This window comes from Struthio camelus, chromosome 3, assembly GCF_040807025.1.
Source record: "Struthio camelus isolate bStrCam1 chromosome 3, bStrCam1.hap1, whole genome shotgun sequence".
Classification (NCBI taxonomy): Eukaryota; Metazoa; Chordata; class Aves; order Struthioniformes; family Struthionidae; genus Struthio; species Struthio camelus.
The window spans coordinates 20,634,378-20,778,556 of NC_090944.1; the positions used below are offsets into that span (position 1 = coordinate 20,634,378).

General features: G+C 37.8%; 1 protein-coding gene across 20 annotated transcripts; it reads left to right on the forward strand.

Annotated features, from left to right (window-relative positions):
• Nucleotides 1-21,357: 21,357 nt before the first annotated feature.
• CYRIA (CYFIP related Rac1 interactor A) lies at nt 21,358-81,735 on the forward strand. 20 transcript variants are annotated; one of them, XM_068937135.1, is made up of 14 exons: nt 21,469-21,648; nt 38,495-38,545; nt 40,285-40,353; nt 57,785-57,864; nt 58,051-58,130; nt 69,781-69,902; nt 70,815-70,920; nt 72,005-72,141; nt 72,228-72,305; nt 72,585-72,701; nt 72,794-72,873; nt 74,640-74,766; nt 77,376-77,446; nt 79,515-81,735. In XM_068937135.1, the coding sequence occupies exons 5-14, from the start codon at nt 58,058-58,060 to the stop codon at nt 79,576-79,578; spliced, it is 975 nt and encodes a 324-aa protein (XP_068793236.1). In that variant the 5' UTR covers nt 21,469-21,648; nt 38,495-38,545; nt 40,285-40,353; nt 57,785-57,864; nt 58,051-58,057; the 3' UTR covers nt 79,579-81,735. The 20 variants fall into 20 exon arrangements, 17 of the variants coding, with proteins under 17 accessions (XP_009675132.1, XP_009675129.1, XP_068793236.1 ...); XM_068937144.1 differs by lacking the exon at nt 58,051-58,130 and adding an exon at nt 43,873-43,944 and having other exon boundaries at nt 21,517-21,648; XR_011140042.1 differs by lacking the exon at nt 21,469-21,648 and adding an exon at nt 21,939-22,074 and having other exon boundaries at nt 77,356-77,446.
• Nucleotides 81,736-144,179: the final 62,444 nt, after the last annotated feature.

Below are 144,179 nucleotides of genomic sequence, written 5' to 3' on the forward strand. Positions count from 1 at the left end.
TGTCCCAGGATTTGACCACCCTCATTGTAATAACTATTATTGTCCTAGTATTTAATTGGAATTTCTCTGTCTGCAGTCTGTGACCATTGCCCCTTTCCTTGGAGGCTAAGTACCTCCAAGAAAAGTCTGGCTCCATTTTCTTTATAACCACACATTAAATAGTTGAAAAAGGCATTTAGATTCCCCCTTAGCCTCCTCTTCTTCGGGCTGAACAAGCCTTCTCTCTCCAGCTCTCTTCATATACCGCATGTTCCAGCCCCCAATCATCTTGGTGGCCCTCTGACACATCTGCTCCAGTCGATTACTATCTTACTTGTACTGGGGAGCGTAAAACTGGACACTACTCTAAATGCAGTCTTAGACGTGGCACCAAATAGAGGGCAGTATTCGCTTCCCTCTTCCTGCTGACTGTGGTCTTGCCAGTGTGTTGTTAGGCCTCACTGCAGTGAATACAGTCGGTTGCACATAAATGAAATACTGGTAGTAGTTTGTTGCTGTAATACAGTTATAATGTTGTTGTGTTCAGTTGTGTGTAATTCAATTTCCAGGCATAAACTGTAAATTTAGTTATTGTTTAGTTAATAATCATTATCATGCAAGCCATATTATTTAGTCTTGATAAAACACCTTAACAGAATTATACAAACTGGAGACGACCCCCCCCCCCCCCCCGCCCCGCTCCTCCATGAGCCTGTATAGAAGAATATCTTACAGCAAATTTAACTGCAGAAGAAGCACACACTACTTTGCACTTCTGTGGTTACTTTTATCCAACTGTTCTATAAACACTAGCAAAGTTTCACAGAGCTCCTATAGAGCAGCTAATTATCACATCCATTATGCAGAGGGGAGGAACTGAAGCATAAATAAGCAACAGAACTAATTTTAAGATCCTCGGTGATGGCCTAAATGACCTCTTACTGAGTGGGAGTTTTAGGAATGATTTAATTAGAGGAGAATTAGGTCAAGGCCAAATGCTTTTGAAACTCTCATGATACCTTTTCTAATTCAAGGTCAAGCAGAGCACAGATGTCAAGAAAAAGCACTCATTTTAATCCTTGAATTTATTTTGAGTGCAGGTCATATTTATAATCAGAAAGTTAAATTCCTCCTTTGTAGGTGCTAACATTACCTTAGGAGCAACACAGATTTAAAAAAAAAAAAAAAAAAAAAAGAGAGAGAGAAAAACTGCTTAGTTCTACATTAAACAAACAAACAAACAAAACAAACAGAAAAAAAAGATAGCTAGATGCAATAGGAGATAGATTCTTAAAACTATTTCAGTAATTCAGATTTTCAGCATGTTGTCAGCAGTACTTTGGACACTCCAGGGCCCTCTTTACCCATTTTAAGAATGAATCTTGGGAAAAGTAAATTTTCCACATACCCCATTTTTATCAGCATGCTTTCATAGCATGGTTAGATAGTTTGCTTATTTTTAAATACTTAAATGCCTTCTATATGAAGTAGTTTTTTTGCTTCCAAACCAAAAAAGGTACCAAAAATATTATCAAAAGCTAAATAAAAGAAGGTCTCCAAAAACTGTGTAGGATAAACAGTGAAACTTTGTTTCACTATTTTCTTTGAAAATATTTCAAAAATAATCTTGAAGATCTTCAATTTTGAGGTGCCTAATATATCAAAACAAAAATTAAGTCTTCTTAAAATGTTGACTTTATGAAATAATAGACATGAAAAATTAGGAAAAATTCATTCCCAGTTAGGAATACATTTGATGAGGGCCACAAGATGGCACTGTTTTATGCCACCCGATCTATTTTCTAATGGTATCTAAAATCAATAAAATGGTTAACAGAGACTACAAAAACATTATTGGATACATATATATGCCTATAAAAATAAAATAAAATGAATAGCAATAAATTAAATATTATGAAATGAAATATTATGCAAAGCTAGCTAAATAACAAATTTGGTAGAAATAGGACAGAACCCATTTAGCAATGAAACATCTGTGCCAAAGCTATCAGAAGGTGGACAAGGGCTTGAAGAAAAGACAGCAGGTCTTTTTCAGGTTAAGCGAGAACTCATTGATGTAATCACCCAGAATTTAAACTCTTATTGTAAATCTGCAGGTTCAGGACAAAATGCTTAACCTTCCTCTCCAGCTTCTTAGCATCCCCCAATCTTATTTTATTTGCAAAGATTTATTTCATTTACACTGATTTCTGTAATCAGAAATATATTTTGCAATAGAAAGAGTTCTAGAGCATTGGCACATATGCATTTCCGCAGAATGTATTAACATCATGTGCCACCTAGAAAATAATTTAACCTAAACTTCCTAGGGCAACGGCATGACACAACACCCCATGTTTTCATCCTGGGGAACAGGAATTTGTTTTATGTTGAAAAAAAGGAGGATCAAAAGAGCTTCTCAGGCACACCCAATACATTCAATCTGGTATTGCTGGTTGAAACTTAGGGCAGTGGATGCTTATTCAGACCTAAAATTTTGTGATTTTTCTATTAGTCGGTTGGTCTATAAAGCACAGGTAGCTTTCTTCTCCACATTCCTGCATAAATGTCAAGATCAATTTTACTTTTGAGTCAGGGAGGACATGGGCTACACCTTCACTGTCTCCCTCAGGGAACAGGTTGCTCCGAAAGCCATGTGGAAGAAGTTATTCATTCCCAATTACTTCACCGGGAAAATGTAGGCCATTGAATCTTTGTCTGCATGGTATGGCAATCTCAATTTCAACATACGTGTCCTGCTAGGGAGTATGCCACTCCATTAATATACTACTTGTCTTTATATCAATACAGGTAAGGGAAGCTTTCTCACTAGTGGGGAAATGTCTAACTGCAATTTTTTTAGGCATATCTTTGAAAGACAGGCCAAGGACCTTTGTCTTTTAAGTTTTGAATTGCCACTGATCACGAGTAGGTCTTTCACATAAAGACAATGCTAACAGGAAAGTCTCTCATGAATGTCAAGGAGTCTTTTGACGCTCTTCACCTTTTGCAGTTATTGGCATATTACCATTCTTTCTTCATTATTTTGTTCTTTCTTCACTCTCAAAGATGTTGTTGTTTACATGACATGTTTCTGTTCTATCTGGACATACACAGAAGCCCTGGCATTTCCAATCTGGAGTCAAATTGCAGGCAGAAAAGAGTGAAAAGGAAGTAGGACCATACACATAAAGATGGGTAAGACAAAGGCAATATGCTGAGCCCTTGGGGGGTTGTTGGAGCATATACTTTCCTCTTTGGGGCAGTACAACCCTCAACCATACATACTTCATCAAAAGTTTGGTCACAGAATTCATCACTTCATATGCTGAAGCCTTTACTTGATATATTCTATAGCAGAGAATAAATACCACTTTATTCAGAGTAGCTATGAATTATGCTGCTATTTAAACACACCTGTGCCAGAACAGAAGATAGGGAAATTGCTCAGAAGTTCGGATCAAACATTTTGAGAATATTTTCGTATTTCTTTCAACTGTTTGCTCTGCTCTAAAGCGCACTTCAAAGCTCTCAAGCTGGAGTGGACGACAATGCTTCCAGCAGGGCATAGTAATTGTTAAATGTGTGTTAGGAAAAGCTGATACTTACAACCTATTATTATAAGTCTTCTTGTCTGGCTAGTTATATCTTGTCACAAAATCTCTAAAAGATCAAAGTTAATCAATCTTCATGTTTTCTCAGCTGCAGAACTTACAGTGCCAGTTGAGGACTTTCATAGCGCTGAATGGTTACTTTCATATACTAACTATGGAAGGAAGAACAAAGCAAAGCTCATGTATTGTGAGCTATATAAAACCATTAAAACTGTTCTGGATTTGGAATGCACAAGAAAAGAAAAAAAAAAAGTTATTTATATACAAAATGATGTCACACATACAGCAGTATTACCCCAACAAAAAAATATCAAACTTGGTAAGCATTGCAAGAACCCCTTTTAAAAAGAGTTTACGTGTTCCTTTAAAACACTTCCCACCCTCTTCTTGATGGTTAAGTGCAGTTAGATTTAGTCTTAGAGATCAAAATTCCATTGATCAAAGGTCCATTTAGTCCCACGACAAGAAAATAGCTTTGCAGCCACCATTTTACAAGACTCCATGGAAGGGGAAAAGGGGGAAAAGAAAAAAGAAAAAACAGACTGGGACTAGGGATTTTTGATATTTTATTCTACCCAAATCAGGAAAGAGAAGGTGAGTCTTGGCAAAGGTTTTCTCAGCTCATGTATTCATGTGCCTGTTGGAGAAGGAAGGAGAGACAGAAGGGGGAAGAACCAGACACAGTGTTTAGAAGATTGGCTCCAAACCATGAAAGATATGTTTGTAGTGAGACTTCTGTTCTGCAGATAACCCATTCTTGCCATGTCACTAAGCAACAAGATCTGTAATATGCATTTTCACCAACACAGAGTAAATTGCCTCATATGTGAATAAATTTCAAGTCAGATTTAGATCTAGATCTTTATTTAGTGATTATTTTATTATCTCAATAAATAGGAGAATAAATATTGTCATGGCTGTAAAATCCTCATATAGCCTACTCTTGTTCACTATTCATATAGGAATAGTATCTAAGAATTATTTGTATTCCGAGCTCCGACTAATGCCCGAAATTACTGTGTGGGCTTTGCTTGCAATAATCATCTCTTACTATTTTTCAGAGATCAGTGGTGGCAGAATGTAGACGTCTCCAGATTCTGGGATATTCAGTTGTGTCACATTTTTAAGCAAAATACACATTTTTTCCGGTGCTTGTGATCTGCATGACACTAAAGGTTATAAATCAAATAGTAATAAATACCCAGGTCTTAAACATAAACTGCAGCTAGAAATAACTGGGTTTGAATTACACAAGAAAAACCTTTTGTCATTCCATTAGAAGTAAACTCTACAAGCGAACATGAAGACTGTTAGCTGTATTCCAAGTGTTATAAAACATGGCACGAGTTAGATTTAAATCTTTCTGGTAAGCCATGACATTCTTTACAAAACTTACAGGCAGCATGAGATAATATTTTAGAAACGGAAAATGAATGTGTTTTAGAGATTAGGAACAGGAGAGTGTATCTAGGGAACCTGAAAAGTAGAAGCTTTTTGCACTTTTATACTTTGTTTTAAGGTAACTGAAAGCATTCGAAAATGACTGAATAAGCTTAGTTCAAATGATCAAGTTTTACAGCACAGGGAAAACACACTATAAAACAAAAAATAAAGGAAGGATAGTAATGGGCCAAATGCCACATTAAAAAAAAAAAAAGCATGAATTTGTCCTCTCAGATAAAGTTGATACTACTGTAAAAAGATGTTTCGTCACGGGAGAGTCATTACTCTTGCTGACACATGCCAAAGTAGATGTATAACAAGAACATTGTGGCCTAGCAACATTTGAAGTCAGCTTGTAATTGACACAAAACTGATATACAACACAAAAATGAATTATGTTAGACAGGAAACTGGAGAGGACTTGGTGCACTCACCTTATTTGTTAAAGCCTCTTTCATTGACAGTCAGCTCTGAACTGGATGGTCTTGCAGATACTCTACTTCATGATTGCTTAGACTATATAAAATGTTATTTTTCCTTTAGTTACTGAATGACACAATATAAGAGTGGGATTCAGCTCCAGATTTGGATGCTCACAGCTCCATTCAGTCACCCCAAAATATACATCTACTGCTATTTAAGATATGACCTACGGCTTGTGGAAGAACTATGTTGTTTGTAGTGGTGACTAGACACCGTGCATGATGCTCTAGGGTGTCTCAAACATCTTTAGGTGCCTGTATGCAGAGGGCTGAATCAAACTTTAGTTTGCATTGACTGCAACCAGAACTTTAGGCACCGAATACTCACAGATAGCTGTAGGTAGAAACCTAAACAGGTGTCTCAGTGTGGAGATGAATCCCAGCAGAGATGTCTTATTATATGGACAGTAGAGAGCCGATGCTGTTGCCCACACATTGGCATCCAGTTCTGTCTGATATGCCTTCGAATGTTTGACCTGGTTTCTAGCTGCCACTCCAAAATGGCCTGAATCACTTATGTCATATCTTACAAACCTTTTCAATTCTTTCAGATAACCTTTCATGGCACTGAGTAGCTTAAAGATTCAATCCTTTTTTTTTTTTTCTTCCTTTGCAGAATGTCTTATACAGTCTGGTCTGTGCTTTCAGATAGTTTAAATGGTATTCACCTGACCTATATAGACATCTCCAGGTCTCCATAGACTAATTTTATAGTCATGGAGACTATACAATTAAACTCATCCTAAAGTGTATGTCTAAAATAAGTCAGATGACCCATATGGCTTTTTCTCTTGTCTATATGGACTGATGATCTCCAGAGGTCCCTTCTAACCTTGGCCGTTCTGTGATTCTGTGATTCTATACGGCTAGCTCAGATTTAGATATCTAAAGTTAGGTCAGATCATGTAATCATGTAATCATGTAACATGGCATACCTCATGGACAGAGCTGGAGGGAGGAGTCATGTTCATTCTGAAGTGATTTATTACCATAGTGCTTGGGCTTATCAGAAGTCAGACAGATTAATTCTACTCACATATATGTGCAAAGTATGGCTATCATTTCACATGTTCTTATGATTTATAAGTCTCAAGATATCAAGAGTTTCACATTGAGAGCACAGGTACATGACTATCAATACTTGACTACGCATTTTCTGACTACCCAGGAATTTTAAACTGAGTTGGATTAGCAATAGGCAGATAATCAGGCTTTTGTGGAGTTAGTCTTGAACATATGATACAAAATGTATGTTAGCTTTACAATTTTATGCCATCTTTATGCTGAATATAGGAGAAATAAGAGTATTCGATGCAGCATAAAGTAGAGCAAACAGATAATGACTTACTAGGCATAAAACCTACCAGTGCAAGGTCCATCTCTCAAATAAACTAATCATTAGAAGAAAACTTGAACTTCCACTACTTATGTTAGAAGAACAATTTTTATCATGTGTTCAAGTTATTTTGATCTGGCACTAGGAGTACTGAAACTAAATTTATCATACTCCCTGACCAAAGACATAGAGTTGAATATCGCTCTCTTGGTGTGGACGTTTCACTAAACGCTTGGTTTGGCACATAAAGGAACTTGAAGAATCCTCTTCTCTTTTGCAACAATTCATCAAATCTTTCAGGTGTGTAAGTCCAATTTACTGTGAAACTCTTTTGTAAACAGATCTGTGAAATCACGAGAGTTAAAAATAACTGGCAGAATCTGACAGTCCAGCAAACAGGAGGAGAAGAAGGAGTAGTCAGTAGGAATGAGTAGGCTGGGAGAGCCTTCACTGTCAAACTGGTTTCAGTGTCAAGAAAATGCTACATTTACTTCCAGTCAGTTAACAACTGCGTGTAGCCATGGCAAAGGCACATCACATTTTTAAAACTGAAGGGGGTGTGCAACCATGCAAAGGCAGGAAAGTCAAATCACCTTCCTAATGGCATTAACAGCCAAGAACGGGGAGGGGGGCATCCGAATATTCTTCAAAGACAGCTCTGAGACGCAAAAGAAACAACGAGCCCTCAGTACCAGATCCACTGCAGCCTAAAGATTTAGTGTTGAATGAGATACATGTCCTTAGCTAGAGGACTGTGAAGCATCTATCATCTAGCCAGATGAAAGATGAGAGAAAGCTTTAGAATTAATCTAAATATTACATTAATAGATGTGTGCTTGTATTTACATTAAAAACATGTTTTATAAGCCTTTGCAGAAGTATTGCTTATCTTTGTTCATATGCCTTCATAACGGGAAGAGACTGCTCTCCTCATGAGTTCCCAGTTGAGTGATCTGGTTCTGTTCCCTGCCCCCTAAGTCTGGAACTTGTAACAGTTGGATAGTATAGTAACAGCTGAAAGTTTAGCTATGATCAACACCCTGCTATCTACTTTTACAGTAGATAAATGATTCATTGTAATATGCCCTTTTGTTGTGCCTCTGCACTCTGTATCATGTGTAACAAGTGCATCTCTGGAAAAGTTATGAATATTGCAATACTTTTACTGCTTTAAATTTTGCATCCTAGATTTTCCATGAAAAATCATGGCAACAAATAAAAGATAAATAAAGATATTCAAATGAAGGAAGGTCTCTATATGTATATATGAAGAAAAAAAATCTTGAAATAAGCCAGTAGACCTCATAGGAATGTTCTTTTACAAATATTATCACAGTTGGAATGAATACCTCCTGCAGTCTAAGCCTGCTACCATAACTGGTCTGACTTCATTACCAGACATCCCAACAGAGAAAAAAAAAAAAAAAAGAAGTAGAAACATTTTAAAGACGTGCAATGACTCTTAAGGGCTATACTCATTGACTATGACACAAACGTCTAATGTTTCTAGTGTCACTTCCTACATTCAGCACTTTAATATGTGTATTTTTTTTTTTTTTTTAAGAAGAGCCTATCTCACTAGATCCTTTGTAAGGGCTTTTGAGAACTGGTTACACAGCAGCTGCCAAGACCCATATTTGCCAATTCTTTGAACAGCTACGCCTTCTCTCAAGTGACCTGCCTGGTTGCAGTTGGGACACCAGCCCTACACTTTGTCACTTTGCTTTCAGCACGCTTGTAAACAAAAGCTAACTGCAAGTGTATATCTATAGACAAGAAAAGCCAGGCAAGGTTTGATCAAGCACTGACCTGTATGCTTACAAATGTCTACAAACATTTGACTTGTGATCCTCTGTTACATCTGAATGACTGGTAGTGCCACATATGGACCTCTGAGTCAAGAAGTGATCAAATGCCCCAAAAGACACTGCTGTGAAACAGACACCGCTGTACTGCTAGGCACGCCAGCCTCTGCTGAAGATTCAAAACAGACCCACACTGAGAAGGGTCACTGGATTGTAAAAACTTACACAGAAAAATAATTTTCTCACATAACCAATGCGAAGACAGAATTCAAGACCTCTGCTTTTCTGAGAGAACAGTTTGTTCAAGTCTAGTATGTCCTAGTTTCCATAAAAATCCAAATTTCTTACAGGCATAGAGCTGTGAAATAACTATAATAGGATTGAATATTGACATTAGTTTCCAATGGTTGTGATAGTTTATTCTAATACTTATCACAAAGTCATGCAGCAGTAAGAGGGTACTGGATCTGAATATCCTTCACAGACAGTTCTGACATGCAAAAGAAACAATGAGTTCCCAGGACCAGATCCAGTACAGCCTGAAGACTTAGTGTTGAATGAGATGCTGCTTCTTAGAATGGGCTTAACTGTGAAATAAATGTACAGCTGCTTGCACCAAGATGGCAGCAATTCTAAACTTAGCCAAAGTCCAAATCAAGGTCTTAGGAAATAGTATTGATGAAATTTTGAGGCATCTGTGAGATAAAGTGAGGATTTTGAGAACCACTTTTCAGATTAAGCTATAGGATTTCAGCCATAGCCCCAATTAACACAACTGTATTCATCTCTACATGCACCTAAATGTTTTGAAATGACAGCTGCTATAGAAAGGTAAATATCTGTAATTATGCTACATTTTTGTCAAATACCCCATAAGACTTCTCCTTCCTCTTTCCCACGTGCACATATCATTAATATAACTTTGTATATATTCCTGACCTATTACTGCTTTTCTTAGCAACTTACTCAGGACCACCGTAGCCATTACACGTTACTGAAGTATACATAGTGCAGCACAGTTATAACATGCCAGGCTGTGAATGGGAAAAAAAGGGATGAAGGATCACATTTTTCCTTATTATGTGAAGGTAGTCTCTCTGTAATTAAAGCTATCAGATTTTCTTCAGAAAATTCTCCCTTGGCTCTCTGAAGTTCCACTCTCAAATTTAAGCAAAACTCAATCTGTGCAATACTTTCCATGTGTGCTGTTATGTACAGTAACATGGATAGAGATATATAAAGTTTACCTCAGAGAACAATTCTTTGTGAAATGGAGGCATTTTCTGGCTCTGTAAAGTAGTCTTAATCTTTCTATGTACACATGAACACAGGTTACTTTACACGTGTTTTACTTAAGAAGTAATTCCTGTGATTTCGTTTGAGTTATACCAGCTTATGCTAATTTGAACTGGCCCTTGACAGCTACAGGAGTATGTAGCTACAGTATCGCATACATACCCTGTGATCTTAAATAAAAATGATTGTTATTGGAGGGTTTTTGGGTTCTATTATATGCATAGCTAAAGATTTCATATTGAAGGAAAGGAAATCAGCAAACTCAGGCTTATTTAAGACAATCTGAAATAGATATCACTGTACATTTTCAGCTATTAATTTACAGCTTCAGACCTCATGGCTTTATATTAATCTCCTCTCAGTACGTTTGTCACTTTGCACAAACACAGGAGTCTGCATGTTAAGTGCCAACTAAATTTGTCTTGTATCGTTTTTTCAATTACAACAATGTGAGCACATGTGTTTCCTGCTCGAAGTGAGGTTCACATTTACAGGATATGGAAAGTTAGCATGACAAAAGTAATGATTGTGTAGAAGGAAATTCACTTTCATTAACAGGCATCCTATTTACTCTACTGTCACCCTGCATGATATGCTGCATACCAGTTCAGATCAGTTCAGAGCAATTTTGGTGATAAAATTCCTGCACAGAAAACGGAAACTTTGACAAAAAAACAACAATAACAAGAAAGATACATCTGAGTTTACCCTGGAAAAAAATCTATCAGCCAGATCCTGCCCTCAGGAATATACCTATTCAGTTCCAGCTGAGTTCATTGGTCACACATGAAATAGTTCCCAGAAGGTGATACTGAGTTATTTAGTTTTATAAAAGAATGGTTATAAAAAATTCTATATTTCTTCACCTACTTTGTCCCGCTCCTTTGAGACGCCTGGCTGCAATTGTTTTCTGAAACCTTTCATTACAGATGAAATTTACTTCTTCTGGCAGTGTCTGTGGAAGAGTCAGCAGAAAAACATCCAGGGAGAGAGACTGAGACTGCACAACAATATACAGCAGCTATCTATTTGTTGGATTACTAGGGGATTAAGAAGAAAAAGAGTAAATCTGTATTCAATACACCCTCAAAAAATGGACCCAGAGACCAAGTCACCAAGTTAGGAACATCATGTTCAAGTCAGTGGTTCAATGTACAATATTGGGTTGGACTGCACGGTTGACTGATGCACTGGGTATAAGTGGGAACCAGAAGAACAATTCATTTAAAGGAAATCATTTTCCTCGCATTTAACACTTTTACAAGCACTCTGCATTTCAAAACTAGGCTCCACGTGGTTGCAACACAAAGCACTGAAAAGAGGGTGAAAAGTGGAACATCGTAGGGGAATTTCCATGAAAGTGTAAAGTTTTATAAACTTTTTGGTTTAGGGTTTCTATAATAATAAGGGAGGAAAATGATGGGTTTTTTTTTTCCCCAGAAACGATACACTTTGCATTTTTGTTTTAAAATTGAAATAATCAAAAGATTATTTAGCTGCTGATTTCAGGCAAGTATTACTATCATCTGTCATAGCTCTTTCTAATGGCTATTACACTAACATTTTAAAGCACTGAATTTACTCACATGAATTTACTTCACAGAATTACATTCTGTGGAGAAAGATTTGACGATAAATCAATTCATATGAATGACTGAATCGAGAATGATGGAATAATATTCTTCTCTACTCTGTTATGCATGAATTTAATTTTGCACAATGATGCAGATCACTGAAAATTATCCTTTCCAGAGTTATGGAAGAGCTTGTTGCTGATTATGAATCAGAGAGGTGCAACTGAATTTGAGTACAAAAAGACTGAAAAACACGTTAAAGATCTGAAGTTCTAGATATTGATAAAAATGTATGAATGGTTCACTTGCTTTATAAAAATTCGAGTAGCAAAAAATTATATTGCTGGGAAGAGTGGATAAGGAGGAGAGATTCCTATTGAAACCTGATGCTGTCTTTGAACTTTAAAATTTTGACTTAATAAGCTCTGCACTGGTGCTGCTTAGTAAGGAGCTGTCACTAAGGGCAGATTTGTTTCACAGCAGAGTTTCTTTATTAAAAACCCACTGCATTTCCATAAAGTCCTGATTCAGAGAGAGAAGGAGGAGTTACATTGAACTTGACTGCTGACCTGACAGTGAGAATGGAGCTATTGTATCCAGAACTGAATATGCATATCTGTGCTTCTTCTTGCTGAGCTTCACACAGCAGTTACCCTCGGAGAGAGAAGAACCCTTTAGAGATCTGAAAGCTACTGTCCGCCAGAGACTGAAACCCTGAACAAGACCCCAAAGTCAATAGGTTTCACAGCCATTAAGAGGTTAAAATATAACTTTTAACCTTATCCCTTTTTTCACCATTCGCTGTAGGGTAATCAATGGATTACAAGCTGTGTATAGCAGCATGGCCCGTGTCGTCATCTTTGTGCTATTCAGCAAACTGCAAGTTAGATGTGCTCCATCAATAATAACGACTGCCAGGGAAGCAGAGCTGGAAACGCTCATTTGGTGCTGCACGAATTGAACCTGCTTGTTTGAATAAAACACTAATTACCTCATTGATTCTTTTGCATTAAGTATGCTTTTTCTGCTGTATTTTACTTGGTGAAAAGGAGATAATAAAATATTGCTTAGTACAAAATGTGACACAAACTAATATATGGGAAGAAAAAATACTTCTTTAAATGCGCATTTTCTTTAGAAGGTACAAGCTTGGTCAGTGGTGACGAAAGAATGAAGGAACGATAAATCTGATTCAGCATTTGGAACAGTATACTTATTCTCATGTATTGTTGATTGTATGGCTTTTCTTATTACTGTTGAACTTTCTGGGTAGAGAAAATGCCATCCATAATCACTGCATACATAAATAAAACACACAGGAAGGAACTTCATTCCTTCATCCTGAACCTCAGCAAAAGGCAGAGCTCCTCTCTGCTCCGTATGCAGTACTAGGAAGGCCAGCATCCACCTGTCACACATACAATTTTAGCTGAATTTCGCAGTCAATGATTAAGATCTGCTTATGATTTGATCTATTAATGATGTCGTTAAAGGTATCATATTTGTTTTCTCTCCTGTCAAGTTAGAGACTTAAAGGCTGCCTTATCCAGTGAATAAAATGTTTTTTTTTTCTCTTCATCCATGGTTTTCTTCCGTCTTCATCTTGATGGGATGCGTGGCATTGTTAGCCATTTACCTTTTAGGCTGCACCGAGACATCTCTCAGTTCAGGACTGGACTTGATATTAAAAGTTATAGCTGCAGCAGTAAGCCATTTACAGTAAACAGAAAAATGTAGAAAATGTCTTAAAAGATTTAAAGCAAAGAATATGCCTCACTCCAGATATGAGATCTATAAGGCTCTGAGGAAAATTTTTTGGAGAATTTCATTTGTTTTATGGAAAATCAATGTTCAGTTGTTCCTTCTAACAACTGAAGGAACTAGGAGAAATAGGAATGAATGAATGAATAGGGGAAAGAAATTTCTGTTGTCCTCTATTAATAAAATAGAAAAAAACTTGTTTGCATGCCATGTTGTTAAGAGAAATAATTTGATTATTGTGTGCTGCAGCAACAAGGTGAAATAACTGCAGAGGGTAGAATCGCAGAATGTCTAACTAGGACTGTTGCAAGAAGCAATGTCAAAGTAACGAGATCCTCTTTCTGACTGCTAGAAAGTTCTAGTCACGACCGACCGGTAATTCAGGAGCTCCTCCCTGGTACAATAACAGTTCAAGGTATAATGAGGTTAAATGGCTTTGGGACTTCTGGGTAAATGAATCACAGAAGACAAAGGAGGGAGGAGAGAGGGGATTAGGAGAGGTGACATTATTGAGTGAGGAGGAGAAAGTGAGATGGAAGAAGATATTTATTTCCCATTCAAGGCAGTTAATGGGAAAACTGAGTCAAGACTTATTGTCTATTCTATATTGCTGTTACAGGGGAACTAATAACAACTTTCTCATACCTACAAGAAGGTGATCAAGAAGACAGAGGGATGCTCTTCACGGTGCTGCATGTCAAGAGGATGAGAAACAGTGGGCATAAACTGAACATAGACGGGTTCAGAGTGGATATAAAGAAAAATTTCTGCACCATGAAGCCAGTCAGAACAGGCTGCCCAAAGACATTGTGCAGTTTCCATCCTTGGAGGTTTTCAAGATCAGACTGGACAAACACCTCAGTCACCTGATCTGTTCTCATAATTGAGGAGGAGGTTGGACTAGAAACTGGCTAAGTCCCTTCCAACATGAGTTATTTTATGATCCTGTGATCCTATGATTGCTCAATATACTGTGGAAACAGGTCTTTTCCCATCCGTATAAATAAACCCTCCATTTATTATTATAAATGACTAGCATTAATTATTGTTCACTATAAACATCCGTTTGCTGACTATTGACTTTTCAGAATTACTGGTGCATTTCTCTTTCGGATAATAGATTAGTAATATTTTATTTCATTTACATATAGACTTAGTACTTGCAAGAAGGGACATAATGGCTATTTAGAGAACTCAGGAGAAGATGTTTAGCTTTCCATCTTTAGAAGTCAGAAAAGGTCCACATAGGTTACTAATAACAAGAATATTTCATTTTTTTTTAAGTAGCATTGTTATCATCTAGCAGGAGGAGGGTGTATAATCTGTAATTTCTCTACCAGTAATTAGAACGAAAAGTTTGAAATGTAATAAAACAGCCAAAGAATAGTGTGATTTTTCACAGTTTAGAAAACATTATCTCAATGTTCCTACCATTTTTATTGCTCTGCTGTATGTATAATAAACTAGATAAAAGGTTATGCTTGGAGAGCCTAGACTGTACAGGACTTAAATTGCTTTCATGTTGGCACCATCTCAAATGGAGTGTGTAACTGTCATGTTATAATTAAATCTTCTACAAACTTTTGAGTAAAAGAGAGAAGCCAATCCTTTTCAAAGATGTAAAATTTCTGGCTGTTCAGATATTCTCAAGTAAGAAAAAAATTTTAAACGTATTCTTTTCCATTCTTGGGTGACTAAAACATCTAAGATAATTTTCAACTTATTTATCCTACTTGTTCTCAAATAAAAATGGAAAAGAAAGCACAGAGGGGCCAATATTCTGCTGCCTTGCATGTAGCGTAAATCTCCTACAATTTGTGAAACATGCATAAAAACAAATGCTGGAACAGTTATTAGTGATTTACATCTGTCTTAAGATTTGTTTTAACTCAGCAAACAACAGATAACCCCTAATGATGTTAATAAAACTTTAGCACATGCTTTAGGTTTTTTGTTGTATCAGAAGAGCCAAATAATTGCAGAAGGGAGAACTCAGTTCTGGATTCCTTGAGGTCCCTGAGATACAGGCAGACATGCACTCTAGCCACAACCCATCCTTCTCTCTCCACTTTGTGCTGGGGGTTGTCACTCTCACTCACGTCTGCTCGTAGAGTTGACAGGGGAAGTACATGCTAATATAATTCAGTCAAAATGAGATGACTCAGCAAAAACTTACTACTTAAAATGCTTAATGTAGCCTCATTTTGACTATATTGGTAAGTCATCCCAGCAAATCTAAGGGGACAATAATCACAGGCAAAAAGGAATTGACAGGTAGATGGCAATAGTAATGCCCTTCACCTGCAGAGTGGAACTGAGAAGGTAACATCCATTCACGACTTAATGCTTCTATAAAGGAGCGCCCCGATCCTGCAGGGCATCCTTTCCAAATATAACGCAAGGCAGGGTGTCACCTCTTCTTTGGTTCATTATGTTCCTTAAAATAATTGGGCTGCATCCATAAAACATGTACTAACCACAGTTTTGAACTTTGTAAAGGCAAGCTTTCGAGAATTAGGAAATATCAGAATGCAGATTTTTAACATAACTTTCATGTAGTCAGTACATGTATATGGAGTTTGAAAAAAAATCATAATATATATGAAGTGTGAGGTCCATATTGAGGTTGTATGGACAGCTTGTAGGGGCAATTTAAATTCTGGCTTTTCCTAATACAAAAGTTAAGAATCTAATTTAGTAACCCAAACATTACTTGAATATACTCCTGTGTAATTTCCTGTAATGACACCTTATAAATTCATACATCATCGAATTGGAGTTCTGACCTTTTAACTCTCTAACAAAGATTTCAGTCAAAGGGGAAGTCTAAGTAAGTTTGCTGACTACCATGTAGCAATGCAGTAAAATCATATGGCTGAAATTATTGTTTTCACAAGCTATGTCCTCTGCTCCTTTGACAGAGTCTGTTGCACTCAAGGAAAGCTCTAACAAATAGCTCATGAAGCATATCCCGAATATCGTATTTGTCAGTAGGATGTATGAAGGTAAACTGAAATAGGGATACTAGGCCAGCTGAAAACTTCAGTGGCTCAGGAGTCTTCAGAAACAGTTCATTCACTCTTGCTATACGTACATTTAACTCTGATAGTGGGGCTGGCAAAACGATTGGGAACCATTTTGGTTGTCCAGTTTCGAATTATTCTCCATATCATTGAGTCCTGCTGGTCAGCAGTGGAAGATTATTACTTATTATTATCAGGGTGGAACAATAATAGCGGTCATGTTCACTGAGGAATAATTGGTAGGAGGCTGATTCGATCTGTTATCCATGCTGCCAGAGAAACGTTCACGCAATGATGCAGTCACCTATTTCTATAGTACATGCATACAAATCATTCACATATATCCACCAAACCTAGAAGAACATTTTCTGAAAAATGCCATTTCAATGAAAATCACATGCAGTGATAGAAACCTCATATCCACCACTTAAATTTTGTGTTCGGTGTAGATTCTGTGAGTCTGGACTATTCCTCCTCCCTCCAACTGGTTAAGTTCTATTTGAGTTTGGGAACCATGCAGCATTTTCAGCCCTGAACAAAAAAAAAAACAGAAGTAGGGCTGTGATGTGAGGTAATCATTACTTCACAGGACATTGCTTGGGTCATTGCTTTGCATTCAGGACTAAAAGTATGTCAATCATGTCACACAAACCTTTTAGCTAGATAGATATATTGGGGGAAGGTTTAATAGATTATTTTTAAAAATAAATAGATATGACTTGCCTAGATTCCTAGTCATCTATCTACAGCTCTGAACGATGTAAGTTATCCATCCTGAATTCTCATGATTCTTGCAGTATTGGTTACCTCATCTGCATAAAATGAATAGAATAAATTGTTACGAATCCAAAAATATACGGTTGCCAGGATACATCTTGCTAGATGCAAATGAAAATGGGTTTGTGCCGACCAGCTTAAAATAGTTTGGTACTTAGACATTTTCTTATTAACATTAATAGTGATAAATGAAACGTTGTATATCCAGTAAGCTGTTGAAATTATTGCTATTTGTTTTGCATTGGGAATAGTATTTCAAGCAAATCCGAACTACTTTGTATACAATATAATTCCACGAAAAATGCTACAGTTCACTGTAGAAGAAGCACACAGAATGAATAAATAATCCATGTCAGCTTCTTGATAAACTTTTTGGATTCAAAAATAAGTTTTCCATTAATTTCTTTTATGATTTTTCCGTGCTAAGGCATTGGTGATCATCCCTTAGTGTATAGGAACACTATTATTATGCTTTGTCCACATATATTTGGATAAGGTAATTATAATGGAGAACCATATAAAAAATACCTTTGGTCTAACTACATTTCTATGCAACCACATAGCCAAAGTCTCATTATTTAATATGCTATATATTATTTCTAACATGTTAAAAAGCATCAAAAATGTAATTAATTATATTTTTATTTATTTATATACGATTATTTTTTATTTATATATAATTAATATTTATTTCAGCAATATATTTTAGAAAGCTCAAATATTTCTAAGTTGTATAAATACTGATATCTTAAAAAGCCTATACAAGAAATTTAACTGTATCACTTTCTTCAGGAAAGCTGTTTAATTTGTGTAAGACTGATAATGAAAACGAGTCTACATTTAATCCCTAATGAAGACAATGCATAAAATAAATGCACTTTTATTGCATGCCGTTCTAGGTGTGTACATGTACATTTAGAAAGGGATTATTGTTCCTATAGATTGACTTCCAAATAGGTAAATAAATATAGGTCAGATTTCCAGCTGTATTCAATTGGGACTCCCTGATCTTTGAAGTCCAGCATAGCTGCTCTAACCTATAGTAGTTGCTACCTTGCCAGGAAAAAAGCTGGTTAGCCATGGTTATATCTGCAACAGTGTCTGGATATCTGCAACAATTGAGATGCAGAAGTTTTCTCTGCACCATTACAAGTGTTCGATTTCTTTGAAAGGGGGAAAGAGACTGACAAAGCCACAGCAGAATATTTCTCTGAATGAAAAACAATTTCAGACATAATTCAGAGACATAGGATGACATTAACCCTCCCTCCTCTTTCTTTTTCTTTTTTTTTTTTTTTTTTTGCCTTGCTGTGGCTCAAGACACCGATTTTACTTCTAATTCACAGTAATATAACTGAGAGAAGGATTAGGTCCCTAAATTGCAAAGCAGTACTGAGGTTAGGCATCACAAGCGAAGAACAACTACAATTTCAAACAATATCAATGGCATAACCTTCCATTATACAAGTGATGACAGGATCATGCTTGAATATTCATATAATTTGTTTCACAGAATATATCAGTGTTACCCTTTTCTCTGTGCTAACCACAAAAACTAAAGTATTTCCAGATGGAGTATAGGATTATGGGGCTGCTTCAAAGGCCGCTAAAACTGCAAAGACTTTCCTTTGGATTCAGTAATCTCTGAACTGGTTTCTAAATCTACCTCTTCAGAGAATGCTTCATTTGGTCTACACAGAGGTAAAATGAGTGTTAAGAATGATGTCCCTTCATTCCACAAATCAGCTCCTACATGTACTACTAAAGAAAACTGCTAGATATATCTACTAGTTCTGCTTGGCAAATTAACCATCAGAATCAGGTAACTCACACTCCCTTCTGATCTGAGGTCACTGGTTGCACTCAGATGATTGTTAGTGCAGTTACTTAGCACAGAACTCTGTAAGCAAAACGCTGTACAAGCAAGTTGAGCTGTTACTATGTCCTAGCTAAGCCCTGGCACCTGGTTGTGTATACATTGCCATAAATGTGCAGTAAAATGCGTTAAATTCCCCTGAAATTTGAGATCACAGATGGGATTCAGCATGAGATTCAAACACCCAAATTTTAGATGTCTGTTTGCAGGTGTCTTCAGTTAGGTGTCTAAGCTCCCACTGTAATGTAGAGAGATTCACTTGCATAGCTGTGGTCATCCTGAATTATCTGAACCATGTGTATTGGTTACAGGACCCACAGGACCCTGTGCTTCTGCAAGAGCAGTAGAAAACAAGGCAAGATATCCAAGGGTATCTTAAAAAGCCCTAAATGTCCATACTTAACACACACATGGATCAGGACCTGGGTTGATGGTGCCTGGGTAGCTTTGAGCTGCTGACAGCAGAGACTCTTAGCGGCTCGTCATTGTGTTGCTCACCAGACAACTGACTGTAGGCATCTAAGTGCTTCTTGTGATGCTTAAGGCACCTATATGAAAGCACCAGAATTGGACCCTACTACTGACTAAAATGGGAGGTTACACACCTAACTAATATCTAAGATCATGCCTATCTGTATATCTGAATGTAGATGAAGAATTCAGCTGACTGGAAGCATATCCTCCCATCTGAGAAAGCCCAGGGTATTTTAGATACTGGCATGGGGCTAGTAGAGACAGATATAGAACTATATGGAAAACCTGCACCCTTTCACAGCAAAAGCTGGAGGCTGTGTGCGATGCCTCATAGAGTCTAAATGATACTGGATGACCATATTTAGGAACGTGAATCCTACCAAATGTATCTTAAACTGAATTTGTCTTCCTTGTGCATTGGTATAACAGTTTCACACAGACAGTTACTGTTGCCTGGCTAATACACAAGTAGCTGATTAAATGATTATTTCCCGGTCTCTAACGTCATTGTCCAAAGTTGAGAATCTGAAATCTATTACTGAGTTGCCATTCCCCCTAAAGGCTCTTCAACTTCAGTCTTATGGCAGTATCTGACGATAAAGCTACGTAGATGTTCTACAGTTCATTTTCATCAATATAGAGCAGTGCCTTTGTTTTGACAGGATTTAAAAGTTGTGTTTATCTAAGTTAAACACTATTAGTATCTAGAGTTAAAATACTCTTCTGGCTAAGTCCCTGCTACATTCAGTATAGATAATGTGAGAGCATACGTAATACACACCAACAGAGTTAGAATATTTACAAATGATGGGTGGGTGCTACCCCTTTTTTTGTAAAAGCGTCTGGTAAAAGATACGTCCATTACATAGTGGTCAGAATACACACCCCTTAAAAATAACCAAGGAAAAGTGGACATTGAACTGCTGGTTGGGAATCTGAGGTTCAGTTCTGTCCTCTTTCAAGTTTTCCATATGACCTTTTTTTCCTAGTTTTCCTAATGCTATTTACCTGTTTTATAAGTTACTTTGAGGCTTGAAAACGAAAAATGCAAGTCCGTAATGTAGTGTCTTGTTAAGCTGGGTGCTATAAGGGTAATTATATCAAATATGTGCTACAGTAACAGAGACTGAGTCTTTTAATAGACTAATTATGTCCCTTGAATTATTTTCTAACTAGAAAATTTGGAACTTTTTAAACCAAAAAGATCTAATTCAAGGTTACCTGGCTTTAGTTAAGGATTGAGAAATTACTGTAAAAGTGTTGCTGCTGTGGGACACTTACAGGGTTGCATCAGTAAGCAGCAGATGCTACTAGAGCAGTACTAGATGCTACTAGGCAGCTCTACCAAACGGCTGGGGTTCACAGCGCTTCCGAAGTGGCCGTATCACACCTGCCGTGAGAATCACACCTCCTCTGCGCGTAGGCCCGTTCTCTGACACATTTTCTCAAGCCAGAACACAGCTGTGAACTGCGGGGCTCACTGACACAGTGATATAATGCCTTTGCGGTCAGCATTACTCAGATCATAGCTTCTCACATCTGGAGAACTCTGTAAGCAAAAACGTGGTATGAACAAATAAACACAATAAACAGATATTTCTATGCTATACTTCCAATACTGTTACTAATAGGCTTTTTTCCCCCCTTTGTTTCTTCCTGTAAATGACTCACAGGCTGGCTTATGGGGAAGGGGAAACGGAGCTCCGTGTAGCCACTCTTACAACTTTAACCTTATTTAACCCTCAAAACAGTAAGAGGAAGTGCAAAGTATTTTCATGAGCTGTGAAGGGGCTCAGATCTGGCTTTGACATCTTAAGGAAGTACTGCCTTCTGCAGAGCCAGAAACGCAAAAATTGCGTTTTGCAGCCCTGCTGGACTCGAACATGTAGCCCGCCCCCCCCCCCCCCGCCCCAGCGCACACAAGCCCGACGGACAGAGCGGGCAGGCTGCAAGGGGACGGGAGGGGAATTCTGCGAAACGGGACGTATTTGGGTCAGAAAGGATGTCGCCGCCGCGAGGCGCGCAGGGGGCGGAGGTTTGGCTCCTCTCCTCGGGGGAAGCATGGGTGACACTGGCACATTTTTCTGCCTGCACTGCTGAGCGCGCACACGCTGCGGTTGGCTGCAAGGGGCTGAGACACCCTAAAGCAACCGCAGCCCACGGGGTTCCGCAGCGTCTGGGCGGCTCCAGGCGCCCCCCGCGAACGAGGTTGGTGCAGAGGCGGCGGCGGCGGCGGCGGCGGCGGCGGCGGGTGCCCCCCCCCCCCAAACCCCCGCCGGCCGCGTTTCTTCCCTTATTTAAAACCGCGCCGCGGCTCCGCTGCCTCCCCTTCCCCACCCGCGACCGCGCCGCCGCCCCGCCGCCGCCCCCCCCTTCCCTCAGGGGCGGCGGAGGGCGCCTGTCCCCCCCCCCGCCCCCCCGAGGCGGTGGCGGAGGCAGGGGCGGGCCTGGGCGAGCCGCGCCCGCCCGGGGCCGGCTGCAGGGGGGAGCCGCACGCCACCGCGGGGCGGGCCTGCGAGCGTCGCGCTGGGCCGCGCCGCACCGCACCGCGCCGCGCCGCGCCGGCGGCTGTCTCTGAGGGGCGGGGGAGGCGCGGGGCATGGCCGAGGGCCCCCGCAGCGGCGAGCGGCTCAGGTGAGAGGGGGGCGCGGGCGGCGGCCGGGGCGGCGGGGCCGCACTCCTCTCCCCTCCCCCCCCCACCGCCCCCCGCGCGGAGGGCTGCGCGCGGCGGCAGCGCGGCCGCCGATTGGCCGCCGGCGCGGCGGGGGAGCGGGCGGCGGCGGCGGCGCGTCCCGTCCCGTCCCGTCCCGTCCCGTCCGTGAGGGGCGAGAAACCGCCTCTCCCGCGCCCTTCCCCGGGGCGGGGGGCGCCGCAGCCCCCTCGGGCTTTATCCCTCGAATCGGGCGACGGGGCGAGCCTGCCCTCGCCTCAGCTCCGTGTCGGGCCCCTCCTTTGTGCCCTCTGCCAGCCCGGCGGCGCTGAGGGGCCGTCGCGGCCCCGCGCTGCCCCCGCCGCCGGCCGTTGGCTCGGGGCCCCGCGGCCGGGGCGGAGGATGCCGCAGGACACGCTGCCGAAGAAGGCACCGGTCTCCGCGTACGTTGCTAGGTGCCCGCTGCTGCGCGGCCGCGGGGTCCCGGCCGGGCGCGGGGCGCGCAGGGGGCGGGCGGCGCTGCCGGGCTGCGCTTGGACGCGGCGTGTTGGGTCGCGGCAGGCGGCGCGAGGCGCCCCTCCTCGGCGGGCGGGCGCGCGCCGGCATCGGGAGCTGCGCGCGCTGGTGGCGGGCGCTGCCGAGCCTGGGGGGCCGCGGGGCCGCGCGGAGCCGCCGCCGGCGCGCAGCCCCCTGGCGACGCGCCTGCCGGCCTAAGGCGCTGGGCTTGGCTGCAGCGGTGCCTCGGGATGTAAAGCAGACAAAAGATGGTGGATGGATGCTTTGCTGGAGTAAGTATGCCCGCGCTGTCCTCCGCGGGGGGCCTAGGTGCACAGCGGTCACCATACCGGGAACATCCCAGTTGAGCTGCTAGTGACAGCTGAGTACAGGGTGCCCGGAACTTTTTTGGTGCCTCCCCCCTCCCCCCCAGTGGAATACCAGTTGGAGAGCTGGACATGAGGAGAGATGGAAAACCACCTTCTGCAATGCTGCATGCATACCTCTGTGTCAGTCTCTGCGCGTTCAGATGTGTAACACTGAACAGCTACCATACTTGCCTTTATTTATTTATTTTTCTAATTTAATTTCAATACAGTTAAGCTTTAATTTTATTAATCTGGTTCTTGTTATGTTAAAGCTTTGGTAATGTATGATGCCAGCGCGTGAGATGGGAATGTTCCGTAATTCACTAGAAACATGAAGCAACTCTTTAACTTCATTCTTTCAGTGTTGTTGCTAATAACTTACTGAGGGTGGGTGATGTGAGTTGGTTTCCAGCTGGTTTCTCGTGGTCTTGGATTTTCATACAGCTGATCTTTGCACTTTATTTATTTATTTATTTATTTATTTTTTAACCAGCTCCTGAAGGCAGTTGCTATGTATGTGGGGAAAGGGTAAGGAAAGGGGACAGGGATATTTAGGCTTTGCTTTTCTTCTCCTCTTTTCACCGTTTATGAGGTCAGGAAAAAAAAAAAAAGACTTTGACTGTGGACTCTTAGGTGGGGAGATCTGGAGTGAAACGCACTTGTGACGTGGGGTTGCCTTGTGTGCAAAGAATTTTACATGCTCAGCATTGGTCTGTGAAAATACCCTAATTCGTATTATGGGGAAGAGCTAAGTTGATACTTCCCTTTTCCCTATTATGCTTTTATAGTTTTGTAAAATACAAGGAAGATTTATACACCACTAATACATTTTTTTATTTTTTTTTAGGAACAAACTTTGTAATTTCTTGTTTGGTCTGGTAATTTCTATTGCCATATAAGTCCCCCTACCCTCTGCAGTGCAAAACATCAACCGACAAATGATAAAGACCTATGGTTCTTGAGTTTAACTTTCCCAGAATAACCTTTTAAAAATGTTTTAATAAAATGAAATTAGAGATAATATGAGAATAGCATGAAAGGTTGACTTAAATTCCTGAAAGCATAAAAGAGGAGCTAAGAAGAAAATTTTTCAACTCTTCTTTGTATTGAACCACTTAGGGTAGTCTATTTACTCATTTCATTGAAATGTAAACTATGACAAGTTTAGAGAGTCTCTGGGTTATTTATATAGTTTCTTAATGACTGCCCAATATTTTATTACATATTTTACTGTTTTGTACTTTTTTCACTATGATCCTATACTCTCCTTATACTGACACTTTAATTTCTGTATGAACTTCTATTCTCTATTTAAAACACAAAATAAACAAAACTACAAGACATTAAAAGGACAACGTATGCCAGTAATTAGAATGAAAAATACTTGGGTAAATCACGAAGGAAAAATAGCGGTCATCTTGAATACTACTGCATGCCTCTGTCGGCAGATGTCATTTCACTGTAACAGTGATTCCGTTAGTGAATTTTATAGCGCTGGAAAGATAATTCATTCTTAGTGTGCTTAGCTTGCCCTCATGACATCATTTTTTTGACATTATTTTGTTAGGATAAAATATCTTATCCTCAGCAGTATGGTAGACTGCTGCAAAAAGACGTCACAGATTTGCATATGCAGTATGTTGCAGATTTCCAAATGTTTATGTATTACATAAAATGATTGATTAAAAGGCCTATCAAAAGTATTGAACATCTAAATGATTAATAATTCCTGTGCTTTAATGGAAATTATATTTTGTAGGTATACAGATATAAAATTTTAGGACTGCTTCAATCAATCATATTTATAAGCATCTCCAAATACCCTTTTAATTAGAGTTTTTAGAGAAATTTTAGAATAGTTTTGTAGAATCACTGGCATTCCTTAATACTAGATGCACAATACATAGTAAAATGAGTTTCTTTGATCCCGCAGTTCACATTTTATACAAAACAGAAAAATACTATTCTAAATTCTAGAGCTGTATGCAGTATGGACATCACCAGGTCTCCTGTTAAATCCCTGCAAACAAAGTTGGTTTGTCCGTATGATCTCTAATATCAGAGAACAGAGGAATATACATACTGACATAGGTCGATCTGGAGGAGCCGAAACCTCCCGATACTTCTTCTGTACTGACTTCAGTATCTGTTTGGATTTAATTCAATATTACCAGTCATTCTTTTAGCAGTGATTTTTACTCATGTTATCTATGACAGTAAGACTAAATCAGAGCAAACACTTTGAGAGGCATATTTAATATATGGGGCAGCTTGAGAGTTGCAAAAAAATGCAGTCATAAATTTGGACTTTGCTGTTTTAAGTTAAATTTTATGAGGCTGAGAAGCGTTCATACGTAGTTAGACACTTGAAAAGTAAATTCTTCCCTGTACTTGTAAGATGTGTAGGTCCTAACTCTTGTGAAGTACTGAATTTACTTTTTTTTCTGTTTTTACATTCCAGTTCATTTTTCCAATTAAAATGAAAGGCAGGCGTCTTATTTTCAGGACTCATACTGCCTAGTTCAGATTCTTGATTTAAACTGCTAGCAGTAGTTGCTTCCACAGGAAAAACAATGGTAATAGATACAGGACAATGACTTTTTAGGCCAGATACGAGGGCAGCACTGAAACACAGGTGCTTAAAATTTTGCATTATTGGAGATTTTTAGATGTTTAGAAATAATCTCATGATTGAGATCTTCAAATTTACATTAACTTAAATATCAATCAGTCTTGTCTTAGTTCAGGAATAGTTACTTTTCCATGATAGCAGTTAAATATTCTTGTCTAATTTACATACTTGTCAATAGACTGTATGTTCAATGCCCTATGGGATTTTTCTGTGCATTTAATCCTTTTTTAAACTCCTTTCTGGGGTAATATTTCTGGAGGGTTGTTCTGAGTGTCAGTATATGGGTTGACCTGTAAGGTCATGGTTGGATGGTTGGGTTGGATGAACAGCAATGCAAAAGGTGCAGTTGTATAATGCTGAGACTTTATTATTATTATTAATAAATCCGTAAGGAATTTGCAAAGGCTTTAACAGCATGAAAAATTATTTTGAAGGTTCCAGTAGCAATGAAACTGGTGGTGTTATTTTTGACTATCATAAGTGTTAGTCTGATTTTGTTAAAGATTTATATTAATAAATGTGACTTATAAACATACGTCCCTCACATCTGTTGAATAGCGTTGTTAATGGGACGGGAGTTGATGTATACAGAGTGTGGAATGGGGTTTGTTGAGATCTTGAATTTAGTCCCCTATTTATCTGTGATGAGCTCTGAATGAGTCATATCTGGGCACTGGAGTTTGCACAGTTTAATAATAGTGTGGAGGTGGTTTGGTGTTTTCCAGGGGGTGTGTAGACTTACACGTTGACGTTTTAGATAACAGCCTAAATTACCTGCGGGTGAAGAGGGGACGCAAAATCCAGCTTTCCACATCATCGGTAATTGATGCAACTAATACACATAGTTTGCATTGCTCTCTGTTGCACATAGTTTTAATTGCAAATTTAAGTAATTATTAGAATCTTTATATGTATATATGTGTGTGTGTACGTATGTGTATATATAAATACATATGTACACACCTATACATGGGATTCTTTTGGCTGATTTTTCTCCTTGTAGAATTATAGCTGATATTCATAAATTATTTGAGTGGGCTATTATACAATTAGATGCCTCAAAGAATGAAGTTCCTTAACTCATGTCGGAAAGCACATTATTGCCTATATTTTCACTGTGAAGCAAATTACGTGCATTGAGCTTCATTTCTGCATACATCCAGAACTGTTACCATCTTGACTGTTCTGGAAAGTGGTAGCTCTGTCGTTCTTGACCCCCTCTAATGTCCTTAGATGGGAATATTTCCCTTAGATTTAAACATCTTGATGTGCTAAGAAGTGCATTAAGATGTGCAAGCTGTTATTCAAACTTGAAGGAACTCAGGCTGTGGCAGTAATGTTCATCTTATCCTCATTTCTTTATATTCAGTAGTGTAGTAGTTGCATCAGTTACCCAGGGTGTGGGAAGCTTGTGCTTTTTTTTTTTTTTTTTTTTTTTTTTGTATCCCCACCTCAGCTTGAAGTAATTTAGGCTAACGTCTCTCTCTTCCTAGTGCAACAGTGCAACAAACATCATGTCATAAGCTGTTCTGTAATGGTGGGTAACCTTTACTCTACCTGCAACTGTGTTACTTTGAAAAATGAATTCAATATTATTTACACTAGAAGGAAAGACTCTTGCCCTGTGATGAAGGCATTCATCTGAGGTGAAGGAAGTTTGCCTCCCATGGCTGTTTTATTCTTTTATCCAGTAAATGCCCTTCTCTTTCACAGTTTTAATGGGAAGAGTAGCCTATTGGTTAGGGTACTAGCCTGGAATAGGGAGATGTGGTTTTAAGCCAGCTGTTTAGCCTGAAAAGGACATAGTACCCATGTAGGGCATACTGCCCAGTTCTTCCACTTAACTCCATGATTGTTATTGAATTGTTAGATGGTGCTAGGTGTGCTCTTGCCTTCTCATTTGAAGCTTTAAAATTGTGAGTCCTTTCTTCTTCAGTTTGTGAAAGGGATGACTTTGTATCTTGCTCCTGGGGAGGCCTGAAAGATTGTATGACTTTTCATGATTAAAATAAACATCTCCCGAGTTTCCAGGATGGGTAAAGTTAAGGTAGAGCATTTTCAGCTTTGTTTCCTGTTAGGTTACTTACTATCTACTACCCACTACCCTTTTTTTAAAATTATTATTATTTTTTTAAATTCTGTTGTGAGATATGCAGAATTATGGTAGCCATGCCCAGAGTTCTCTTCTGTCTTTTGTGTCTCTAGTCTTATGTGGTCTAGTAAATCTAGGAAAAGAGTAGATTTTTTTGATTGAAATACTGATTTAGCAAGAGTGAATGAGATTACTTTCAGAAGAAAGTGTTTATTTTAGGATTAGAACAGTTTGAGCATGGTTTGATTCAGTTGACTAGCATAGGCCTCTTGTCCTATTTGAGATGCTTTACTCGATGCATCTGTACTTGGCTAGCAGATGCAAGAACTACAGGAGATCCATGTCCTTTTCTTGGAGTGGCCCTACTGGCAAGTCAGGATATCCCAAGCTATTACAGTTGATATTGTTTGCCTGTAGAAACGAATAAAGAGCTCAATAGCGTACCAGGATCATTGTTGTCTAGGCCAAATGTGGTTAGTCTGAGAAGGGGGAGGAGGAGTTGTTTTCTTGTTGTTCAGAGGCTTTTCAATGAAAACCTGCTTTTTGTTTTATTGTCTTTATTGCCAATGCGTTTGGTACATAGCCTAATCATTATTGTTTTGATTTTGCAGCAGACCCAGATTAAGTCTGGAAAGCACGTTTGAGTTAATAGCTTTCTGGGAGGGGAGGAGAAGGTACATTTTCTGGTTTCTCTTATGCATATTAGTGGTGGTGTGGAGCTGTGAGGCAAAAACTCATTAGTATCAGATGTTAGCTGATGCAGAAATGCTAAGTGATGGTGCCACTTCTGGAGCTGAATTGTTTTTGGAGAATAATGAAAATTCTCTCTGGTAACAGATCCATATGATCGTATCTCAAGTAAATTGATTCCAAAATTGTATTTAAATAACCTTCATGAGATATGCACAGTGGTATTTATCATTTGGTTTTTTGTTTGATGCAAATGATTAGGTGGACTTAATTTTTCTGGAGGTTTTCTTTTAATACTGTGGAAACTGGGGATAAGGAGAAATGATGAAGGGACAGTTGTATAATAATATTCCTCTAAGCTGTTCAAATATGTTTAGACTTTAGAATACTGGATTGATAAGTTTGTGTGTTATTTCCAGAAACAATCTAATTTTTTTTTTATCATTTATACCTTCTCCCATCCACACGCACATAGTCTGACACCTTGTACTATTGTTTTGTAATTTCACAACGTTTTGCTGCTTGAAGGATAATCTGTCAACTGTTGGCAGCTTCTGTAGAGGAAGATTGCATGAAGAATGTGGGCATCTTTAAAAGTTTTTGGAAATAAAGCTGTAATAATCTTCCTAATTGATTGTTTTTTTGTGGAGGAGGAAATGGGATCTGTGTACTCCTGAAATTTGGAAGACATTTTTCCTATAGTTTTTATTATTAAAGTGTAAATGCTGTGTAGACTGGAACACTATCCTCACCCTCTCAAAAGACTTTTACAGCAGTCTTCTGTAATATCAATTACTGTGGGGATGGCTTATGATTCCAAAGGAGAGCATGATTAGGAAGCTGGAAAATTTTTTCCATGCGCTGAATACTTGAGAGATTTTCTTAGAGTGCAATACTTAGGTCTATAGGGTTTTTATTTTTAATTAGAGAAGATGTTAAAACAATCCACTTACTGTTTTGTATCAATATCTCTTGTACTCAAGAGGAAGACAGAATAGTTGAAGATCAGAAAATATTTTCTGGGAATAAGCTGTCTGTGGAACAGATTCGTATTCCTGCAACTAGATAATCTTACTACTTTTATATTATCCTTTGCCCAAAAGACAGGGAGAGACCATACGTACTGGAGGTTTTGGAATTATATTCTTGTCTACTTTTATATTGTGAGACAAAAAATGATTGGGAGCTTACTATTTATGACATCATTTTACTGAAGTTTTGATTCATTATGGCAGAAACAGTATCATGTTGTCCTTTACTGAACTGAAAGTAAATCCGCCTAAAAAAATCCCCTTTTGTTCTGCTGCTGAAGAACACTGTGGGCTGCCAAATCCTGGCATTCTGAGTCATTTAATGGTAATAAAGTGTTTGTACTTTACAACTGCAGTTATTCAGTGTTTTCTATTTTATTTATAAGTCACCCACAGTTAAAATACTACTACTTAAAGAAATATTCCTTGTTTATACTGAAGTAACGTTTTGTCAAAAGAGGATTAGATACACAGTACTAACACTAAAGCTTCCAAGGGACAAATCATGATCTTTAACAATAATAACAACAACAATTAAAAATATATACGTGTGTGTGTATATGTGTATACATACATACATACATATAAAATTGCATTTTCCCTGTAATAGCAATGTTAGACTTTAAAAAATCATGGGATTGTTTCTGACTCCTTACAGAACTCTCTTCTTTTAGCCATCTGATCTGTCTTGATAATGATCTGATAACCAGGGAGACTATTTCCTTCCTTAAAAAAAAAAATATATATATATATATTTTAAAGACAGAAACTCTTACCCTGCAAATACTTATGTGTGTTTTAACTTTGATGCTTGGGCTGTGACCCGTCAAGTGTAACACATGTAACTGAATTCATTTGTTCACAGGATCAGTCCCAGAGAAAGCAGTGACATAGTAGTTGCAATATTAAAATCAAATTAAGACTGATTGCACATAAGTACCTGAAGAAAAACAAGGTGGTTCCGAATCTAAAATATATATCCTATAATTCTGGCAAATTGCCTAATTCCACAAAAGATTTGTACATGTATTGTGTAGATCTCTATATGTATGCTGTGTGTGATCTGGCTGATGTACGCTATCACCTATGTTTGGAGAGGAAATGGCTGTTCTTATAATTACTTGATTCTTTGGCTATCTATGGGTAGCAGTCCTCTTGCACGATTTAGGCTTTCACCTCTAATATCAGTTGTTGAGGCTGAATCAATGATTTCTTTCTTTCTGTTGATCGCAGAACACTGCTATTATTTGGTTTTTTTGCCTGATATACAGGGGATTCAATATATCAATATATTACCTTTCCCTAGTTTTGAGCCTATCGAGCTGATCTTGGCTCACTTGAAGAGGCCCAAGTTTTGCAAGTTAGATCATCAGTCATTTTTTCCCGATTCCTGTAGAGCTGTGTTTTGTACTGAAAAGAAGAATTGTCACTAAATTGGGAGTGTGGTAGGGTCCAAAGCATTGTGGAACGCGTATAGAAATATATTGGATAGAAAGTACTAAATTTCACAAGAGTGCGTCTTAATTGCTGTTCTGAGTCATACTATCACTATGGCTATTTCCAGAAGAGGACATAGGATATTCATGCAAGAAAGGAGATGTAAGATAAGCAAATAAAATTATTACATGCCCTTTATCCTTTAGTTTTTAATGTATTTATTAGTGACTAATTCAGTATACATGAAACATTTTGTGACAGATAATTTTATTTTTACATATATATATCTCTATATCTCTATATCTATATATATATATATCAAGCAAATTACAGTTGATTCATGGTGTCCCTCTTTCAGAGTATATAAATCACTGAGTGGGGAGGAGTGAATAATATTACAGGTTTGAGCTTCTTAATTCGTGTGGCAATGCAGTCCTGCTAATGGTGCTGACTTCCTTTCCTCTGTTTTGCCCATACAAGGAGAAAAGTATTGCCATATGACTAGTTTTAGAAATAATCATGAGGTAAGGATTGGGAAGGGGGGAGGTTATTCAGGTAACTATAGTTCTTGGGCTAATTCTTTCACGTGATATGAGACATTCTGCTTTCTCTATTTAATTTGATAGTACCATTAGATTATGTGTTGGGTTTTACTTCTGTTGATGTCTGCTGAAGAAAATTCTTTCTTCTGATCACTTTTTTTTTCCTCCTATACGGATGGGAGATTATGAAAGGAAATTGGATACAAATGAGTTTGGAACGAAGCAAAAAAGGAAAACACTTCCCTGGGACTAGGCTATACTCCAAACCTGGAGAAACTTTCCTCCTGGTGATTAAAAGAATGACTGTGTGTGGTATTCTCCCATCTTGTGCCACTGACTGTAGATATGCATGTCTAAGTTTATTGCTTCAATTTACACTGTTAAAGTTTCTGCTCCAGAAAACAGAAAAACTGAGGTGATTCTCTGAAGACTTGCCCAGAAATCAAATCTGGAAGTCTCAGGTGCCTTTCCAAGATTAGAGGCCTTTAGCCCACTTGTTCTGCAAGTGTAAGTAAAGTAAGAATGGCCTGATCTTTTTTGACATATTCTGACAAAGAGCATAGTCCTCACATTGATGAGGGCCGCATTTTCTTCATAGGGTGAAGACAAGTAACGTCTGTAAAGTTCTACTCAATTTATACTACAGTTTACCAGATGGCAATCAACTGGCTTACGTCTATGCTAGTATCAAAGCGTGCAGCCAACACTGCAGTGCTCTTTACTTAATGATGCTATGAAACAATTTGACTTGGAGGCCTGTAAATTAGCTTAGGCCAAGATCTGTAAGAAACAGATGTTTCCCTCATGCCAGTGGTGTCATCACTGAGTTTTAATAAGTTTTTACTGCATTTATATGGGAAGGTTTTTGTTGTGTTGTAGACTTTTGGTTTTTTTCATGAGTTTGAGCTGACAGTGAGTTTTCTCATACACAATGATTCTCTTATACACAATGATCTTCAGGTGAGCATTGATGTCACTGTTGGGGTAGATGTAGCGTATCTTTTCGAATGACAGAAATTTTACATATAGTTTAAGGGACTACGATTAAAGTACTTCCAGGTAAATGGAGGCATGGCAGTTCAACATCTGGGACTATTAGGTTAGGCAAAGGACAATCAGGATCGCATGATACTTTACGTTTTTTCAGAACAATTTACTGGACCAGGTTGGCAGACAATAGTACAACAGCTGTAAATAGTTGGTCAAGCTTTTATAGAGTAATATGCAGTTTTGTCTATACCATTACTCTTTCAAGGCTACTTCAGGGTAACTAGAACTAGGTTTTGAGAAGCATGTAGTGAGGTGTTCTGTCGATGTACAATTATGAAAAAGGTGCTATTTCTGCACTGTCAGTCTAATTCTTTCATTACCCTGCAACACTGTGTAATCATTTAGGTCTATAAGTTTAAAATACAGTAATGCGTATTTAGTGTAATACTTATGTCCAATTTGTACCACTGTAGTCATCTTTTCCTTTGGAAAATGTTTATATTGTCTCTGCGTTTACAGCAGCCTTTTGTTCATTGGTGTAGCTTGTGTTTCTTTTTGTGCAAATTGAGGGTAAACTTTTTTTGTCTGAGGTTTACATTAAAATTTTTGAAGTCAATAAATTTGAATTTCTTACTTAGGAAAAAGGAACTCATGTAGACATAGATAAGTTTGAGTTAATGAAGAAACACAACAAATTTGCAACCTATCTTTTAACACTAATCTTGCAAAACGTTTGAATTTCTTCTTTGCCCCCCACGCCAGTGTATGTAAAGTTTGGAGAACCAGTCTCAGCAGCTATATATTGGCATAGGCCCACTTTATACCAGCTGACAGTTTAGACCATTACTGGCAGTGATCCAGGCATGTTAAAATGAAGAAGTCAGATGCTCACCTTCAGTCTATCTGAACACATTCAAAAAAAAAAAAAAATCCAGAACCTACCAAGTGCAAATTTGCCATCACTTGTGGTACACATTATGCTTCTAGGTACACAAATACTCAACTGTTAAACTTATTCAGTTCTGTTGTTCTCTGGTTAGCTCTAGTTTTAGATGAACCCTTGATTTAAAAATGACAACCTAGATTAAGATGTGATATTAAAGCTAGAAGCTATAATGCCTTGAATGAGAGACCTGTTAATTCTGAAATGCATTGGCTGCTGATAGAATTAACTTCTAAAAATGATGTTCTCGAGAAGCAGCTGGGAACTATAATCATGATATGTGTTACCAGAAGTAACCTACATAAGGAGCAGCTGTGGCACGTGCTTGTCTGTTTGGTTACATTTTCAGTACTGTTCTACGGTTTTGTCCTTTGCCCGCTAACACTGTCCCAGACAGTGCCCAAGCATAGCTCTAGGGTTGGTATAGACAAGGGACCATTAGCAAAATGCTATTTGGAGCTGGACATCCTGTTTTGGAGGGATAGGATTTAACATGGTACACATCATGGTTTCAAACTCGGAGAATGGCTTTTTGCCCTGATCTGTTTTATTTACTGATATGTAAATATCAGTATATATGTATATATGTATCAGTATATATGTAGCCACTGATGCTGCTTTCCAAGATGCTAGAATTCAGAAACTTTCTTGGGAATGCAATGGCAGGATTATCTTTGCATGTTTACAAGAGCAGAAGAAAAAAGTTCTTTTGAATCTGGAAGTGAGAAGCAGGGTCTGGAAAGCTGGAAAAATAATTCAGAGGGACTTCATCATAAAATTGAGTTTCTTAATGTTTGTGTAAGAAAAAGCCTCAGGGTATACATAGGTATAATTAGCCATTTTGAAAGCACCATTTAAAAACAAAAAGTCAAGAATTATGGCCTGTTATTTTAAGTAAAAAATAAGCTAAATGTAAACAGATGGCATTTCCAGCATCCTCTGAGCAGATGATGTATATCCTGGTTATAGTGTAAAGCTTATACCTTTCCAGGACTGTGCCTTCTGGTAACTAAAGCAGCAGTAGCAACCTGCTACCACCACCCTGAATGATCTTTAGGCTTTTTAGGAAATCTCATCCTCAAGCAGATGTTCTAACTTTTTTTTTTTTTTAGCACTGTTAAAGTTATTAGCATCCTAGTGAGTTAGCAGAGTGTGATCCAACTGACAACTCATGGGTTGAATCTAGTCCATGGAGTACTTCTATCTGTATCACAACCTCTTTTATAGGAGATGAGGAATAGCTATTTGGACAGCGTAGGCTGCCTCGTGAACTGAACATACCTCCCTCCCCTTGGGAATGGTTCAGTGTTCAGAAACCGAGCCACTACCTCCTGGTCCCCCCCAGTGGAGGCAGGTGATGGGCCCCGTGTGCGCTATTTCCTGTGCTGGGAATCTCTAATGCAGTTTGTGGCTTGAGGGGTGTGTAGGTAGTGAATCAAAACTAAGATCAGGTGCCACCGCTGCACAGGACGGACTGCCCTAAACAGAAAAGCCCTGTATTGCCAGACATTTCTCTCATTTTTTTGCATAATATGTAAACAGTACCAGCTTGGTACTGAAACCTTTACAGGTTTGTACTTTTCAGTCTATACTTTACCAAGTGTGTGCTTCTCTCTTTCCCCCCTATATCTTAAAATACAGATTTGTAACTTCATTTTGAAACATGTACCTTCTGCTCTCTGAGAAAAGGGGTTCTGAAATAGGAAATAATACTGCCATCCCGTTGTTACAATTTAGAATCTAGCCCCTATGTTGCAACTTCATCTTGTCTAACTTCTGATTTTGCTTTGATCTGCAACATAATGTGATCCCTTGTGTAATGCAACTTCACTTAACTTTTTATTTGCGAGGAACTTTGCTATTAATGCTCAGTTGAATACCGATCATACAGCCTTAATTATTTCTTACACAGCAGGAAACTTTCGAAGTAGCAGCTGTGTTTTGCCTTAAGTTAAATTGGTTGTGGACTGTGACTGCACAAATCCCTGAGTGTATAATAAGCTTTCCTCCCAGCAGGTTCCCCAGACTATGACCGTAAGGATACTGAACTGACTTTTTTGTTTCATGTCACACATGCATTTTAACTAGGGATAAATTGACTTAATGGCTGTTACCAAACAGTAACAGAGAATTCTCTTCTATGTTAATAAGTGATGGTTTTTTGCTCCTTGTTGCCTGCCATCCCTTAAAACAGCATATAGATTTTGCCGAAGTTTCAAGAGTATGCATCAGTTTATTTTTTATTTATTTGATTCTGTGCATTTATATCACATTAGCGTTTAAGAAAAGACCACTTTTTCTTTCTTCCTGAATTTTCATGACAAAGAGAGTGGTTCCTAACAGACATGTTTATTCACCCCCTGTTTAGGTCAGAGTGCTATAGAGATTATATTGCTATTTAGTTATTTTATAAACATTTAAAACATTGTCCTTGATACCCCCGACTTTGCTGCGAAAGACTCTGATACCAATCTTCAACGTTCATCTCTAATTTTAAAGGAATAGTCTACTTTAAAGACAAAAAAAAAAAAAAAAGGAAACGTAAAGCTCAGTCAGAATAGTTTATCTTTCTCCTACAGTGCTTGCTTTCCCACTGGATGGTATCTCACTCAATTCAAATGTTTTACCTCAACACACTTGCCTTCCAGGCCACTCCACACCTTTATTGCTTAGTGAACAGAAAGTGCTTCCTGGCTTGTGTTTGTAGTTGTTCTTCCTTTACTTTATTTTATTTTTTAATGTGCATTTTATAACTCTTTGCCCTATTAGCTCTAATAAATTGGAGAGACGCTATTTTTACATGCCATTTGTGATTTTTAGTCTAATTTTGTTTTAGTCTGAAAGAAGTAAGGATAACTGGAATAAGTTTTTTAGAAAACTAAAAAGTAGACTTCCAGAATGCAATGCATAGTTTGTTTAAAAAAAAAAAAAACACATACACAAAAAATCCCCCCAAAAACCTAACAGTGTTAGCTAGTACTTAAGTTATGCTTAGGATAGCTATTCTATACAAGTTGCAAAATTTTAATAATTTCATGATTCAGCTGAGCAGGGAATACTCCTTTGTAGTTCTTCAGATTTTTTTTTCTTTAGTTTCCAAAATGTAATCTTTTTATATAAGAATATGTTTGGCCTTCAAAGTAATTGTATGATTGGCCACTTTCCAGGCAAAATCTGTAACGTTTCTGTGAGTATATTTTGCACCTGTAACATGAGAGTTTACTGTTGCCAGCACTGTTAATTTTCTCTGAATAAACCAAACTAGTCTAACATAAACATATGGAAACAACCAGCATACTCTGAGGAAAATTCTCCTTTACCTTCCTCTAGGTCTATGTTAGATTTCAAAATGTTTAATTACCATTACCAGTACTATTGGGGAAGGCTCATGTTCTCTGAATGTACACATTTTTTAAAAAAAATCCAGTCGTTTTGCATTATACTTCTACTATTTCTATCAAATATATTTTATCTTTTATTCTTACATCTACTTCATACCACTTATCCTATTTCAATTCTTGCAGCATTTTTGTTATTTTTATTCTGTAGAATTTTAGATTAGATTTTGCTCTGTCCCAATTGCATTTGGTTTAAAAGTTTTCAGGCAATTTTTTAGCAATAATTAAACTTTTAAGTCTTGTTCTATGATTAATTTATCTGAAAACTGTACCTGTTCAGATGGACTTGTGAAGTGTGTTCCATGCATTTGAAGGAAATGCAGTCGTTGCTCACTCTTAAATTATCATTTTTGTCGTCGTATTTCCATTTAATACTTCAAAAAGAAGGAGAAGACTCCCCCTTCTGTTAGTTTTTGCTTCTGATTGATTTCTTATGGAAATGATCATGAATTAAATTCAGCTGTTGCTAGTGGCTTCCATGGCTGAAAATTTTTGATCTCTTCAGATTGACCAACTTCCAACCGTGAATCAAAAAACCGCAGTTCTGCACAGGCCCACTCTGGCATGAGATTTCATTAATTACCATTTATTTAAATTTAAGCTCTTTAGGTAAGAAATATTTTCCTCCCCTCTCTCACAGTCGTTGAGTCTGTTTTTGTGTCGAGTCATCGTATCCTTCCAACAAGCAGTTGAATACGGCGCCCGAATGTTCTGTGCGAGGTTTGCCTTTTCAGAAGCCAGGCTCCACCTCTGCCTTTTGACGAGCATCTGCACTGCATAGGCCTGTTTGTTTACCTGCATTTTTATTGTTTCTGGGGTTTTTTTTTCAATTTCTTCTCGCATGTAATCCTTTCTTTTCATTTCTCTCCGTTGTGTAAATCTTCTTTGTTTCTGTTTAACACCAATCTTGTACGTGTTGTTGCTTAACGACTCTTTCCAGTCAGCGGCTGGATTCGTTACAGAAGTTTTGGAAAGTGCCTTAAAACACTTAGTAGCTCGGGAGTTAAGAAGGGTGCTGCGCGGCCCACGCAAGGGGGTTGCTCCCTTCCAAGCCCCCCGGCTGAAGCGTGATTCAGTAGTGCTGGGTTTATTGAGCAAGGCGCTTCCAACTGCTTCGCGGGTCAAAAGGGAAGGAGTTATCTGACCAGTAAACGCTCTAGAAGATCATGGTATCTACTGACTGTTTTCTGCAACCCAGCAGGGCTGGACAGTCAAAAATTGCCTTTTACTAGACCAGTGCTCTGTGGGAATTTTCTGGGTCCCGCGAGGTGTTTCCAGTCCTGTCTCTGTCCCTAGGTGCTCCTGTTCGGCCCTTGCCCGTGAATAGCTCTGCCTCTTTTCCTGGCTTCTTTCCCATGAGTGGTGGAGTTAAAACTATTCAGTTATGGGGGTTTTTTGGTTTTGTTTTTATTTATTTATTTATTTTTTCCTCAGTTTCATTTCTTCGTGACTCTGCATAGCAACAGTGAAGTGCTGAGAGTCTGGTCAAGTTTAACTCTTCAGTAGCTTCCTAAGCTTTATGTGAACTTTTGTTTGCTATCTATCTTAAACACAGTAACAAATCAGTATCCTGGTGCAGGGTGCTATGAGAAAACTAACCTTTTGGTTAAGGCATAATCCACAGCAGAAGATACCTTGCAGCAGTACTAATTACTTTAAAAAGAGGGATATTCCTATGGTGTTTTGAAGGTATTAGGGTAACTTATCTGGCTTTTAATTAGTAATCAAAAGCTATTGCAGTAATAACAGTACTTTTTAATGTATATATATATTTTTTATTTGGCAGACTGCAGTTTCTGTCAAATTATAAGGAAGGCTCTGGATCATCCTTAACAAGGTAGGAGTTAACCCATGTATGCTTTGTTTTGCCCAAAACTGGTGTCTAGAAGATTAGAGTGTTGTAAATGATAAATGAACTCTCAGCCTCATGGGGGTGACTGGTGTATAGTTTTACTGTTGCACCTGACTGGTGCTTTCAGAATTCTTCCTGGGCATAATACTCTGGCCTTGGATTTTCTTGGTTTGTTTTTGTTATTGTAGAACAACTGAGAATTCTTTTTCCCATGAAGTTTATTCAGTTACTCCACTGTTTGTTTTGACACATTTCACTATGATTGTTACATGTTTTTGGTCTGCTGTGTAGACCTTAGGACAAGAAGAACATTTAGCTGGATGTGGAATAGGATTTGTTCTCATCCCTTTTGGAAGTCCTGCTTCCGTGACTTTTAGGCCTTCTACTGCCAGTTTTTTCAAATCAAACTGTCTCAGATATTAAACTCTAAACACCCTCCACTGCTTCTGGCTGTAAACTCTCTCTGGTTGTGTAGCAAAATAAAGCAATACTGAAAATAGACTTTTTCCCCTAGAGAAAGGGAGTTCCCTGACTTGACCAGCTACTAGTTGGTATAAAGATTTGTTTGCATGGAAGAGCTATTCCTAATTAGTTCCCAGTGTGGGTGCTCTGCTTGAAATTAATGTTTCATTCTAATTTAATTTAGTCTACTTTTATAATGCTTTGTTATGGTTTGCAGTAAAGCACTTATTTTTAGGAGAAAAAAAAGTATCTGCGTCCCTCAAGTTTCAAAAGAGAATTCTTGCCTAGGCAGTGATCAAACACTCCTACTTTTTGAGATTCAATGAATAAAAATCCATAGTTACATAGAACCAGTTACTATTCATATTTGTATAACTTCAGCTGCAGAAGCACAACCGTGTGGTTTCCAGAGCTAAAACGGAATTCAGATGATTTATGGGCCTGATCACTTGACCTCTGTTTCCATAGTCATGAGAATAGGGAACCAGAATTTTTGTGAAGACGAGTCTTTGAAGCTATATCAGCAATGTTGTGGTAATCGTTGAAACAGAATTTTAGTTCCAAGCTCTCCTTTAGTGTCTTTTTTTGTTGGTCTGTTTTTAGCTGTCATCACCTTTGCTCTGGGAGCAAATTTGTGTTGCTATAAGTTCTTTTATGTAAAAAGATGAAAAAGTGCAATAGGGGCAGCTATACCTGGTTCCCTTATTTTTCTTTCCGCCTCTCTCATCTGCTTGCAGAATGAAATGGTCACTAGCATTTAAGCTTCATTCTTTGTTTTCATAGTTTCAAAAGATTGAAAATTTAATTTGCAGACTTAGAACTGCTTTAACCAGACTTCTTTCAATGTAAATATTATTTTAAATAGGGTATAATCATGATAATAAATACATAAATATTATGGAAATCTGTTTGCAGTTTCATTATTATTTATTTTAACCAGTACCAGTGAATATTATTTTCCTTTGACTGTACCAGTCCTGGCAACAGTTGGTCATAAAATCCAAATTAATTTGAATCTGTTCCGCAGAAATTATATGGAATAAAAATTCAGCTTAAATACCTGAACATTTCAACCTAGTGGCATTTTTGAATAGTATAACTTCAGATGTGTTCTAATGTTCCAAACTGCACTTTTGAAAGAGTAATTTCAGATTTCCACTGGTACAATCTGGTGTATTTCCTTTTTAAGCTAGGAAGTTTCATTTTAAAACAGGGAAAAGCACAGTGATTACAAGTGTAAACTTGAATGTTTTTCATGACAGACGGACGTTGAATGTTTAGCATCACTTCTTTGGATTGTTGAATGTGAATTGGAACCGCTGTATTTCTAGGTAAGATATGATCAAGTGTTTATATTAAGCATCTCCTTTCTTCTGCACTGATTATAAGCAAGCTAGTGAATGCAAAGTGTTATAGTTTACCATGTATAAAATGTTTGTTTTTGTTGAATATGCCTAATTCTGTTACAGATTTTAAATAATAATAACTCAGTTGTTCTAAATGTTTATTTTCCATGAGAGAAACCACATCAGCAATTCTGCATGGCCTAACTAAATATGTTATTTGATTTTTAAGATGGAGTAAGTAGTTGTCCTGTTGGCTTATTGCCACTAAAAGTGGTGGTTCGGTTCTGTCTGCCCCCTCTCTTGCACCAATGCTTGTACTCAGCTGTAATGTTTCAGTTTTAGGGAATTTGTTGCTGAAAATCTATGGGGTTTTGAAAACTTCTTGGAGGATATTTTTCTATCAGCTTAGACCTCTGAATCGGCTCACTGTGGAATCAAACAAGGGCTGGTGTTGACACAAAGGAAATCAGAGCCAGTACCCCTGGCAACGAATTGTTAGATTGGCTTTACTGTATCTTCAGACTTCATGCTCCGTCTCTACTCCCAAGAAAAGGTTTGACGCATGAGAAAGAATATGAAGGAGCTGTGAACGACTGCAGACTTCAGTATCTGAGAAGAAAGGAGAGGGTGACAGAATAGAGCTGGAAGGTTTTGATAGGCTATCACAGTAGTACAGAAAGTTGTACTGATTTGGGTACTAGTGGTTACCACAGAGATTAGAGGAGCAGAAAAGTAACCAAGTTAAGTGCTGCTCTTAGCATATGGCCAAATTATGGTCAGTACTGTCACAGAGCTGCGAGGCTCCAGGTCACAGGAGACAGTTCTGTTGGTTCTGCCCCAAACAAGCTGCTGCTTACCAGCCCTTTACAGACTGCGGGGAAATGGGAAACAGACATGACGGTTGAGCTGGGCTATCTATTGCAGCATGCCACGCTTAAAATCTTACTGGGAGTAACCCTATATTTTATTTGGGGAAGGAAGGCTCTGTCAGATGGTGGCTTTGATTCAATGGTTTCTAGGAGGAAGAAGAAATCAAGTATGAAGGGGAATCTTTAAGCGAACCCTGCTCTACTTACAGTGAGTGCAATCAGTAGCTCAGTTGTTGTGAGAGTCATTCAGCAGGGGATGCTGTGAACAAATGACCACCAAAAAAAATCAATTTGTTATAGGCAAAAACAAATCCAACAGGGCAACAGTTTGAATGGATTGTTATCAAAGCAGACTTGCAGTAGCCAAGTGCACGTAGGGATCTCAGTGTCAGTCTATCAAATGAAAGGTATTCACTAATGGATGTTTATTCAAAAGAAACAAAACCACCTGTAGAGGACTTTGGAAGGCCTAAAGATTCGTTAATTCAAGGCCACAGAGGATTCTACTGAATGTGGAACCAATATAGCTGAAAACCAACAGTGTTCCTGTTTTTTTTCACTGGATGGCTGAACAAACTCTGGTCCAAAGGAGGAGGTGGATGTGAGGGGTGAAAGGAAGGATTTATGTTTAGATTAGAGGCTATAATCATAGCTTTAATAACTTCTGCAGCGGAGGAAATTATTCTTCCCTACCTTGTAAATAATGATATGATACTTATAAGAACTATATACATAACCAGTGCAGCTGCTTTCTGTATTTTATTTTCCACTTTTTCTCCTTTAAGGGCCTTCTACTTTGTTATAGTCCTATGGAATTTAAAAGAGGAATTATGCATATGACGTACCTATTGAATTGTATAAAGATAATATTTTAATTACAATTTAGGGCCCATTCTACTTTTAAGTGAAGGAAGGCCTTTCTTAGTTGGAAGAGCTCAAAATCCAGGGTAGCTCTTAGGCTCACACATCCTGATGGGGAGACTGAGATGAGCTGAAGCATGGGGCAAGGAGGTCTTTGGGACAGGCAAAGTAAAGTGAAAAGGAAGAGTAAAGAGAAAACGGTAGGAGTGTAGACGAAGACTTTAACATGTCAGAAAAGAAGTCATGTGAAACAAGTAATGTGAGTGAAATGAGGAAGTAGAGATTTACTAAATTATGTATTCTTTTAAATTTGGTCAATAGAAAGTTACTAATGTAATACAGGGTAATTCACAGCTTTTATTAATTCCAGTGATTGGAACTAATAAACTGGTAGGAACTACAACTGATAGGAATCTTTCTTTTTTTCTCTAGGTATGTTCTTGAAATCCTTATTGTTTGCTACTACAGACCTTGTAAAGATATTAAGACAAATTATTATTTCAAAATGAACCTCTTGAATATTCCTTTAATAGCCTTAAATATTGACTTTATCAGAAGCCTGTGACAAAATACAGATTGAAGCAGCATCTAAACACTTTGCTCTAAAAGGAAAGTTTCTGAAGGTCAAATTGTAATATGACAGTGACAAGCCAACAATAATTTCTTAATACCAGTGCAGCAGAAGGTATTCTTTGTGCTCATAGCTGTGCTCCAAAAGTCTTATGATGAGATTTTCCACTTCTCTTAGTCAAAAGAGGAAGAGTGAATTTTAGTCTGTTATCAAAATCATCAGTATCTCTTAAAAATGTTTTGAAGTGTGTGATATGAAATATTGTTATAATTCTTTAGAATTTGAATTCCTTTATCAGATTGAACCCTTGTTGTCAACAATGTTTTGTCTTTGTATATGCATGTGCATGGTGATCTATTTTAAATGACATTAGGGGATGGAGGATGTGGAATGCAAAGAGAATAAGCTGGTTTTCATTTCCAATTTCCTGTTTTCTAAGAACACACAGTGAAGTTTGTTAACTCAGTAATATCATAATAAACAATGACAGATGAATTATGATGATATTGCTCAGATCATCAGATGATTTCCCTTCACCCTATTCTGAAAATAGGAACTGAATGACAAAAATTATACATGGTCATTTGCTACCACCAAAACTGGTTTGAATTGTTAAGATGAGTGCAGCAATGCAGGGAGATCACCTCAAACATTTAATCTAATTCAGAGAATAGAATTAGATGCCTTTTGAAAGCTTCATTGACTGCATAAGGAGCAGGCATTAATTCAGCTAAATCTGAATCTTTAGTGTGAATTTTTACTTCACACATATATATTTATATTCTTAGATATGCTCAGGTATGGTACCTGTTAATAACTTTTCAGATTCCATTCTGAAATGAGGAACTATGCAATCATAAACTTTAGAAAACATTTTAAGAATTTTATAGAAAGTAATTCAAACTTCTGCAACAAGATGATAATATTTCATGTTACTGTTACTGTGAATTCTTTGGGAAATTGTTCTTTTCTATGCTTGTAGAATATCTGGTACAAAAATTCTGTACGGTGACAAGTCGTTGCATATGGCATCAATACAACTGTATAATAAATAGTTTTCAACTCCGATTACTAGTTAATTAATTATCAGATGTTTTACAGATAAGATGATATGAATGTGTTTTCAAGAAGATGTGTGAAGAAAGGTCGCATAGTAACTACAATTCTTTGTTTTGTGGTTTTTGCCCAACGTGTTTTATGAAGAAGTGGATGCACTCTGAATCTGGAATTCAGCTTTAGACCTGATTTTTATCTGTAATAGTGGATTGCGACTCAGTAAGTGCCCAACATTCAAATACTTTTCCTGAATTTTGCATCCTCAATGGAGTACTGTCTCCCAGGAGGTGTTAATGGCAAGGTGTTCTCTAATACACAGTGGTGAAACTTAATGAAGTCCTTGAAATCAAGGGCAGAGTTTTTCAAAAGTAAGAAAACCCTGTAAATTCGATTGACTTTTCCTCAAATAAAGGCTCTGATTTTTCGCCAGTAGCAAGAGGAAAGGCTATATAATATATTTTTTTAAAATAAGAACTATTTCAAAGATATTTTTATTTAAAGAAAAAGCAGTTGTCTCTTTTGCAATGTTCACCGTCGTTAACACAACTTGCTGACTTCCTTCCTCAGCTACAGTTCTTCCTACACTCATAGGTCAGAAAAGAGCGAGATCAACAAGGCACACATCTGGCTGTCTCTCTTTCCAACTGGAACAAAGAAACAATTTTTAAATGGCTTTTTGAGTTAATTGTAAACAATTTGATTTTGGAGTCGCTGACTTTCAGCAAATGTTTGTTGTAGGCGGATGTAAGGAAAAAGGACTATGTCCTAATGCAATTCCTCTGTGACTGGTGAGGAAAAAAATCCAAAAAAATCTGAAAAAAGAAGAGAATATCTTGTCCTTCTAGCACTGAAGTATGCACAGAATGTTGAGTGCATGTGTAGGACACTTCACAGGCTTAAAATACATGCTTTGAAGTGGCAAATGCAGACTTAGAAGTAGTTGCTTTATTTTATTTTCCCATGCTCTCTTGTGACAGTGACTTTTTTAACATTATTTTCAGTAGCTGTTTATGCATGTGCAAATTGATAGTGATAAAAACAGGGACAAATGATAAGACTAGAACAAACCTATTCTGAGTTCTGTTCTAATACCCTTTTATTGTATTTAGACCTTCTGTTAATGCTTTCATCCAGTAACCACTTCTGAAAATAAGGATATTTACATTCATTAGTCTTTAATTAACATTTAGAAAACTAAACTCTAAACAATCATTGAAATGCAATATATGTCTTTCTTTTCCAATGATTTTTTAAAAATACTTTTAGTGTTAGCTAGAGGTAATCTAATCTAAACCTATTAAATTCACTGTTTTTTTGTTTTTTGTTTTTGTTTTTTTTGTTTTTTGCTTTTAATGTGTTACCTGAAGTAAAGTATCTGAGTATCTGATGACTTTTGGTGCTTTCACACTTTGCACCAGGAAATATGAGAATTGTTGGTTTACAGCACTTCTGAAACCTCAGCTACTTTTTAAAATTTTTGAGCTTGTATTATGCCAGCATTTTGGTTGCTTTGTTTAATATCCCTTTCTGTTAGTTTTATTTCTAATCTGACCCTTCTGCTTCATATTTGCAAATGGCTTGATATGAAATGAAAATTGGTAGTTCTGGCTTACTAATAAATTTGAGTATTTGGAACGATGCCTGAATTTCTGACATACTTGAATAAAACGAATCAATCACCCCAAGATATTTTCCTTCAATTTATTTGTAGGAAGAAAAATGCACTGTGCTAAGATTATGTTTGTCAAATTGATGTATTTGAGTTCATAATGCCACTTAGTGGGTAACTGCCTTAACTACAGTCTTTTTCCGAAAACAAATCAAGTGGCAGAAAGCTGTAGATTGTAGTTTTCCTTCTGACAAGAACATGCTGATAGTAGCATGTTTTCAAAAAAAAAAAATCCATTATTGCCACCCATTTTAGTAAGTTTACAATAGCCAATTCAGTTTCTGGATGAAGTGTATTAAAATGTAGGTATCATTTATTTCAGAATCTGAACCGTCTTAGAGGAAAATAAAGTTCTTCTCATTGACCTATTTCATTATATTAAAAAGTTTAATTTTTTTTTTGTTCTCTTGCACTAGTTCTTTAATGAAATATAATTTGTAGTCTGCTGATAATGCTGTTTTAGGTAAGGGTTTTATTTAGCATTTATGGTTGGATGTTGGTGACTCAGCAAACTTTGACTCTAAACAAGCAAATTCTTCAAGAATTTAACTGAAGAAGACCTAACTGAAGGTAGTTAGAGCTTTTCTCTGAAGGCATTGTGGAAGGCATACACAAAACAGGAGTATAGCCCCAGACTGGATCCTAATTAGTTGGAAACTTTTCTAGGCATCAAATAATTTTCCTTTGGAATATAAGAAAGGTCACATAAAGTCTATTCAGTCACAGTAATAACTGTGTATTACTTCTTGAAGTATATTCTGTGCGCAAAGATGTTTCATTGCTAAGTAGTTTGGATAGTAGTATTAATAACCTGGTATATCTGGTACTAAATTAAAAAATATATATATATATATAAACTTTGTATCTAGGACAAAGGTAGACATGCATACATACATACAAACACACACACACACACATATATATATGATGTATATGTATATTTTTTTCTTAATATTATTGTATTCCAAAAAAAAAAAACCTCTCTGCTGTAATAAAAGAACACTGTCCTTCCTCGGCAATTTAATGGCTCTTATGGAAGAGATTTTTTTCCCTTGTGAAAACATATATTGATTTATTGACCTTTTTTGGCCTTTAAATTCTTTTTCAGTCTTTAAACTTTTCTTTGAACTCTTTTTTCCCATAAGTGAATTTCTGCTACTTCCCATGAACCTAGGTAGTCTTCAGTCATAGCTTGAATGCTTTTTAACTGAATCTCAGATTTTTTCTGAACTTTTCAACTGCCTTGTTTTCATTAGTGAGGCAGTTGAATGAACTACAACTAAAATAATGATTGGCTCAGAGGTGAACAAGTAATTCAGTTTCCTGCTGTGCTTCAGTGCCTTAATGCAGATTATGTACAGTTACAGATACTGATTGTGTAAATTATAAAAACTGAAAGAAAGTACATAGATTTTGGTTGGCGTTATGTAATACCTATTTTTTCAAGCACTTTTCTTTCTCCTGTCTTGTTTATCATTATTTTAAGGAATAAATATTTTTTCCGTCTTATTCCATCCTCCAAACAACTTTCATCATCTGAGTCATGAACTGAAAGAGAGCCTGGGTTTTATAACTCCGTTAGTGCTGAAATCACACAGATGCTCTTTCTCCCCAATCAAATGTTGTGCAAATGCTTCTATTTCCTGATAGCCCGAGTAGAAAGCTTTGAGCAAACAAATAGAAAGCTTTGGTTAAGTAGACAATTTTAATCTTGATTTATATTATTTTGTTGCAGTTTTAATCTTGATTCTTTTTTTATTAATTATTCTATAACAAGCAGCTCATTCACAGTTCTTGGTTGAACATGTGTATATGTATACGAGTGCATGTATGTTTGTGTGTGTGCATATATAGTTTTTACAGTGTATTTAAGACTTTTAACCAGTTACCTCGCAGTTTCTAAAAATATTTTTAAATGTGCTGTTTAGGTGGTTCTTAATAATGGGCATTTTTATTAGAAAGTAAAGAATGATGTCTTTACAAAGTGCTTTTCTTTTACCTGTGATTTATGTCACCTCTAGTTAAGTTTGAGTGGGACATTAGTTACAACTGTAAAATGAAACAACAGCATTCTTTACATTCCTTTTAGGTAAAAATAAAACTTTTTAAATTTTGGTGTAAACCCAAGTGTAGTGTCTTTTCTGTAGCTTATAGCTCTAAAAGGCACGATTTGCCTTTCACGCTAATGGAGTCAACAAAGGGAATAAGAAAGTGACTCTTGTAACTACATTTTTGATTGGAGATAATCAGCAGTTCAAAGCTGACATTATCCTCTGTATCTGATTTTTAGTCAGAGATTGCAAAAGGAAAACCAGATTTCTTGGGTTTCAATGTAGTCTGCTGCTTAACTTCAAAAGCAATAGTGCTAATCTGAACTTGTTGAATAAGCTTACAAAAAATGGTATTTTCATTCGCATGTAGAAAACTGTTTCTGCCAAAGACTGACTTAGCGTGTATTACATGCTGTGTTGAGATGCCCTGCTATGAACACTCACCGACTTAGTGATTTTGCTTTCTGCTAAGCCTGATTAGGGACACACTGCTTAACATTTTGAGAGAAGTGACACTGATTTTAATAACTGTAAATGTAAGTTTACGATTACTTTTAAACTAAATTTGTGGTTTAAGTGGAAAGAAGGGGAAAACAATGTAAAATTAAAAAAAAAAGCTATCCTGAAATTAATTATTAGAATACTACCTAGATTAGTTTGGCTTAGTCAGAAAAAGGAGTGTAGTGGAGAAACTCACCTGCTGATAATGTAGCTGTATTCCCTGCAAAAACTGAGTTTTCAATATCTCTTACAGAAATAAGTTAGCACTGATGATTCAGTGCAAATATTAAATAATGATTAGATCTAAACCATTAGCCTTTTCTTTGTAGCAAGAGAAGCACATGAGTTTCGGTAAGATTTTGGATGAGTGTAGGGCCTGGACTCAAAAATTAAAAATGTTGCTCAGAAATCACAATTTTTTAACCTTATGATATGAAAGTCATGTAAAGGTAATAAGTATTTCAAGTACAAGTTTGATTGTCTGATTTTCATTCGGGACATGAATTTTCACGTGCTTCTTGAACCACATTTTTGTTTGTCCTCTAATAACTGAAACGCTGCAAAGTATTATATTAATTAAAAACACTCAAAATGCTAAATGTCTCCTTTTGAGTTTCTCTTACAAACAGCAGAGGGCACTATATAATCACCAAAAGACTTCCTTAGCTTGTTTTATCCCTTTTTCATGTGAAGCCATGTTGAATGAGCAAATGTCTATAGGCTGGTCTGTGAGTTTTAAATGTCTCCTTCACAGGAAATCCACTGAGTAGCATTGTAGGGTTGTCAAAACAACTGTACAATGTCCACTTTTGTGCATATGTTTAGCTTTGCTCACATCATTGTCCAATACTCTGTTTTCTTTGTAAAATGGGCCGCAATAGGCTGCACATCTTGTAATGTGAAGGGGATAAACTCTATCATAGAAGGACCTGTGATTAATCATCACGAAAACTTATCAATTAGTCAAAAACAGATTTTATAGGAAAGTAAAAGTAGGCCACAGTCACTACTGTGCATCAATTTTATTCTCTCAGTAAAAAGTTACTCTGCAAATTTCATTGCTAAATTAAGAATAGTTTCCAGCAGTGATTTGAGTTAATTACTGTAAAGCCTATCAGGGTCGGTATGTTATCTTAATTTTCATTTATACTTATGAGAAATTATTTTTTAATTAAGAGGATGATTTTGATTCAGCGCCATCCACAATACTCTTCCTTTACTTGTCATCTTCTGCAAATAGCAGATTGGTTAATATAAAAAAAGAAGTTAGAATGGCTTTTAACAGCTCATCTTGGGATGCAAAAATTTGATTTTGCATTCTGTGTTAGTAAAACATAATGTACAAATAGGTTTAGTTGGAGATGTTCTTCTGAAGGTATTATACACAATGCAAAATTAAGAATCTCTTCATGTTCCCCTCATTAAGAAGGCTAATGTGCCTGTCTATTAGCTAAATGCAATTTTCAAGACGGGATGTTTTACAGAAAATGCCATTATCTCCATCTTCCCCTGTAAATTTTAATGAATTAAATGTCTAGTGTGAAAGAATAAAAGTTAATAAAATAATATCCAAAGAGATAAAAAAAAAAAAAAAACTATGTAAAGCTAACAAGGCTGAAGAGTTTTACTGTAATTTATACTTTTCTGTAACTCCCGTCTAGTATAGAAATTAGACTAATTTTTTGGAGTAAATGTGCTCTTGTTCAGTATTCAGCCCCCTACTCCCTTAACTCTGAGAGCAATCTTTCAGAAATTCAGTAGCTTAGTAATTTTCTAGCTGGTTATATATTTAATTTATGGTCCAGTATGATGATCGAATACTCTTTCCTCAGTCTTTCTGCTTACCAGTCTATCTGCAATTGTGGTTTTGGTTGGGAGGGTGAAGGGATGTTTTTCCTCTCCTTCCTGAGTGTAGTATTTTACACTTGTATTTACTGAATTTCTTCTGTATCATGTGTCCTATTTGTCAAAATGATTTTAAACTCTTGCAGTTTTTCAGAATATTTATATTCTCATCTGGCTTAGTATGTATTTTATTTTGTATTCCACTATCTGTCACTAATTAGAAGTACTGACCATAACCAGATCTGTGCAACAATTAATAGATACATTTTAACATTACCTTCCTAGTTTAACGGTAAACCACTCATAACTACTTTTTCAAGTTTTCAGTGTTGCAATGAATTTATGGTGCTAAGTACAATTTTCTCTCTTCTCATCTACTGTCATTTGCTAAAGCTTCTTGCTTTATATATTTCTTTTCTTCCTTTTGTCCTTCGATATGCTCATGCAGGCATACTGATTTCTAATGCTCTGCTTTGTCCATTGGAATAGCCTGTTGTGTGCTTTAACTGTTGGCTGTCCTACACCCCCTTATCCATTAGATTAACTTTCCTAGAGACCTCTTCTTCCAGATACCTGGAATTATTGAAACTACTTTTTTCAAATCATGATCTTTAATTTGCTGTTTTCCCTTTCTTTTCTAAGAATAGTAAACTCAGCTGTTTTTAATTAATTTCTCCAGTATTTCCTTCCTTTAGTTTCAGTCAGTTCCTCCCATAAGTATCAATCAAGCCTAAAGCAGCCATTCCTCTAGTAACCTCCTCCATGGTCTAGAAAGAACATTTATTACTAATCAACTCCAGGAACATGTACAGATATATGGTTAATTATGCTTACTAAAGCGTTTTGCCCAGTTCTGCTATTCAGATGCCTCCCTAGTTCAGCAAAACCTTCTTTACCACTGTCTTGGGAGTAGGTGTTCTCTAAAATATCTTGGGATCGTACCTGTTCTTTGCTCCTTTAGCCCTCATCAAGAGACGCACAGTAATTTTTTATTCTCTTACCTTTTTCTGAATTTAAGGAAAAAAGTGCATATACTTCTCCAGCCTATTTACAATGTTTTTTATATAATGTTTTTTTTTCAGTGAAACTGCTACTGTTTCCATCAACAGCATAATATTATGAAAGAGTCAGCAAGTTTTGCTGTTTTGCATAACAAGATATATTAATTAGGGCCATTATTACGCAATTGGAAGTATTTCAAGCTAATAGCAACTAATCCCTACTAGGAGCAATATTTCATCTTTAATTCCCAAATCCTGAGCAACTGATATGTAGTGTGTCTACTATAGCTATCCTAATTCCCAAGTGTGTTGGTATATTTCTTTGATCAGAATTAATTGTCTTTTTAGTATTGTTAGATATCGTTTGACCCCCACCCGACCCTATCTAGAAAGGATACTTGTGAATACTGCTTCAGATCCATATCTTATAGTTCATTACCCTATGGAAGAAAAATACAGATTTTAGCCAGCAAAATGCATTGCATCATATACACTGACACGTTCAGAGCAGATCACTATTAACTATGCAGTAAGAAATCCAGTTATTGTAGGATTTGTGTCTGTCTTGACGGCGATTAGATGTGCTGTTTTGGCATTTATATTTTAAAGAGGAGTAAAATGGATAAAGAGCAAAGACTTACTCCTATTGCCAAATGAAACAAGAAATAACTTGAAAATAAAATCACTTTGAGGAAAATCTTAATCGTAATTCTACAAAGAACTAGAGTATGATAGTTTTTATCATGTTTTTCTTCAGGTGCCTGCACTGGATTTTCTATGAGAATTGTATAAAATATTCTATATAAGGTAGTCAGTAGGGTGAATAATTTGCAATCAATAGGCTGAAAGGAGCAACAACACTGTTTTTCCCCCTGTTTCTGACTTTTTATTCGAGTCCCGTTTCTGATTCTGTATCTGAGAATGTATATGATCAGTAATAGATTTCCACTCGTATCCGTGATTATTGAAACCAGATAGCTTTTCATATGCTCAAAATCTTTATGCTTCCAAAAGTGTATGTGTTATCAGATGGTTCATTTCCTTTTACATTATGATTTTGGCGAGAGAAGATGAGGACACGGGAGTTTTAAGATGAAGATGACGATGCTGCTGCTCTTCTCTTACAAGAGTTCTTCAGAACTGAGTCAAACTCCATCTGGAAAAACATAAAATGATTTTGTTTTGCAGGAAGAAACACTTCAGTTAGCCAAACCTGCTCCCTTCCTGCTAAAGGCATCCCTCTCCCATGTTTCAGTTAGGTAAACGGTAGTATCCTGCTTCGCTTACCTAACAACATCAGTTGACAGAAGCGCCGTTTATCATATAAGGGGAAATTTTGTCTGTGTATAAGCATTTGTGAATGTGATGCCAATATTCGTTGAATTGAAACTAGATTACTGTAGTTATTACACACTGGAAAGAAGGAGCATTACCTTCTCGAACATATAATTTCATTTCAAGCATGTAATTTTCAAAAATATAACTTTAATTTTATTCTAATCTTTTTTTTTTAGTGTGAAACCTTGATTGTGACCTATGAATCGGAATTCGGGTATTTTGATAAAAAATATCTAGTGTCCTGGTTTTCATGCCTTCACGATGGCTCTTTTTGACATTATACACTTTGAAATACGTATGTGTTTTCTGTTCCGAGTATGCTCTGCTTTGAAAGTTGGTATATAAAATAATTCTACCCTAAGTGATAAGTTCATATGAGGTAATACTTTTTTTTTTTTTGCCTTTTGATTTTAGCACATCCATGACCGAAGCTCTTTAATCCTTGGGGCTACAGATATTGATGTTACTGGCCAACTCTTAACATTTTGTGATCAGTGAAAAATGCATTTGTCATTGCAAACTATTTATTAACTCCCTTTGACTTACCTCCCTTTTTTTTGGTAGTTTTTAATTGTGTCCTGCAATCTACATATCAGTTGACAGTAAAAGCTCTTGGCTTGAAGCTTTATTTATCTAGGAACTATGTTAGAATTGTGCAAAGCAGAAATTATCCTTTTATCTTGGATTACTTCACCTTGAGCAATGTTCTTCTCTTATCCGCTTTTCACTACTTTACATCTTTTTTTCTGGTGGTAGGGAAGGGAGGTTGCCTGTTTTATCCTTCACCTGCTTAAGGAATATATTTGTTCCTGTGTTTTCTTTGCTTGCGAGTTGCTTTTTGGTGCTTCTTGATATACAAATATATTTTCACTGCTTAACTTTGTTCATAAAAAGAAAGTTGTAAAAATCTTAAATTCATATTTATTTGTCATAAGTGTAGATAAAATGGTTTTAATTTTTCTGGAAAGAGAATATAGCCTAGACTTTGAAAATAACTTTTTTTTCCTCATAAGGCACAGGCCTTGCTTGCTAAAGACGTCTGCAGGTGCTTCTCTATGAAATATCTCCAGTTTGCCACTATTTTTGTTATGTTTGTTACTATAGCAGTGCAATCTTGTGTTATTTCTAAAATAATTTCCCTACAGGAATAACACCACTTTTCGTAACTAACATTTATTTGCACAATCAAAGCTATTATGGCATCAATTCAAACATTTACTGGTAGAATAGTTGGTGACAATGATACTAGCATGTTCATGAAATTATTCTTAAATACAAGAAAATTGGAGAGATTATCAGAAAAAAAATAGCATGCAGCTTGGGGATAAAGTACTATGTGGGGGCAATTGCCAAAATACTTTGTTTTTGATCTAAAAGGGACCTTCTTGGGATTGGATGCTGCTGCTCTTTGAAATTGCAGTTAATTATTCATGCGGTAAGGTCAGTTCCACGGCTTTAAGGATGCTAGTGTGCTTAGTACAGCCGAGTTTCCCGGGTCTGCAGCCTCCAGGCCTCTCTCTTCACAGATGCAGATGTGCTGGTTGAAGTTATCACAGCTAAACATTCACTGCCACTCCCGAACTTGGGAGTCTCTGTTTCCCCTAAAATCTATCAATGGAGCTGCTCGTGAGAACGCTCCTAACCCTATTTAGTTAGGATTATCTAAATGAATTTAAACAGTAGGTATTTGCTGATCCAGCTGATTTTGACAATGCCTTTTAGAGTATGTTTATGTAAGCAGGCAGATTTAGGAAATAATTTCTGGCAAAGGAGCACTGATGAGCAGCCAAGAGTTGAGCTGGTGTACATGCCCTTTTTCGCTAGCACATTGCTGAAATGCTTGTCTGTCTAGGTTCTCCTTCAGTGTAGCTGCTGTCATGCTTGTGTTTCCGAGTTTGTACTGATACACATTAGTCCTATAAAAGCAGAGGAAATAAATGTTATCTGTTACAGAGTTATGACTTCTTAGCAATGTATTTACTATTATAGCTATCAGTTAAAAAAAAAAAAATTACAAAACTCCCCTCTTCTAAGTTATGTAGTCACTCAAAACAGCATGTAAGCAAAGATAAAGACGGTTAAATAATGTGACATTTAGAATACATGCAAAATCTGGTTGACAATAGCCAGGCTGTGAACATTTACTAAGTTTTCAAAATTCTATTTCAGTATGTTTGAGAATATGTTAAATCCATGTCAAATTTGAAGTATTTCCTTTTGGTTTTGGTTGGGTATTCTGGGATTTTTTGGTGTGTTTTTAAGGCGGGGGGATAGTACTTTATTAATGAAAATTGAAAAAAAAAAATATTTTAGTGTAGGAAAAGGGATTTCTTTTCCCGTCCGAGATAATTCTTCGAGAATGTGTAAACTAAATTCATTAAACTTTGGAAACAGTGGTTGATAGAAGATCAGCCTGTGTTGTTTTGGCTCCAAGTTCAGTACTTTAAATATGCATTTGGATAGTGGTATATAAAACACAAAATGCTGACTGTACCTTCTTGTTCACTGCTGTCTTTATAACTTACTCATATTTTTGTATGCATCTAAATGCTAAGCATAACGAGAGACTAATTAGTTTTAAGCTGTCAACAATTTTTGGCTTAGAAAATACTTTCTTTGTGCTTACGTACATTCTCACCTAAGATTTAATGATTTGGAAAGCAGTAGAAAAGATGGAAAATGAAAACATGATTCTTACATCAAAATGCTATCACTTCTAAAGTATGCTATTAAAAGTTGTAATTTTAAGGGATTTGGACACTAAAGAGAAGCTGCTATCACTTAGGAGTGCTGCAGTAGCAATATTTTATAGGTATGCATTGACTCTCACTTCAGTATATAAACTGATTTTGCAGTAAAAAAAAAAAGTGCTTTCTGGTTTAATAAAGTGGAAGGGTATGTTCTTAAGGTTAAACTTCTATAAATGCTTTGTTACTATACATCAGTGGCTTATTTACATTTAGGTCACAGCTAGAGCATAGATACTGACCTGCTCCGAATTTGTCATTAGTTACTTTGAAATCTGGTTAAAAATTATGCTGGAAGTGACATACATTTCATGAGGTATAAAATAAAGTATTAGAATTTCCAGGGAAGGTTTGGTGACATCCGAGTAAGCAGAAAGTATAAAGAATGAAATAATTCAGTTTAGGGGCAAGGAAATATGTTTCTTAACCCTTTTGTTAAGATGAAGGCTGGCCTTTTAGTATGGAATTAATACTTAAGTCGACTTAAGGTTTAAAGTAAAAGTTATTTGCAACAAGGTCTTATCTTTAGTTTTGTTTTTAGGAAGCCATAAAGAAATTGTTTCATATCATAAATGAGACATATCTAGCACCTGACTGAACCATGTCTTCTAGATGTTGAAGTTGGATATCACTGTTTTGTTTTGTGCCTATTGGAGACAGAAGGTGTCAAAGTATCACCTTCAGGATCATGGCAGACCATGGCAATTGGTGCAAAGCTTGTGGCAGGGTTCTCATTTCGTACCTGTGACCTAAACGGCTGCATCTTCATCTAAATAGGGATCGACGGAAAGGGGAACAAAGTGAAAAATGAGTTAAGGAATATAGTGGAAGTTCAGGAAAAATACTCGTGTTTAGAAATCTCCACAGCCTTGATATCCTTTACTCCTATAAGGAGGATCAGAGATTGGGCACATGACCTCAAGCAAATGAGGGAGCGTATCCTCAGTTTTTGGCAAGGAGGGCAGCTTTCTTGCTGTTTGAAGCATGCTATCAACCAAACAGTCTGTGGATGCAGTACTAACTTTGACAGGAGAAGAAATGGTTGGATACTCTCTGAAGATTGAAGGCGATGAGGTAAGATATGGCTTAAAATGAGAGTTGAAAGTGAGGAATCTAAACTGAAGCAATTTAGATAGTGACAGTATTTCTTAATAATATAAACTGTTTCTTTCAGGTATGAAAAGGAGATAAATATATGTATGTTATCTTGTCCCTTTTACATGATGCTGATAAAAATGTATTACTCCAATGTGAAGAACTATTACTAAAATACGAGATTTAATGTTGTATAAACTCTCTTCGGTTCTGTTTGCATGTTTTTCCCCCTTGTAGGATAATCGGAAAGTTAGACTGAGTTCATACGGTGCAGATTTTGTTCTGGAAGTAAAACTGTGTTACTTTTTCTGCATATAAGTGGGTATAACTTTATGAATAATGGTGAATTTCCCTCATGTTTCAAGTGTGTGTGTTCAAAATGCTGCTAATTACAAAAGGCTTAGCAGTCTGCTCACTGGATCTTTTCTGGAGAGAAAATTTTGAAGAACTATTTCATGCAAAACATTAAAGCCATTTGTCTAACAAAAGCTGGGTTTATGTGAAACTTCATGCTCTGAACAGGTTATTGACTAAATTGATACCATTTTATGAGTTGACCAGGACTGCTTTAAAATCATCAAGCTTTCCGTTGCAGGGCTCTTCCCAGGTTTTCCTACTATGGAAATGTATCCTTTCTATGCATATAGAAATGAAGGTTAACGACACTTTTTCTTCTGTAATGCTTGGAGGAGAATTTGTGGGGAGGAATCTGTTTCCTCAGATAAAGTATCAGCTATGTACATGCATAGAATCAGCTTTTTGTGTTCTGATTTCTTAAATGGCAAAAGAGTTAAACTGAAAACTAGATCAGCATCAGATGTGAGCCCCAAGATCCGTGCTTTAGAACACTGAGAACGTCTGTCTTTGAGGCAAAAAAGTTTTCAAACTGACTTTTAAATCTTAAGTTACGTTTCTCTACATCCCTCTAGGCAGACTGTCTTTATTTCTTATATGTGCTTTTCATGACTTGATTTTTCTCTTTTCTGAAAAAAGTTTAAGTTTGCCCAAGAAAGCTATACACAGTTTCAGAATAACAGGCCCTCCTAAGGGCTATACGAGTAAAAACCTACTTTTTTTTTTCAATTCTTCTTTCTGCTTCAGAGATGCTTGTTTTTTTCAAGAATTGGTCACTTTTTCTTTTGGGAATTTTTCTCATTGACTTGGAATATTAAAGCTTCCAAGATGGTTGAAAAAATTGGAACTTAAACCTTTTTTTTCCAAAAATGCACACACAAATTTTTAAGGTTAAAAGGAATAGGATTTGTAACTATTTTTATAATATTTTGATGGTAATATTTAAGGCCTTACTGATTAGAAACAATTTGACTCTTTCCCTTAAACTGAATCAGTTTCCATAAAAAAAATATTTTCCATGAAATCATGCTTGAGAATCCAAACCAAGGATTAAGAGGCCCCCTACTCCTTTTTTTTTTTTTTTTTTTTTTTTTTAACCTCTGGAATGGGATTTGGTAATCTGAGCCTAACAATTCAGAGGATTAACAAATATAGATGTGGATAGTCCTGAATTTGTTTTTCGTGCTAATAAAACAAGCTCAAAAATATCCTTCTGTTCCTGGTAAAGTTGTACAGATGCTTAAATTCCAATTTGTTGAATAGAATTACTTCTGTATTTATACAAGGTCCTCTTCTCTGTCCCAACACACATACATCACAGGATTAACCATCAAAATGTTTTCCGTGGTCCAGAACTTGCCGTAATATTTAGTATATGATGCAGATTGTGTCAAGCTGTTAGCTGCAACGTTCTAATGTTACGTATATAACTGTTTACAATTTTGTTGCATTTAATAGGTTTGCTGGGATGGGTAATCTTCTTAAGGTCCTTACCAGGGAAATTGAAAACTATCCACATTTTTTCCTGGATTTTGAAAGTAAGTTGAAAGAATTACAAGGCAATGAGAGAATCTTTTCCCTGACTTTACAATGAACTGAGGAAAAACTTAAAATTTGATTGCTTGCAGTGTAAATTTTCCAGCAGAACCAGTATGTCCAAGTCCTTGCCTCTAAAATCGTTTGCTCACTCAGGACTCCTTTTCTCTTCCTTTTCTATTTTTCAGGAACCAAATGGGAAATCTTTTAAAAGTTCTCACTTGCACAGAGCTTGATCAGGGGCCAAATTTTTTCCTTGACTTTGAAAGTGAGCAAAGCTTCTTGCCTGGCTTGCCTTCTTTGCTTATTATTTCCTAATAAACTGCATGTGCTTATGCCTCATAAAGCAATTCAAAAGAGATTTGCAAACAAATCAAGTTACACTTCAGTTGAATATTGGTTTCTGATATTTACAAAACGATTTAGAATAATTTAAATCACTTTTGAGCAGAGAAAGGGGCAGAATGAGAGTCGTATCTTGAATTAGTTTCAAGACATTTATAATCCATCGTTAAATTTACATGTGAATGAACTTAACTTTCTTTAACAAATCAAGGGTAAAAAATTTCTTAGGTTGTTTCATTGAATGAAAATACATAGTGGAAATAAAAAGCTTAAACATAAACAGGGTGGTACTCTTTTTTTTTTTTTGCCTGGTTCAGTAGTAATTTAATTGGATTATTACAGTTTCTAAAAAGTAGTGAAGTGGTCAAAGTGTATGCACTTGATTGCATCTCTCTTAATTGCATGTTTATCAGTTTGCAAAATAGTACTTCACAGACTAATTTCCTGGTCACATCTGTATCTAAATCAAAGCTATTTCACTTTTGCTGGTTAGTTTTCCCGCATGTACTTCTAGACATTTTCTTGAAAACTAGTCATCAAATCCTTAAGTATGGACTTAATCTTGCCCCACTACTTATATGCGGTGCTTTTTATTTTACGTACTAACAGTGTATGATGTTTTGTCTTTTAATACCTTTATTCTAAAAAATAAACATATTTTTGAAAGAAGCCAATTTAAAAACAAATTCATTTTGAAGCATGGTTTAAAAGAGAATTTCAGCTGATTAGACACAAATTCTATCACCTGAAAATAGTTTTCTTGAATAATTTATTCCTAAATTATTTTTTTGGGAAAAAAAAATTACTGAAGTGATATGAGACTCTGTGTATGCACTGTGAAGCCCTGATTCAAAAAGTCACTTAAACATGTATTTAAATCTTACAAATGAAATTGTTCAAACATGCTTTCTTGGATGAGAGCTATGAATATCACCGTGCACATATCTTAATTTTCTCCTCCTGAATTTATTTACCACATTATGAAGAATCAATTTTAAATTATGCATGAAAGTTAATCGTTTGGTTTAGGTTTAGCAAAAGGTACTGCAAGCCTTGTAGCTTCCTTTCAGTTTGGTCTATATAATTTGAGAATTTTATTGTAAAACTGGGTTGTTAAGCCATCATGTAAATTTTCTCTATCAAACTTCAGAGTACTTTAATGGAGCTCTGTGGCTTGCCAAGGTTTTACAAAGGTTTTCAGCTGCCTTGAGCTTCCAGGTTTAATCAGTCCCATCATGTCATGCATTGTAAGAACATGCTATTAACCAAAACTGCAGACTTGGCAGGAAACAGGTGGTCTGGCAGGGGGAGGCCTTGTTGGAGCGGAGGTAGGGGCGAGCAGGGAAAACACGTATGTTAGTGCATTGGCAGTGGAGGTTGGTTTTTTCCCCCAAAAGCACGTTGCGAAAAAGAAGCAAACGGGGGGGGGGGGGGGGGTGATGCTGAGAACACCCTCTCCTGGAGGAAGTGGCAAGTGGTTAGCGTAGGCACATGCGCCCACTCCTCAGGCACTAACTGGAGAGGAGCTGAACTACCTCCAAATTTAAATAAGTTTGACACTTCCGAGTGAAAGGTTAAAATGTGTTGCTGTTTTATTGCTTTTAAAGTCCTGGAGGTTTTTATTGGGTATTGTGTAGAAGAGATGTAACTGAAGAGCCCTTTAGTTGGGGGCTTTCATCTCCTTTATTTAGCCATTGTAAGGAGTAAAAGGAAGCTCTTTTGTTAGTAGGCATGAATAAGAATCTACTTACATGCTTGCTGGACTTGTTTGGTGACTTTCTGTGTACTTAGTTTTTAGTTTGAGTTCAGTGGATGGAAGTGGCCACTACAGTTGACCATTCAGAGGACGTATTAAAAATCCTTCAGCCTTGTGTCTGTAGGGTATAATTGCTACAGGCAGAGCCACTGTAGTTCTGGTCTGGAGCTGGGGCCAGTTTGTTGATATCCTTTTAAACAAGATGGCTAGGACTGCTAAACTAGGGAGATATTCACTTGGGCACATACTGAAATCTCTGTGTACATGGTAGACAGTTTGATAATGTCTGTGCAGTATGAGGCACAAGTTAATTTTACAGAATCAATGCTGCATTACTCGTCTTCTTATTCCATGACCATCTTCTTCCTTCTCCTCAAAAAAATTGTTTATACTCCTTTCGTGAATCTTTCACACAAAAATGATTATTTACCCAATAGTTAACAATAGCAGTATAAGCTTAGAACAAATGTACATTTATACTTTTATGCTTATAGGGCAGTTTTGCATACTTTATAGATTTGGGGAATTGCTGTGTTAATTATGTAGACAGTGACTGTAACTGAAAACTTCAAAATTTTACATTTTGTTTATACTTACAGGTTATAGAATGTATGTTATAGAATATGTATTATAGAATATTTCTTAAATTCAGATATTTCAGAATAGAATCACCATAGTAAAGATCCACTATTTATATCAAACTGATGCAAAAAGCTAAATACTAACATGCTGTTCCTGTTTTTTCCTGTATTTTTATTTATTATTGTCTATCTATTGTCAGCAGTAATAAATATTATTTGAATCAGCATTTGAATCTAATGCAGTTACCAAGGTTTCCTTGTAAACAAAAAATTAAAAAGAAGCCTTTTCAAAGCTTTGGATCAACACCAAGCGAAGCAGAATGACTTGGTGTGTCATTTAATGTGAAATCGGGTTATGACAGATTCATAGCAGAGAAGAGGGAAAACTTGGGTGTTTTCATGTTACCATTTGTATTACAAAGACAAAGTAAGTGTAGCCAGGTGTGAAGAGTAGAATTATTTCTATAGCTGTGTAATTCTCCCACGACAGCCCCCCTGGCATGATGAATGCTTGATATTCCAAGATGTAAATATAGGGACATTCTGTTTTAGGTCCTATTTTTGTTATTATTATTATTAAATAAATAGAGCATGGCAGTTGGGCAGTTATTTTATTGGTCTTCCATCTCTCCCCCCAAGCGACTTAATCTGTCTATACCGGGAGCTAGCAGTTTTGTTTCTGCTTTCTTCAAAAGGTGCTTTCCAGTCACGGCAGGTGTTGGACGTTTCAAGTAACTGAGAAGATGGTTTTGATCTGATGAATTTAAAATCAGGCAGAGTTAAGATTATTGTGGATGTAAATGTTCGCTTACCCAATTATATTTCCTCTTTTAAACTCCCTTAATTCTGTTAGCGGGATGTGCATGTAGCCTGTAGATTTAAGTAGTTTATACTTTTTCTTGACATCTAAAGGGCAAAATATACACACACACAAACACATATTTTATATATATATACACACGCACACAGATGCATACAAATAAAATCTGTTGTATCTAGGTTAATAAAGAAAGGTTAGGCAGCTATTTTAAGGAGCGTAAAAATCCCTTTGTTTTGTTGCTAAAGCCTTTCAGCAAACGGAGTTTTGACTGTATTTATATTAGTTTCAGACTCAATATAGGAATATCATAGACTTCATTCAGTTTCAAATTTATTGCATAAATATATTAGCTATAACACTCTTTAAATATTTACTAATCTTCCAGCTATCCTCCAACTAGAACCATGTGGTGGATGTTAGATGCGAAGCTTAAAGGAAGGGTTAGCTTGACTGAAGAAATGCAATATTCCTTTCTGTCCACAAGGATTTATTCCAGCTGTGCAGCACCTATTTTAACACATTAATCTGAGAAGAATACCATGCCTGGTTGCATCTGTGGTTTAGATTGTGAAAAATAGCTAAAACAAAGTTAAATAGGCAAAACTATAGTTTCAAATTTTAGCAAAGTAATTTCTGTTCAGTAGCTTGCTTGAATATGTTGCTGTGCCCCTGTAAGTATCCAAGGGAGGTTTCTGCTGAGTTTCACTGCAAGAATTGATAATGAACATTATACAGGAAGCATTCTGGAGAATGTCCCTTTCTAAATAGGAGGTGCTTTGAGATTATGTGTTGAATATATTTCATTATTTGCATCAGGATATTGCTTTTTAGTTTTTGTAGGTTTTCTTTTCATTAGCAGTATACTCAGATCTCAAACTAAATCTGCCAGCACTGCTTCTGAAGGGTTTAGAGTTTTTGAGTACTCCTGCCCTGGTATTTTGTGCTGCTCTTCATTTGGAGTTTATTGTAGCTGAAAAGAGAGCAGGTAGCATAACATGTTTCTTCCTGCAATGCACACAATGTGTCATACAAATAGTGCTTAAAAAAACAAAAACAAACAGCCTTTTTGCTAGTAAGCACAAGGAGAACAGATACAGTCTCTCTTCATACCTCAGAAATCAGAGGCTTTGTGTGTTCATACTAGCCAAAAATAATAGAAATGTTTATATAACATGAAAATGGGAAAAGAACATTAAGGTGTTGAAGTCATTTCTCAGTCGATTTAAGATAATCTAAATCTGTGCGTGATCCTATAGGTGACACTTTGTTGCATAGTCTCATAGCCGTATGCTAGGATTAACGTGTACAAACACATGATTGCACCAATAATGTACCAGATTGCTAGGTGGTAAAATGCCCTGACTAAGAACTCTCCCCCCCGCCCCCAAAACCCTCACTTAAAAAAAAAAAATCCACTAGATTACCTCTTTCCCCCACCTAACAAATAATCTTTCAGCCAGATCAGTGTGTGACCCAGATGACTGCATGTTCGGAAGAGCAGGACAGAAGGACAAGCAGCTGAGCAAACTTGGATATCTTAGGTCAGTCACGAAACTACACTGTAAGGTTAGCATGATAGGATTATTCCCTCTGCCCCATTACCCTTAATAGATACATATTTTTAGGCAATGTGTTGTAGGGATGAGTTGTCCTGCACAATATCTCTTTAAATTTATTTTCCTGTGAATTATGATTCTCCAGAACAGAATTCTATTTCTTGATGAAAATTTTTAGCTGAACATTTGTACTGGATCTTACGAAAAATTCCATTGTTTTGAGTTTTTTAAATATATATACTTTTTCAAGTTGATTTTCATCAGTGGCATGCTCCCTTTGCTCTCATATTTTTCACCAGCCTGTTCTTTTGGTATTTAGCCTTAGCCCCTCCAGTACATTTCTTTTGGATAATTCTTGAGTTCTTGAAAAATGGCCCAATAGAAACAGGAATACATAGAAAAAAGTGTTTTCACCTAGCTCAAAGGTGGGGTTTTTTTCAAATTCTGACTTGTGCTGTATCTGAAAATGGGAAAGAAGCATAAAAGAGGTTTGTGTCTAAATTTCACGTTCCGAATGTTATGAAAATACTGAACTGTTTTAATTGTCCCCTAGAAAATTCTGAGGTACAGAAAAAATCATTAAAAAGTCTTCTCTCTTTTTTCCCTTTCCTGCAGATGCTTATGTGATTGGTTACTTTTTTAATGACACCTTTTACTGCCATTATTTTTCATTCCAAATTGAGAACTAGGTTTCATAACTTTCGTGGTCATACTGAAAGATCAAATCCAGTATTAATTTCTGTTAATGCTGTGTATCAACAGTTCTGTTTACTCTTTGGTAATCGTTCTAGAGTTAAGTAGCTACTATGGATCTGTGCAAATGGAAGTTATTTAAGGCTAAATTTTATCTGTTAATGTAGAGGCTTCTTGTATATATCAGTTGAATAATTCAGCATTTTGAAGCTTCATTCAGTTCACTCTTGAAAACAAGCAGCAGTGCCAGAGACAGATGGTAACTGTCTGTCTTCACTGCATGATAAGTAGAACAGTGTTCTCCTGTGCAGATGAAAAAGACCTTTCTTTGGGGCAAACTAGGTATATTCAGCTAAATTACTGGGTTTTATTTTGTTGTTGTTGTTGTTGTTGTTTTGAGGGGGGGGGGGGGTTAAGGCCTACTGAAGTAGGTTGCACAGAGAAAGAATCTCTTCATTCCTGGAAGGTGAACTGAATTGTTCTTTTACGCTTGTATCTTCTTGTGGGTATTCTTGCTCAAACTGATATAGATTTGAACTGATTAAATACCAGTTCCTTAATTCCTTCTCACTTTTAAGTTGAAAGCTAAGTTTTATAGAAGAGTACATGACAGAACCAAGTCTTGCTAATGAAGACTGATTAGCCCATAAGATGAATTCTCTTGAAATGGATTTTGTCGATTCAAAACCTATTTTGTTCTTTAGATCGTGACCTTGTTTAAATTAGTATCAGGTGAATGGATTCTGGCTAATTGAGGCTCTTTCCATAGCAGCTTACGAATGTAATTTTTTATTAAAAAAAAAAAATCTGCTGCCGATAGAGGGCTTTTCTTCAGGAGAATGCGAAATAAATAAATATTTGAATTGGGATTCTTGGAAATAATTGGAAGCTTGTGGTAACAACAGCTTGTTTTGAACTTAAAAGACTGAAGTTTTATAACATGCTTTGGAAGGCTTATTATAAGTCATTGGGAAGAAAAGAGAAAATATCCTTACGTGGAATCTTCAGTCTCATCCTCTCCCCAAATAAAAAGAACTTTTATAAGCCTAAACTTTTTGAACTTTGGAGAGCTAAGTAGGCAGCCTGAGCAGGTTCTCCTTCTTCCTACATGTTAGCTAGATGGACTTATTATCTGATCCCAGTTTAATCTTCCTCCTCCCTATCCGCCCGCACCCCCCACCAAAGAATCAAGGTCCTGGAATTATTTTCCAGGATTGCTGCCCACCCCAATGCAAGGATTTATGAAGTTTTTGATGATAATTGTTCATGTACGAGTGAAAGCGTCTATTCTTGGAAGATGTCTGGCAACAGAGCCATTGCCCAGTTTTTGGATTTTCGGTTATTAATACCCTTGCTCCAGATATATGATCTACTCTGTGTCCAGCCTGAGGGAGACTAAAGTATAGTCTCTCGCCCTGGTAAGAGAGGCCTAGGCAAGAAGTTATGATTCAGTCTGAGAGAGATCCATCTGTGTCTTCTCTTAAAGCCATCCGTCCACTAAGTCCAGCAGACCTGGAGGGAGGAGCAAACAAGAAGTCTGACGCTAATTCCCTGACATCACATCATGCCCATAGCAAGTACTAACACCTTAGGGAGCTTAACTTTGTTTTGATTAGTTTAGAAAGGATGAAATTTGAAATCCAGTGTGTAATGGAACTTTGGCTTAAACCATGGATAGGATACTATTTCACTGTAGTACTATTCTTTTTAATACATGGAATATAGCAGGTTTTCATATCCTGTGAAATGCAGTATTCACTATAGTAAGTAATGCTTTACAACTGTCTTTTTTAAGGACGTAAGCTAGCTTTTTAACTAATTGTGTCCCAGATTGGAAGGGGAAAAACCAATGTCATTGTGACAAACCTGAAATAGGACATCAGCGTAATACAGTAAAATACATACACTGCTCTCTAACTTGGTTTTGTTGGCTGGTGGGCTTTAGTAGCCGTATTCAGCAGTGGACAGGGCAAGAAAGGCTGGAAGCAGAGCCTGTAAGAGAACTCGTTTTACTTACTAGGCTGTCAGGGCCAGCCAACTATGATGGTTTTGACAGATGTGATTCATCATTCAAAGAAATGAAAAACATAACCTTCCTCAGTGGCAGTCCTCTTAAGTTGCGATCGGTTTGGCTGAAGTTGGAATAGAATTCCAACTCAGTGGTCTGCATTTGAGATTCAAAAAGGGTATATGCCTTGGAAGCACTTCTTTTAGTACTCTCCTGTATCTCTTCACAAAAATTAACTCTTGAAATATTGTTATATCTGACTTTGTATTGATAAAGTCTTCCTATCCATTCTCTTTATATATAATCTTGTTTCATCAGTATTAATGCCTTCCTATGTCTATATAGCAGTTTTTATGTTTTTTTTTAAATGCAAAATTGGTGAAGAATGATATAGGTACCTTGGATGGTTTGGGTTTTTTCAACCTAAGGCCAGGCATCTTCCCGAGAAAGAATAGCATGGTGATTCTACCCTCCCACCCTACAATGCACTTGAAATATTTAATGCATCCACCAATTGGTAATAGTTGGTCTAGCTTTTTCCTTCTTCTTATGAAGCTTGAAGCCACATCAGAAGTATGGAATAGATCACGTCTAAAGATGAAAGAGACTGTTCGTGTATTGGAGGAGTTATCATATCCTTGTTATTTTTGATGGAGCCGATGGAATTACACTTCTCCCCAGAGCTATGAATTCTGCTTTTTAAATGAGAATTTACTGGTAGAAGCTCTACATGGAGGAGTCAGACCTGGTCTGACTCTTGAAATTATTTGATAGAGAATTGGAGTTGTCAGTTGTAAGGTTCACATTGGAAAAACACAGGCAAGGGCCTTTGGAGGTGGAAGGGTTTACTAGTCCGTCTTATTAAAGTGAATGCACCCTGAAAGCTAATCATAGGTACTGTAAAGACTATCAGACTTTAAATGGAGTAGTTTAGTGATTGTGGTAACTTCTTATTGAGGGGACCTGCATTCTGTGTGTATAATTGTTAATGCTTCTAGTTTTATTTATAAATGTGATAAAATTGCTTAGGCAGGTGTTGGTTCTCTATCCATTAAGGAGATAACAGATGATCACTAGGAAGCAGTGATTCCATATAATTAAATTTTGATTCAAGAATAGGGTGTTACTTAAGTCAAAGAAACAAGGTTTGTCTGTGTTAGAATGTAAACCAATATAAAAGGTCAAAAACTCAGTCATAAAGAATTCTATATCCCTTTTTATTATTATTATTCACAGCAGGATGAACTCTTTTCTGAAGTGACCTCTTATAGGGATTTTAGTTGGCCATTTTTGGTGAGATCTTTGTATAAAATCCCTTTTGAAACACAATCATAATCTTACTTGAGCATCTGTTTACGTTACATATATTTCATAAGTGAAATGCATGTTTAAAAAAAAAAAAAAAAAGCCTGAATCATTTTTAGGTTAAACACTTTCAGCATAAATTTAAACTGCTTCTGCAAGTGCAAGCTAAGCCTGTTAGCCTGTTGCTTTGTAGCCTTTGCAATCCTCTTCCTCTCCTTTCCCTTTCTTTTGCTCTTCCATCCACCTACCTTCCTCCTACTCCTGCTTCCCCAGATGCTGGGATACTATAGAAATATTCATCCTTCTATCAAGTTTCAAAATATTAATTGGGAAAATCTGAAAAAGAAGAACTATAGACGATTTTATTAACAGCATGCTTAATCCAAAAGTGCTGAACAGTCTGCAGTATTTAAATCTCTATTAGAGGTTAATATTTTTTAAAGCAAATAAGCTGTAAAAAGTACTTTGTTAATCAATCCATGCTTCAGGTAATTTGAACACGCAGATTTACATTCTTAACTTGTACTAATAGATTACTTATTCTCTTTTGTGAGTCTTAATATTTACTGAAAATGTTATTTTAATTAACTTGTATTTAATTATTTAAAATGTAGATAGTGATTTATAGGTGAATCCTATCTGCCCCCTTCTCTATTGTTCCATAGTGTGTAACTTTTTAGTAAGATTACCACTTTCGTTATTAAGCTCAGAAATGTTTACTGTTTCATTTCCTCCTTTATCAGAAGGTACACATTAATGGGTTGGTGACCTGAGATAACTGAGGTTTCTTGCAGCTTGGGAAAGGAACCAGTCAGTAAAACGGTACACTTCACATAGTTTACAGTGCAGTTCAACAGCTGTGTGTCGGAGTTGTGATTTTGCTGTTTGGGGAAGTTTTCTCTGGCTCTACTTTCCCTCTGAGGTGTGTCTAGGAGCTAGCACCCCTGATATCAGGGAGTGAGCTAAGCCAAGAAAGGGAATGGGCTTCAGATCTCAGTTTTTCTCTGAAGGATGCAGAGTAGTGTATATGGTTTTAGGAAGGAGACAAACTAAGCTTTTTGGAGGACAGTGGAATTTTTTAGTGACTTGAAGTTATTCTGAATATAAAACCCAGCTGAGTAAGCTCAGCTAATTTTTACTTTCATCCATTCTCTTATTTTAAACAAGATTATTAGGGTAAACTTCCAGAGTGAAATCAAACTTCCAGAATGTAAAATCAGAATTGTTTCACTTGCTCTCTTTCATGGGACTCATAATGAAACACTAGTATAGAAAAGTTCTTAAGCATTAGTTACCTCTGAGCTACAGACAGGTAAGTCTCAGCCGTTCCTGTTTGGTTAGTGCAAGGTCCAGAAGAAACGATGCATATAAACAAATTAAACAGAGAGTCTTAATATATGTATGCAATAGTGCCTAAGCAAAAAGGATAATTTTCTGAGATAGCATTCAAGACACACTGGAGGAATTTTTTTATTTTTTTTTTTCCCCACAGATCCTGATCCTAAAAATTTTAACTGGGACAAAAGTCCTTATCCTAACCTGAAAAGTCATTGCAAAAAGCTTTGAGAACATCCATTCTTTACCATACTCTGCAAGTTTGCACTGTTGTGTTTGGTTTTGAAGAGAGGAAGTGGGTAGTAAATGAATCCCATGCTGATATGCAGCAAGACAACTGGATATCCTTTCTTTAAAGAAAAAAGACTGCATAGAAAAAGCATTTTTAATATTTTTTTGGTTATTAAAGTAGAGTTGTATATAGTAGTTCTTTCTAATCAGTGAGTTCTGAACTGAAAATATCACAGTACTTCTAATTCAAACGGATAGACCTTACAGCTGTCATCAGATTCACCTCCAAGGATTTTTTCATGTTTTTATTTTTTTTAAAGATCAAGATCTATCTTTATAAGCTAATACAAGTTTAAGAAAAAAAGTTGTCTCACTGTAGAAATCTGCCAGGACAAGGTAATTGATTTTACAAATACTGACCAAAATCCTGTATATGAGTCATTCAGTTTTTAGTCAAAGCCAAACTTTATGTTTTAAATCGAAAAAAAGGTAGAAGATTTTCTGCCTTGTCTTGCATGTCCACATGCCGGAGATGACTTCATTACCTGGTGTCACACTGCCGTGAAAATCCCATTCAGTGGGATTTGAATGGGAAAATTGATCTGTCCACTTGAAAATATCCTTTTTTCGGAATAATTAAGGTCTACAGGTCACTCCCACCCTGAAAACAAATTGATCATTAACAGAGCTGGATTTATTTTAGTAGCAGCAATGATATCTGACAGACTTAAGGAGAGTACTTATTTTTAACAGTACTATATCTGTGTTCGGTGAAAGGAGAAATACATTTGCTTAGTAAGAGAAGTTGTATCAACTGGAGGAAAGTTGAAGGCGCGTGGTATTCCCCTGCTGCATCCACTGAAAGGTCTGGTTTTATTCCCAAGCTGCAAGAAATCGGAACAACCTTTTGTAGTCAAGTTGTAGAGCTGATGAAACAAAGGGGCATTTTTTACTAAAGGACTGATGCATTACTGAATTTCGTAATAACGTTGTTTTATGATTCTGCTTCACTTTTAAATTGATTTAATTGCTTGTTTTTCAGAAGAGCCATTCTGAGCAATAACTTACCAAAACTGATAGAAAAAACTTTATGGTAAACCTTGGGGGATTTTATCCCCTTGGACTAGAAAGTACAAACTTTGTTTTTACTTTCTGATGCAGAATTGCACTGCAGTAAAATTACAGAATCACAATGAAGTTACAAACAGTGAAGTTGGATATAATGCTATGTAGAATTTGTACTGCACTTACCTTTTGACTTTGCGCCTTTTACTTTTATGTTTCTTAGATGCACAGCCCACAGATGGAGAAAGGGAAGTATGGAATCAGATCAGTGCAGTTTTACAGGACTCAGAAAGTATGCTTGCAGACCTTCAGGCTTACAAAGGAGCTGGACAAGAAATTAGAGATGTATGTTGCTTAAAGTTAATGACAGTTTTTTGGAAGCAAAATCAAGCAAAACTCGATGTGTTCCTTGTTTAGTTTTGTATCCAGGCACATTCTGTGAAACTATATGAAAATGTTCATTAAAATTGTATTTGGAAAACATGTTACAGATTATATGTAATATTGAATGTGAAGCCATAATGTCAAATCTTTAAATGATGGCTGCTGAACTTCTTTTTGGGTTTACTATTAGTAATTAGTAATTATTTTCCTCTTTGAGAAACACAGTTTCATGCTCATTATTTCACATCTTACTGTAAAAGTCAAAATTGAGGATATGGAAGAAATAATATTCAGATGTCAGAAATGCACTATGAAGAAAAAGTTAATAGCTGCTCTTCTCTGTAAATAAAAGAATGAAACGCAGTAAATTACAATGTTATTTGAACTTTGCAGGTCTCTTATTCTAGGAAATCAGTCCTGTAAGTTACAATTTTTCTAAACCAACCAAATCTTTTCTTGCATCAACCTCACAATTACTGTTAGTGCCAGCTGTTGGTTACTTACGAACATAAATATGTTGCAGATTTCAAAAGCATTAAAACCTTAAAATACCTTTCTGCAGCCAGTAGTCATACAAGAGGACTTCCCTGATGCTTCTGCCATATTTTTCCCCCAAAAACGGGTGAAAACGTTCCTGTATGTCAGTGTTGCACTTGAACAAAGAATATTAAGCCCCTGTGTTAAAGAGGGGGAGAGAGAAGGTAGAAAATAATGGTGTTTTTTGGATTTACTAATTTTCTGTTCCTGTGCAATGTCATTTGTTCATGGTTTTACAATACTTATTTTCCAAAAGAATGTGCTAGAAAACTTCTGAACCACCTTTTGCTTATCATTCACGGGTCTTCGTTCTTCACAGTGGCATTTTCATTTCAGGCAATACAAAACCCCAATGATATCCAGCTGCAAGAAAAAGCATGGAATTCAGTATGTCCTCTGGTTGTAAGGCTGAAGCGCTTTTATGAGTTTTCACTCAGATTAGGTGAGCGCTGTTTCAGTACATCTGTTTTATTAGGTTACTCTATATGTACAGATATATGAAGTTTCTTTTTCCATTAATCTTTGAAAAGTTGTTTATCAACAGACATTTGCCTGCAATTTACATTTATCAGAGCATATTTTTAATCTTTAATTTCAAAATTATTATGGCTTGTCCCTTCATCACTTCAATCTGTGCTATCTGTACTGAAGAGTAACAAGCAGTGTGTGTGATTGTAACTCTGTAACATTTCTCTGGTGCATTATGGTTCTGCACTTCACTGCTCTTTTTTGCACTAATGCAGTTTAATTTTTTGTAAATTGAGTTCTTGAAGAGATCAGAATTTTAAAAAGAATGAAAACTGAAAATATTTTGAGACTTTTTTGAAGGGATAATGGAAAGAGGGAAGTGTCAAAAAACTGTCTCACAGGGTGAAAATCCAAAGTTGGGCATATTGTAAGCTGGCTTTGCCATTTCCATATCTGCCACGCCACTCCCCCCGGCCCTTTGCAGATCATCTAATTACACCTTGAATTAGGAATCTGGAGGAGAACCAGTGTGCAAAAACTGACAAAGTGGAAGAGCCCCCAGTACAAGGCAGTTCTCCTACAGTGACATCCTGTTTACCAAGTCTGTCACTTTTTGAGTAATGCTAGTAATTATAGCTGCAGGAACTGGACCCCATTGCTGTCTGTGGCTAAGAGTACAATTTTAGTAACATACCAGAACCATCTCTGCCCTGAACTGATGGCCAACAGAGGAGAATGAAAGAAAAAGGGTAGAACAATTGGATGGAGGAAAAATGCTTGCTGTAGCATTTTTGATAGGAAACCTAGCTAAAGGATGTTAGGATAAGAAAGGGAAGAAAAGAGCTCAGTGGTACAAAATGGAGAGAAAATGGCAGAGAGACTGAAGAGGCAGGTGTCTGACAAATGTTTTTTGCCTTAGAATAGTAAGAAAAAACATTCCTGTCAGGCCTCTGCATATTCAAAGGTTCCTTCCCTCCTGACAAAGTATATTTATAAACTTACTTTAAAAATTGTTGTAATGTGGACTGAATAAATTTTTGCTTCTAACTCTTATTCAGAGAAAGCCCTGCAGAGCTTACTGGAGTCCTTGACGTGCCCACCTTATACTCCAACTCAACACCTGGAACGGGAACAGGCTCTAGCTAAAGAATTTGCAGAAATCTTACATTTTACTCTTCGTTTTGATGAACTTAAGGTTAATAAAATCTTTTAATATGTGCTGATTTTTTTTCCATATATTTTGAACACCTGAAACTGATTTATTTCCTATCTTCCTTTAAGATGAGAAATCCAGCAATTCAGAATGACTTCAGTTACTACAGGCGGACAATAAGTCGCAACAGAATAAACAATATGCATGTAAGTAAATAGGCTGATAGGCTGTTTGATAGGCTGTTCACACTGAGGTATTTACCAGTGTGCATTTATGCCAGCTGTGATAATGCTTTTTTCTTTTGATTCTCTAGCTGTCATGTTCTCTCCTTCACACAGTTAATCAGCAGTCCGGGTCAAGTGATTAGACTGGAGCTATTCATGCGACAGTCTGCTTGCTGACATGAGCATGTACTACATATTTTCTTGCTGCTGGAAACTTTAAGAGTTTTACTAACTTTTTTTTTCCCCTCATGTTTTCATCAGCTAGACATTGAAAATGAAGTAAACAATGAAATGGCCAATAGGATGTCTCTGTTTTATGCGGAAGCCACACCAATGCTGAAAACACTCAGTAATGCAACTACATATTTTGTGTCAGAAGTAGGTAATGGGAGAGAAAAGGTACAATGCATTCTTAATTTTAGTTTTATAAGATGGTTTATTGAACGGTGGCTGTTTTCTAACCCTTCTAGAACAAAACCTTACCAATTGAGAATACAACGGACTGTCTAAGTACTATGGCTAGTGTATGTAAAGTCATGTTGGAAACACCGTAAGTTTTGCATTAAATCTTACTTTTCTTGTATGAGAGGAATTACACTGTATTTTACAGAACCACCTAGGATAGTCAATTTTTTGTATACAAAGCATGATCTGGTGTTAGAAAGCTTTGTCTCCTGTTTTAACCGCCTTTGATGTTTTTCATTAATCAGCACTGAATTTTGTTAAAGAAGGCTTAATGGTCAGGCTGTATTTCAACAAACGGTTGTAACAAGTGTAATCTTAAGCATATAGGCTTCAGTGTCTGTGTCTTCTTACAAACAAGCTAACCGGGGTCATAAGGCAAGTACTGCCCCTCGATTGCCCAAGCTGTTAAGTTATTAGCACACTTAGGGGCAAGATTTTGGCTCTTCCAAATAGCACTTTCCCAGATGATACACAGAGACAGTTCTGAGGAGATCTTTTTCGAATGGAGCCAACTTACCGTGGTTATGAGAATGTTCAGCTGTATGGAAACTCTGGAGTTGCTTTCCTATTTACTAGTACAGGTAGAGCCAGTGGGGTTACTGAAGGTAGTCTTTCTGTCTTTGAAGCACTTGCTCATGATGCCATGTAAGGAGTAGAATTGTTGAGGTTATCACTTGTGTGTTATGAAAATTCTGGAGACGTATATGTAGATGGGAGTCATCTCACAGTCCAGGGACATCTTAGAAGTAGTCACTGAAGTCTAACCTGGTTCTGTAAGCTTATTGTATGGCTAGAGAAATGAAAAGTTGTGATTCATCCAACAGAAGATAAAAATAAATGACTATGTTATTTGCTATCTAGTTCTAATTGTATGATAATCAAACATTTTCATATCTAGATGTCCGTAGCCTTTTATTCTGGTCATGTTACAATACTGTGCTATGTAAACAGAGGAAGAAAAATGAAGTCCTAATAAATTGAGAGGTAGCATAATATAGCTTCTAATGTTTTATTGAAATGTTTAAGTAAAAAAAAAAAGTTTTATATTGAAAACCAATGAATAACAGTAGATAAATGTATATATCACTTAGTAATGTGTCATCTACTCAATAATACTTGTTAGGAGAACAGTGAATGCATTGTGTTTTTTAGGCTGCTTCTGTACTGTAGTTCATTTTTGATTTCCTGATGATTTCAGGGATTAGAGCTGATAGGAACTGTTTTAACTGTGCCATCAGTATGATTGTTTTGGTACTGAAAAAATCAAGGAAAAACTCTGTGGCATGAGTTCTATCCAGTTCTGCATAACTGGCCTCCACATTTTAGATTCTTAGGGGACCTGGGTTCTTGAAGTTGCCTTCATGTGAGATGCATGTGAAGGCAGTCCCACCTACATGAAGCCCTGAGCTTACTAGCGCCTGACATTAGAAATGTTAGCTGTTTCAAAGTGGGAATTTAGGCAAAAGGAGCAGCCTTTATTTGAGGTCCTAGTATGTTACATTTCTAAGAGTAAACAAAAATATAGTCAGTCTCCATCATATTTCGTGAACTATTGAAGCCTTTGGTAAAACGTCCAAGACTGATGGCTTCAGAGATGTGAGAATCTGAACTTTTTGAGAGTGTTAGAAGGGGGTTACATATCTCTGTTTCCTAGCTTGCTTTCTAAATTGGCGAGGATTTAAGCAGTTCAGCGATCCCACTGACATTTGATTTCTGTAAAATATTATTAAGATTCTTCTTCAGCCTTAAATATTTAGAGTTCATGCATTGATAGTCTAGTTTGCAAAATTGTCCAGTTAAAAACAGTCAAGACTTTTTTTTTTTTTTTTTTTCTTTTGCTCTGTTTTCCAGAGAGTACAGGAGTAGATTCACCAGTGAAGAGACTCTTATGTTCTGCATGCGAGTAATGGTGGGAGTTATTATTCTGTACGATCATGTTCACCCTGTGGGAGCTTTCTCAAAGACATCAAAGATTGATGTAAGAATGACTTTTTAATACTCTATAAGTCTGGGAACACTCGTCTAGATTTTTTTCAGCTCAAGCTTATGCTTTTTGTATAAATCATTTTAATAGCTTTTGAATGGCAAAATTTAAATTCATCTTCACCTACATACTTTCATATATCAGCTTATTTGAAATTAAAATAAAGGTCATGTTTTTTTCTTTATATTTTCTTCCTTACACACATACTCATTTGTCTTTGTTAGCTCTGCTCTCTCCTGCCAACTGTACAGTTACACTAAAATAACTTTGTATTACACCTACCCTGGAATAAGTTCTGCTGTCATAATTTTTATTAATCATGTAATTTACTCTGAAATGCTCACTTTTGGCAATAATTCTATTGTAAACAAGCAAATATTCTACATTGTCTTTGCTTTGTCTGAGATCTAAAGTAGCAGAACCGAAATGTTCTTATTGTTATGTTGATAATGAGCCTTTAGTTTTAGTTTTGGTGTGACCAGACACAGGGAAATCAATGTTATTTTTTCATCTGATAGACACACACAGAGAAATACTCTACCAGCGCTACTTGTTTTTAATGTTTTTACAAACCTGAGTCTCCTGAAACGTGTATCTCAACAGAAATTTGCAGAAGCTGCAATTCATGAAAAAGATGTTAAGAGCCTTTCCCTTTACAAGATAACCTACTTCAATGTATACAGAAATATATATATATTATTAATTTTGGGAGTCATCCTTAGCATTTTTCATTTGCAGATATCAGTATTTTACTGCATCTCTTGTTTGACTCTGTTTTTCAGAAGGAAAGCTATGCTACAAAGAGGAGAACTGATTTGCCTAAGGTCGTGCAGCAGATAAAACCTGGGAATTGAATGCAGACTTCCTGACTTTTAGTTCAGTCTCTTGTCTAGAGGGCTATGCTCCTATATAAGTAAAATATTTGTTAGGACCAAATGTACAGTGTTTGTGCTTTGCTTTTCACATTTATCGTAAAGCCCTGTAATCCTACAGGATAGAGATGTAAAGTGGAAAGGAAGCACTTCTATTAGGAGGTATGACATGTACAGCTCAGTTTTTAAAAATGAATACACAGTCCCAAATCTTTATTTGCTTAATTAGTTTAGTGAGCCTTCTCTAACAAAAAAACTCTTGCAATATTTCAGATGATGGGTTGGTTTTACTATGAAAAACAACTCTTTTCTGCAGACTGGTCACTTCTTGGGAGCCATTTCAAGAGAAGTTCAGGGACAATGGAGCAAATTATCCTTCCCCTATTCTTTTGTGGTCGGAAACTGTATTTCAAGCTGTTAATTACAGGCACCTGGCTTAGATGTCCTAACTGCTTCTCTCCTTTGAGCGCTTTATGGATTCTAACAAAATGAAAATAAATAATTTGAATTTTTATTCCCTTTCAAGTTTAGGCCTGATCTGGTAGAGCATCTAAACCTGTAATGAGTGATGTGAACATAGTCTTGAGTGTCTCTGGTTTAGGAGAAGTAACTTTGTTATCTAACAATATGTGCTGCTGCCTTGAGAATTTCATCTGATCTGGTATTTGCATAGCTAGCTTTATCTTACAGGTAGAAATGAACTAGCTGGCCTGTGGCTGTTAGGCTAGTCATTGAGCAGAAGGGTGAGCGTTATGTTTTCCAAATAATTTTGATTGGCAAATACTTGGACTCCAGTTAGCTATTTAATCATCCACTTCCATAATAAGGCAGAGTTGCTGTTTAGCTACAAAGAAAACAGTAGATTTAGCACTGTAATGTGACTTGGACAATTAGACGGCTCGGATCTTGGCTCTGCCTCATCTTCATCTGTCATTTTAAATAAGATGGAATTCATCTAGGCTAACTTTTGAATAACTATTAGATATCTTCATAGCAATGGGAAGAAATAGGCACTTTTGCGTTATGATTCACCATATCTGAAAATATAATCTGAATAGATTGGAGGAATTTCTTTTTTCTCTTTATTGACTGTATAGGGAGTCAGTTTATTTGGTCAGATGAGTTCAGCCTCTGCTTTCTGTGTTTTCTTTCGTCTTTTGTAAATTTGGACAGTGTTTTCAGTCTGATTTTTAGTCTCCAAGGTGGATGTTCTTTTATTGTGGTATTTAAAATCAAACATCTTGTCACCATAAGTTATCACCAGTTAGATTTACAACTACAAACTGAATAATGGAAATTACTTTCCTGTGTGCAAGCACAAAAATCAAAGTCAAGCTTGAAGCATCTCTTCTGATAGATGCTAAAAGCAATGACATGGAACTCTTTACAAGTCTCACAAGTTTTAGCTTCTATCAGCTAGCTGTTCCTGATTTTTTATTTTTAAGTTTGAATTGGAGAAATCATGTGCAAGGTTAAATATATAGTTAATAAAGTGTGCGTGTGTGTATATATATGTGTGTCTATACTCTAAAGTAGACATTGTTTTCTCTAAAGTTAGACTTCTAACTTAAAATAGCTTTTAATAAGTTATAATGCCTTTCTCGTGTCTCACAGAACAGCATTAACACTCACTAAAAAATTAAGCTGCCTATCATTGGTGAAATTTTTCCTTGTTTTCAGCTAGTGCAATTTATATATTATTGTTCAATAGTGGCATGCTTCTGTTCCCAGATGAAGGGTTGCATAAAAGTTTTAAAGGAACAGCCACCTGACACTGTAGAAGGACTTCTCAATGCTCTCAGGTATGTATGGGATAATTGTTTGATTCAGCCTTAACAAATTCCTCTTTTTCTTTCCCAAACTCTTTGTATTCAGGACTCTCTTCACCTAAGAAGCTCGTATTATTTTAAAAAATGTCCTTTCAGGTGTTTCACCTCGGGTTTTCTTAAGTAAAATTAATACCTTTCAGCTCCATTTCACTTCGATAGGCAATGAGCATGAATATTGGAAGTCGTAATGCCCCATTCAGAGTAAAGGTTGGTTTAATAGCCTAACAATTTCACCAACTAAAAGGTAAACATTAGGTCTAAGGTAGTTTTCTAGGCTCTTGTTATACTCAGTAAGAAGAAACTGGCATCTTCAGAGAGTGTTTTATACTATTTCTTTCTAAGATTGGTTGAATTACTTTTCTGTCTTTATTGGTTACAGACAGCACCAAAACACTGAATGTAATGGGATTACTTTAGTTATAGGAAAGTTAGTTAGATGACAGAGATTTCACTGTTGGCTCTCCTGTAGACTTCTTAAGTCACTTCTGACAAATCACCTGGAGCTATTCTAAAAACTAATGTGATGCTTGACAACTAATTTTTAGACACTTTCTTAGAACAGACTTTAGAATTTGAAATATTTGCCTAAGCTGTGTGTATTATCAAAAACTGAAGTCCTCAAAACTGGACGCAAATAATTAGCGCTCTGTGCAGACCCAGTAAAGGAGACAAGGTGGAAGTCTGAGGAGGGAGTGGGAGAGAGAAGCTGCAAATTTAAGTAACTACTTATCTATTCCTGCATTGGAGTGTGTTTTAGACAGATTGAATAGAGAGTGTCAGTTTCCTTTTAAGGCACTGCTAACATTTTTTTCTTTTATTAAAATACCCCCCAGTGGTTAGAACACTTTCTAAGCTAAGAGTGGAACTTCTGTTTCTCCTGTAAATACCCTTGCTATTTCCCTTCTCAATTTCCCTATGATCTAGTAAACCATTTTTTTTAAATTCTGCTAAATAGTACCACTTCAAGAAGACAGCAACGTAAATCCCAGTCCTGTAGCTAAGTGGTTAAGGTGCAGTCTTGGGAAGCAAGACATAGTGGGGGGACTTCCCTGAAAATGAGGAGGGAGGCATGGTACCAAGTTTAGTATTTTGTATCACAGCTATATTGAATTCTCTAGCTGTTGAACTATTGGATAGAGTGAGAATTGCAGTCATAACCACCTCCATCTTTGCTGATCATGCCTGTTGAATTAGAGTTGATATGGAGCTAAATCCTACAAGTATCAGATATGTTTTGAGCTTATGTGATGATTGGTCTCTCTAGGAACATAAACAGTGGAGAATGTTTGCTCTTAAATGGAAAAAAAAAATACCCTAAGGCTCTTCAGTCCTCCCAGGATATTCCCAGAAGTGTAACTCACCACTAACCAAACTCTGCTGGTTTAAAAAAATTAAACTAAAACAAAATAAAAAACCCTCTAGGTAATGATACATCAGGAGACGCAAAGGTACAGAACCTTTAAGAAACTTGCTCTTAAAATTAAGCTTCTAGGTACTGCCAAAATTTAACCTAGCTTCCTAAATCCTTTTGTAGTTTTCACCCTAATTCCTATGTCTTTCCATGTTTTTTTTTTTCTTTTGAGGTCTCTAAGTAAAAAAAAAAAAAAAAAAGATAAGAAAGAGAGAATTCCTGCAAAAAATTATGATAATGTAGTAGAAAAATGGTAAACAGTATCAAGTGCTGTCCTTGAAATAAGATTTGAATTCAGTTTCCTGCTCAATCACAGATGTTTTTGACTGCAGACCCATCTTTTAAATTTAAATTAGCGTACTTGCTGCACTGAAGTTACTGTGAGTGTTGGCTTGAGGCCACAATTCTCTACCTACTAACAGGGAATCATTTATTGAAAGATATCTTGAAGGTAAAGAAGACCTGACAGACTATTAGCAGTAAAGTTCCAGTGGTCAGTGACTACATATAAGTGTCTTTAAATATGTAGTAAAACTCTTTTCATTTCCAAAACAGGCATTGAAGTATTCACTTTTCTAAGCCATACTTATTTTACAAAATGCTGTTCTAATACGCGCTTGTAATTTTTAGGTTCACTACAAAACACCTGAATGATGAATCTACTTCAAAACAAATCCGAGCTATGCTGCAGTAGTATCCTGAGACAAGTAGATGCTTGTATTGACCACAGAAGATGTGTATGTTTACATAATTTAATACTGTTTGATGTTAATACTTGTGTGTATTTACATAACCATTTTCTTCACATTGCTAAAACATATGAACTTGTAGTCATAACCTGACTGACTTTATATAGTGCAGCCTAAGTTTTAATGCTAGCCTTTATCTTTTGACTTTTAAAATACTTTTTTACTTAGATACTTCAGCTACACCTACAACAGTCAATCTGTGCATTTTAATCCTCAACCTTCTATTCCACAGAAATAAGTAGTAAAGACAAAATGGAGATCAAATAAACTGAAATATTGAATAATTACCAGAGAAGTGAAACTTTAAAGGAGGAGAAAGTTAATATAAGTGAAAATAAAATTCAAATATTGGATGTGTTTTAAAAAAACATATGCACAGGTTTTTAGTCACTTAATTTTACAATAGCTCATCAAATTTGTATGAATAGAAGGTAACCTGAATGTTCATCACCCTCATGAAATGTGTTGTCTTTCCTGTATTAAATGGAAGATGAGAAACCCCTGATTCCAAGAATTACAGACTGGCTGACATCCAAATATGTATTGTGAAAGAGGTCATTTTACCTCATTTATTTAGTACAGCCTTTATCTTTCCACTACTGAGAAATTATTACCCTTTTTCAAGTTCAGTATAAATAAACTTGAAATGTATTCTAAGACCATTGCCGGATTTTGAGTCTGTATAATTTTATTAGGTTTAGAAAGGGAAAGAGCAAATTCTAATGCCTTGACTTAAATAGAAAATGATTTGTCAGTGTGACTATATCATGGTAAATATTATCTGCTAGAGACAGCTCTAACTGGTAAGTAATTTTTTTACTGATATAAAATGGTTTAAAGCAAAACACTTCATAGCAGCAAACTTCCCTAGTGTCAAATTGTCCTCATCAGACTAAGGACAATTTAAAGAAGTTTTAAGAGTTGAGCTGTTACTAGGCACTCAGTCAAGTTCCTTTATAGTAATAGTCATCAGCTCATTCAGAGCGAACACAGAAGTATATTTCAGCTCACTGCTCCTCATTGTTTTTTAGACATGATAGACCCTTCAAGGAGTTGAGTTCCTTGCTGAGTTGTTTGTTCCTAGTTTCTAGTAAATTTTCCAGTAAATGGAATAGAAATATTTTGCCAAAAGCAGCAAAGTGCTCTTGCTCTGTTAAGTGTTTCTCGAGGGATCTGTAGTTGCTGTACATATTCTTGCAGAGGTCACATTCTGAAGCTGTGTTCATTTCTGTGTACTTTGCTTGCATGTATGCATGAAAACTCCAGTTCTTGTGCACAGATTCAGATTTGTATGTGTTTATCCTTGTGTATGTAAGTCAGTTTGTGTGCTGTCACTGGAATTTTCATGCATTCACATGGAACTTTCAATTTTCACTCCTGAAAACTTTACTCTTAGTATGCTGAAGAGATATTTGGTCTGCTAAGACTCAGCTGTGCTGTGACAAATTTAGTCATTGAACTCAGTCCTTAAGCAGTATGAAGATTATAAACTCTTTGGCATAGGAATTGTCTTAGGCTTTATTTCTGAGCAGAACTGCCAGGTTTCAAACCTTGTTAGAACCTATAGAAGCTACTGTTACACATGAGATACTGTATACCACTGCAACTAGAGAGTTCATTTCATATATCTGCAGTTGTAGCAGCAGATCACTATACTGTTGTCAGGAACAGAATTAGAAATTGATAGTAGCCTTTTCTTTCTTCTGGAAGCAGTGATCACACCGTGTTTGTGAAGTAGAAAATCCACTGTTTACACACTCCATTTTTAATGGGGGGACATTTACAAATGTATATTAGGGAAAATACTGCTTTCATCTTAGCCGTTTTCAGATAGGTAAGTGTAGGTGGATTCCAGGTCATTCTGTTGAGCTTTAGTAGATAAAGTTAATACATGCTTACCTGCAGTTATTTGTCAAACAAGGAACCCTTATCTTTAGGTAGCCCAGAGGAGAGCTACTTGTCACTTGTATAATAAAAATATAAACCTTAAAGCATTCTGTAAGTTGTCATGTGCTGTTTGCTGAAGTCACTGAATTTCTTTGCCTGGTATGTTTTTGTACAGAATTTTGTTTGAAATAATAAAAAACAGTTTGGTACAGTAAGCATTTGGACTGTCTGTATTTGGAAATGACATACAAAAGTGAAAGTACCCTGTTTAAAGTTTTGGGTCTAGGATATAGTAGGCTCACCTGAAGTCTCTTAATAGTCTCTTAAAAATGAAACATTTTACATGGGTTTTAATGCCACAACGATATAAGCTGAAGTTAGTTACACAATTCCTGGATTTTTCTGATGGTTTGTGACACTTGTCTTTCATCTTGATTAGGGGAAAACTGTTTATACAGCCATACAAAGCAGGGGAGATGAATCCCATCCATGATTTTATATATGTGCACATTAGTCACTCTGGGCTGCAGTGGCCATCTCAGGTTGCCTTTCTAATCAGTAACATCACCAGAGAATTATTCATTTAATCTTAAGATGAGTGCAAATTAATTGCTCTCTGAAGAGAAGCTATATAGACTAATGGTCAAACTACTGACCTCTGTTGAGTCTTGTTAGTATACCTTGTTACTTTGGCTCATGATTATGTAAGAATATAGAGTTTGTCATATTGTAAATATTTGAGCCTCATAACCACAGCGGTTTTGGAATCTACCTAAGTGCCTGTGGCTAGTTTGAGTCAGAATAGCCCTAGAAAAAAATGTGCTTGTTTCATGGTGGGAGAAAATGCTATTTTTGGTCGATATGAGTTTGAAACACTGGAATTTGCTGCTGCAAATATAACAGGTGTCATCTCAACTCAGTACAGTTTAAGACTTAAGCTTTCTCCTACTACTAAGTGACAGAAGGAAGCATAGTTACTAAGATTATATTTTCTGGTATGTGACAGGCCATATCACGCACATAAAATACCTAACGTTTTCCATGTCTGCTAACATTTACAAAGCAAAGCAAAATCTGTGTTGCTTCCTGTGTTATATTTCAACTACATTCAAACTGGAAATAAGATGCTAGTAGTATGTAGATGACTTGTGTTCTTATATTTAATCTAAATTAAACAAATATAGGACATGCATAAACTTTTCAAATCAGATATCCTGTCTTTCTCTTTTCCTCCTGTTTCCTTCTTGAGAAGTTTAATGGAATCAATATACTACCAAAAAAAAAAAAAAAAAAAAGTGCCAGTAGGTATATGCAAACTTTTGGGAACCATTTCATCTTTTTTTCATCCCACATCCAGTTTTGGCTATATAGGGGTTCATATTCACGTTTAAATATCTCTACAACCCTCACAGAAAACCTATTTGAATATTGGCAAGAATCCTTATCTTCAGCTTCCATGTTTGCAAAATATGGCTTAAAAGAACAATGAGAAATAAAAAAGAACGATCAAGTGTTGGAGCAACAACAGGAACTAAGGAGTTCACAGAATCATAGAATAGCTGAGGTTGGAAGAGACCTCTGGAGATTTGGTCCAACCCCCCTGCTCAAGCACCTTCTGCCAGACCAGGCTGTCCATGACCATGTGCAGCTGACTGTTGAGTATCTTCAAGGATGGAGCCTCTGCAACCTCTCTGGGCAACCTGTTCTAGCGTTCAACCACCTTCACAGTGAAAAAATGCTTTCTTATGTTCAGACAGAATCTCCTGTGTTTCAATTTGTGCCCATTGCCTCTCATCCTATCACTGGGCACCACTGAGAAGAATCTAGCTCTGTCATCTTTGTTCTCTTCCCCCATTAGGTTTATACACATTGATAAGATTCCCCTGAGCCTTTTTCTTCTCAAAGGTGAATAGTCCCAGCATTCTCAGCCTCTTCTCAAATGATAGATGCTCCAGTCCCTCCATGTCTCTCCTATACTGGCATTCCCAGAAGTGGACATAGCATTCAAGATTTGGTCTTACCAGTGGTGAATAGAGAAGGTTCACCTCCCTCGACCTGCTGTCAATAGCCTTCCTAATGTAGCCCAAGATGTTGAAGCAGGCACACGTTTTCCCTAGCCTTCCTTTTGCTGCTGCTGTACCTGTAGAAGCCCTTCTTGTTGCCTTTCATGTCCCTTGGCAAATTCAATTCCGTTTGGGCTTTGGCTTTCTTATCCCCATTCCTGCATGCTTGGACAGTGTCTTTATATTCCTCCTGAATTATTTGTTTCCCTAAACACCTCTTGTGTGCTTCCTCTTTTGAGTTTAGTCAGGAGCTCGTTGTTCACCCTCCTTCCACCTTTACTTGACTTCTTGCTCTTTGTGGTGGACCATTCTTGAGTTTGGAGGAGGTGATCCTTGAAAATCCACCAGCTCTCCTGGACCGCTCTTCTCTCCAGGACTATAATCCATGGAATTCTTCCAAGCAGATCCCTGAATAGGTCAAATTAAAGTTCCCCTGTTAAAGCTGTCCTGGAAATCATCTTGTGGTTGTATAGTTGGGAATATGCTGAAAATATTGCATGTATTCCAAAACTATTAGTTTAAGTGTGTGGCTATATGAACATCAAAAGCCAAGAAATATAAAATTTTACTTATATAAGAGTTTGTTAATAGTCAGTTGTAGATAGTTGGAAGAGTTCTTTTTGATTTCCTTAGAAAATAGGACACACAACTATTCTCTTGCCTCTGAAAAATTCTCTAATGCAGACTTCCAGAATCTGTGGATGCCATGAAGCAGATTAAATAAGATAATGGGAGCCAGTGAGCTGAAACAGTGACATGGTTTTGATTTGCAAATAAATGAATAAACCCCATTTTAGTTAAAATGAAATGTTATAGCAGATCTCCAGGTATCTAGTAGTTTAACACAGTAGTCTGTAATGCTTCCTGTTACAGACTAATAAAGATGAATTCTTGACTGCCACATAATCAAAACTCTGCAAACCTGAATCTCTTTTACACCAATTTGACACAAATGTAATTCAGTTTATTTCAGTAGAGCTGTTTCCGATTGACATTCGTGTAAATGATACCCTTCGTATTTTCTCAGTCGTGGCCTTTGACCTAAGTTGCTTATTACTGAGCAAATTGAGCCTTCTGCTAGTGCAGATCAATGACGTAACATGATAATCTTGTTCTTGTCTGCTTTGAAATTAAAACTAAAATTAACAGTGCAGTAGGTGTTCCAGAACATCAGTAAATATATAGTTAAAAAGCAAACCAACCAAGCACTAATCCCTAGTTTAACAGGCAGATATCTCAGGATTTTTCAGCGGATCTGAATTTGGGGTCCAGCTGAAATCAACATAATCCTTGGATAGTTGGGCTGTGACAATTAAATATCTAGACTTGGGTATTAAGAAATTCTTCCCACACCTCTTCATATTCTAGAACTGTAAACAAAATGTAAGGTTAGAATATGTTTTATGTGTCTTGGATGAAGAAAATGGACATTACAGCCCATGTGACTGTTCTCATTCTGATAATTCATTCACCGAAGTGAATTCCTAAAAGAAATATAAATGGCTGTTAGTAAAACAGCAAACAGCTATAGCTACTCTACTGCTACCTTGAATATTGTGGAGGAATTTGTCTGCTTCTGTAGACACACAAAAGAAGTTGAATGGTGATAGTGGAAGATGATCAACCTCAGCTGGTGAATGAGCACTGGAACAGGCTGCCCAGAGAGGTGGTGGAGTCTCCATCCTTGGAGATATTCAAAAGCCATCTGGACTGGGTCCTGGGCAACCCGATCTAGCTGATCCTGCTTGAGCAGGAGGTTGGACTAGATGATCTCAAAAGGTCCCTTCCAACTTCAACCATTCTATGATTCTGTGATTCAGCTGGTTTGGACTGTTCATAATGAAAAGATGTATGGATGCAGTCACTCGGCAGTTCAGAACATGAGCTATCCTGGGGACTGTGCGACATGACCAAGTCCCAGGATCAGATCATATGAGATGGGCGGAGAACTTCTGAAGGGCTTTGGCCAGGAATTATTTCTACTCAAAATGAAGAATTTGGTCTATTTACAGGCATGATTTTAAGGTGCTGTGGTAGGCTGAAGCTTAAGGGAGACCCTTAACCTTACCTCCCTTTCTCTAGCTGAAGCATGGCTCGGGGCAGAGCCTAATTTTCCAATTCTCTTGCAGCCTGAAGGCCCACCCCTGCTATTGGATGCTTAGCTTTATCCTATAATGTAATGAATACAGTGTGAGGGAATGAGAGGTGACTCATCTAAGCTCACCCCTCCCACCACCTTGTATTCTTGTAAATGCAAACTTCCCAGCAAATTTGGAGAGACTGCAATTGAACCTCAGTTTGTTACAGTAAAGTTACAGAGAAGGCTATTGAAAAAAAGTGATCTTGTATTTTATTTTATTTTGCACACAAGGCTGTGATTAATTATAGGCACTTTAACCATTTAACTCAAACTGAAATAGTATGCAGCATCAGAGCTCAAAGGCCCTCTAACAGAAATTTATCCAAACAAGATTCCTTAGACTGACCTTGAACTAGGATTCTTAGATGAACTTTACTAAAAATGGATACTTGATCTAGTTACTGAGATACTGTCAGTATAAGACAGAAGCAGCTATCTCTCTACAAAATTTTTTCATTTAGAGAAAGAAATATTGTGTTATGTAACCAGCCTTATTACAGGATTTCTTGGAGGCTTTTATTATGCATATCCAATTAAATCTACGTATTTGTTCTTCTGATTAATTTTGGATTGCACATACTCATGTATACATTCATAATAGCATCTGTAATGTTTACACAGTCAAAGATTATTTTTAACTTCTGATTTAGCCAAATCTCCACAGCTGCGTTTTAAAACTACAGGGTGAATGCTACATTTATTTAACATAGTCTGTCAAAGTGACATTTGCTTTATTAATTTTGGAAGTTTAATAACCCAAAGAAGATTTCTTTTGTTCAGTGGTTTCACATTGACACTGAGACCCACTACTCTGATTGGTTTGCACAACTGTTGTTATTATTTTAATTGATTGAGATATGCAAATATGACAAAGTAGTTTTTCTTTATTTTTGTTGTTCATGATATAATTGGCCAGATCTTTAAATAATACAGCTCAGTGTAGGTTAAGTGAAGTCAGTAAAAGTACTTGAACATATGATATCTGAAAATCAGTTTAAATTATTTTATTGAAAAGTATTACTTCTGATACAGGATTATTTTTTAAACAAGTACTGGTAGTCCTCCTTACTATACATACTGTCCAAATGGAAAATAGAATTTTACCAATATAGATATTACTCGAGTATCACAGAATCACAGAATCACAGAATGGTTGAGGTTGGAAGGGACCTCTGGAGATCATCTAGTCCAACCTCCCTGCTCAAGCAGGGTCACCTAGAGCATATTGCCCAGGATCACATCCAGACGGCTTTTGAATATCTCCAGCGAAGGAGACTCCACTACCTCTCTGGGCTACCTGTTCCAATGCTCTGTCACCCTCACAATCAAGAAGTTTTTTCTCAGGTTCAGCTGGAACTGCCTGTGGTTCAGTTTCTGCCCGTTGCCTCTTGTCCTGTCGCTGGGCACCACTGGGAGAAGAGGCTGGCCTCATCCTCTCAACACTCCCCCTGCAGATACTTGTACACGTTGATGAGATCCCCCCTCAATCTTCTCTTCTCCAGGCTGAACAGGCCCAGCTCTCGCAGCCTTTCTGCAGAGGAGAGGTGCTCCAGCCCTCTAATCATCTTGGTAGCCCTCCGCTGGACTCCCTCCAGTAGGGCCATGTCTCTCTTGTAGTGGGGAGCCCAGCACTGGACACAGTACTCCAGATGTGGCCTCCCCAGGGCTGAGGACAGGGGCAGGATCACCTCCTTCCACCTGCTGGCAACACTCTGCCTAATGCACTCCAGGATACCCCAAGGGCACACTGCTGGCTCATGCTTAACCTGTCGTCCACCAGGACTCCCAGGTCCTTTTCCATAAAGCTCCTCTCCAGCAGGTCAGCCCTAAACATGTCCTGGTGCCTGGGGTTCTTCCTCCCCAGGTGCAGGACCCTGCACTTGCCTTGGTTGAACTTCACGAGGTTCCTCTCCGCCCAGCTCTCCAGCCTGTCCACGTCCCTCTGAAGGGCAGCACAGTCTTCTGGTGTGTCAGCCACTGCCCCCAGTTTAGTCTCATCAGCAAACTTGCTGAGGGTGCACTCTGTCCCTTCCTCCAGGTCATTGATGAATACATTGAACAAGACTGGATCCAGGACTGGCCCCTGGGAGACATCACTAGCTACAGGCCTCCAACTTGACTCTGCGCCATTCACCACAACGCTTGGAGCTCTGCCATCCAGCCAGTTCTCAGTCCACCTCACTGTCCACTCGTCTAGCCCACACTTCCTGAGCTTACCTAGGAGGATGTGATGGGAGACAGTGTCAAAAGCCTTGCTGAAGTCCAGAAAGACAACATCCACTGCTCTGCCCTCATCTACCCAGCCAGTCATTCCATTAGAGAAGGCTATCAGACTGGTCAAGCATGATTTCCCTTTGGTGAAGCCATGCTGACTACTCCTGGTCACCTTCTTGCCCTCCAGATGCTTAGTGATGACCTTCAGGAGGAGCTGTTCCATCACCTTTCCCAGGATGGAGGGGAGGCTGAGAGGCCTGTAGTTCCCTGGCTCCTCCTTCTTGCCCTTTTGGAAGACTGGCGTGACACTGGCTTTCTTCCAGTCCTCAGGCACCTCTCCTGATCTCCAGGACCTTTCCAAGAGGATGGAGAGTGGCCTAGTGATAACATCCGCCAGCTCCCTCAGCATTCGTGGGTGCATCCCATCGGGGCCCATGGATTTGTGGATGTCAAGTTTGGACAAAAGATCTCTAACCCGATCCTCCTCAACCAAGGGAGAGTCTTCCTTTCTCCAGCCTTCCTCTCTTGTCCCCAGGGTCTGGAATTCCTGAGGACTGGCCTTAGCAGTGAAGACTGAAGCAGAGGTGGCATTCAATAACTCTGCCTTCTCTATATCCTTTGTTACCAGGGCACCCGCCCCATTCAGCAGCGGGCCCACGTTTTCCCTAGTCTTCCTTTTGCTACTGATGTATTTGAAGAAGCCCTTCTTGTTGTCCTTGACATCCCTTGCCACATTTAATTTCAAATGGGCCTTAGCCTTCCTTGTCGCATCCCTGCACGCTCTGACAACGTCCCTGTATTCCTCCCAAGTGGCCTGGCCCCTTTGCCACATTCTGTACACTTCCTTCTTCTGTTGGAGTTTGGCCAGCAGTTCCTTGCTCATCCATGCAGGTCTCCTGCCCACTTTGTTCGACTCCTTACTCAGAGGGATGCACCCATCTTGAGCCTGGAGGAGGTGATGCTTGAATATTAACCAGCTTTCTTGGACCCCTCTTCCTTCTAGGGCCCTACCCCAGGAGATTCCTCCAAGTAGGTCCCTCAAGAGGCCAAAGTCAGCTCTCCTCAAGTCCAGCGTTGCAATCCTACTCATTGGCCTGCTCCCTCCTCCTAGGATCCTGAACTCCACCATCTCGTGGTCACTGCAGCCAAGGCTGCCCCCAGCCTTTACCTCTCCAACTAGACCTTCTTTGTTCGTTAGTACAAGGTCTAGCATTGCACCTCTCCTTGTTGGCGTCTCCACCACCTGGGTCAAGAAGTTATCCTCAGTGCTCTGCAGGAACCTCCTCGACTCTTTGTGTCTAGCTGTGCTGTCTTGCCAGCAGATGTCAGGGTGGTGGAAGTCCCCCGTGAGAACCAGGGCCTGTGATCGTGAGGCTACTTCCAGCTGTCTGTAGAAGGCCTCATCGATGACTTCCTCCTGGTCAGGTGGCCTGTAGTAGACCCCTACAACAGTGTCACCGATGTTACCCTGCCCTTTAATCCTTACCCATAGGCTCTCAACTTGCTCTTCATCCACCCCGAGGCAGAGCTCCATACATTCTAGCTGCTCCCTCACATAAAGAGCAACTCCACCACCTCGCCTTCCTGGCCTGTCTTTCCTAAAAAGCACATAGCCATGTGTTTGAGAGTATGCATGTGTTTGAATCAAGAGATTCAATGTTACGGAAATGAGAAGACACAGAACAATTTAGGTGGAGTTTGACAGATATGACCAAGCCACTGATCTTTGTTAATGCTGGAAAACTCAACATTCCTTAGACATTTCATACTTCTAAGATACATACCTGGTTTAAAAAAAAAAAAAAATCTGTCTTCTCTTCCTTAAACTCTGATCCTAGGAACAATTTGAAATGTCATTGTGCATAAAAATCAACAAAGAAAATATTTGTGATTCTTAACTCTGAGGGGTACAGTATTCAGTCTAATCCAGGTTATTTTCATGCCAGGTAGTGATTGGGCCGTTTCTGTGTAAAGTCTGAAATACAAAATGCCCGTGAAATAGCAGTTTTTGGCCTAATGTGGACAGTCAGTCTGGGATCTTCTGTGTATTTGGAAAGTCCATTTTTTTCCTCTGCTGTTCATTCAGTTGTTTCACAATTGTATTAGAAATTTCTGTTGGAAGAATTCCTCTGAGTGAGTCATCTTTTATTGACTTCATGGGTCAAGATGCATAAAAATGAAAGATAGCATTGTGGACTTTGTAGTGACGGGTCATTTACCTCCCTGATCTTGCAAGCAGAATGAAAATAAGTCATGGTCAGAGTACTGGCATCAGAACTGCTAAAAATACATCCTCTCACCTTCTTTTTCATGATTTTTTTCCTCTCATTTCAAAATTCGAAAATATATTTTTGCCTCTATTTAAAGCAGAGAATTTCTTCCAAAGCTTTTTTTAGATGGGACTGATACGCCTTTTGAAGTGTCAAATTTTGAATCCTGTCTGTAAAAGACATCTTCACAGATACAGGTGGCAGGGGTTATAACCTTAATTTTCATTTAGTCTGTCAATGGACACCACTTACAACAGCCTTGGGCTTTGCCTGAGGTAACAAATTATGTCATACTCTATGCAGTCCTCCAAAGTCTATGGAGAGACGGGCTGCTACAGAGGGTAATTCATTCATTCGAAAACTCCAATTTTAGAGTGGGCTGAATCACCCCCTAGAAATGCCTCTCTCTCCACTGACTAAAGAGATCCTAGATTGCTACCTTGGATGAAACACTCAACTTTTAGACTGATCCTGAAGAGATGTGACTGCACATCTAGGTGTTCCCAGTATCAGAAAGTCTTTACTTTGAGGATGGTCCTGTGCTATCCTGCATTGGGATATCTGCAACGGTGGAAGAAGTACTCACACAACATGAGCAGCAATACAAAACAAACAACCTGGTTTTCTCTCTGAGTTAGTTGATTATTGAGGTTCTGATCCAAAGTCTGTACAAGTCAGTAGCCTTCAAATTGTCAAGTTGAACACCAACAGAAAAATCCAAACAAAAAACTCCTTATTCTTACAAGCTGTAAGCTTTTTCTTCATGGGCTCCAATAAATCATCCTGTCTCTCTAGTAGCGCTCGGCTATCTGACAGCATAACGAGCAATGCTAATTTTCACAACAGGGTTCAGCAGTTCAGCCTTACTGGGTTACTAGAACACCTTTGACTTTCTCTCTCTCTGGTCTCTTCCATCTGTATCCACTTTGAATAAACCTCTAAATACTAGTATGTTTTAAGCATGATACCTTACATTTGCCAAAGTATGAGTTTCATGCTCAACCACATCAGTTGAGAGCTAACTGAAATTTCCTTAGTAACGTGGGTGTGAATCTGCCCACACATTGCATATTGTAATTAACAAGAATCATCAAAATAATAAGTTTTATTACCACAAATAATTGTTCAATTGGAAAGGCTCAATAGATATTCAAATAAAGAATTTACATCAGCAACAGAATGCAATGGTTGACATAATTACAGAGCTGGTATTTTTAATACATAGATTAAAAAAAATCCCTACATTCACAACTGCTGCATTTACTAAACCCAGGCAAAACCTGGTTATATATATACACACATTATTATATTCTGGGAGATTGTTTGCATTTTAAAATAAATTTGCCTCCATCATGTTATGCCCATCATTGCGTTTGCTGTCTTTGACATATGAGGAATGTGTGCTGATAGAGTGGGTTTCAAGTGCGTATTTTAGAACATACAGAGAAAAGGTCTGCTCTTAAAACCTGTCCAAAAGTTTTGCTCATCCAAGCAAAGAAAAATGAACGATCTCCTCAGCTCGAAGGCTGAACATCAGAACAAACAACTGTTTATTAACTGTTTTCAAAGACATTGATATTTTGCATTTGAATCTGCTGAAGAAAACTGCAAACTACTGATGAGCAAATGACAAACATGAAAGAATTCAAGTTTAAGTTAAGTTCCGGGTTTAACCGAGTTCAGTAGAAAGACTGCATGAATCTTGGCTGACTTTGGATCAGTTTTTAACTGACTTTTAAACATTACCTTTATTTTGAAGATAGATCAAAAGCAAATAAAAGGTATGGCTGGCTGTTCAGTCTCAGACAAAAGTTCTCATTAAAAGCTTATCTCAGGGATATCAGTGAGAATTTGTTCAAGTGAAGTTAAGGGACTGGGTCATTTACCAAACTTTTAATTTTCTTTCACTGTTTGTATTTTTAACCTGAGTTAGACTTGCTACTGTAAACTGTTTTGATCTGCAAACATTCTGAAAATCATAGGCAAAACGTCTCTGCTGGAATAGCCCTGTGCAAAGCAGGAAAAAAAAAAGCTTTTTATCATAGCTATGGTATGCTTGTGAGAGGAAGATGTCTTCCACGTGCTTTTTGTACAGCATGAAAAACAAGACAGAACAGGATAGCACAGAATTTGGCCCATAGTTTAATCTTATTAAGCATTTTAATTTTTGTTGTTTTTTTCACTGTGAGTCAGATTTCTCCTTTATTAGCAGTGCTACTCTCTGTCAACTTTTTTTTTTTTCTGTACTTAGATTTCATAGAAATTTTTTGCTTCTGCTAAGATCTGTTTTTATCTTATAGAGAAAGAAAATAAAAAGGCCAGTCTGTTATCTCACATTTCAGTTAAGTCTAACATATATTTGCTTAGGGGTGAAATAGGTTGAAGAAAAAAGGGAAATGTCAAAAATGAATAATAAATGGCATATAAACAGAAGCAGATTTTCTGTGATATGTTACCCCTGATAAACTTGATAATGTTTCCCAAATGTGTTGCCTTGGTTCAGATCCAAATCTACTGGTCAGGTTTTATGTGCTATTTTTAATTTTACTGCTTAAAAAACTTTACATCATCTTGTAGGAATTCCCTCCTACTGCATAGCTCTATCTAGTTATTTGTACGTTAAAATTCATCTTAATATAGATTCATATAAAACATGTGTTACCACAGAGGCAGCAAAAAGACAGATCTGGGTGGGTAAAACAAGCTGGATTTGCAAGGAAACTTTTTTTTTTTTAAATGAAATATGTTTTCCTTTTGAGGTCACTCAACTGTTTGATATTGTAGACTCTAAGGTCTTTCCATTTGGTAAACTTTCCTTGCCCTTTAAACAGTGAAATCAGAATGTGAAAGGCGAATACAAACAGCTCGGGACAGGGAGACCTGGAAACATTTAGGGTCTCACAAAAAGCCTCTAGAACTAGGCAGTAAAATCAAGAGGTATTGAAAAACAACTTCCCTCTTTGGAATACTTACAAAAAAAGAGCTTAATTCTCCTCTGCTACAGGTACAGCAGCACTGTGTTCAGTAAAGTTACTCTACTCTAGAATGATCTTAGTAGAGATACTTTTTAGAGGAAGAATCATCCTCAACTTAAAATATTAAAGACAATGAAGGCAGTAAAATGAACTGAGAAAAAAAAAGGAATGATGCTTCCACTGACACATAGCACTGACAATAATGATATCAGAAAATACAATCTTAGTAACAGGAAAATGCTGCAGTGTTGCTTGCTGATCAGTCCATTAGCTAAAGGTTGGTTTTTTTACTGTTAACCCATAGCAAGTAATAGATATGTTGAAAGTAACATACTTAAATATACAGTTCATGCTTCAGTGCCTCAGCCTTAGCTAAATTCAGTGTTTTTAAGTAGACTGGGTCTGATGAACTTGGTCATAATATCCTGCCAGTCAGGCCATGGGCCAGAGAATAGACCCTGCCACTGTTTAGTTTATCAGCAGAGATGTAGCCTTGAACTAAACCTGAGTCCTTTTGAGATGATAATGTAGGCATTTTGAATCTTACCCCCAAAAACTGTGGTTCAAGAAGACACATGTTGGATGTGGAAAGAAAAGGATCTTCATCAGAATTTTGTTTTGTATTACATTTTATCTTCCATGCAATTATTCCTTTAAACTACCCCCAAAATATGCTCATTTCTATTCAGAAAAATGTGTAATTTTAATAAATAATATTATATAAAAGTGTATCCAGTTAATGAACTATAAACTCAACTATGCATTGTAAAATATAAGAGGAGTTTGTGTGTGATTTCTCATTCTCTGTTGAAACACCATAACTGATTTCAAATGTAAAAATGTATCCTGACTGACGTTTCTGAACATTAGGGCAAAATACATTCTATACAATAATATTTTAAAACGTAGAAATTTAGAAAATAGAAATTAATGGATAAGATATCTTTGTGCTGGTTCTCACTACGAAAGCAACCTTTTTGCCTTTGTTTGCCAGTTCATAAAATAGGGATAATTATACAAGGCTAGATCATTTAATCAGCAGGTTAACATGGCTTGCATGAGAACACTGGAGCCTGAGATTACATTTGTTTTTCTTCCTTATTTGAGTACCCTTTAACTGTAAGAGTGGTTTGCTAAAACCATGAATTATAATTAATATAATCTGAGAAAGGTGAAGTGTAGTATAATTGAATATGAGCAAAATTTTCTTCTTGCTCTTTACGCCTACTATGTAATTATTTTCAGCTGATAGTCAAAATAAGTAAGAAAAGAACAAAAGAAAATCTAATATTTATAATGATGGATATAATAAACATGGGTGCCAGACAAAAGCTGAATTTTGTGAATTATTCTTTATATTAAAGTCCATTACTTCTTGATTTTACACCATGTTTTGGGAGCAAACTTGAATCTAATATTACGAGTTTTGTGTTTTCTTCATTTATTTCTAAGCCTGTAGAGTAAAACCAGGGTTGTGTGAGTTACTGCTGACATAGGCTAAATGCTAAGCCACAGACTTCACTGCTCTGTGGGTCGCTTCGCAGCCAGAATCCTAGGGTATAAGGATGTATTTAGAGACGCTCACGGGCCCTGGCCGATGCTGATGTAATGATGCATTCCTGTGGATTGCAGTCTGTTTTAAAAGAGAGATATACGGTTCATGTGCTGAGTGGTAGGAGTCCAGCTCTGCTACATCCTGCAAAGAGGCCAAAGAAGGAAGCAAGACACAGTGGCAGTAAGAATAAAAAGAGAAAAATGTGCTGCATATAAGATTTGGGAAAAAAAGCAGTGAAAAAACAAAAAACCCTCTGAGTAAGTTGGAACAGGGAACAATACAGCTTTATACAAACTACGCTCCATAGAGGATGATGTGTGTACAGCTCAGAGAAGGGGTTTCCTCACTCAAATGCCTGTGTAAACATGGCTCAGGAGCCTCAGTCTCTTCTTTTACATATTGTTTATATTCTAGTGCAATTCCATTAGTTTTAATGACATCAGCAGATAATTCCTCCAAAAATCCAGAAGCTTTCCTTTATTCCAAATGCTAGTAAAATAAAATACTTCATGATTATCCCTGCAGTAAAAGCCTAAGAAGAGAAATCTCACATGTTAAATATACATCACACTGTAGGAAGGTAATAAGGGCAGTATAGGAAACTATACAGATCTGTATACGCTGTTGCTGTATATATGGTCTCAGATGCATCTTTGGGGCACCAAATTATATTAGAGAAGATTACTATGAAGCCGAAATATAAGAGAGAATGGTATCTACAGAAGGCAGCCGAGATCTCTGGTGAGCCAAACTCACTCACTTCCACAGGTTTTCTACCCAAATGAGGACTATCTGAAAACTGAGCAACGACCTCAGTGTTTGGTTAACTGAACATGCAACGTCAGAGACATGAAGTTTTCTAACCATGTTATTTAGGTTGCAATTTTTGCTTGTAAGGGCAGATTTTTTGTTTTATCTTCTTTCATGTTTGAAAAGGCAGAAACTGGAGGCTGTAGGTGAAACAGCTTAGGATGCAAGGATCAATATAGATATTATCTACAGTAGCACTGGCAGAAGGTTGAGTATTGTCTTGCTGACCTGTAGAACAGCGTTCTGTCTGTGCCTTAATACAACCATAACCTAACTGGAAAGGCAAGCCAAAATTTGCATAGATAACACAGAGGCACAGGGTAAAGATGGTGCAGTCAGAAGTCATCATGGAAACATAATACACTTCAAAAAGGGAATTGTAATCTTGGACTCCATGGTCCCAGAAATGAAGCTATAAAATGCATACATACTACAAAGTGTATAGCTACATTCAAATATTACATATGTACCTATAAAGTGCTTGCTAAGGTGTTACGTGTCCTTCCAGTTGCAAGTAAAGGAAGCTTTAAACTGCTGGGTTGAGGACTTTCTTTAGATATCTGTTCTGTGTGATAGGTCGGAACATATTTGTAAAAAGGATGGTATGAGCTGAATGCCACTTCCCTGTGCATTTAGTGATGCTGTTGCAGCTGTGTAGAGAGCAGAGGCAACTGGTACTCACCAGTGTGAGGAAGTAAGCAAGGAGGAGACACAGAAGAGGCAATTTTTGCCAACTGGAAAAGCATAGATGTGAGTAATGAGTTATATAATAAAAAGGTAACTCATTTTTCCCATCCTCAACACAGAAGGGGCAAGACTTAACTCTCTAGCCTGTGCCTGCGCTTGCGCTGCAGGGTGCTACATTTGCCTCCAGGCAAAGGTTACCGTTTTGATGTTGTCCCTTAATGTCACTCATGCACTCTACAACATACTGGGTACAGCAGGTGAAAAGAATGGATCCCCTCTGCCTGTCTGAATCCTGAGCTCCAGCACGCTGGGCTCAAGTGAGGAAAGGGAAGGGATCAGCCCGTGCACCTGTTCAGAGCTACAGAGCACAGATGGACACACAGACATACATTTGCTCCAGTCCAGCATCTACAAACAAGAACACTGCTGTCTACTCCTGATTTGTATGGCTCAGTTCCAGCACCATGCACATTTTTGAAAACTTATCAAATCTCCTTTAGACTTCATTACCTTAAGGCACTGTTCATTTTTTTCCTTCGAGGTCATACTTTCTAGCTCTTTGGTTGTGGTCATTACTCTCCCCTACAGCGTCTTCCATTTTCCTCAAAGTGCATCAGTCAAATAAGACACTACTCTAGGTGAAGCATTAGGCATGCTAGAATCATCAAATTGTTTTGCCAGCGTTGCAGGCTACATACCTCTGAATGTTGTTTGTTTGTTTGCTTGCTTGCTTGCTTGCTTGTTTTGTAAGACCATGACACTGCTGGACTTCTATGTCACTTGTGAGCCACAAGAAACCCAACATTTTTTGCCAGACTGTTGTCCCCTACCCCATACTTTTACAGCTGATTATCCCTGCTTAAATACAGTACCTTCCTCCTGTCCTGTTTCATCCTATTTTATTTCATTTAATTTCCCTTGTTTATCAAGATCATTTTAAACTCTATTTCTGACCTTCAGTGCATTTTCAAAGACCCTTGCAGGGATCTTTTACAATGTCATACGTGCAGCCTGTGGCTGAGAAGACTTTTTTGCCCCCGCCCCAACTCTGTTCATGTATTCCAACCCTATTCCTTGAATGGGCCAGGTGTTTGTGTAACCTCAGCCTATAATATGCAGTTGAGAACTAATCCTTTGGGGTTTTTTTTGGTCACATTAGTTCCCATTGCCATCTGAACAATTGTGTCAAAGGGAAAAAACAGCCTAGGGTCGTTTTTTTCAGTGGCACGCTGCCATTGAGTATTCTTATTGCACGCTCAGTTCTTCCCATATTGGTAGCATACACAGATTTAAGAAAAGAATTCTCTAATCCATCGCCCATGACTTTCATGAAAATACTGAAGACGACTGAACCTTAGGGCAGGCCTTTGCAAATCTCCTTCCTTCTGGCAATGAGCTATTGATGACTCTAAGTATGATTTTCCTTAATGAGATTCATTTAGATGAATTATGTTAGATTAACCTGTTTTTTTAATTATTATTTGTATGGGAATAGGCAGGTTTATCTATACAGCCGTATTCGTGGTAAAATAATAGTCTGTAAGGCCTCCATTAGACAAATGACTTTTCTTCATGTAAATTCTTCCCCCTGAACATCCAGACGTTAGACTAAAAAGGTACTTGTTAAGCCTTCATTCATATGTTATTATGTAATGTTCTATCTGAAATTAGTGCTACTGATATGGACAAGCATAGGATATACAGTTTGGAGTATCCATGGAGAGGAATTTTAGAGATGCAGAGATTTTAAATAAAGAAATTTTCTGTACCAAATATGAGCAATAGATTCCTTCATCATTCTTCAAGGATGCTGTGTCCAATCTTTAAGAACTTCTTATCTGCGTTATATCAAACCATCTCCTCTAGTGGTATAAATCAGAATAGCCTTGCTTAAATGAGGAACTCTCCTGTATTCCAGCTGAGGATGTAACCTTACCTAGCACCTGATCCCGGCTTAACTGCAATGCCTGTGTAGAAATACGAGTTCCTATTTTGGTACCTGAGTATAAAACTGAAAAAAGAAAGGGGGGGGGGGGGGAGGAAGGAAGGAAAAGTCGAAGACAGAAGGTTTCAGTGTGGGTTTAGGATAAAAAGTAATGTTTACCTATTAAAGGGACTACAACACCTACTGCCAACACTAGAAACAGTACATTTGATTTGATTGATCTTTGGACATCGGCAGCATCTTCATCGGTGTCAGGAAAGCTAACCTAATGTAGATACTGAAAATCAAATTTGGTGGAATTGTAGCCGTATCTACAGTTGCAAAGCAAGTTGCAGATTAGGCAGAATCTAAAGTCAGGCATAGCAGGATAGGCTTTAATTGTACTAGTTTTGTGCAAGGCATGGAGCTTTTTAAATGTATTGATCTCTGAGTCCCAGTGTTACGTGCAGCAGACTTCAGGTGTGCTCACACATTCTGTAGTCTGGTCTTGAGAGTAAGATTGGCATATATTAGGGATGGGTACAACGCATAGAGTTCCCAAATAGGAATACCAATTCATTATGATCTACTTCTGTTTAACCAGTCTTTGTTAGGGCATACAGCAAGGTTTTTCTGCTTCTGGAGGTTTTGTCACTCCTGCTAATTGTGCTATTCTTTTTGAGAGGAGAGAAGGAAGGGAGCGGATTTATCTGGCTCTGATGGAAGTTTTTCTTCAAATATTAAATTAAAAGCGTTATAATAACCAAAAAAGGGGAGAAATGGATGAGCTATATGGAATATTTCACTAAAAAAAAAAGAAAGCAGAGATTTTATCCTGTTTTCAGAGGGAAGAAAGCTTAGGTTTATGGGTGTGAGCCAGGCTATGATCTTTGGCACATTTTATTTACAAGCATAGACCTAGCCTGGGGTCTTCAGACACACATTTCCCACTTCCCTAATATCCAACCTGCAGACTAAGCCGAGGAAATGTGAATTGCGTTTCCCACCTCTTCTCTTGCAAATGAGCGATTCTGTATATCCCATGGGCAGGACAGCAGTGGCTCTTCTAGCAAACACTGTAGCCTAAGGCTTGTTTCAAGATAAGGGTAACTGATATGGCAGAGTTTGCATCCATATCTACTCTTTTCCTCCTTAAAGCAAGATGTACTTATCTATATGGCCTACTGGGAACAGCCCCTTGCCTGAACAACCTCCCAGACTGGGATAACATCAGTTGACCCAAGTGAAAACTCTAGGGAGCACTGTAACAACTAAGAATATATATATGGGTGTGTCTGTATTAAGTGTTTTAAGTTTGGATCAGGAGCCTGGAGTTTTCGAATCGAATCTCCCAGGCATTCCCATTTACTGGACTTTGGTTCACTTTGTGGAGCTGTCTTGAGGCATACCAAGTGGACTCCTTTCAGCTGACACAGCACTAGAAGATGTACTCCAGACGTTCACTTCATGAACTCCAGCCGCTAATGGGCATCCAGTCCATATGGCCAGAATAGAGCTGGCCTTGAGTAAAACCTCTGAATACATGGGCATCAGATCCTCAACATAACTGTTTTGCTCTACAGATCTGTTCCTATTACGGCACGCAACCTCTTAAACTAGACATAACCCAAAGGTGATCAGTTAACAATTTTTGCGTTCATGTTTTGGCTCTGTTTAGTAGACGTGTTATGGTTAGGAAAGGACCAAATTCATTGCTATTTAACTCTAGTCAGAACTTTACTATGCACTTTATTATAATGCCTTTTACCATAATCAGCAGGACAGAATGGTAAAAGACTTGGTGTCTTCCCTGAATTGCCAGCAATCATAGGATGATGTAACTTGCATCAGTATAAACTTTAAGAACGCATTTGTATTAAGCTGACCGGAGCTGGAGCATCTCAGACAGGAGCCAGCGAAAAAAAAAGCCTCCTAGAAAACTAAAACCGAAAACCAGCAAAATCAACAAACTCCCAAATGTCATTTTCAGTTAGTAAGTAAAACACTTTAGTGTGCATCATCTTACTTCAAAAATAATTAGGGAAAAATAAACAACTCTTTTAAAACCCTAATGTTCCACTGTTGCGTAATAAAGCATAGTCCAGAAAACCAGTAAAAGTCGTAACTCACAGAAAACGGAAGTAAATGTGTACCTGGTGTGTTAAGAGGTAGTCCCACTGAAGGCAATTTCGCACAGCGGAGAGTTGGGCCACAGTTTAGGATGATTATCACAGGCTGCCAAGAGTAACCAGGGGAACGGAAGTGTTCTCCTCACATTTCCACATGTTCGTTTTCTTGTCCTTAGCAGTTTCTCATAATTTCCAAGGGCAGAAGCCTGATAGGGTGAAACAATTGAGAAGTTTTTTTTTGCTGTCAGCAGCAACCTGAGCTAATTCTGCTTTACTAGCGTTCTGTAGGATAATTCCTTGCAGAAATGTAAAGACTTCCTTGAGGTTTTTCTGACAAAATCTGCTGGAAGTTGGTTTCATCATGAGATGAAGAAGATTTTCAAATTCTGTATTTAATTTTCTCTGTCAGAAATATTTAAGTGAGAATTATAACCTCATTAGAATTATAATTATTATTACAAAATTAACATATGTGTATATAAAATTGCTCATAGTAATGTTTTTCATTAGTAAGAACAGTAAGGAACACGTGAACTAAATATTCAACACATGGACAGGGACCGTATATAGCAAGATCAAAAACTGTAATTTATAGGAAACATTATTGGGGCAATTTTAAATAAATATTGTGATATAGCTAACTCTTGTCAATGTAGATAGCAGAATATTAATAACGCAATGTTTTATGTATAAGACAGTGTTCTTAGGAAAATGCAAAAAATATTGCTCAATTCCCCCATGAGAACTGTTTCATTAAAATCATCAGAAACACTTCTATAACTAAGTAAACAACTTTTTAAATTTAAGCAGGACCTCTGTGAGTCATAGAGAAGAGAGGTATTCCCAGGCTTTTTATTCAGCTTTATTTGTTCATCCAAGTCAAATTCTCTGGACTCAATCCAGTAACTTTATACTGAGTGGAAGTTCTGCCTGCTAAAAATGTCAAGATCACCTGTGATCCCAAAGCAAGACTTTACAGTCTGATTTTCAAAATAACAGACGCTTCTTATGTTCTTGAGACCAACTGTATCCCACAACTCCTACACCCTATTAAAGCTGGCCTCAAGAATGCAAAAATTGCAGCACCGGGAAGAGAGCGAGTAAGTGGGCGTTTGACCCCATAACGTGATGGTTAGAGAATTTTGCCTGGTCCCCAAAACTATGTCTGATTATTAGCTAATAATAGTAAAATATAAAAAGTTTCAACAATTTATCAGTTAGATGAGAACCACTCCCTCTTTCTGAAAAGTATTACAGAAAATTGTTGGTAAGTACCAGTTCATGCCTTAAACTGAGCAGAAGAAAGTATCTTTATCAACCGGGTTCATGTAACATCATGGAGGAAATGTCAGAAAGGATGAAAGGATTTAAGAATGGGCCCAAACCTTACTGGCAATGTAGATTCATATATTGTAAGTTATATGGACAAAGGATTTTTTTCTTTTTACATAAATCCATAAGGTGTGTAGCTAGATTCTCCAATGAGAAGGATTATGTTTGGTAAGTAAGCTCAACTAAAGCTTGAATCTTGTTTGGAGCTCTCTAACACTGTATAAAATCCAGATTTATGTGATTTAATATGGTAGCATCACTGCCTAGAATGGCTTTGCTGCAGTGCTTTTTTAAAGTATCAGTTTATGTGCTGACCAAATCTAAATAAAATCTGTTCATCGGCAAAACAAACTTCTTCATGAATTTAGTAAGAACAGGTCTGTGCGTTTTTTGAGGTCAGGAAATTGCCAGTCTTAAGAAGCAAAACAATCTGAAAGCTGATCAGCGGGTTTACCTTTTCACCTTTGAAAGCCAAAGTAGTGCACCTCAACTTTGTATCTTGTTCCTTTTACAGTCCCTCTAGCTATCATCTCTACTAATATTTTCTTATTCAGCTTCACGCTATTATTATTTGCCTTAATGGCATGCATTTTTCATTGCTTGCCTGAAGTTTGGATTTATAAAACTGTCAGCTGTATAAGTCTGCGGACTCAAAGGCTTCCATGTTAATCAGTGTTGCTCTGCTTCATTGAAGCATTAGTTTTTGTGTATTGACTAGTAACATAGGGAATACTGGGGAAATATGTGGTCTATCAATCAAGGTCTACCAGGAGCAAGCTCAGACTGTTTCTCGTTGCTTCCCTAAGCATATTTTTATGTCTCTGAATCATCACCTACAGGTGCAATGACTCCATCATATGCGTACACTGAAGACAAAATGCTTACTCCTCTCTGTGATTTATCACTGAAGCATAAAATGCTCAATACTTGCATATATTAATATGACACTTCTGTACCCCTCTTAAGGAGGACAGATATAAATATTCTAAAATTTATACACATAAAACACTCCATTAAATTCAGCTCTTTTTAAAGATCATTTATTCTTCATTTAGTTCTTACTGACTCCCATGTCCAATTAATTACACTTTTATCTCTTTTATAATATTTGTACTTAATCCTTCATGATCCTTCTTGTCTCATTATCTGAAATATAATAGAAACTGAGTGAAATAATGCAGGTTAAACTGCAGGGAATTTCCTGCTTTCTAATCAGAGATCATTTTCTAGCTTATGAGTGATGCTACCGCCGTGCTTCCAGAAGGTCTAAAATTCTTTTTTCCTCATAGTTAATGAGCTTGAAATAGCTATCCAAGAGGACTGCGTATCTGTTGATATCTAGCATCTTAAACTTCAGACAATTTTGAAGGAAGTGACTGAGTCAAGAAGTTACTATATATTTCCCCGGAGTGCCAAATAAGTTTCTGTAAAGGTGCTTAACTGGTATTAGTTCATATGGAAGCAACTAGATGGAAGAGTCTTGACCTGCTGAGCAGGTTAGATAGCTTTTATCTTTTTGGACAAGTGCTATGTGCACAAGCTAAAATCCTCCTGAACTGAGGCTCGTGAAGAGCTAAATTCAGCTGTCCTGTGAAAGATGGACAGAAGGAATACTGTTCCCTGGACCTCTTGTATGCTTGTTCCCCTCCAGACGTCTCTCTCTGGAAGCAACGGCCATATTAGATAGTGATTGCTGCAGAAATGCATATAATACCAAAAGGGATAGAATGCAGTAGGCCATTCAGTTCCTCAGTTGGGTAAAAGCTTGATGGTGCAATGCCAGTGAAGTCCCAGGCAAACTGATCATTGAAGGTTTGCAAGCCTGGGCACCTTTGCAATACATACACACACACAGCATGCTCAAGTCCGCAAACAGTCTGGCAGCTTTACTGTGACCTCAGCGATTTGCTTCTCCCTCTTGCACTTTCAGGCAACCAGAAAGAACTGAATGATGAATAACAACTGCATGGACATGTTGTGGCTGAGGTTCGAGCAGTTGGTATGTGGCTGTCTCTTCTACATGGGCCACAAAATGCCTGGCAGAGCCAGTGATCCCCCCCTTGGCCTTGGAAGAGTTAACTGGAGGTGGTCAAGACTGTGCCCTTCCTGAACAGCACCCTGCCCTCCCTGGTGTTACAAACTAGCCCCAAATCCAGAGCAGTAACTCACAACCATCGGCTTGCAGCCCCAGGAGAATCCTTCCAAAAATCTCTAAAAAAAGAGAGGAGAGGGAGAGGGAGAGGAAGAGGGAGAGGGAGAGGGAGAGGGAGAGGGAGAGGGAGAGGGAGAGGGAGGGGAGAGGAGAGGAGAGGAGAGGAGAGGAGAATTGACTAGAATAAAATTAAAATGAAATGAAATGAAATGAAATGAAATAAAATAAAATAAAATAAATAAAGTAAAATAAATAAAACCTGCCTCTCCGCTGGAGACATGTGGGTGAGAGGGGTAAGCACAGCCTTCCCAAGCCTGAAAGGCGTGGGTTTGGCCACGGCCCTGGGTGCTGCGGGCCGGCCCGGCGCCGAGCTCTAGGTGGTGCTGCAGCACTGGCGGCGGCGGCGGCGCTGGGCTGGGCCGGGGCGCGGGGCGGGGCGGGTCGGGGCGGTGCGGGGCCGGGGTGGGGGCGCGGATCGGGGCGGTGCGGTGCGGGGCGGTGCGGGGCCGGGGTGGGGGCGCGGATCGGGGCGGGGCGGGCTCGGGGCGGTGCGGGGCCGGGGTGGGGGCGCGGATCGGGGCGGTGAGGGTCGGGGCGGCGCGGAGCCGGAGCCGCGCAGCGGCCGCAGGTTTTCGTGCCGCGGCAGCAGGCGGCCGGAGGCCGATTGCCGGGATTTCGGGGGGCGGGTAAGCAGAGGGAAGAGGAGGATTAGGGAGAGCCGGAGCGCGAGCGGCGATATAATGGGCGCAGTGTGCTGGCCGATAAACCCGACAGTGTTCTGGGAAGACATTAGGAAGTTGTGTTAGTTTCTGCTAATCCATCACCTGTCAGGGGGCTGTTTCAGCAGCGCTGAGATTAAAGAAAGCAGCATTGTCTATTGTCTTCCTCGCTGGTCACTCTGGAACAGCTCCGGCGCTGCAGCCTTGATGTTAATCCCAGTGCGCTGGGGGCTGTCAGGCGAGCATTCCTCTTAACCGCTGCAATTTTGTGAAAATCATTTTGGGGCAGGCTCGCTGCTGAGTTATCTTCCCTATCATGTTGCTCCATGTCTTTGCAAGCTGCTCTAATCTTTTTCCCATCAGCGACAGGGCTCCAGGGACTTGCTCGCATACACCCCCAGCCCTCCACCCCGCTGTGGGATCACTGAAATTATGGACTGTGAAAAGCTACACATAACTTCCTGCAAGGTTAGAAGGGGGCAACTTTTAAGTCTTTTAACCTACAGCAAATGGTCTCTTTCTGAGCAGACATAGCTGAGAAATAAATGTCATGTCCTCGCTACGTGACCCATGTAGTTTCTCTCTTCACATTCATTTTCCTCTTTGCATTTATTGCTTTTACTAAACACTTTTATCATGCATTTTTTAAAAAAGAAAAAGCATTCTGACTTCCTCACAGCATCCTTTTTTCCTAGGGCATGCAATTTCTCTCTTTACCTTATGTTTAACACTAAAAGCTTGGCAACTTTATCTTTATCTTGGGAATCTTAATTAAAAAATAGAAATAGTCTCTTCAACTTGGAGAGCTGAAGCTCAATGTTGTGGAGAACTTGAATTTGTATAAATAATAACTTCTTTCTTGGTAAAAAAATTTAGGGCTTTTGTGTGTGTGTGTGTGTGTCAGGGGGGTCTTTCTTAACTTATTAGCAGAAGATGTAACTGTATTACAGATAATTCAAGTATACCAGTTTCTGATATCTGTCGAGCATGTTCAAATAATAAACTTCATAATAATCTGTTAGGCATATACTAGTAAACTGAACGGTGTTAGGACCTGTATCTGGATGCTGGAATTCGGTCGTCCGTACTGTTAGACCGTGCCCTGGCATAGTCACTTGGAGGCATCTCCCCAAGCATTCTCCAAGAACGGTATGTGTCCAGAGGCAATTTGACTGCAGCCAACCTATTTTAGAGGTGCAGAGAGCTTATTCCTATTGTCCAACAAATGGGCTTTAGCACACTTTCTTTTCTATGTACGGACACCCTGTGGTGGACCCCTCCAAAAATAGTCGCAGCATTATGCAACTTTTAGACACTCTGATCTCAGGAAAACTGCATTTCCATTCCATATAGAGCTCGTGAGGGGAGCTAGACATCCCTGGAAAAGATTTAAGTGTGCCACATAAAGAAGCTTATGCTGTGAGCGTGTTCAGTGCTTCTACCTAGACCTGTGAGGCGCTTCACTCACAGCCATGGCTGGGCTTCTCTGTACTCATGGGATCCACGGCTCCAAGAACACACTTGAGCAAAGGACAGAAAGTGAGGCTGCAACACATCCCTTGATATAGGAATATGCAAAAAGTGTAGCTCTTTGCAGAAATCGCACCCTCATATAAGCCCTTAAACTGTCTTAAACAGTAAGCTAGAATGGTCTCAGAGGGCTAAGAGTTCTAGAAATGAGGTAAAATAATACTCTCAAAAACTATTAGATAATTTACTCAGTAAATATAGATATCTCGATAGATAATACTCTCAATAGATAACATTCTCAATAGATATAGTAGATGACATCAGTATATCAGAACTAGAATTCAAATGGTACCAAAAGAAACATATATTTTTCACAGGTATGGCCTCATTGAATTAGCCTTTCAAAATTATTTCCGTACCAATAATAACAGTGTGGTCCTGGCTGGCTTAGTGAAATTATTTTGGAATAACAATTGCAAAAGAGTTTTTGCTTTGCGATTCTTTGGGTTGATCTTTTAGGGTTTTTTTTTTTCTCCTGAAAATCTGCTAGCTTTGCCATAACTCTACTTCCACTGGAGTTTTTTTCCCCAGTTACTTTGGTTTGTGCAGAGGTCAATCCATGACATGCTTTTTAAAAACTCACCTTAGAATATCTGTTCAGAACTTATCTATTCTGTGAGAAGTTATTGAAAGGTTCAGATTTTGATGGAAAACAATCAAATAAAATTGAGAGAATGCTAGCAGTGCACATATAAAAAGGGAATATGAACTTACTTTTTTTTTAATCACATTTTACAGGAACTAAAGAAGAATGGGCTTGCGAAGAGCTTTCTACAGTACAGGTGTCTATACCCGAGTTATCTCAGCACAAACTAACCTGTCAAGGGAAATTTGGGGGATTATAGTGCAGAGGCAGTCTAGATACACATACACACACACACATACACAGTGCTGTTATATTTGCATAACACTAGCTTGAATTAAGCCCAAGAGAGAGAGATTTTATCTCCCTCAGATGCAGGCCCATAAGACTACAGCTGCTGGCAACTCCCTGTGGTCTGAGGCTGATCATCTGGACCCACCACTGTGGGTTTGTGATTCCTTAAGGTCTTCTTTGCAGCCCTCATTTGTGTGGTGCAAACCGCAGAGGCTGATTTGCTTTAAATAAGCTGCACAATATCAAAATAGGAACAAATATAAACAACTCTAAATCACGTTAAAATACGACACTTGAAGTAAATAGTCCAGAGAAAGAATTTGGAGAACAATGATGCAGCGTGTGTTACGCTGAAATGCCTCATGGCCCATAGAAACTTCTCATGTCCTGGCGTTTGTACTCATATTCTTGCCATGATCACCGTAGCTTGGTGTGCTTACCTGATTACCTTAGCAATACTATTTCATAGCGTTCAATGACTTCTGCCTTGAGAGATCAGCCAAAATATCAATTGCCCAGCAGTAGTATTTTCTTTTCTTTCCCTCTAACTGGCTGGTATTATCTAAAACCAAAAAAACTTCCAGTCCTACATACCCACTTCTTGTGGGCAGATCCCGTGTGCCATTTTTTGCAGTTAAAAAGCAACAAAAACTACAAACTGTCTACAAACTGAAAGAGCTAACTCTTGGGATAGAGGATGAGTTTAGGAAAAGAGTCACTGTGTGGGTAAAGACAAAGTGGTGCTCAGTATATCACTACAATTGTTTGGCTCACAGTTGCAGGATGGTTTTATTCAAGTCGTGGATTATTTGGTAGTGCTTCTTTTATCATACTGACATCTGACATGCAGTTTCAGGACTGCATGAACAGCTTTGCTGAATTTTACTGATTTTCCTGTATCTCTTGTACCATAGTTCCAGGAGTTACTACAGGTCAGCTGAGTGGCAGTAGCTGACTCTGTGTGTGCCTGTAGTTCCTAGCAAATGCTACATAAAACGAGTTACACTAGACCTCAGTGAAAAAGGTAATACTTTTATGTTATCCTTGGCAGTAGCAATGGCCTATGATTAAGTATGCAGTGAGGTGCTGTAGTTCAGCTAACGTGTGGTAATTCATTAATATTCAATACCTTGATCATGTGTCAGAGCCCTCAGCTTTTTTAAGCTCCTTTACAAGTCTTACTCAGGGATTGTGCCTCGGGAAGGAATGTCCCCCTCAGATGCCTATGACTGCAGTTTTCCCAGGGGTTTAAGCATCTTTCACCTCTAGCAGCAGGGATATGCTCTGTCCTTGAGACTCTTTTATGAATCCCATGTAAATAAGAAAAAAAACTAGAATCCTCCTCTGGGCTCTGACTGCTATAGTAACTGTATTAAAACCACTGCTGCTGAAAAGTATGGATCCACATAGACCTGTACAGAATGTAAATCGCATAATCCTGAGAAAACTACCTGAGTTGCAAAGGAGAGGAACTGTAGCATGCACAGAATACGTAAGCGAGAGATGTGCGAAGGCAAGCTGCCTCCCTGATAGGTGATTTGTAAGAATTAATGTTTGGTTTGTGAGAGATTTAACTGCTGCCTTCTTCCCTCTCAGACTGGTAACATCTGGGGGAAAAGATGCAAGCTGTTCCTCGCAGTATAAAAGAAAACAGAGCTAGGTGACACAGGCAAGAATAAGTTTTATGAAACGGATTTAAAAAGTAGGCATTTAAAACCAGGGTATCATGTTGTACCCTCTTTCTGTCAGCTAAAGTGGCTTTTTATGGGTATCAGCTCATGAGGCTTGACCGAAAGTATGCTAGGAATGCCGGATGGGTCAGCTGGATGCTGAACTGACATGTCCTAAAGGAGTGAGACATGATCCAAGAGCAACGCGAACAGTAAAACATTTGTTAGGGTGTGCCAGGACAGAAAATGATCAATACCTGCTGCTTTTAGTAGTCCACAGTTCTGTGTAGCAGCAGAGAGCTGTCCACGAGATGTTTTATTGATGACACCGTGGGCTAGGAGAGAAAGACAAACTCCATGGGTAAAGATTTTCAGATTTGCTTTGTGGCCTTTTCAGTAGGGAGTAATCTTTTTTTCAATAAGAGAAGAATAATTAGCAGTCCTTTAAATTCTAACAAATGCCTGAAATATACCTTAGTTAATTTAGCTTTAATAGGAGAGGAATTACAAAGCCGATAAATAGCTGTTGACTATCACAATTACATTTACTGGGCTTCATCATCTGCCAACAGTAATATGTACACAGTCTGCTAAATATTTTAATTCGTCTTTTGAAATCTTAGAGAGACTCTGTAGTTTATTAAGGTTAAAGGCATTACTGTATATATAAATCCATTTTCAGTTGTTTATAATTTATCTTGTTTTCCAGGCTATCATTATTTCACAGGAGGCATCTGCTTCATGTGGAATTCTGTGTATGTGCATAGAATATTTTGTCCAAAATTCTTCGATTGTTTCAAAGAATTAATACATTATTTTTGAGAAAAAGTGCATTGTTTTGTGCGTGTTACAGATGTGGTTTACTCCAAGTAATCCAATCACTCACATGCCGTGAGGCAGAGGCTTGAAATTTGGCAGGGGATTGTGCCTTTTGTAGAATGTCAGTCCCAGTCTTCCCACAGAGGCCCGATATCTGTGTGAATTCATTCCTTTTTCTCATTTCATTCTCTGCATGTTTACTGACCCACCAGTCCGCAGTCCTAGCTTCTTTTTCTCATCCAAGAAGGAGGTTTGTCCAGAAGCCTCCCAAAGTCCCTTCCAACCTAAGGGATTTTACCTAGGATAGCTACACAGGCACTGCTTTTCATATCCTGCTCACATTTTCCTCCCGTCTCCTGCCAAGTGCTGTATTTTTTTCCCAAAGAAGTCTAACATCAAATTCAACCCCTCATTTCATATTTCTAAAGTTTTGCTGTTCCTGACCTAAATTGTGCATATGCTTTTTTCCTTGTTTCCACTGGGATCTTTTCCTTTTCTGAGGCTATCTGGATGCTTCTGAAGTACCTGTAGTACCACACTAAAAAAATAGCCTTTTCCCTACAAGAGACCAGAAAAATTACAGAAATTAGAGAAACTCCTTGCAGCTTCACCTACACACCTGTATAAGGGTGAGGCTCAGTTTGCTTCCTCGAGGCTCACTCCTGATGACCTCATTCAAAATCCTTACTCAGATAAAACCCCTTGAAATCGATGACTATACAGACTAATTAAGAACTTCTGGACTGAGACCAAACAGCTTGTTGGAAGCCTAATAGGGATGATTATAAGTAAGTTGAAGTAAGTTGTCTTTCTTCTTGCTGAAGAAAGAAACAAATCCAGAAAAACCCATATGCTAAAATTCACAAAATTCTTTCAGTAAATGTGTCTGGACTAATTTCTCAAGAGACATAGTAGAAACACGTCTGAAAGACATATCCAGTCTTTTGAAAAGAATGATAGAAAAATTGTTATCTAATACAGTCCTGCATGAGATTATAAGTCTTTTCTCCTGCTTCATTTCCATTTTTTTAAACTCTTTGCAAAATATAATGGGCTATTGGCTTAAATTCTCAATGGGATCTGACCAAAACGGAGTCCAAGCATCATTGAGGTAACACTGAAGAAAACTCATTGAGAATTTCAATGAGGATTGAAGTAGTTTATGGATATTGTACTTTTTGTTAGACTCTAGCAAATAAGATTTTACGATGAGTTCACAAATCACAGCTGTATGAAAGGGACTGAGTCAATCCTAAATGTGCACAGTATGGTATAATTCCTGCAAATTCAGGAATTCCATATCCTATGGGATTATTATGTAAGACGACTGTGGTCTTTCAGTACCTAAAAGGTCAACTAGTCTGTGCTGAGGCTGCTGTTGCAGAGGGTAGATTCCTGATGCTGTCCAGGCAAGCTATCTTGCCTATTTACAGTACAGTCTGAAATAGAGTAATCCCCTCAAGGATTGTTTGACAAATTTGCAACAAACAAAAACAAAAACCTAAAAATAATCACTTATAAAAGTTCCCCCCCCCAAACCTGTAGAATTTGTTCGTGCTGTGATAGTCACAGACAGCAGTTTTCCAACAGCAAGCGTAGAACAGCAGCTTTTGTGCGATGTATGTCATATGTGATAATCTTACTCTGACTCTGTTCTGTTCCTTGACCAGGTGGGGGTGTTCTTGGCATAACATTCCTCAGGAATAAAATCCACAAATATATGGCAATTCTCTGCTGACATCTGGGAAGAGTTGGTTTTACTCTATGTTCCAGCACTGACAGCAAGCAGATGGAATCACCAGTCATTTTGACTGGTTCATAGAAATTGTCTTGTTCTGAGAGTCCTGTTACACCAAAATCCTCAACAATGAGGCTGGGCCAACAGTTCTGGAGCAAGGCAATTTAATGGCATTATGATTAATATAATCATTGGGCACAATATGGAATCATTCCCCTAGCAAAAGTGTTCTGCTTAGTGTTTAAGTCTCTAGCTGGGGAAGATTTTGAGGAAAACAAACAAACAAATGAACAAACAAAAAAACTTTCCTTTTTGTTTTAGTTATGCAACAAAATAAGAATTTCACAAATAGTTTTCTGTAGTCTATAAAATAAAGAACCTTTGTTCTGAATTCAGTTGTTGATCCTATCTCTGTGAATTACTAAGTAGCTCCAGAACTGTATTAATATTATCTTAATATCTGTTTGGGCGGCTTTAATGCTTTAATACCTTTATGACTAAAAATAGAAATGAATAGTAGTTTGTATTGACCCTGTTAGACAGTGAAGAATTTTACAGGGTGAAAGATGGTACAAGAATTCAAGTTACACAGAAAAGCTGTGGCCAAGCCAGGAAATTGAGCTAGTGTAGTGCCAAATACAAGACCATCTTTCCTATTTTACTGCTGCTCTTAAAGTTTACTAAAAATAGGAATTAAGTAGCTCAGCAAATTGGTCCATTTGTTTCAGTAACAATAAGAACAGAAGTGTCAAGAAAATTCATTCAAATTTGGTACGATTTTGCAAACCTTTACATTAGAGCTTTGAACTTTTTCTTGAAGGTGACTTCTGCTTCCAGAAAATGAAGGTGCTCTCACCTGAAATAATGCCAGCCCTACTCACAGTCATACAAATAGAATAATTCCAAACAATAAAGGGTCACTACCATTAACAACATAGAAAGTGAGCATTTTCCAACTTAAGGGTATCAGTTCATGAAAACGTGATATGAATTTAATGAAGAGGATGATACTATAGATCTCAGTGTGTTGGATGAACAGAATCATTATTTCCTCTTACGAACATGAAAACATATAGTTGAAATTACTTTCCCAAAGTTACTCCATCAGATCAGAATCCATGTTTCCTTTGTTTCGCACGGTAATCTACCCACCAACTTTTATTGATCCTTGTTGAGTAAAACGATATGCTGCTTCAAAAATATTGCTGTACTCACTGTCATCTCAGCAAACACCTTAGCAGAAGGCAAGTTTCAGCTTTAATTGTCTAATTCACAAGACAGCGTTACCCAAGAGATAGTAGTCTAAATCCATATGCATATGTTCGCACCATACTACACTTCCTGAAGTGTGAGGTTTATGAGATTTCACTGCATTTGTGCATACGCAGGAATCTGTGCACACGGGTCTGTCCATCAGTTCCGTCTACATCCCAGAAGCTTCTGAATCACGTCAGTAGTTTCAACCCAGTATGACAGAAGTTAGCAACAATTAAATATCCAATTTCATAAGAATAGGTGACTGAGATCTCATTAGTGGTCTAATCAAGTCAGACCTTCTCTGATCACAGAGTTACAGCAAGCTCTCCACCCACTGGAGAATTCACACAGGCGACAGCCATTATGGCTGCCCCAACCACAGGAAAAATTTTTCTTGGTACTCACACTAGAGAATCCAACCGCAAGACACAAATCCATGAAAAAAACCAAGCTTCATTAGTTTTGCTGCAGATGGAGCTGCTTGTCTCTCCAGGAACCACTCTTCTTCACGTTATTTGTGGAGATTCCACCAGATTGTTTTCATCTTCCATTTCTTCTGAGCTAATCTCCCTCTGTTGCAGCTGGCTTGCTGAGCTCTGAGAAACAGATGTATAAGAACCCTGGCTGGTGTGCGGTGAACTAATCTTGCACCATTTAAATGCTAGCACCATGCTGAGTGATTCCTCCACATTCACTCCCTTTCTGCTATCTCTGCATACTTTGAGCTATCACAGTGCAGCTGTGGATTAGCAAAGGTTTCACAGAGAGGCCTCAGATATATGAGGGAAAAAATGTGTCCTAGTCCCTTCTTTGTCATTTTTTCCTAAAAAAACCACCTGCACTTTTCCAGCATTGGCTAATTGGGCCAATGAGTTGGTTTCCTTGGAACTGTAGCTGTGTCCTGAGAGGAACCAATTCGTTTCTTCACTAAGCTAACTCCACTCCTCTGAATGAGTTTAGTACAACCACCTTTCATCACTAAAATGTTTCTCCTGCCTGTATGATTAAAACTCAGGCTACGGTTCATTTCTCCAACCTTCTCCAGCCTTTGTGAGTTGTCTAGAGGATCATTTCCACAGAGAAAGGTAGGCGACTCTGAAGAGAGAGATTCATGCCAGCTATTTTTTAGGACAGAGTGAATCACGCTTTGAAAGTGCACATATGTTTTAATGATATAGAAGGGGTCTAGATAAGTAGATTAGATGAGATGTTTAAATTTGAACATAATTGAAAATGTGAGAGATGATAGATAAATCTTATTCAAAATATGTAGACCATAGCCTACCATGCAAATAACATAAAGCAAAATACAATATCCAATTGAGAAAGGGGATTTGGAAGATAGGTGATTTGTTGATGACAGCCCGATCCTCATCTGGAATAAACTAGCTTCAGCGGTCATCAAAATCAATAGGATCATGTTATGAGGAAGGAAGAGAAGTTAAAATAACATTCTTTTATTTTCATTAATAGAAAATGCTAGAGAGAATGCTCTTGAGAAGAGCCAAGCAAGTTGCAATACTTTCTCCGTGCCGCTATCCTCTCCTGCTAGCGGAAGAAATATTGGGATACAAAACTTTCATAAAGCTTAGCACGCTAGAGAGAAAAACAAATCTAAACAAATCTAAACAAAAAAACCCTCTATTTTGTCAGCTAAGGGCTGTTCTAACACCAAATCAGGTATTTCCAGTGAAGTTAGCAGAGCTCTGTGTCTGCACCCATGCTGGCATGGAGGTGGTAAGGAACTGCACACGCTCTCTGTCAAAAGTGGGCAATGCGATACGGTTATGTTCGATGAGCGTGGGCTCACAGATATATCAGCGGGTCCCTCGCATTTGATTTGCAGCTCTATCTACCCATGTAAGAAGTGATACCTTTAAACAGTCACCCTTCCAGAGTACTGCCATCTTTAGGTGCTGATAGCTCAACTAGTAGATTCTTAAAAGCCTCCAAATGCCCAATCACTTGACTAAGTTACAAGGGATTTGGAAACAAAGCAGCTCATTTTTTTTATAAAGTTATATCTTTTCCTTATGGGAGCATGGGACAATCTAATCAACCCTGTACTTCTCTAATTATAACAAATCTGATTTTATATTAGCATATAAAATGGCTTTTTGCTCCAGATAACTTTCCTAGCCATTATAGAAATTATATTTAAGGATCTCTTTATCCATCTTTAGTATAAAATTCTTCAGCATTTTATGAGTGTATAACAATATCACGCTAGATTAGGCAGCAGCCTGTAGAAGGAAAACTATAACCTATTGAGATTGCAGAGAAATTTCAGAAAACTACCTGTACCCAGACAAGTTTGGCTGTGAATCAATATCCTTTTCCTTTTGAAAATATGCCCTGGGATATTCAAAAGCATCAGTCATGTTTTTACGTTCCACTTGAAGACAACAAGATGGAAGACTTTAACATACTATAGGAAAAGCATCATCAGCCTTTTCTGAAAAATTTGTTCTCCAGATCCTGTTCTAGAACTCTTTGATTAATGTATAGATCTCGCAGGATTGCTAAGGATAGTGGAACACAGTCCATCATTGGTGCTACATGCTCTTCTTAAGTGAAACCAACTAAACGGCGCAGGAGAAATCGCGCTAGCCCATTAGGAATGCATCAGGAGTTATGCATGGCTATATCTATTATCTTTGAGTTATCTCAGAACCCCTGAATATCAGAATTTCTCTTTTTAGTGTCTTTATGCTACTATCAAGATGGAAAGGACCACTGCGGACACGTAAATAATCATATTTTTCTAGCTCCAGTGGCTACTTTTAAATTTCTCCAAATCGTGAAAATGATCTTGACAAAATGCCAGATGTTTTTGTTCTGTTACATAGAAGAACTGGCAAAAAGCCAAGAAATCAGTGGTTTTGATTTACATAAGAAAAAAATGTTTCCCAGAGAGTTAGGCTTTTGATTGGATTTTAATGTGATCCAATGTACTTCTTAGGTGCACATAGTCAGGGAGTGTTTTCTAGGTGGCAAAACGAAGCATTACAAAGCAGATACACTGCTCAATGTGGTGAATGCCTTAAAGCCTGGTATTGAGGGTATTTTTCAGGGTAATTCAATCCCTTCTCCTGGCATGTTGCCCCTCACTGTATGCAATGTAACTGTATTCTGTTAGCCGTATCCATAACTGAGGACTTCATGGAGTTGTGACAAATGCAGCTGATGATTGCTTTTTTCAGGGTTTGCTTCCTGTTTTTCGAGTGCAGATCAGCTGGAAAGCTAAAAAATGGTATATCAATTCTTGCTGCAAGGCACAGTGCTTAGTACTGAGGTGCTACTTCAGCTTTTTCTGAGAACATCAGTTCCTCCACATTGAAACCACTGACACTGAACTGAGGCATTTGATTCATTTTTGTTTTGTATTTTAAGCAGTATCTGTTAACATCCAAATTATTCTCTACTTCCTGCAATGCTCCCTAAGATAAGAGTGGTTCAAAATGTACGTTTGCGGTAATTAAACCGTCTTGAAAGTTGCAATGTCAGGAAATATATGGTTCTCCTCTCTTTTTTCCCTTCTCTTTTTTGTTTTTATTTTTTGTTTTGCCAGCTACTTGTCTATTTATAGAAATACACTTCACCATTTACTTAAAAGGAAGTGACATGGAGAAGCAGATATTTAGAGGAAGTCCATTTGCTTGGCAAACACATCCATTACCTTTATCATCAATGAATACCAAAAAAGAATGAATTATAATACTTCGCTTGGGAATGGCCAATTGAATTGTGAAATATCCAGACACTGTGAAATCACTCTGCTAAATACTAACACTCATAAAAGCCAGGAAATGTTTTAGATGAGTTGCTGATTCACCTGATTTGAGACTAGAACTCATTATCAGTTTGTGGTGATGGTCAGAGCTTGTCTAATTATCTCCAACTCATATTAAAAGAACCTCAGGGAATTAGCTCAGAACAGAGCTGCAGAGGATTTGCACCTGCCTAGTTCAGCTACGAAACTGGCTCAGAGTGCTAAATATGCTGTGTCCCATCCTACCATCAAAGATCAGCTGTCAATTCCTCAGTCTGAGAAGCCCTTAGGTTAGTCATTTGATGGGCTTTGGTGGCACACCTATCATGGGTAATCTATGGTAGAGAATTTAGGCAGGCAAAAGGCTGGTAGCATAATGAGCAGAAACATGCCTGGAGATGCACTCTGAGTCCTGCTCCTGTGGCTGTTCAGCTATGCTGTACATCATTGTAAACTGAATAGATTCGATGAACATCCCCAGTGACTGGAACTTGATCAGCTACATATGTGAATTTATTGAATCATTAGAAAAGTCCTTGGCATGTCTTTAGGTGGGGCCAACATCACCATCCCAAACGAGGTGTAGAAGTGATTCAGAAGCTAGCATGGGGCAAACACCATTTCCAGTATGCGCTTTAGGTGAACGCCTTCTATTTGGGAAGCTAAGAGAATCCGATGTTCTGGAAAAAGCGTTTTTATGCTGCTTAACTTCTGTGCCAGAGAACAATAGTGGCCACATTTAATTTACTAGCGTGAACGATGCTTCTGTATTGCAAAAAATAACTGTTCAACAGACAATACAGGAACCCAGGAACTCTAGGAATTGAAATATATATATACACATAAATGCACACACTATAAAATACAAAAAAAACCATAAAATAAAAAAAACATAAAATCATATGTTCATCCTACTCAGTTAGGTTAGATATAAAAGGCACAAGGACAAAATATAATTATTATCTTTACTTAGCAAAAAGCAGGTGGTTCATTACTGAAGGAGACTTGTGTCTGCTTTTCAACTTCTTTTTAACTAAAAAGCCTCTTTTTAGCATTCCCCCTAATTTCCAGGAAGGAAGGGGTGACCTTCCTGCCTTGACAGAGTCCACCGCTACACATACTTTGAAATTAAAAGGTGGCTTTTATTTCTAGGGGTTTCTGAAAAGCTTCTGAAGAGGAAAACGCTTTAGTCTTTCGACTGTCCTAAGGGCCTGATCCAAGCACTTTGCAGTCAAAGAGAATCTCTGAGTTTGCTACAGAGAGTGAAATTCCAGCGCCGTTGACAACGGTGCCGCAGCCTCCTTGGCCCACTGAAGTCAGGATTTCGCTCCAGAATATTTAAGATATCTAGCTTGTTATCTGTCAGCTTCAACTCTTTGAGAAGACAATAGTTCAGCAACATACTTTAGTGGTAATGTACCCTTTTTTTTTGTTTTGTTTTTTCGCAGAAGAGGAATATAAACACATTCTACAGGTACCCATAACCAAAACTTGTTTACCAATTGATTTTTCTTATACATCTTGTTTAAATACTAAAAGAACTGAACTTAGTTGTGAAATAAAATAAACTATGAATTTCCCTGGATTTTCTATCCTAATGTAATTCAGTCTGGTTTGTATCTAAGCAATTTGTGAGTTATAGTGTTAGGAAGGAATGTCTTTACAAGAATTAATCAGGTTATTCACTATAGCAGAAGAAAAAAAGCAGGCAGGAAAGATATGGATGTTTATGACCTGTGATATGAAGAAGAGAAGAGAGATTTGGTGAATGGAAAGTAAGAAGACGGTTTCTTCCACTACACTGAAAGTGGTCGTGGAAGGAGAGGAGGAAGAGGATGAGAGGTAAAAGGAGTAACTTGTTGCATATTTTGGGTGCTTATTTACATTGCTAGATCCTTTGAAGCTGGACATGACTCTACAGTATATCAGTGTGGAACAGCTTGCACAAGAACCTTTCCTTTTCAGGCAGGATCACTGCATAATTTTACATAATAAACTTTAAATAGTGCATACGTGTCCCATTTGATGTCATCATCCTATCGAGCTAGACTCAGTGTCAAATACAGCTAAAGAGAATAAAGTGTCCATAGCTTGAATGGACAAATAGGGGAGAAAGAAACACAGGAAGCTGCAGTAAGTTGCCCATGCTCAGACAACAGTAAATTGGTAGAAGTGAAAATAAAAGCTGGCTTTCTGACTCTTAATCCTGACCCCTGTTTATTCACTGATAATGGGCAGGAATGTAAAATGGAAAAGAAATTGCAAATAACTTTTAAATCTCTCTCTTCCTTCCCCTTTCCCTTTCCTTGCCTTCAAATTGGCTTAAGGTGAAGTTTTCTTTTTATTTATTTAAAAATTAATTTTCTATCCAAATTGATACGTTTAAAGCTAATTAAAATGAATTTTGAATCCACCGTGAGATGATTTCTTGTCAGATAATTTTTTTGACTAGTTATTTCTACTCGTGTATGAGACACAGGATATGTTCACTAATATGGTCAAAGCTAGGAGGACAAAATTGACCTTCAGGAAAAATAGCCTAAAAATATAGACTTGTTAAATAGAGATTCCAGGCCATTTGCAGACAGAAATACTGGAAATATAGCAACTCTGTATTTTACAGCCACTTTTCACATATGGTTTGGATGCCTAAACACAGGTGTCTTAAAGCTCTTGAATTTCAGCAAGTTCGGAAAGCTTTGACGTCATCCTGAAAATCTTATGCTTTTATAAGTTAGTGATGTGTATAAAAGAACAAGTAGACATTTTTTCAGTCATGTAATACATAAAAAATACATATACTCCAATCTCATATCTGAGGGTTTATCTATATATTTTCAGTGTATGTATGTTATGCAAATAAAAATTACACTTTCCACTAAAATTTTATCTGACTGCGTCCACATTCTGTAGTAAAAATTAGCTTGTTAACTGAGAAGTCTAAGGATTGTACTGAAGAAATGCTATTACAGATCCTCACTTTTCCCACATTTTCAATTAAGTAGACGATGATCTTCCCAGATAAACTTAATTTTGTAAAAAAAAAGACAGTCATGAAAATAGATGCACTGTGAGAAAAGGAGTTTGGCCAATGAACTGGAATGAGATGACAAGGAATGCAAACTGTAATTCCTGCAAACTCCTTTGGCAGCATCTAGTTATAAGTTTATCACAAGACAAGAATGATATTTGCCACAATAAAGTCTGTTTTTGTGTGTTCTTCCTGACAATTCTTATGCTAGCATCAATTTGCAGCCCTTCCATTTCCTGAAAAATTACCTTTAATAATCTCGTAGGGAGTTTCACCCATGTCAATGTCAATATCTTTCATACTGTCCATAAGCGATGGCAAATGTGCAGTATGTAGAGATCTCAACAACTGCTTGAGCCTTGACAACTGCAAAACAAAGATGTTCTGTGCTGGCCTAAGCTTGTGAGAATGAGAAAAGTGCTGGAGCCAGCCACATAGTTTGGGAGTTTTCCAACTCTGGCAGGAAAACTTTTTTTTTCGGTAACAAATGGCACTAATGAGAACAATGAATTTCAATAATTAGGTTAAGAGGTTTAAACAAACGACCTAACTAGAACAATGAAAGATGAAGATGGGAGTGTAGATAATTCTAAGGTCATTGTTATTATAGACTGATAACGGTTTAGTGGGCTCTCTGGCATTATTTTAATTTATTTCGTCACAAGCTTCATTCCAGAGCTGTACGTTTCTCTATCTGCTGTTCAGACTTAGAAACAGATAAGCTGTGTAATAGAACTGGAAGAAAGTAAGTCTACAAGCTGCTGAGGGGTGAGCTGACTGCAGAGGAAGTAAATTCTTTGCTTAGTCAAAGAGCAGCTGTAGTACTCACAGAAAGGGAGCTCAGTCCGCTAGTTAATATCTCCAGGCTTGGGGAGAACAGTGTTCAAATTCCTGCTCTAAAAACGCCACTAAAAGGCAGAAGACTTTCTTTCTTGCAGGAACGCTGCAAAGTTTAAGACATGCTCAGATAGGAGGTAATGAATTAATTAAAATATCTTATGAAACATTTTATTATTTCCCAAATTACCGTACTTATTAGCTTTAGTTGAAACCTGAGGGATCAATGGAAAGCCCGCCTTTGCATGCACATTGGTCTTTCTAGTGAGGAACCAAGTTTTTCTTTCTCGGGTTACATATATTGAATGTTTTTTGGCGTGTGAAGTTCCTATACCTTTTTCAGACTCCCTCCCCCCTTTTTTTTTTTTGTCTGTAGTCAGATGTGACAAACACCTTTGCAAAGAGATTTCAATTTTAGAGCATTTAGTAGAAGATACATGTATACTTGAGAGCTAGAAGGGGCACAGTGCCACTGAAGTGGGGAGGTGTGGGAAAACTTCATGTTATGCTTCAGGACAGACACTGTTGTGATCGTAAAAGTCAGCTTTGTTGATAAGTTTCTTTAGGAACAAATGGAGTTTCCTTTCACACTTTCAGTCTTCTACAGTAATGTAACAGGATGGGCTAAATGATGGATAAATACGCAAGTGGTGCTGGGCTGGAAACTTGAGGTTGCTTAAACACCACTGATCACAGTTTTTCTACGTTTAACGTGAACAAACAGAAGGTGCATCCCAAATATTAATTATTTTGTATTTATTAATTACATCAAAATGTCTTCAAAAGGACTAAATTTACTAAAACAGAAACTATTTGGAGAAACTGATAAAAGGAATTGGAAAGGAAATTTAGGTGGAAAATTGTTATGGCTTTAACATAAATTTATTATATAGCTAAATCTTCCAATATTTCACAATCAAGTCTCCACATTATTTATAAAAAAAAAAACCCTAGTTCAATCAAAAAGGAAGACATAAGATAGGGAAAAACAAAACATAATGATATATAAAAAGTAGAAATACCTATGTATATAATTTAGAGGTAAAAAATACAAAAAAAAAAGAGGATATGAGAAACTAAAAATATTGAGGGAAAAAACTGGCATGATAAAAAGTGGGGATTTTATGTATAATGGAACAAAAATATGTCTTAACATCATATTGTCTAGATATTGGATGTAAATGATCAAATTCTTATTAGAAGACATGGAATAGTTAAAATTTATAAAATAGCTAGACCTATAGAAACAAATACGTTCAGCAGGAATTAACATTTTTAATTGAATGAACATGGATAGTTTGTACACAAATTGTCAAGGAAATCTTTAATACTCATTTTTATCAAGTCCTGGAATGCTAGGGAAATTCTAGAAGACTGAAAGTGAACTTATAGTGTGTGAGTATTCAGAAAAGTTTGACAAGATGATTGGAGTAAGTTAGGTCAATTAGTCTCACATCTGTTCCAGAAAATATAACAGAAAAGCTAGGAAGAGAATTAAATGAGAAATAATTAAAGGATAGAAATAAAATTAATGCCAGACAACGTGGTTTTATGAAAAGCAGATCATGTCAAAGAAATCTCACTTTATTCTTTAAAGAAATTGCAAGATTATTTGAGTAATCTATGATTTTTGTAAAATATTTTAATTTAGGAACACCAGATGTTCTGATTTAAACACTGGCATCATATACTGTTCATAAAGAAAATGCTTTATGAATTAAGAAGTAGTTCAGTGATAGATCTTAAAAAGTGACTATCTACAGGAAATTACTGATGGCTGAACATGGGTTTCATGGGGATCAGTATCAGGCTTGATAAAGATCAACATCTTAATCAATTATTTTTGAAACTAAATAGTAAATCTCTTATGATAACATTTGGAATAAATACTAATTAAAAAAAAAACTTACTAAAGTAGTAAATAAGAATAAACCAAAGAGGCAGGATGCTCTGGATCTTTTCCAAAACAGGACTCTGAAAAATGTAGGGATCAAAGTGAACGAGCAACTTAATGTGAGATCTCAGCACGGCAAAAGAGCTGATAATTAGCCCTAATTGTAGCCTGCCTGCAAATGCAACTGTGCTGCTCTTTGGATTCAGGCTCTTTGACATGCAATCAACTTTGGTATCTCTGTACTCCACTTCTCTACACTTCCTTTTCTGCTGGTTAGCACAAAGCGGGACAGCTCAGATGCCTCGGATGCCTCTGCTAGCATGATGTAGCTTTGCCCTTGATCACAATCATAAGGAGAACATAACAGCTATTAAATAACGTTTCATTCTAGGAAGAAGAAAATAACAAAAAATAGGAGTTAAAAACAAGTACACTTGAGTTAAAATGCATTATAATTAGTATATGCAAATCACTGGATGAAATTATTCAGGGAACTTCCAGCTCTAGTCACCTTTATGCCTTTGGAAGCATATAATTTTATGAAAGGGATTGACTTTCTGTAAGACTTAGGTGAAAAGCACCATGTAACTCACTCCCTCTATTACTTTTATGAATGCTAACATGGTAGCAGTTTGTGTTAACTGGTCAGAACAATCAGCTTTGCTGCACTAATTTTAAACTAGAAGGAGCTGAAATCTCATACTCACAGGCAGAAGAATGTATTAAGTACAGAATAAGTTGTGAGGCAAAGTTCATGATAGAAAGTTGAATCTAAAACTGTGCTTTCAGACAACACGCTTACTAGCTGAAAAAAGTCCTAGAATGGCCCAAGGTTAATAGTTTTCAGATGACAGAAAGGGTATGACCTTGAGAGGTCATCTGTATCTCAAGGCGACATCAACTATACTGAAAGCTGATTCAGAAAAAAATGAAATGCCGGTAATGTTAAGCTCACAGGTATCAGAAATGCCCATGCTCCCTAATGTAAATGACTTCTAATCCAGCTGAGCTTCCCCCCTAACCCAAGAATTACAGAGAAATAATAGGAGCTCCGAATACAACGTGTGAGTGTATGACCCCTACCAGAAGTATCCTTAGAATTCCCCAAATGTGCTGCTTCTCAGAAACTGCGGGTTACAAAACCGGACAGCACTGCAGCTGATTCTGTGTGCTGCTAAGCTAGTTTGGATCAAGGATTAAAGAGTGTCCTGACCCTTATTCAGCCTGGCTAGTGTGGATGTGCTAAACAGGTTATATTTCAAGAGCAGCAAAACAATGAGATCAATTACAAGTGACTGCACTTCTCAGCATAGACAAGGCGCCTTATTCAGGAATATGCTCTTTGAAATTCAGATTTATACGAGGATTCTGTAGTTAGTACCGTAACCTATAACCCTCCTTCTGTCCGTTGCTGAAACAATAAACCCTCAGGACTCCAGTTCCTGCAGATTCACTTATTCCATCTAATAATAGTATACTTCAGGGTGTTTAAGTTAAATGTTACGGATCTGAAAAACCATAGTAGTTTGCAATTAAGGAGTGATATTGAAATATTTTCTTTGTGAAGAGGCCTTAAAAATCCCACTACTTTCAGCAGTTTATTAGCTGCTGTATGTGCATATTAAATACCTCTTTTGTACAATTTCATTCATGGGATATTGTTGTAAATTGGGCTAGCTAGGGAATTCTGCACAGATAATGTTCATTTTCTTTTCTGAATTATTTGATGATGTGGCCTTATACTTTCCCATTAATAATTTTCAATTCTGAACGCAAGCAGTTATTGGAAGAGGTATCCTCTGTCTTTCTAGATGAGATGATACAAGAATTACGAGACTGCTGATATAGTTATCTTGGAAAATATAGGCACAAGAGATTAGGTGGAAACCAGAAGTCAGAGTAGGGAGAAAGCCAGATTACCCCTTTGGCACAAATGTAGATCAGTTTAAATCAGCTGTGAAACCTCACCTGAAGTCTCTGTTGTCGTCAGTCTGCACTGGAGCCCAGACTCTCTGACTACCCATACATCCAAGTCGTCTTAAAGCCTGGCTGTCGTCCAGAGCAAGCGGAGCAGGTCTCCGGGAAGGAGGCCCTGGCTTACACACGAGCTGGCTCTGGTTTGCCTACAAGCTCTGGCAATACTTCTGGTATAGATACAGTTGGCTCAGGCCCAGACTTGATCTTGAACAGCTCCAGCCATCAATACGGACGTAACAGGGCTTCAAGGACACTTTCCTTGAGCTGTGAGTGATGCAAACACACAATGAAAAGATTGTGCTTGACCTAGTTTTGAGGATCTTAAAAGGCAAGTATAAAGTGAAAGACAGCCGGTAGCTAAAACAAACAGATGTATCGTGAACAGTGAAATGAGTGGGAATAGCCATAGGAACACCAGATAACCCAGCCTTCCCTTAACAGCTATTTATATGCAAGGTGAGAATCCAGGTTTAAAAGTGAATTGGCAGCATGCAAATCGCTTTTTAAACTCAGCTCACATAGATAGCATTGCCGTTTTCTATTGGCACCAAAGGCAATACAGCAACAGCTTGTATCTCTATCGTGTTTTCTCTAATGAACTTTACAAGCATTCTCCCATTGGGATAATATCCACATCTCCAACTGTCTTCTTTGCAGTGCGGACCACCCTAGTGGCACTCAATAAACAGCTCTAGGGGCAACAGACTGGAAGCAGCTCATGGTAATCTATGGACACTTTTGATAAGAGATGATAAAAAGGTTACTCATTTACTGTGCAAATTCCATAGCTAGATGATCAGCAGGATGTACAACAACCCAAAGAGCTGCTCCTCACCAAGTGCAGTATATTACCTCTACTCTTTTGAAGGCTCACTAGATTACCTTCCCCAGGATAATAAACACAAGCGGGGAGATCTAATTGATAGACGAAAGAGATTAAAAAAAAAAGAGTCTCTCTGAAGGGAGGGAGACATTAATTTTGCTCAGGTAATGTGTCAAAAGAGAGGAATATGCAATAGAACTCATATAGAAGACAGAGGTATTCTTGTCGACTTACATCGTATTAACCCTTTACGTTGTTATACTGTGTTACTTATGTGATGATCAAATGACTCTTTGCTTTAAGAAAACTGTGTTGGCTCTTTGATGACAGGCCCTGAGGGGAAGCCTTCCCCTCAGGACATGTTCAGCAGTGTTTCTCAATACTTTGCAGCGTGGTTCAGTTCACGATTCTGCTCCCCTTAACAGAGGTTACCCAGAATGTATCCCTTAATAATATTGTCAAATCACTACTTGAGGTTTGCTGTAAAACAAGTTTATATTCCTATAACTTTCTGAGGAGTTACTCTAGCAAAAGCTCACGTACAGATGCAGTTGCACAAATATACAGTATCAGCATATTTTTGTGTCTACACTAGCCACACTCATCTAAACATCTCCATTATTGATACTCCTTCATTGCTCTGAAGTGTAGCCATACTGTGCTGAATTAAACACTATATGACCTACCTGAAGCAAGAATTTATCCTGAATATTTAATGTGAACCATAAAAAAATCTAAAGGTATTGGAACTGCAGGATGATATTTTTTCCTCTGTTCCTCCAACTGTCTGTATCACACTTAGGTTTACAGAAGTCTTTGAACTTACAAGTCCCCTTTGAAGTAATGCTCAAGTTAAAAAAAAAAAAAAGAGGTTTCAGCTATGCAAAACATCTATAGAGTTCAACAATCCTAAATGAACTTTACTGAAAATTATGTTGTTGATTCACCTAACATTTATTAAGCATAAATGTAAGCATTGTGGTAAGATCTTGTCATATAACATTTATATTTTCAGTGCAGGCTTAGGACTTTTGCACTCAGAAGTAAACATTGCAAAAGCAAAATATAATTGTCAGTTTAGAAGATGAAGGAGTGGACGTCAAGTAAAAGGCCACTGGACAGCGGAACATGAGAACAGAATTGACGCATTTTGAGAGGAGGGCTCTAGCCTCTGGGGGATGATACACAGTTCAGGATTTTTGTCACTGCTCCAACTGGCTGACCTACAGATTGGCTCCAGACCTGGGAACAGCTTGCCCAGTTATCAGCCCAGAAATGAATGCCTCAGCAACTGAGCATGTGAAAGAGAGAGGGATGAAAGAAATGTGCTAATGAGGTTTTATATAGAATGTTGTGAGTGAAATATAGAAATAAGGAAATAACTCATCCAAAATGCTAGGGAGAGGAAGGAAATTTTGGGCCAGGTTTGGAAAATGCTGTAGTTACGAATTCAGAAAATAGTACTTATTGAACAAGTAAAAACTGAGACTCACATAGGAGGCCCAAGAGGTGAAAAATGGATAACCTTTTAAGTCTTAAATCATCCAGGATACTAAAATAAGTGTTAATAATTATTAAATATGCTCAGTGATCACTTGGCGGCCTATTTGGTTCTGTGTGTATTTTGAAATGCAGAGAGCCTCATGCTAAATTTGAATACGTTGGTATAGCCCCATGGGAACCGTGCAGCCCATGCAGAGGAGTGCCTCAATTTGAAGCAGGACAATTGCATCAAATTAAGCAAATTAGTTCTTCTTCAGGGGAGCAGTAATTAGCCAGTGAATAGAGGTGCAGCATCAGCCCACACAATGTTTACTCAGAGATTGAGGGAAAAGGCGTACGGTCTTGCTTATTTCTACACAAACTGTGTCAATATTTGTAAGTTACATAAAAATGTATGGAAACTCTTTTACCTCCATTACCTGAGTCACTGAAAAATAAAATTTTGAGACGTACAATAATACAGAGTATTTTCCTACTACTTGGAGAAGCGAAGAACCCAGCAGAAAAATAGAGTTTACACTCATGAATGAATAATGCTGAAACGCAGAATATACCACTTCTGCTGGCACAGGAAAGACTAAACGTCAGTTCCCTTTGGTTAGTGGTGGGTGTTGCAGTAGATTTCTCATGAACGTAGGTTGGACATTGCTCTGTCTTCAGGGCTTCATCTTTGACTTCCATTCAGCAGTAATCTGCAGCACTGATGTGCTAAGTAAATGGATCCTGGATAATGCTTTCCTCTGCCTTTTGAGGGCTGCATTAGTATCTTCAAGTTTTGGCTTGTGCTACCCCAGTTTCTCCTGAAGTCTTGACACTAGTGCTACAGAGACTTTGACAACCATCTCTGTCATGGCACTATCTATCTGGTACATAGTGAGTCCTAGTTAGAGGACAGCATAAATCTGCTTTACCTGTGAGTAGTGATGCAACAGTTTAATCTATACATCCAGTGCAGCAGGACAAGGAGAAGCTGGACTGCATATTTGGTGCCTTCGTCGCCTCTCCTCCATGCCTCAGAGTAGAGACTCAGCTTTTGAAAGCAGGGCTCACTATGTTGGCTTTAGGCACTTCTTTCCCACTGGGTCTATGCAATACCACGGTAGAGGTAGACGGGAGTAAGGAGAAAGAAATACAAAAATTTGGAGCACATCCAGAAACAAAGCAATTCTTACAGAGTGCATAAAATATGAATGAAGCAAAATGAAAGTACTCGGACACCTGCAGTCACAAAGGCCTCTATACAAACATATATTTCAATATTCAAATGACCGTTTCTAGTAGCCTTTGGTGTAACAATGCAGCCTGACTGCTGGCTGTTCCCTAAAATGGAAAGTTAAAGTATGTCCAGTGTAGTTTTACTGTAATAAATAGGATCAGAAAACAAACAAACAAACTGTAAGGCTGCAAAAGTAGGCTGCTCTCCTGAACTGCTTTGCCCTCTGAAACATTCTGATGGCATGACATGCAATGTTTATTGTTTTACATGTCTTTATAGCCTTCAGCCTCTCTCTCTGTCAACACATTACTCTTCAGCTTCATTGTGCTCTTCACTCTTCTCTGGTGCCGTGGGAACATAAAGCAAATGATTCTACTGTTCTCAGCTAGAAATTGCTTTTCATTATAATTTCAAGAGGTGCTTTGAAGTATCTACTTAGGCTCTCACAGCTAGTATGAGACAAGGCAGTTGCTATGCTACTTGTTGATTAAATGAAAAACAGACCTGATAGCATGTGAAATCTTCCTAAGGGAGGTGTTTCTCTTATGAAGATGTGTACAAAGCGGTTAAGAACTGAATTGCAAACTTCTGTGTGTAAGGTTAAATGCCTAAATGGGCACTTTAAGTATCCAAAGTGATGGGCTGGCTATCTAGAGCTGGAATGGCAGCTGTTGTAAATCAGAGCTTGTTGACACTAGCTAAGAATGTGGGCACTAGGGGCTTTGAGGCCAAAACGTGCAATTCAGATTTCTGGTAGCTAAAAATACAAAAATTTCAATTAAGAACTAAATGGAAAGATATTTGATTTTCCTGAGGTGCAATGTGACAGAAAATTCCGTTGACACCCTGGAGAAGAGAAAGTTCTCAATGTTTCCAAGAACAGGATAGCATATTTAAGGCCATAGCAGAAATATTATACTAGCTTCATAATTTTAAGTCATGGATAGAAAATGAGTTTCTAGGGAAAGCTCCAAAACAGCACTTGTGTTTCAAAAATAGAATACAGGATCCTAAATTCAGGACAGCAGTCTAACTTTAAACCCTGAATCTATTTAGACATTGGAAGTGCCCTAAGTATGCTTTACCTCTTATATCAAACTTGACACACTGAGGCCATTGAGTTCAGCATAAGATATAAAAGTCACGGTGACTTTCACGGTGAAATATGTCAATAGAAGATGGCAGAACAGCTTACTCATTACAGATTTTGCTCAGGAAATAGGATATGTATAATGCAGAACTTCTTGCTAAAAACTGCAGCTCCCATTTTTTCCCCTCACCTTTGAAAATGGGCAACGTTGCAGCAAAGGATGTAACAGCCATGGCACCACAGGAAGAACAGGTAAGAGGAAGCATAATTTTGTAGTCTAGTGGCTTAAGTAAGTGCTTATCGGAGAGAGCAAAAATGGTTCTGCTCCCTACATTGTTTCTTTCGGTGTGTATTTGTCTGTCTAATTTGAAATGTAGAAGCAGCCCCCAGCATCAGAACGAATGCTATCATACCTTGAGTGGCTTGCTTTATTTTTGGTCCCACACTTCCTAGCTGGACTGTAGCTACTGTGTGAACTTCTTGAGACCGGGCAAATGACTCAGTGTTGTGTACCTATAGGGTGATGGTTCTCCTCTAAGAGTAGAGATCTGTGTTTAGTTCCCTTAAGCTAAGAAGAGCTTTCGTCTGTTCCAGTTACCTGCAGCAAACACCTGATTTTGTACACTTTCATAGATCAGCAGTGATATACTAGGGGTCTGCGTTCTAGCTTAACTGAGGAGCCAGCATAACTGTAGTTATACATTGGATTATCAAAGCTCAAGGCAGAGAGGCACAATTTCAGATACATTTCCATCTCTATCGTTTCTGTTCTGGCTGCAAGAAGATGCTAGCTGCTCTCAACGTGCTGTCCCATGTGCCAGCGGCTAATGTGCTTTTCATTCCTTCTCCAAGGAGCCTCGATTTGACGTGCCACATCGCTGACTGTCACAACATCTCTCTCTTTTTTGAATCGGGTCCTACACAGAGCTGATCAAGATGTGTTATCTACCACACGTACCTCACACATATAGGATGTTAACATTTCAGTGACTGCCTTAATGAAATACACTAATTGAGGAAGTGACAGCTCGCCAGTCAATGTGTTATTAGACAATAACATGAAACCTTTTCTGGATACCCTGGTATCTGAAAGCAAGGATACCAAAGATGTCAGAGTAATAGGAAAGTTATTCTATTAATTCAGGCTCTCTGGAGAGGAGGTGGAAGTAAGGAAATACTTCAAGGTCAGCACTGTCCACAGATATTTTACATTTTACACGTTTCTTTCACCTTTCTTGAACTTTTCTATTTTATATGCTGATTTTACTTTTTTTTTTACTTTGAATGGCTTCCTTTTTTAAAACCTGCACATCCTTTAACAGTAAGAGACAGAGAGAAACAGATCAGTAATTTCAACCACATAAAAGGAAATTGTGTGCGGGGATAATTTTTTGTTTGTTGTTTCACTTTTTCTTTATTGTACTTGGCAATTTCACCCAATCCATGCACTGAAAAAAGAAGTATTGTATTTCCAAAACAAACAAAAATTCCAGTTGCATGGTAACCCACCCACATGCTAAACCCTAGAAATATCAGATCCAGAGGGCTCAGGATTTTGCCAAGGAATCAAAGCTCTTCTGACTGATTTCTTCATATGATAATAGCAACAGGCATTTTAACCACTACACAAAATGACGCTTAGCCAAATTCGTTGCTGTTATTGAAGTCAATGGGAGTTGCATCAGAGAATAGGACTGTAGCTCTTCGCAAGCAGTTTGTCCTGCTGCTGCCTGCACAGGGGAGTTTGCCTCCATTAGAAAGGGGAATTCTATCTATCTGGGCTTTTCTGTCAAAAAACAACTTTATTTTAAAGACACTGCAGGCTTTGGATCTACCAAGTCAGAAGATATAGGAATAAAGGGCAGGGAGGCCCCTCAGAATTTGCCATTCTTCTTACATTACAGAAGAAAAAAGACAGACATCTTTGTGCGATTTTCCTCTGGGCTATTATATCGCATCAACCTGTTAGCTTCAAAGGTTGTAGTTGCTTTGGCATCCCTCACAGTTTGGATCTACTGGAGGTATATTACAAGAAGCTGGAAGGAAGTTCTAAAACTAGCATAAATGCCTGGCTCAGGATCACAATATACTGTACTATCTGAGTAATGAGCTACACTATCAGAAAGATCATCAGTGCTCTTTTCATCATGGAAAAAAGGTCTCAGAACATAAATTTCCTCCTCACTGTTCAGTTTATGATACACTTTGAGGAAGATCAAGCTAACAAAGTTTCTTCTTGTGTTTTTTCCACCGTCGTGGAATTAAGCAAAAATGATTTGCTCAGCTGGTGTCAGAACATGTGCTACGTTCTTGATTTTCAGCCTCACACTGAATACACCTCAAGCCGGGACTTTTACCTCAGTGTCTCATTCAATTAAAGTTTTTGATTCATTTAAATGCTCAACCTTTAATCAATGGACAATGACAAGTAGGACATTAGGGTAACAGAAGTGATCTTTATGGCAATATAGATGCTGTATATTCAAAACAGTATCATACATACAACAAATACAGCTGGAAATACCTGCCATAAAACAAAATCACAAATATGGAAAAGTTCAGCATTATTGCTGAATTAATGTTCGAGTGGGAAGGGAAGAACTGACTGTCACTGTCAATGTTTTGAGACTCTCAATTCAAAACTTGTTTCATGTTGAGCAATTGAGCAAAAAGGGCCATTTTTGAGCTGTATTCTCAGCCTGGACACACACAAAGGGAAGGTGGACCAGGTTTCCTCGCAAGTGTATGATAGCCTGAAGAGAAGTGTTAATTTTTGGGAGCACTGGTGAGTCAGTAACAGACAATGGTAAGATTTTGCAGAAATCAGCCAGCTTCCACTGATACATATTGGTTAGCTCTCTACATCCTCCCCGTTCTGTGAGCAACACTTGATTCTCAAATTTGTTATAATGCCATCTGATACAGCTGCCTGTTGCCACCCAGCTCATGAAATGTTTCCCGTGGTCCCTCCAGCTCTTCTTCCCACGTTGAGTCTTTTGGTTACTGATTTCTTTGACTCTGGGGATGTGGCAGAAGGACTGGCCCATCAGCATCTCTTTTCAGGTTCTCAGATCTCCAGATATGGAACAGACCTACTGCTGGAATGAGACCAGATTCAAGAGAAGCAGCTGGAGTCTGGTGCGTAGGACTTTCTCGACTAAAGCCAGGGAGCTTATTTAATAACTCAGCATGATGGATTGCTCCTCATTGATTAACAGCTTCAGGCCCTAAGATCCCAGTGTATATGAACATACTGGGACCAACAAAACTGGAAAAGATCTGTATCTACTATAACCTTTATAGTTGGTTTACTCTATTGAAAATGGTTGAATTAATCTGTCTCTACAGATAAAGCACAATTGCACGTGGCTTGTGGGCTGCATTCTGGAAGTGCCTGCTGCAGTACATCTGAATCACACCATGTCTATCACTCATATCTAGGTCTGAGCTGGTTGGTCTTTGTAAACAACCTTTCTGAAATTCTATGTTGTTTCCTCAAGGTGTTGTCAGACTTGAGGTCCAGAAGGCCTATAACCTTCTGTACTGTCTCTGTCATAAATCTTTAAACCTGAGCTGGGGACAAAACAGCAAAAGTGATGTTAGACAAGAATAGTCAGTTCCACAAAAATATTCATGCTCTGAGTAGTTGTGAATGACCAATCCGTTGCAATGGATAGCTGTGTCTGAAATGACCAATCCGTTGCAATGGATAGCTGTGTCTGATTATAAGGAGTCCTTTTCTTAAGACTTATCTTACTTGAGTCTTTGCCTTTGACCATATTGATTCAGAATTATGATCTGAGTTAGCCCTCACTTAAAACTAGCAGCCTGTAAGTTCTGTTTCATAATATGCAGAGACCAGGTGGCCAAATCTGTAGAAAACCTCCTGCAGAACGTGTTCATCAAAACCAATACCCATGAGATGTTCAAGTTGACGAAGGATTTCAGGGAATGCTTCCTTAGGAGATGCATGCGTGCATAGTAGACTGAGGGAAAAACGACACTGAGGAAAGAAACACTAGTCACTCTCCAAACAAGTACTGAGAGCCTGACTCTCCCCCCCCAAAAAAAAAAAAACCAAAAGCAAAAACAAAGCTTGTCAAGAATGCTTTTTGGGCAAAGTGCTGGCTGAAAGGGGCATGAAACTGTTACAACAGGAAGTGGTCTCCTCTTGTTTGCTTCTTCCTAAGTTTAGTTAAACAGCACTTTGTAAATAACAAAGATTGACGAAACACCTGATCTTAGCACTCATGTCTCCTCCACATTGAAACAATCTTCAAGACTTATTTGTTTTGCTAACCAGGAAGGTCAGAGAAGGAATAGTAGAAAATCCAGTATGGAAGTGAACACAGAAGAGTCACAAAAGCCTTGAGGAGACCATAGGCATCAAACAGAAAAGGGTATATTTGTATCAGCATTATGGAAAATGCTGGTACTGAGGCACAGAGCAATGAACAAAGAGCAGGAAAGCCACTGGGGAGGTGGGGGGACAGGCAGCTGTTTCTCAAGCTCTGTGGGAGAGAAGGGAAGAAGGGAGACCAAGAAGGGGAAGTAATAGTAGTCAAGAAGGGAAATGATGCCAGCGAGACCGTATGTCTGGGCAGCCAAGATGATGGGGAAGAGACTTGTTTTTGTAAGCGCTGTAGAGAAAGAAGCAGCAGGATATTAGGATGGGAAAAAGGGTGAGAGAAATCGGAGGTGACATGAAGGTTGGTGAGCCTGCGAAGAAAAAGAAAACGTTTCAATCTCCGAATTTCCAAACTCTGATTATGCAGCTGTCAGCCCTGCCCCTTGAATTAAGTAATTGATTAATTAAAGTAAAGCACTTAATCTCTATATTTACATATTGTGCCTCCCACTAACCAGTGCTGACTACGGAGCCCTTGTCAGAAAGCTCCTTCCAATTTGAATTCATGTTGGTTCCCAAACATATTACTTTGTAAATAGGGAATGACAACATTGGCTCAGTGCCCCACTATCGTTGCAGCATTGCCATATGTCAGTATCATGCTAAACATAGTAAGCAGAAGACCCAACAATATAATTATTGAGGACATCTGTCAGCAGCACAGGCTACATCTGGGATTAGTAGCTGTAATACTGGAAAGACCTTTAAGAAGCAGAGAGGAAAGTCCTTTTGTGTTGGCTTGGATTTTCCACAACAGGAGCCAGATCCTCAGTTGGTGTAAATAAAAGCCATTCAAAGAAGCTAGTAAATCCAGCATCAAATGACAGTAGCTAAAAATGGGACTCTGGAAATGGAAGCCAGGTTTATTAAGTACAAGATTTAATATTTTCTGTGTAAAGATAGAATGCCTCAAAATAATCTGAGTATGCAACACAGAAGATCATCTATTAGTGGAGCCAGCAGGTACAGATTGCCTTTTATCTTAGATCTGAAAGATTCTAGACAACTTTGAAAAGCTTCTGAAGATTATTAAAAATTCTCTTTAAAGTTCTTTGTACATGAAGCATACAGTAGTGTAATTTTATATTTCAGATAAATTATCAACTAAAAAAACCCATGTCTTCAGTGAATTCAGCACTTGCTAAGGATTCCATGCTGGAGTTTATCTTGTAGTCCATACACAGGCAGACTGCCCACTGAAGCCAATGACACATACTGATCCTATCCAGTTATAAATTTGAGGGCAAGCTCCTATTGGGAAGCCATGTAGCTGCATTAATGAAATGCTGCATTTGAACTAATACCCTCTACGGAAACTCTACAGCCATGTTTGTGCCATGCTGTGCTCGTGCTAACATACCACAACTCTCAGCAAGACTTAATATTTCAAACACCAGTTTGCATTAACATTGATTGTATGTCATCTGGGCTGGAGGTTATCTACTTTTAAATACATGGCAGAAGGGCTTCACTATACATGAAGCCTCCAGCCATATCATTCGAGCACCAAGTACACAATGAAGAGTTGCATCACTGTCTTCTGCAAAGAAGTCACAGGGATTATACCTAAGAAATGCTGACAGGAAGATTTTAAGCAATAGCAAGAAAATTTGCTTTCCAAACAAAGTGCCTTGTGGTATATCAGGTGATGAGAAATAAAGGAGAAGAAAGGTTAATCTGCCCTGATAAATGCTTTTCCTACATAGGTCATATAAAACTTTTCACTCATACACACTGCAGATTAATGAACTAGGGCCTCTTTATCCCTCAAACAGGTTTGTAATAGAGGGAAAATGAGCTCTTATATTGCTGTATCCCCCTCACTCCTTATTTTTTTGAGCCCTAAGTACTCACTCTGGATTAAATGAAGGATTACAATACATTTAGTAGACTACAGAATTGACAAAATGTAGATCTTTTTTCTAAGACTGAGAAAATCTCTCCTAGTGTCAATCCACTGAAAGTTTCAGGGGATCTGAGATGGCCACGACTCTTAACGTCAGTTGTTCGGCAGGGAGTTCATGGAGACGCCTATGCTTACGGGTGCATATATATGGGATTACATATGAGCTAAATATTTAAACTCTTCTACAGTCAGTGAAGATATATGGTCCATAAAGTCTACGAGTCTAGAGGGCAGTTAATCTGACTAAAGAATCTACTTTAACTTTGATGCTTTGAATCACCTTCTTGAGGTGTTTATTGCTCTCCTATGACTGCAGAGGAAGCGTAGGGAAACTAGCATCCTGACTGGGGGCACCCAAACGTTCCTGCTTCTCCCTGCCAGCATACCCTTTCCAGACTGACAAACAAAGCAGCTGATTAACTGAGGTCAAAAATATTGATTATTGTGCTGAGAGATGAAAGAATGAATTCAGAAGAAAAATGATCTGATGCAAACATTTGACTACACCCAAGCCATTGAAGTATTTTCACTGTAAAGAGCATTTTCTTTGTAGGATTCAGCTGTGATTTCCTAGATGAGACAGGAGGGAAAAGCAGCATAAGCACCACAATGAAGAAAGGCAGGAGAACTGAATGTACATTCACTGTGTCTTGCTAATAGTAGTGCTATTCAGTGGGCTAAACGCTATGTGAGTGCAATGGATGAAAGCACATGCTTATTCATTGATTGCATGTACCCTTCTATCAAAGGCAGACCCTAAACAAACCAATTGTTTTATTTTGTTCAGTCTTCTTAATAAAATAGAAAAAAACAAAAACAAAACCAAAAATTGTTTCAGGCCAACCTCAGATCATTTCATCCTCCTCTCTTCAAATGACAGAAGATCTGGGAAAAAATTTCTCTCAAGCTGAAAAATGAACAAAATCCTCCAAAGCCTAACATGTTATTTAGATGTAAAAGGGAAATTTCACTAAACCAAAAATGTAAATTTCATATTATTTCATTTTCAAGGATTCTATCTTTGACTAAACTTCAATAGGAAGTGTTATTCCAAAATGGGACAGTCAAAATGCTTGGTTCTTCAGATGTTGAGATGTAACAGGTCAAGTTACAGAAAAAATCAATATAACCACCCAACTTTTTTAGTTTAGAGATAAGACAAGTAAGTTCAGCAAGAAATTGAAAATCTGATAATCTTGAAAATTCACTTTTTTTCCGGAAAAAAAACTGGCCTATCCAAAATATTTTATTCATTTTTAGACCTCAGTCTATTTTGCACAAATAAATACGTATCTAATTTTAGTTTTATTAAAAAAAAAAAAAAAAGGCAGTACAAATGACTCAAGCCAAAGGACTGATCCTGAAAATACAAGCTTATCTTCCTGAGTAAATCCATTCACTTCGCTGACACTACTTACATTTGGAAAATCTCTGTCTTGAATAAAAGCTTGTAGAATCTTATTGCAAGTGGGGTTGAAGAGAGACTCAGTTACACACCCTTAGCTTAGGGGTAGGTTTCGCTATTAGAGCTGAGGGAAAGCACCCTTTTTCAGAAAACTATTTTATTCCATTCTAAAAATAAAAGACAGTTTAAAAAACATAGACATACATACAGAATGATTAGGTCGTTTTTGGCCAAATGCAGCTCTGTAGTGAATTTTGATGGTTGAGTTGGAAATACTGCTTGGATAAAAAGGAGTTTGTAATGGAAACCATGCTGGAACTTCAACACAGCTACCAGTGCCAGTGAGCAAGTGCTCTATCATGAGGCTCATAACAATATCAGTTGCAGAAGGAACTCTGCACCTACTGGACTTGCTCACCAAAAGACTAGCTTCGAAATCTACAGCCCCGATTTCGTCTGTTTAACTATAATCTATGAATTTTCGATATAGTGCATATTTAGCATGCATCTCTCTAAGAATTATTGGACCCATATAGCTTGTCTTTATTTGCAACAGTATATACCTTATAAGCACTCAGTTAGGTGCAGTGTATTTAATTTTTTAAATTTTTAATGACCTGATGCTTGTTCTTTCAGGAGAGTTTCTCTATATTCAAAGCAATTACTTAAACCAGTGCTTGTTTAGTTCACCGAACCAGAGCAGTCACGTAATCTTTAGGCCTTTTCATATCTTGCCAGCATTTTTATTAAGGGAATAAGGTTGTTCCTGTCTTAAATATTCTTTTGCAAATGTTTCCAGGCAGGATAAACATGTGAATAACCTAGTGTTCAGCAATCACTTTAGAACAGATATTTAGTCTACCGATTTTTGATAAGGTAAATACAGTAGCCACCAAATATACCACATTTATGCCATTGCGCTTGATTTTTTTCTAAGAAAGTTAGCTAATATTTGGGTTCTTGCAGGGAAGACTTGAAGGAGGAATGGAGGGAGGATTTTTCTTTGTTCACATTTCCAGTTCTGCTTTCAGCTGTCTCTCATCTCCAAAGCACTCTCTTACTTTTTCTTCCCAATCATGCTGCAAGGCCTGGTTGAAATTTTGACTTTCATCTTATTTTCTCAGTGTGTTTCTATGACATGTTGCTGCTTGGATTTCTTCCTCTCTTCTGCCGCAGAAGGGTAAATGCACACACAGACAGACACACAGACACACACACATTCACAAAACTGTATCAAACAACGCAGAGTATTTACGTTTAAATCTTTGTTAAACTCCAACCTGTGCGTCCTAATTCACACCTAAAGTCTCACATGCAACATCTGCTTTTCAGCTACCTGTTTCACAAAGGCATTTTGTGACTTCTTTTGGCAGCTCTTTCTGGGCTGTTTCATGCCACCTGCATGATAATGACATTAAGGAAATATTTTCTAAAAATAAATGAATAAATAACATCATTATCCTGTTTCTATATTTGTAAAAAAAAACAAGGACTAGCTCTCCTTTTGGTCAAGCGCATGTAAAAGCATAACAATTCTACTGACATCAGAGGAACTACCGTCATGTCAAACTGCTATAAGCTTAAAAAGATTTTGGCCAGACCATTTTATAGTGTATGAGAAACATGTTATTTGTGATTAAGGTTGTAAAAAAGAAGCGTTCACAGCACCTTTTCTACTGTGCATTCTAAAATCAAACTCACCACTGCTGCATCTAAGTCCCTGCCAGGGTGCCCTAGGACATGAATAACATCTATTGTATATTTATTTATTCCTCTCCTTCCCAGGGTATAATCATGTGCAGTGCCCAGCGAACTGTTTAGAATACACTCTATATACTTTTACTAGTCAAGGTAAGGTCAAAGATGTGCAGATTGCATTTGCAGCAGGAGGCGGTGAGCTTTGCTGTAACTCTTTGTTCCCGTGGGAATTTATTTTGCACTTTGGGTCAGCTCTGAGGGAACGCTGTCTCCTGCCTGACACACTTACAGATGTTGTACCAAAGCAGCTGCTCTGGCTGCGAGAATTTTAATGTCCCACGTTTGTGTGTACTTTCCCCTCCAGACACTAGTAGTAGGCTTGCCTTTTCCTTTTACTTCTTCAAACTAAATGAGATCTTGCTTAGTTTTGCACTTCCTACTTTCATAGTAAACTTAAATCCTTCATATTGTAGCAGTGAAAATATCTGAATTTAATATTATACTGTACTGAAAGCAGCTCCTCTGAAATACTGCTGTTTTCTACCTCATGAATAGAGATGGCGTTCTCAGAAGGCACCACTGAGAGTTTTATGTGTTGTATACTAACCACCTAAAGGCATTAAATGCTGAAGAACATGAAAATATTGCACAGTAGGAAAACTGGAAGAAGGAAAGCGAACAATGTGAGAGAACCCAGATATATAGGAAAAATACAGTATAATGGAAGAAACAAATTGAAAAAAATGGTGCTTAAATAGAAAACTTTCTGCACGTGAAAAATACAGTAATTGTGATTAAAAGTTCATAAAAAGTAAAATAGAGTTATAAAGTATAGAATTTGAACAAAAGAGATGTTTGGATGTTTACATGCTGGCTTTACTCATTGCTATTATTTCAAAGTGGCATTGAACAGTGCTGCATTCTAGTTGAGGCAGAAGATTACAAACTGTAGTTACAGTACCTGCAACACAGAAGGACATTACTTTCCGGTAGATTGGTCCAGGATTTGATTTTAAAAAGAGCGCTTGCGTAGCAGCCAACGTGTTTAATTTTTATAGCAACACATTGACTTCAAATTGGATTAATTATTGCAGTGTTTTACCTTAAAAACTTGTGATGCGATCCTGCAATTAAAAAAATATGTATGCACTTTTTTACATGCACTTTATTTTTCTCTTGTAATAAAACACCTCAGCAGAACAGGCTCTTAAAACAATTTTTAGTGCTAACTCTTCTGCATTCTAGCTTCATTTGCGGAGGTTCACAAGCAGCCATAACAACAGCCTCAAACATAACTTTCAAAACACACTGCTTTTGAAGTGCAAAAGAGATATGTTCCCATTCTTTTCTTAAATGTCTTTTCTCATACCTTTTATTCTTCACAAGCAAATACAGAGCTGACCTGATATGCCATGCTGTTCTTGACAGAGTAATCAAAATTATCCTGCCTGAGTAAATCTGAGAGCTCTTGTCCTGATAGTGCTACCTGAGAGCACAAAGGCATATATTTTGTTTATGTCTCTAGGAAACCCATGGACTAAGATGCAAAAGAAGATAATTACATTTAGACCTACAGCCTTATCTCAAATATTGTGATCTTCAAGGGAGAGAGTTCTTACCTGATACGGAGACCCACTGACTGTTCCTTGAACATATCCAGTTGTGACAGGAGGGCTTTGAGGACTCGCATCGTAATAGGGACCTAGTTGCTTACCTGCTACATCCCAAACATCCCAACATCTATGTTACTTGGAACATATGTATGTATGTATGTATGTATGTATGTATGTATGTATTATATATATGTTACTGGCTAGGGTTTTACACTCCCCAAGTATCCATCCTGCTTGTCGAGTCAAAACAAGTATGAACTTGTTTCCCACAGTGTTCCCAGAAGGAAAGAAACAGTGAGATAGCCCCTTTTTCAAGCCCCTAGCCAATTTAAGAACAGACTCTATACCATAAAAGGCTCACTGTGGTCTGCTTCATTGCATTCCTTTTACTGGGTAAAGCACAGAAAAAGTAGTTCTTTGGAACCACCTCTTTCCACCAGCCCACAGAAAGTGGACCTAACACATCAGTGACAGACCGGCATTTTTGAGGGAATGTAGCTACTACAAATGTAAGTATAGTAAGAATAAAACCTCCAGCAAAATATTAGCCAGTGAAAATCCCCCTTTCAGCAGCTCACATTTCTTGGCAGCATCTTACCAGAATTTACATTGCATCCTCACCCCTCATCCTGGTTCTCTCTTCATCCATATAATGCGATGCTCAGGTCATTCAAAACTATCTGGGGCTGCGTACCTGGGTTTTTTTGGCATGGAAGCCAAGGATGGGAGGGAAGAGCAACCAGATCTCATCAAGGTCAAGGCACACACTTGTGATGGGGATCAGACAAAGTCTAGATGGATTCCTTAGCTGTTTTTTTTTTCAGATCCTTAATACTAAACATTTGGTCTTTATAAAACGTCCAAAATGTATATGTATTAATAGTCTTTGGGTGAAGCATCAAAAAAATATCCGCTGCAAAGTCTGCTGTTCTGTTCTGAATCTGTTATTGTAATAGATGCAACATCTTCTCCTACTTCTTATATTATTTAAATATGTATGTTAAAAACATCTAAAAGTAATTGGAAAAATTCATGTCTGAAAAAATGTTTTTACCTGATTTGGAGGAAGATTGAGAATTATGTTATGCATACTTATTCATAAGACTTCAGCAAAGGAAGTTGTGCAGACTTTCAGATGGTGACTATCTCCTTCATACCCTTCAATCGCCATTTATGAAATTTCTTGCACTTCATGGGGGGACAGACGTTCCCAAGGCTGGGCTCGTGCAGTATAATGGGCGCCTTTGTGCTGTAGACAACCTTTACTGGCCACCTTCCCCACGCTAATCAGACGGCATCCTCACAGTAACTTTAAAAGCGGCAAAGCTGATCAACAGAACTTTGATCATCTAGTTTATCAGTGCTGGCTTTAAAATCAGTATTGTTAAACCAGCTGAGTATTAAAAAAAAAGCTCTGTGAAGACGAGTCTGGAAGGTAATGGCTTGGCTGATGGGTCCATAGCTCCAGAGATTTTGATAGACGTGAGTCTAGGTCTGGAATTTATACAGATTCTTAGTATTTTCCCATCCCACTAGCACAGTAAAACTGCTTAAATAAAATGGAATGAGGGAAATCGGCCACACCAGATGATTCATGTATGCTTCTGCCTCCACTCAACTCCTATTTTAAACAACATCTCATTGAAGTTTATAATCAAATGCTTATATATTTTTCTTTATGGTATTGGTAAGCAATGGCCCCTTTGTCTACAGTCTGTCTTATAAATATAAAGTCAACTGTTATTTCAAGTTGTATTAGATCTAGGTATAGGAGACCTTTGTTAACCTAAATAGTTTACAATTCTTCTAGTTATAACTAATTTTCTTAAAACCCTGCAGTTAAATTTACATTGGCAAGTTCACAGATTGCTCTTTGCCAAGAGAAAACTCATATGGAAAAAGACATATTTCACATCCATATAGCTGATAAATATGTTTGATAAAGGGATTGAATAGTAGGTTATCTTTAAAAATACATGTTATTACTCTGTGAGTGGTAGTGAAGTTTAGGTAGCTTTTTCAGCACGTCCCCTTGGGAAACTGGAGATGCAGAATCAGGGCATTTTCTTCTGTGATTTGTTTTCTAATCTCCTTGAATAAAATAACACAGATATCAAGAGGCAGCTGTCTTGGTCTTTGTTCTCTCTTAAATTTTTCAACGTAAAATATATCGTATTTATCACAATCCCTGCACTTTTCATTTGGGGAGTCCCTCCCTTTTTATATTTTATTGGAGTCATAAAGAATATCTTGTAGAAATTCAAAAAGATACAGATGGGAGAGTTCAATGAACCTCCCCCTGCAACACACGTCGAGAACACAGCAAAAGTGAAGAGCTATCAATTAAATTTACACCAGGCTCCAGTGAGAGCTAAAATAGATCATATCTTCTTTCTCTACATGGAGACTTCTTTAGATTCAAATCTTATGGTAGAATTGATGCATCATTTATACCAGACTTGCCCGTAAGGATCCATATAGCTTTGCAGCTCATAAAAGACAGTAAGGAAGATGGGGATCTACTACACTTTCTGAATTTCTAGCCTTCAAAATGTTCATTTACAGCATAAGTGTTGAATGGAAGCTGATTCAAAATTGAGAGCTGAACAATTGCAAACTCATAACATGGTGTAGGAGTACATCTAGAGACAATCTCAAACAGACTGCACATAGGACATGTGTGATAGTTACGATGAGCCCAGCTTGTTGGATAATTGCAGCTCCTATTATATATTTGAATAGTTTATGCCCAGCAATCTTGACTTATAGAAAATGTGACAAATAGACTAGTCACACACCGAATGACTGTGCCGTGTGTTTTCTGTAAGCTTGGCAATCCTTGGACACATTGGACCGCCAAAACATCTGCAATGACCACCTCTGTGGGATTTCTGAATGTCAAGCAGTCTAGTCAGAGCCCTTATCCAGGGTGGCGCAACAAGTATCCAAATATCTTGGACAAATATATTTCATCTAGCAGGACTGCTGAGGACCTGACATACCCTTATTCTGTACATTAAATCAGGTTATCGTACTGATGCGTCCCAGTCTTGAGCTTGAGAGGTCGTTGACTTTAAAGTATTTTGACTTTCATTTTCAGACTTCTTCCATGTACCATTCAAAAAAGACTTACTGAAAAAGTAGGACAGTTATCAAATCATGAAAGAATTCATCAAATAAATCTCATTGTCAAGGAGTGTTTTTGATATCATCCTCTTAAACTGCTCCAGTTTTACCTCTGTGTAGATCCATAATCTCCTCACTTCTTCAGTATTTACATACACCAGTTATTTGTGAACTATGGAACTGTGTACTATTGTTCAAATATAAATCATTTAAACAAAATTTCAAGAAGTAATTACATTTTATATTTTTTAAGTTTTTGTAGAACATGCCTTATTTTTTACAAATATAGTACTGGTAGAAAATGTGCAAATATCAATGACTAATGCCATCATCAATTCAGATTTTGACCAAAATATGGTAATAGTTATTTATATACACTTATATTTGAATCAGCTCTTGCAGACAAGTTATCACGCTCCTTTGTTACTTACCAACCGGCCGGGGTATAATTATATACTTTTAAAATCTTTTTTCATAAACAAGTCCCTCTGCTCCCTTTGAGATATATTGGAGAATGTTAGAACTGTGCCCAATTGTTTTATATATCATTATGTCTGAATAACTGAATGGTACTGCTAATTCTCCCATTAAAATATAAAACACAGTATTAACTGAAATATGGTTTGTATAACAGATACAGCTCACTCACTTACCCATCTCAGTCAAGTGTTTGTAGCATGCTTTTGTGATTTCTCATTAGCTAGCATGTCTGCCTTCTGCCACAAACTGACTTGCATTCCTCCCATCTGTTCCAAACCCAGTTAAATTATCCGTCACTACTATGAACACAGCAACAAATATTTTTATGCAGTGATGGTCTATCCTTTTCCCCATTGTTGGAATTCTTATAAGGTGTTTTCAAGTAAATTTCTCATAATAGATTACTTTAAAATTTCCAATTTTTCTAAATTTCCATTTAGAAAATTTTATATGGATCTACTTTCTAGATCCATATACATGGCTTTTTTATTAAAGTTAACTTCTAGATCTAGTAAGACCAATGAGTTGTTTGAAGGAAACTTCATTTACATGTAGATTTATCTGGTGAATTTTTTTGGGGTTGTTTTAAAAATGGAATATTTCTCTAAGTGAGGTGTTTCTGCAAATGTAGCTTAAGTTTCAGTCTTCATAATCACTTAATGCTGATACATGGTTATTTTGGCATGTGGCATGTGACATTGCAAGGTATTGGAACAATCTGAACCAGAAAAAATAGATAGAAATGAGAGATTATTAAAAATGTGATTATTTTTACTAAATAAAAGGGAAATTAACTAAAAACTTATAACCAAGACATAATGAAAAACTAAAATAGAACATTTAAACATAATTGAAAAGGATATGAAAGACTGAAAAACCTATATATTGATGGGAAAATAAATAATCTTAAACTAACTTTTAGTTTCAGTTAACTGCATAGTACTCTTAGAATCAAGAATAAAAGTCTTTGCTTTGTAGAAAGAATACTCAAAGCTGGTTTATAGTCTAGTCAATTTATA

Excerpts from the sequence above, each read along its gene's own strand:
- CYRIA (XM_009676834.2), top strand. The coding sequence starts at position 58,058 with ATGGGAAATCTTTTAAAAGTTCTCACTTGCACAGAGCTTGATCAGGGG. Across the intron at positions 72,306-72,584 it reads ACAGAATAAACAATATGCAT|CTAGACATTGAAAATGAAGT; the intron begins GTAAGTAAATAG and ends TGTTTTCATCAG. Across the intron at positions 77,447-79,514 it reads GGACTTCTCAATGCTCTCAG|GTTCACTACAAAACACCTGA; the intron begins GTATGTATGGGA and ends TGTAATTTTTAG.